The following is a 144,179-nucleotide window of genomic DNA, read 5'->3' on the forward strand; positions in this document are numbered from 1 at the left end:
ACTGGGGCCTAACAAAATTAATAGTTGGTTTCAGGTTGGTTGTCAGTTTGGCCATGGGTAGGTAGGGAATTTATTTTATTTTATTTTTTTATTTTATTCGTTCCCACGGCGACTATGGATAGGGAATTTCTTTATTTAATTAAAATGTTCACAACAACATGGATGCATGTACTCTGCCAGCATGTTTAATATCCATAATACTAAATGTTTGACTAAGATTTCTATGAAACTTTATTAAAAAAAAAAAAAAAAAAGGATTTTTTTTTTTTATATAATTTTTTCTAAAAACTCATAAAATATATTGGGTCGCACCTAAATCGGCAGGGTCGGTCGGCAACCTGAAACCAACTATTAATTTTGTTAGGCCTGGGCAGCTCCCAGGTGTGAATGGAACTCTGTGAATGTGAAGCAGGGCGTAGCTGAAAAAGAGCATCCGTGCTCAGCGAACCTACCCTGGGTAAATAAAGGTTAAAATAAAAAATAAAAAAAATAAACACTGCAAGAACAGGCTGAAGCAGCATAAGTCATTCAAGTAGATGCCGTCCATGGAAGAACAGTGTCCATGAGGGTAATTCCTTGTACTGTATGAACCAGGGAAACAGTGTGCTGGGGTACCCCAAGTTTGACTCTGGTTCGCTTGACAATTAAGTTTGGGTCACTTCGGTTCCAAGAACAGGCTGAAGCAGCATAAGTCATTCAAGTAGATGCCGTCCATGGAAGAACAGTGTCCATGAGGGTAATTCCTTGTACTGTATGAACCAGGGAAACAGTGTGTGCTGTGCTGGGGTACCCTAAGTTTGACTCTGGTTCGCTTGACTTAAGTTTGGGTCACTTCGGTTCCTTGAGATGCCTCCCTCCCGGTCTGGCGCATAACGAAGCCACTTCTTGACAGTTTCGCTGTAGTCCTGGTCGGTCAGCTTGGGGTCAAACTGTCGAGCAGCAGCTGATAGACACAAAAATAAAAAAGTGAGGAAGAGAGGTGGGTGAGATGATGTACGATGATAAGAGCACCCCTCACTTCACACGAGTGCGATTTTTTTTAATCACTCAATTACTCACTCTGTAGGTCTACAGTAACAAGCTACAGTCAGCATCCAGTTAGACTGGACAGGAAAGAGAATTAAGCAATCGCCTAGCCTGACACCATCTAGGCAATACAATGTGTATCCATGCACCTCTAAAGCTCACCAATTACGTTGTCCATTTCTTATAGGTTGCACTTTCATCACTTTATTCCAACATAACACTTTTTTTTAAAGTTTTTGCAACAGCATAATTATATTCTGAATCACCAGCATCACCAGCATCACCACCTCACTACCTAAACTTAACCTATGAAGTAGTTTGCAGGGGAGGAAGCTCACCAAACATGCAGGCTTGTAGTGTGGTGTGCTTGAATGGCTTCTTGCTTTCTGAACAACGCTTGTCTTTCTTTCCAGCCCAGTTGAACCCACTGGCCAGGGCGTTGGTCATAGCAGTTTTCAACATCAGTCTGATCAGGTTCTCTGAATTGGTGCCTCCTACCAAAGCCAGGCGAGAAATCTAAATCAGAGAGAAGAAAATGAAGGCCCTGCGTTAGAAACAGCATAACGTTTATTTTATGAACACAGAGCAACCAACTTGTTTATACACACACTTTATGCATGCACTGATATTCCAGCCCATGCCAGTCATTAGGTTTAACCACATTAACCCTCCTGTCCATATGTAAACGGTATATTTGAACAATTTCAAAACGTTTCATAAATAGCAGATATACAAGCTCTAACACGTTTTGAACTAGAAAGTGCTAAACACATTTTTCCCCTGAACAAGACCACACTGAAACGATCTACATTTGATAAATGTAAAATGTAAATTACCATCTTTTGACGGACTGATTGCTCCATCAGTAATGATTCTGCCTCATTGAAGTCTTGTTCACTGGCGATTGGCAGCTGGAAGGGGAGCATAGTGGTTGTGGTGGCCACCCCGTGTCCCCTGGTCCCACCAGATATGTTGCCCTCAGCCAACTCGGTCTTGATGAACTGCACATCTCTGGATAGATCCTTCACCACGACAAGTAATTCAGCAAGCATTGAATTATTCTTCTGGATGGTAAGGTCTTCAGAAGAAGAGTTAAAATCATTAAGTGAGAAATAAAAATAAGCAGCAAATCACACGAGGAATTACACCATGTCCAATAGACTTGCCTTTCATAAGCTGCCCGTCATCGCCGGCCATCTGTCTACGCTGTGAAACACCAGATTGCCCTGAGCTGTGTCCTGACATCGCTGTAGAAACAAAATCATAGTTATATATTTCACTATAGTTTGACTGCATTGGATCAAACTGGTGGTAGTTCCCTCTAAAATGCCATACCATTTTGTGAGAGACCAGGGGGACTGTAGTATTGCCCCGAGCTGCATCCCGACATCCCTGTAGAAACAAATCATTATATTTAAAAATACAAAATCTGACTTGTCAGTCAAATTAACATACATGTCATAATCACTAACACCGGTTCCTGACAGGCAGCAAGCGAGCGAACTGGAGACGAAATCGCACACGACACTGTCCTGATATGACGCAGCGCGTGTCCGAGTGTGTGTTACCTGGATTCTCGACCAATAAAAAGTGTTTAGGGGCGGGACTCGGCCGCGTAATCGCTCAACTAGAGACACAGCGAGCGAATATTTGAGGGGTGAACGACATCGCTGCTCAGTTCACTGTCGCTCGCGGCAGGTCAGGATAGTCTGATTGAAACGAATACATTTTAATCACTTTTTCTCGCTCGCTCGCGTCGCTCTATGTCAGGAAGGGGTGTAAGGAGTTGTATCCCCGTCTCTCAAAACACTGTTACTGAAAGAGTACAGTATCATACCACTACTTGCACTTTGTCGATCTTGCAGCTGCTGGACATGTGAGGCCTGCTGCTGCTGGTGATACTGTACAATATCAAATCCTGGCATCTCGGCTGAAACACAGTAGGAAATACACAAAGTTATTAGCAAATGACGCTATTGTAATCCCCCATGTGAGAAAATGTTTGATTTCCATTCAGCTGATTTCACGTGCACTGCCAAATACTACTTTAATAAAAATATCAAAGACAATGCGAGACAATACAGATATTTTAAACATGCCAGAATATTATGTTATGAGATTGCTTGATAACTCACCATTATGTTGAGTTAGCGATTGCCGGTAGTTGCTAGTAACCAGATCTACAAAGGGGAAATGTAAAATAAGTTGCGACTCAAACATGGTGGAAATTGTGCTCAATATAAAAGCATTATGTACAACTACACATTTTTATTGTGACATTGCTTGCAAGTTGTGAAGGCTTTGAATTTTTGTAGTGGGCTGGCATGCACATTGTAAACATGTATTCTGTTGCATGCATGATGCCAGCGACCTGCCAGCAAGCTCCTCACAAGAACACAGATATGGGTTCACTTACTGTTATTTGGATCAGGAGTCTGCAACGAATCTAAATAGCTGTAGATCATGCCACCATCCAAAGAATCTAAAAAAGGTAAGCCAGGGTGAGAATTGAAGATGCTACAAATCATGTTTAAACAGTCATCTAGTTGGCATTTTAACATTCATAGCAACATACCATTCATTGTAGGCTCTTGGCCAACAACTGGAGGGTTGCCGGATCTTAGCGCCTTACGAGACCGGCTCGATTTTGGAGTCTGTCCTACAACATATTTTAGTTGGCATGTTATTCACAATGTATATATTTTGGGCCAACTATAGAATAACTGCAAGAAATGCAGAAGTCCAATCAAATTAAAATGCTCAATTTGTCGGTACATGGTCAGACTAATTTGTTTAACTGTTTATTATTATTATTATTATTATTATTATTATTATTATTATTATTATTATTATTATTATTATTATTATTATTATTATTATTATTATTATTATTATTATTATTATTATTATTATTATTATTATTAACTGTAGCAGTGATCATTTCCAAAGTGCCTAAATAAAATAAATGCATTGCATCAATACCTGGGAAACCCACATCAGGTGCTTTGGCAAAACGTTTTCTTTTGGCGTCGCCACTCGAGTCATCAGAGTCCGAGTGCACATACTGCTGATTTGGCCTAAAAAAAAGTATATATATACACACATATAAATAAATGTAGTTATGATACTACGTTTATTAGTCAAGGCTAAAGTCTGAATACATAGGCCCTCAGGCCACTGTGTGTTATCCTTTTAGCACTACTTGCAACTACAACAGCAGTGCCATTATTTACAACACCCTAGGGAGAGTTGTCCCTTTAACAAAGTGAACACTGTACCTGGATCTTCTTTTCTGGCGGAGATCTCCTTCGTCCTCAGATTCAATTTCAGAGGTTGGACACATAGTTGAGGTGTACTTGGTCTCTCGTTTTTTGGCCTCATCATGGGTCTCTGGAAAGAGCAGAGAGAAAATGACAATTAACATATCTGCAGTCCAGTGTTTAACGAAAAAATATATGTACCTCTTATCATATGTGCATCGTCACAATTTGCGTCCTCACTTTTTGTGTATGTGTTGCACGAAATACTCACCACACGTAGTAAGCTCACGTACATCCTTATAGGTGATCCATTTATCATCTGGTTGCAGTCCATCTCGAAGGGCTTTTGTGAGCTTTATGTGTTTAGGGGGCCATAACACAGTCTGGTCTTTAGCATTAAACCAGCTCTCTAGAACTACTGCTGTCCCACCATTTGGGAACCACCTCACCATTCATCTTCAAAGGGCTGAAATGAGAATTTACGGTACTCATAATGATCTCTCCTTACAAGCCATTCCCATACCGTCCTAAACTAATATAATCCAGCCTTATTTCTGTCTGTAGTCGTCGGTGTAGGTTATCCAGTGTACATATCCACACGGTTCTCGTCTAGGGCTCCTCGGATGGCGGCACAAGGTTAGGCCGCCCAGCCTGGATAAGCACACTAGCTCGGTACGATGAAACGTTGGTAATGCTGGTCACTGTAGAACGGTAGCCGCACGATACACTATACATAATAGACTAATACTTAATAATAGAATAGGTCGAACTCGACGATACAGCGTTAAACTCTGACACTTCAGCTATCAATTTGCACGCGGTCTCAAGGCTCTATTTTGGGGCAAAACGGGCACACTTCACAGCACGTTGTATCGTGGTGAAGGCTTCAACTTATTGGGGTAACTAACTGCTGTATCCACCTGCAACGTATTTATACGTAAGGTGAATAATCTATAGTACCAGCCTTATTTCTGTCTGTAGTCGTCGGTGTAGGTTATCCAGTGTACATATCCACACAGTTCTCGTCTAGGGCTCCTCGGGTGAAAGCGCCAGGGTAAGCAGCCCAGCCTGGATAAGCACACTAGCTGGTACGAGGAAACGTTGGTAATGCTGGTCACTGTAGAACGGTAGCCGCACGATACACTATACATAATAGACTAATACTTAATAATAGAATAGGTCGAACTCGACGATACAGCTTTAAACTCTGACACTTCAGCTATCAATTTGCACGCGGTCTCAAGGCTCTATTTTGGGGCAAAACGGGCACACTTCACAGCACGTTGTATCGTGGTGAAGGCTTCAACTTATTGGGGTAACTAACTGCTGTATCCACCTGCAACGTATTTATACGTCTTAGCGGTGACTTTGAACTAGACATTGGGGGTATGGCCGTGGCGCCTAGGGGGGTCGCTGTCCAATAGGAGAACGAATATTATGGTCTGGCCTGTACTAGGTAAAGGGATATTCCGTGTATATGTACAAAGAATATACAAGGGATATCAGACGATATACAAATACTATACAATATATCTCAAGTAATAAATATATATATTCGGTTTAATCTGACCCTTTGTAACAGCCGCCTCCTAATTAGTCCGCACACATTGCATTTTTGAAGCATTTAAAGGAAAACTCCAACATTTTGTGAAATTAGCTTATTTGACATCTTCCCTGGAGTTATAAGAAGATACATACCTTTTTCGTCTCTCTGCATGCATTGGGCTTAGGGAACGCCTGGACAGTTAGCCTAGCTTAACTTCATCACTGGAAGTGGGGCAGACATCTAACCTAGTTCACTACAGTCAGGAAATATACTCCAAATACAATCAAAATACAACTCCCAAACGTTCCCGTAAACATGTTGTGACCTGTGTATTTACCACGTCTCCCAGTCACACAAGTCACACAAGTCTCCCAGTCACACAAGTCACACAAGTCTCCCAGTCACACAAGTCACACAAGTCTCCAAGTCACACAAGTCACACAAGTCACACAAGCCCAAGTCTCCAAGTCACACGAGTCACACAAGTCTCCAAGTCACACAAGTCTCCAAGTCACACAAGTCACACAAGTCCAAGTCTCCAAGTCACACGAGTCACACAAGTCTCCAAGTCACACAAGTCTCCAAGTCACACAAGTCACACAAGTCCAAGTCTCCAAGTCACACGAGTCACACAAGTCTCCAAGTCACACAAGTCACACAAGTCCAAGTCACACGAGTCACACGAGTCACACAAGTCTCCAAGTCACACAAGTCTCCCAGTCACACAAGCCCAAGTCTCCAAGTCACACGAGTCACACAAGTCTCCAAGTCACACAAGTCTCCAAGTCACACAAGTCACACAAGTCCAAGTCTCCAAGTCACACGAGTCACACAAGTCTCCAAGTCACACAAGTCTCCCAGTCACACAAGTCTCCAAGTCACATGAGTCACACAAGTCTCCAAGTCACACAAGTCTCCAAGTCACACAAGTCACACAAGTCCAAGTCTCCAAGTCACACGAGTCACACAAGTCTCCAAGTCACACAAGTCACACAAGTCCAAGTCACACGAGTCACACGAGTCACACAAGTCTCCAAGTCACACAAGTCTCCCAGTCACACAAGCCCAAGTCTCCAAGTCACACGAGTCACACAAGTCTCCAAGTCACACAAGTCTCCAAGTCACACAAGTCACACAAGTCCAAGTCTCCAAGTCACACGAGTCACACAAGTCTCCAAGTCACACAAGTCTCCCAGTCACACAAGTCTCCAAGTCACATGAGTCACACAAGTCTCCAAGTCACACAAGTCTCCAAGTCACACAAGTCACACAAGTCCAAGTCTCCAAGTCACACGAGTCACACAAGTCTCCAAGTCACACAAGTCACACAAGTCACACAAGTCACACAAGTCCAAGTCACACAAGTCGCCAAGTCACACAAGTCACACAAGTCTCCAAGTCACACAAGTCTCCAAGTCACACAAGTCACACAAGTCACACAAGTCCAAGTCACACAAGTCACACAAGTCACACAAGTCTCCAAGTCACACAAGTCACACAAGTCTCCAAGTCACACAAGTCTTCCAGTCACACGAGACTCATGTGACTGGGAGACTCGTGTGACTTGTGTGACTGGGAGACGGGGTAAACACACAGGTCACAACATGTTTACAGGAACGTTTGGGAGTTGTATTTGGAGTATATTTCCTGACTGTAGTGAACTAGGCTAGATGTCTGCCCCACTTCCAGTGATGAAGTTAAGCTAGGCTAACGGTCCAGGCGTTCCCTAAGCCCAAAGCATGCAGAGAGACGAAAAAGGTATGCATCTTCTTGTCCAACTCCAGGGAAGATGTTAAATAAGCTAATTTCACAAAATGTTGGAGTTTTCCTTTAAGCGTTTCAATTGGCCAGCCAAACATGTTATCTGTGTACATGTAATATTGTACTAATTGTGTATTTATTAATGAGGTAAGTTATGCCCCGAAATCCGACGTTAGAGTCAGTGTGTCAATATAGTTACTGCACTTTAGCTTTGTAGGGCAGTATGGTTATGCTGTTAAATGAAGTAGTGGTATTGCAATGGCACCATCTCCGTCTGGAGAGAGAAGACATTTGCGCTTGATATAGCGAAGTTTACCTATCCCTATATCTTCTTGCAAGCCACTGACCTTGTATGTACCAATGTATGATGATTCACAGGGATACATGTAGTATGGCTGTTTGTGTCTGTACTTTCTGTAAATTATATATACCTCTTCCTCTGATTTAAGAATATTCTCTACTAATGCAAATCCATCTCCAACCTCAATACAATTGTCTCCTTTCTTTGTGGACAAAGTAAACCGATGAGTGGAGACCTTCCTGTACTGTTGTGAAGAAGTAAACTGTGGGGGGACAGGCCCATCAGTGTGAATATTACGCAAAATTGGATCATCTGTGGGACATGGGGATCCAACATGTGGAATTTCAGACAACCTTTTCACTACCTGTTGTAGAGGCTGATGTGGCTTGCGTAGAAGATGCTTAATTTGTCCAAGATAGTTCTCAAAAGGGAATCCTGAGATATTATCTAGAGTGCCAAACTTCCTGTATTCCTCAGCCAAATGAATAAGCTGGTGTACATTGTACACAATTTCACCTCTTCCATACACTGTCCCAAAGTGTTCAACAAAAGAAACCATCAACTTGTGCGCAAAGGCCAACATTTCCTCAGAAATACTAGGGGACAGCAACAAGTACATTCCAACAGAAAACAACATGAAGTTGTCATACAGCTCACTGGGGAGGGAATCCTTCAAAACAACAGGACCCCAATACAACATGAAGGATCGCAACTCAGTAGCTTTCCAGCGATCTAACTCTGACAGTTCCCTTGGTTTACGGTTAAATTCACAAGGCATGTAGGGACGTAGCTTTAGCAGTTTACCTGAAATGGCTTGTACAGTTTTGGAAGGGACCCTTGTTGCCAAATTCTTCCCCTTTAACCATATATTAAGCAGTTTCCTTGTAACTCCGAGACAACAGAGATGCATGTAATCAGTTGGAAACATAGAAACCATCTTAACTAAACCTGTTAAAGGGCTCGTCCCATTGTGATGTGCCTCATCAACCATGTCTGAGAAACTGGAGTCTGTCCTAAGTCTGACTTTTGTTTCAGGATATGTCATTTTATTTCTCCATACACCCTCCTGAAAACACTTGTCACAACCAGAATAGCCATTAAATGCCTTGGTCTGCTTAATATAAGCTCTAGCCGGGGCATCACAAATGAAAGAAGAAATCTGTACATCAAATTGCTTGTCATTATAAATAATGCCATTAGACAGTACATTCTGAAGATCTTTGACAAACTGCTCTAGGTACTCAAAAACACTCTTTGGCTTGCTTAGACCACAAAAAATGCCAACAACAAATGGGGACTTTGTGTAGTCACATTTGAGACTTCCAAGTATGGGCCAAAACTGAAGTTTAGAACTTTTGAATAAAGGTAAACCATCTATATTAAACTGTAAATTAAGAGTTGTCAGAGTTGCCGGTAAAATCAAACATGCCAACCGTGAAAGCACCCCTTTGACTAAACCAAAATGATAGTATTCTCCCCCTTCAATCTTAGTGGTAGGCACATGTTTTTGTGTTCCTAGCAATGTTCTTCCATCTTTAGGAAGGGTGGGGTGAAACATCTTCAAAAAGGACAGCAAAGATGATAGTGCAACCAGAGAGACTGAATAGGATGTTGCCCAATATTTTAAACTTGTCATGAGGAAATCTTCATTATGCTCATCACTGTCAAAGACATGTTCAGGTTCAATTTCGTCATCCCCAGCTATACTTTCAAAATGTGCAGTCAATATTTTCACTTTGATCACTGATAGTTAGTGGTCTGTTTAGTGGCAAGTCTGAAGTTGATAAATCTAGTGGCAAGTCTGATCTAGTTGTTAAATCTAGTGGCAAGTCTGTCTTTGGTAAATCGAGCAGGCACTCAGTATAGGCTGTGACAGGATCTGTGTTCTCTAAAGAGTGATGGTTTGTCCTTGAATTAGCAGCAACAATTAACTTATAATCAGTGAGGATAGCCTGCTCTGTCTCTCTCACTAATTTGTTGACTCTACGTCTTTTAGCCCGAGAATAAGATGACATAGTGATGAGGTGCTGTAGTCAATGTAATGGTACATACATGTGCTATTTACTTGGCTAGAACAGGTCTTTGCTTCAATTGCTGCAACGTGCGGCTTCTTGAAACTGGTACGTGATTCTGGAAAAAGAAAGAAAAAAGGGGGGAGGGTCGACATTAATGTGCTGCATTGCAATGTGCAGGGTGAAACGCTTGCATAATTCTACATTTTGATCAATATCAAGAGAGTCCATTATTATATTATTGTTATATTGTTCATTAGAAAATACCATGTATATAACCAAATGTCTAACTATATAGTCAATGTAATGGTACATAAATTGTGGTATTTACTTGGCTAGAACAATTAAGTCTTTGCTTCAATTGCTGCAACATGCGGCTTCTTGAAACTGGTACGTGATTCTGGAAAAAGAAAGAAAAAAGGGGGGAGGGTCCTGATTAATGTTCTGCATTGCAATGTGCAGGGTGAAACGCTTGCATAATTCTACATTTTGATCAATATCAAGAGAGTTCATTATTATATTATTGTTATATTGTTCATTAGAAAATACCGTGCATATAACCAAACGTCTAACTATATACTATCTGTATGTCATGCATGTCCCTCCCTATGCCATAAATGTCATCATGTGTATGTCATAAATGTCACTATGAATTGAAAATGGGGGACCCTGATGTAAACGAGACAAAAACGTCTTTCTCTGGTCTGCATCCCCTTAACAATTGTGTGTATTGAGCCATATTGTATTGTACCCCTTCTGCAATCTGTTAAATAAAGTTTTCATTCATTCATTCAACATTAGCAGGACCAGTGGCACGCCAAACAGCCTGCAAACTACCTGGCGTTCTATCGCCATGCTCTAAGACAAACTCTAACCTTAACCAACTTAGAAAGAGTGCAAGGGGAGATGAAGCATATAGCGATATAAACATAGTCATAGCATCAAATTAGTATTTAGATAAGCCACAGAAAAAAATCACGTTATAAAAATAAGCAGTTTCTAAGAAAAAACGATTTGTTATGTGAAGCGCTTTATCAACATGGGCGCCGCCATTTTGTTTGGTGACATCACCGTCGCGGTGCATTTAGCTAGCTGGCTACCTAGCCGCAGCCGGGATTCAAAGCCAACTAACCGGCTAACCCAGCTCGCTAAATACTGCATGTAGCTAGCAGAACTGTAAAATTAGTTTGAACAGCCATACAAAAAGAAACACGCGGTCCCGTTGTCTGGTAGGCAACGTTGCATTTACGGATCCACGTGTTTACTAGGCCAGCTAGCGCGTGCTTCCTTGACTACTTCCTGTTCACCCAATAAGCATGCTTTTGATTGGCTGAGTCGCACAACGTCATTCAGTACCAACGCACGCAATTGGACCACGCAATTTCTATTCGTTTGGCGCTAGAATATTTACATCGAAATAACTTAAACAACCGTACGATTCCACTTGCACACTCTCCAGAGTTATATTAAGCACACGCTAACGAATATTCATGAATATTTATCTTAGTTGACGTATATATATATTTACCTACCAAACTGCAGCATAAGCACATGCACAACGCCGTCAAGATCCACTGGTCACACTCACAATAACGTTATTTTTCACAGAACACAGTTAAGATAAAAGTAATATAGCCAAAACTTACTGTAAAGCACTCAGTAGAATCAAATCCGGGGGAACCAGACGTGCTGTTCTGTTGCCATGCAGTTCACATTGAGAGAGTGCTCAGCTGCATGCTGGGACGTACCATATCTGTTTAAATTGGGGGGGGGAATTCGGATCGGTCCAACGTAATGACGACAAACAGCATACGTTGAACAGCATACGTTGATTCAACATTTATTAGATGTTTGGCATTTCAATCATTAAAATGCAACCACAAAACAATATTGATTCAATGATATGTTTTCAACATTAGTCAATTGCTTCAGCGGTTAATGGGTGATTCACCATCAATCGTCGACCTTAACCAAAAATCAAGCATTTTGACCATAAATCAACATTGAATTAACACCTTTTGCTATCTGGGCAGTATCATAACTACATCTTTGATGTTTATAGCAAACCAACCCGTTTGAAAATCGGTAAAGAATTGAGCAATCTATGGTTATTTAAATAGTACATGCACCATAGACATTAATGTTATCAGTAGCTGAGCTGCCTGGGGCAAGATGGCCGCCCTACGACGACGTCGCTCTCCATTGGCCGGCAGCACAGGTAAGCTATCTAGTGTTCTATATATATCTATGCTCGCATCCAGCTCTGTTTGGGGCCATTAAATGGTAAATGGCTGCTTTTTTATATAGCGCTTTTATCCAAAGCGCTTTACAATTTGTTACTCACATTTTACCCATTCACTCACACATTCACACACCGACGGCGGAGGCGACCATGCAAGGTGCCAACCTGCTCATCGGGAGCAATTAGGGGTTAAGTGTCTTGCTCAAGGACACATTGACATGCTGCCCGGGAGGAGCGGGAATCGAACCGGGAACCTCCGGATTGCCAGACGACTGCTCTACCTCCCGAGCCACTGTCGCCCCTACACAAATGACGTCACGCGCACCAATGCGTACGTGCGGATGCGGCTTGCGGAAGGAAGTATATGTGTGCGAAGACGCTCTCTGATTGGCTAGACGGGTACAGCGAAGACCCTCTCTGATTGGTTTAGCGCAGAAGGGTCTCTTCCGCCTAACCCTAACCTTAACCCTAACCCTAACCTTAACCCTAACTCTAAGCATAACCCACTTCGAAAGAGGGCCAAAGCATAACCACTTTGAAGCAGAGAATATATGTACAAGGCGGAAGATACCCTTCGGCGCTAAACCAATCAGAGAGCGTCTTCGCACACATATGCTACGGGAAAAAATCACGCGTCTGCAACGCGTGTATATTTTCCCCAACGGAGTTTCACTTCCGCGTTCGGTTTGCGCGATCTGATTGGCCACTGACGTTTTTTTCAGCGCTAATTGCGTTACTCCTAACAATCGCGCCAGCAGGCTGTTACCCTAACCCTAACCTTAACCTACTAACCCTAACCTTAACCTTAACCCTAACCTTAACCAACTAACCCTAACCCTAACCTTAACCCTAACCTTAAATGGGAGATGAAGCATAGCGATATAAACATAGTCATCATAGCATCAAATTAGTATTTAGATAAACCACCGAAAAAATCACGTTATAAAAATAAGGCGTTTCTAAGAAAAAAAACGATTTGTTATGTCCATTTATGTAGCATTTATGATCATGTGCGCCGCCATTTTGTTGCTGACGTCACGGTGTTGGTTTGGTCTGGCTCCTGGTTTACACTGCTGGTTAGCTGCCTAGTAAACATGGAGTGTCTTGAAGGTCAGTCAGTAAATGCAACGTTGCCTACCAAACAACGGGACCGCGGTGGTTCTTTTTGTATTGCTCCTGGCTGTTCAAACTAATTTTACCGTGTGAAAGAGAGGAAAGTTGGTTAATTTCCACAAACTACCAGTGAAAAACAGTGTTGTTGGCACGTTGGCTGGCTGCACTCAAGCGGCGCGATCTTCGGATCAGCCTGTTGGACAGGGAATGAAGATCTGCAGCGAACACTTCATTGCCTCGGATTATGTTGTTGAGGGTGGGAGGTTTGTCCAGAAGACCACTAACGGTTCAGCTAACGGTTCAGCTAACTAGCCTAATGCAGCATTTAGCGAGCTGGCTACCTAGCTACGGTTCAGCTAACTAGCTACATGCAGCATTTAGCAAGTTGGGTTAGCCGGCTAGTTGGCTTTGAATCCTGGCTAGGTAGCCAGCACGCTAAATGATGCATGTAGCTAGTTAGCTGAACCGTAGCTAGGTAGCCAGCACACTAAATGCTCCGCGACGCTGGTTGAACGGCCTGGGCCGGTCTGTCTGTCGAAGACCGAGGGAACCGCATCAGGCTTCAGCTGATTAGTTTTTTTAGGATTGTATTCAGATGGATTTTTTAATATAGCGTGTATCGCAAATAAACTGCAATCGATCATCTATATTATGCGTTTAGGCCTATAACTAGCGTTCTAGGAATTACTGCAGAAAACGATAAAAATATATTTATATTCTAGACGGTATTTTTGTATGAATCTATGAATGAAAAAGTATAACGTTTCTACATCCTGAACGATAGATAATCGATGTTGAATGGGCCATAGTAATGTCAATTTAGCAATACAATTTAAAAAGTTATAGCCCTGCAAAGAAGGTGAACATCTCCATAGGCTTAGACTGGTAGCAGTGATTGATGGATAGAAGCGTGGCAGTTAATGTGTTAAAGGTGCTTTTTTTTATATTTCTTTTTTAATAAATATATGTTAAATAGCTCTACATTCCAACATCCATCACTGATATAGTGTTTGGTCAGTAACATGGATCTCCCAGTCCCTCCGCTCTGCAGTGAACAGAAAATACATTCCCACAAACAAGGGACTAAACACGTTTCGCAATTATGCCACATCAATTACGCCCTACCCAAAGCTGTAAAGGAATGTGAATCACTACCCATTTTCAAAAGCACTCTCAAAGAACACCTACGGGAGACTGCAATTCGAAACTGGACCCTACAAATGTCCTAACCCAGTTGAACAGTAAATGACCAAGTATGGCTTTGTCAGTATTCCAATGTACAGTTTATTTAAATCTTACTGATAGAATAGAATAGATAGAATAGAAATACTTTTATTATCCCGTGGGAAATTTGACACTGCAAATCGCTCAACATTTAAACATTTAAACATTTAGACAGGACAGGTCACAAATTAGAATAATAACACAAATCAAATCAAGTTGCCTAGGATAAGAGTAGAGTCAAATAGAATAAAATGAAATGAAATAAAATATACAGAAATAAATACAGTAAGAATATACTGAGCATGGGGGAAGCAGTGTAAACAATTTGGTCAATATAATTATAATTTAAATCTAACTAAATGAAATATATTCACAGTATTCACAGTGTCACATAAGGTGCAGTATGCTTCAGGTAGTGTATTGTCCTCCTTGGGTTCCTATAAGTCCTAGATCAATGTCTGGCAGCCGTCGCTGCCCCCTGTTGTGGAGCCTGGAGGCCGCTAGTCGCGGCCTCCTGCCACTATTGAGCTGCCGCTCTGTGCTCAGTGATGCAGTGAGGCACAGTGATGCATTATATAGTCTGATGGCTGTTGGAATGAAGGACTTCCTGTGCCGTTCAGTGCTGCATTTGGGTAGTGTGAGCCTAGCACTGAACATGCTCCTCCTGTCAGCCAAGTCTGTGTATAGTGGGTGGGTGGGGTTTTCCCTGATGGCCTGGAGCTTAGCAAGGCTCCTCCTCTCCGCCACCCTCGCTAGAGAGTCCAGCTCCACCCCAACCACGCTGCTGGCCTTCCTGACCAGCTTATCCAGCCTGGTTGTGTCCACTGCTCTCAGTCCGCTGCCCCAGCAGGTCACAGCGTACAAGAAGGCGCCCGCCACCACCGACTCATAGAACATCCTCAACATCCTTGTACAGCCATTGAAGGATCTCAGCCTTCTGAGGAAGTAGAGTCAGCTCTGGCCCTTCTTGTATAGTGCTTCTGCATGTTTTGACCCGTTCAGTTTGTTGTCGATGTGCACACCGAGGTATTTGTACACCTCAACCATGTCCACATCAACTCCCCTGATGGAAACAGGGGTCACAGGTGCACTCCTCCTCCTCCCCAGCTCCACAACCAGTTCCTTGGTCTTCGCCACATTTAGCTGCAGGTGGTTTTTATCGCACCATGTGATAAAGTCCACTACCAGTTCCCGGTATTCCCTCTCGTCACCGTCCTTTATACATCCCACTATCGCAGAGTCATCAGAAAACTTCTGAAGGTGGCAGGACTCTGACCGATAGTGGAAGTCGTTGGTGTAGACAGTGAAGAGGAAGGGAGAGATTACTGTCCCCTGCGGGGCCCCGGTGTTGCTGACCAGTCTGTCTGACACACAGCTCCGTAGGCGCACGTACTGTGGTCTTCCCGTCAGATAGTCAACAACCAAGGACACCAGGGGGGCCTCTACTTGCATCGCCTCCAACTTCTCACCCAGTAGCCCAGGCCTTATGGTATCAAAAGCACTGGAGAAGTCAAAGAACATGACTCTCACAGTGCTCCCCGGCTTGTCTAGGTGAGTGTAGGCTCGGTTCAGCAGGTAGATGACAGCATCCTCTACCCCCAGTCGGGGCTGGTAGGCGAACTGGAGTGGGTCTAGGTGGGGTTTGGTCACCGGGCGGAGTTGCTCCAGGACTAACCTCTCCATTGTCTTCATTATATGAGAGGTTAGAACCACCGGCCTGTAGTCCTTGGACGTGCTGGGACGCGGGCACATGGGGACAGGGACTACACAGGAGGTTTTCCACAGTGTCGGGACTCTCTGCAGAGCAGAGGGACTTGGAGACCCATGTTACTGACCAAAGACTCTATACCAGTGATGGCTGTTGGAATGTATACAGCTAACAAACAAAAAAATACCAGTTTACAGCTGACATGTGACCATATTGAAGTCTGAAAATTCCTGACCCCTACAGAAAAGGGTGTATTTGGGTACATTAATACTGTGTATACACGCCAGATAGATTTTGCATTGTACTGAGTACTTGAAAAAGGTTTCATCCCCCGGGGACAGAAACCAAGCTGCTCTTGGAAGCTAGACAATAATAACTGTATATTAGTTATTTGGGCTGTATGTCTTTCACAGCTGGTAGCGCTGTATGTCTTTCACAGCTGGTAGGGCTGTATGTCTTCTATCTGATCAGAGACACTCGGTGGTTAAAACATCATTCGGGAATAATACTAAAGTTCTTCTCTGTCTCCAGAACGTCTCTGAGGACGGGATCTTTTTTTAAATTTGTATATTGAAACATGGATGTAGTGGCCGCTTGTCGCTCCCCAGTGAATAGACAAGCGTCCACGATGCACCCGCTATTACTTATCCTACTCAGTCCCAAAGTTGTGATGTTGAATGAATTGAATGTCCAAAGTTGCCGCCGGTTCGGTTTACAGGGTTTATTGTTGTCCAAAGGTAAATGATAGTGAATGAAGGGTTTAAACAGAACAGTTGTCAATTGCTCAGATCCAACAGTGAAACAGTGAAACAGGTAGAAAATTGTATCCTAATACACAGGTGCACAAAGAATGCAGTGATCACCTTGGCTATTTATAGGAGTGGGCTGTAATGGGTGGTGAGCCCTCTAGTGTCCAAACATAAAACAGTGCCTAGTTCCAATATATAATATAATATATAGATAATAATAATACTAAATAATAATAATAATAATCTATAACAAGAACACTCATTGGCCTTAACACCGGCCCCTAATTGTGCCTACACAATTACAAAACAAATAACATGGTCAGGTGAGTGTTCATTATAGCCTGCAATCCTCAATAATAATCAATAATCTCAAATCATAGTTCTAAACACGAAGAAGCTTGACTGGGTCTCTGGTTTTCGCTCGTTGTCCCTGTGCATGGGAAGAACAAATTAATTAGTAATTCGAATAACAGTCAAGGAAACTCAATGATAATATTCAAAGTGTTTTTTTTTGTTTTTGTTTTAACAAACAGAGCCATATAGCTCTGATTGGCTGTATGTCCACTGGTTGTGAGACTCCATCGGGGTCGTCAGGACTTTCTGCGGTAAGTCGGTCAGGAGGTTTCAGCCATTCTTCCCTGCAGGTTTCCTTTACGCCGTCGTCTTTTGTAGTTTCTCCTTTTGGAAACTGGCATATCCAAAAGTGTTTGGCCATCACCGGCCCCGGTAACACCATGGGCTTCCATGGGCTTCACTTGATAAGCTTGTTTAGGCAGTTGCTCCTCCACCGGCTTGTCATCTCCTCCAACACTCCCGTCCTCAGCAGGTCCTTGCAGAGCAGAGCCACGTCTCGGGAGATGCACCTCCATGCTGCCGTCCCTCTCCTCCTCAGGACGGTGCCGCCCGGTCAGCCCTCCTGGACTGGCTGCGACTGCTGCTGTCCTGCTTCTGAGAGCTCTCGTTTTAAACACTGGAGGTTCAGTAGTGGCCCTGTTGTGTGCATCTTCCTTATGTGCATCTTCCTCCTCCTCTGCCTGACTCTCTGAGGAGCTGCAGCCGCACACATCATCTGGTTTCCCAGTACGTTCCTCATCTGTGGAGTCATCTGATTCCTCTCTCTCATCATCCTCCTCATCCTCGTCTTCATCAGGTGCCCATGTAGCAGAGTCAATGGTTGGTTTTGCTGGTGCTGTTTCAGGTTCTTCCTGCATTTCCTCTGCAGCACTCACCCCCACAGCTGCCACACTGTACCTCTCCCTCTCAGCGTCTGACACAGTGATTTCCTCTGTCACTGCTTCTTCCTCTCTGCCTTCGTCATCGGCGTCCTCCTCTTCATCAACGTTGTCCTCCTCCTCACCGTCCCCATCATCATCATCATCATCATCATCGTCTAGTTCATTCTGAGGAACTGTCTGAAGAACAATCCACTCCTTGGAGGGAACGTGAGGCGCGCCCGCTTTGTCGTCATCTTCTTCTTCATCATCATCGACGTCATCATCGATGCCGTCCTCTTCCTCACCATTGTCATCTGGTTCATTCTGAGGAACCCTCTGGGAAGGATCCAGCAGGTGGTTCTTCATCATCCACTCGCTGGAGGGGACATAAATGGGGGTCGACTCGTCCTCCTCATCATCATCTTCCTCCTCAATCAGGCCATGATCCATCAACCATTCCCTGGAGGGAACATGAAAGGGAATCGAATCATCATCCTCTTCCTCATTGCCCTCCTCTTGATCGCTGTCCTTTCCTCTGGACTCCGACCATGGCTTGCGAAGTTCAAGGGAGGGTTTGTCTCTACACACCTTGGAGCTGAAATCAACACAGTGATTAGTAAAAACATCAGCACCATTGTTGTGATATTCATTGGCCGGTTTGGCTGCTTGCTTGGCTTGTCTGTTTTCCAATGTTTCATATTTCAAATACATTTGTTGTTTCTCAAGCTTTTGTCTTTTCTTTAAACTGGCAAGAGCAGTTTCATATTCCAAATCTCTTTGTTGTTTCTCAAGCTCTTGCTTTTTATTTAAATTGGCAAGGCGTTCCATTAAGCTTGCCTTTTCAGCTTTACTAATCATAGAGGCTATTTTACTACCTCCATGACTGGTTGGCCTCATCTTGGCTTCAGACATGTTATTTATTCTTTTATTTATCCTTTGTAGTTTGAATGTTGCATTCACTTGGCGTGACGTCAGAGCCTTCAAAGAGGGTTTGAGTTTCTTCCTGTTTATGAATGCAGTAATATAGCTTTAGTTTGCCGCACATCTACAATGTCCAAGAGAACCACTGCTGTATCTGAATTAAAATCAGTCCATTGCGCCATTTAGTTTCCACACGTCCAGACATTAATTGCGATGGTATACTTAATTCTAATACGGCACCTAGTCCGTTCCATAATCCATTCCACAGTATTGCAATTCAATTAGTCTGCCGCTGTCTAGTTCTTCCACACGTCGAGAGTGACTGACAACATTAATTGCAATGGTTCTCCAAATATTACGGCGTCCAATACGTCCATAATCCACAGCATCACCATTAATCAATTTGTCAGTCTACGTTATACTACTCAACAGCGTTCGCACGGAAGCGTAACAAGTAGCAATGTCCCGAGTCACGTTTCATTCATAAATACAGCAGAGTCCAAACAATTCCACTTCACGGTAGGCCGTTACAGCTCCTTCAAATCCTTTATCCAGAACTTCATTGGGTAATCCACAGAGGTTTCCAATCTTCTTACCTCTCTTTCATTCGTGAGGAAAGTTGTCCTATACTTTACTCACGTCCTTTTTTCGTGAGGAGTTTTCCAGCCTTGTACTCACTCAGCACACGTCCTTCTTCCATTAGGTAATTTTCTACTTTGTAGTGGCCGCTTGTCGCTCCCCAGTGAATAGACAAGCGTCCACGATGCACCCGCTATTACTTATCCTACTCAGTCCCAAAGTTGTGATGTTGAATGAATTGAATGTCCAAAGTTGCCGCCGGTTCGGTTTACAGGGTTTATTGTTGTCCAAAGGTAAATGATAGTGAATGAAGGGTTTAAACAGAACAGTTGTCAATTGCTCAGATCCAACAGTGAAACAGTGAAACAGGTAGAAAATTGTATCCTAATACACAGGTGCACAAAGAATGCAGTGATCACCTTGGCTATTTATACGAGTGGGCTGTAATGGGTGGTGAGCCCTCTAGTGTCCAAACATAAATAAGACTAAAAACAGTGCCTAGTTCCAATATATAATATAATATATAGATAATAATAATACTAAATAATAATAATAATAATCTATAACAAGAACACTCATTGGCCTTTACAATGGATTTTCCAGTTAAATGATACAAATTCACGAATCAATAATTATTCGAGGGAGGGAAAGCGATATTTTATAAAAGCTCTGTGGATGTATTATTAAAGAAAAAAAGAATAGTCTACATACTGTACACATTTTATCTATAGCAGCTTTAAGATTCTAACCGTTTCAAATTAACAAGGTGACTTAACCTGTTCCACACAATGTGAAAATCCGCATAAAATATATACCTAGGTAAATGGAATATTGCTCCACTTCTACAAGGGCTATTTGCATATTCTTGGTATCTAGGTACATCTATGGACCTCAGGGAATGTATTCACAGTGTCAGAAATATTGTGTCTATTACTAGGCTTGCTTAAATTGTGATGAAACAAAGGAGAATATGAATTATGATTTGTCTTTGCATCTTTGACAGTGAATAACACCATGATAATAATGAACAAACTTAAAAAACTGCCACTGATCTCGTTCAGTACCCTCTTGAGATCATGTGTAGAAAGAAATCTAAGGAAATTAATAAAGGGAAGATGATAAAACCGAAGGTTCTGTAGATACAGTACTGAATTCTCCCATCCGGACCAATGCAATTTTAAATATTATTATAGAATATAGAATAGATGCTTATACATTACCTTATTATAGCCAATTCGCACATTATATATATATATATATATATATATATATATATATATATATATATATATATATATATATATATATATATATATATATTAGAGGTGGGCATAGATTAATTTTATTAATCTAGATTAATCTATCTGCAATCCTGGATTTAATCTAGATTAATCTAGATTAAAATGGCTAAAAAAAAAAAAAAAAAACTGCCGAAGGCATTCAAAATATGTGTGTTCTACCCAAATAATGACCAGAAGTAAGTCCTTACTTTTTCTTTCCTCCTTATGTTTCTCAGGCCAGGTGGCCCATTACACCATGAGCCCATCTCCCGTTTCCAAAATGCATTACAGACTGTTTGAAAAAGCTGTTTTGCTATGATAATTGGTAATGAAATATCAAAATAATGTTCAATAAGATGTACTTGTGTTTAATAAGTTGTTTTATTCAGAAGTTAACACAAATAAATAATATTACCAGTACAGTACAGTATCTAGCACACTCTCAGGAGCAAAACAGAAAGAATCATTTCAAACTTGAACTATGTGACATGGCTTGAATCAACTGCTCCAGTGGAGTTTCTCAGTGGCCAATGGTGTCAACTGTGGTTGTACTGGGCAGCTCCCAGGTGTGAATGGAACTGTGTGAATGTGAAGCAGGGCGTTCCTGAAAAAGAGCATCTGTGCTCAGCGAACCTACCCTGGGTAAATAAAGGTAAAAAAAAAAAAAATGTAAAAAAAAAAAAAAAAATCTTTTTTTTTTAGATTAATGCGTTAATTATATTATCGCGCGATACTAGTATAGCGTTAACGCAGCACGTTAACGCCGTTAACGGCCCAGCTCTAATATATATACATATATTATCTTTCAAATGCCGAGTTCAATTTGGATTTAGTATCACCAGGCGTGCATAAGAACATATAATGATATCTACTGTAATCTAGTGTACTTTTTTATTGATGAGGTCACTTCACCTGGTTATATACTAGAGAGGTGAGGTCACTTCACCTGGTTATATACTAGAGAGGTGAGGTCACAACACCTGGTTATATACTAGAGAGGTGAGGTCACTACACCTGGTTATATACTAGAGAGGTGAGGTCACTACACCTGGTTATATACTAGAGAGGTGAGGTCACTACACCTGGTTATATACTAGAGAGGTGTGGTCACTACACCTGGTTATATACTAGAGAGGTAAGGTCACTACACCTGGTTATATACTAGAGAGGTGTGGTCACTACACCTGGTTATATACTAGAGAGGTGAGGTCACTCACTACACCTGGTTATATACTAGAGGTGTGGTCACTACACCTGGTTATATACTAGAGAGGTGAGGTCACTACACCTGGTTATATACTAGAGAGGTAAGGTCACTTCACCTGGTTATATACTAGAGAGGTGAGGTCACTTCACCTGGTTATATACTAGAGAGGTGAGGTCACTACACATGGTTATATACTAGAGAGGTGAGGTCACTACACCTAGTTATATACTAGAGAGGTGGGCGTGGTCACTTTACCTGGTTATATACTAGAGAGGTGAGGTCACTTCACCTGGTTATATACAAGAGAGGTGAGGTCACTACACCTGGTTATATACTAGAGAGGTGTGGTCACTACACCTGGTTATATACTAGAGAGGTGAGGTCACTTCACCTGGTTATATACTAGCGAGGTGAGGTCACTACACCTGGTTATATACTAGAGAGGTAAGGTCACTACACCTGGTTATATACTAGAGAGGTGAGGTCACTACACCTGGTTATATACTAGAGAGGTGAGGTCACTACACCTGGTTATATACTAGAGAGGTGAGGTCACTTCACCTGGTTATATACTAGAGAGGTGAGGTCACTTCACCTGGTTATATACTAGAGAGGTGAGGTCACTTCACCTGGTTATATACTAGAGAGGTGAGGTCACTACACCTGGTTATATACTAGAGGGGTAAGGTCACTTCACCTGGTTATATACTAGAGAGGTGAGGTCACTACACCTGGTTATATACTAGAGAGGTGAGGTCACTACACCTGGTTATATACTAGAGAGGTGAGGTCACTTCACCTGGTTATATACTAGAGAGGTGGGCGTGGTCACTACACCTGGTTATATACTAGAGAGGTGGGCGTGGTCACTACACCTGGTTATATACTAGAGAGGTGAGGTCACTACACCTGGTTATATACTAGAGAGGTGAGGTCACTACACCTGGTTATATACTAGAGAGGTGAGGTCACTTCACCTGGTTATATACTAGAGAGGTGGGTGAGGTCACTACACCTGGTTATATACTAGAGAGGTGAGGTCACTACAGCTGGTTATATACTAGAGAGGTGAGGTCACTTCACCTGGTTATATACTAGAGAGGTGAGGTCACTTAACCTGGTTATATACTAGATAGGTGAGGTCACTACACCTGGTTATATACTAGAGAGGTGAGGTCACTACACCTGGTTATATACTAGAGAGGTGAGGTCACTACACATGGTTATATACTAGAGAGGTGAGGTCACTACACCTGGTTATATACTAGAGAGGTGAGGTCACTACACCTGGTTATATACTAGAGAGGTGAGGTCACTACACCTGGTTATATACTATAGAGGTGAGGTCACTATACCTGGTTATATAGTAGAGGGGTGAGGTCACTTCACCTGGTTATATACTAGAGAGGTGAGGTCACTACACCTGGTTATATACTAGAGAGGTGACGTCACTACACCTGGTTATATGCTAGAGAGGTGAGGTCACTACACCTGGTTATATACTAGAGAGGTGAGGTCACTACACCTGGTTATATACTAGAGAGGTGAGGTCACTACACCTGGTTATATACTAGAGAGGTGAGGTCACTACACCTGGTTATATACTAGAGAGGTGAGGTCACTACACCTGGTTATATACTAGAGAGGTGAGGTCACTACACCTGGTTATATACTAGAGAGGTGTGGTCGCTACACCTGGTTATATACTAGAGAGGTGGGCGTGGTCACTTCACCTGGTTATATACTAGAGAGGTGGGCGTGGTCACTTCACCTGGTTATATACTAGAGAGGTGAGGTCACTTCACCTGGTTATATACTAGAGAGGTGAGGTCACTACACCTGGTTATATACTAGAGAGGTGAGGTCACTACACCTGGTTATATACTAGAGAGGTGAGGTCACTTCACCTGGTTATATACTAGAGAGGTGAGGTCACTTCACCTGGTTATATACTAGAGAGGTGAGGTCACTACACCTGGTTATATACTAGAGGGGTAAGGTCACTTCACCTGGTTATATACTAGAGAGGTGAGGTCACTACACCTGGTTATATACTAGAGAGGTGATGTCACTACACCTGGTTATATACTAGAGAGGTGAGGTCACTTCACCTGGTTATATACTAGAGAGGTGGGCGTGGTCACTACACCTGGTTATATACTAGAGAGGTGAGGTCACTACACCTGGTTATATACTAGAGAGGTGAGGTCACTACACCTGGTTATATACTAGAGAGGTGAGGTCACTACACCTGGTTATATACTAGAGAGGTGAGGTAACTTCACCTGGTTATATACTAGAGAGGTGGGTGAGGTCACTACGCCTGGTTATATACTAGAGAGGTGAGGTCACTACACCTGGTTATATACTAGAGAGGTGAGGTCACTACACCTGGTTATATACTAGAGAGGTGAGGTCACTTCACCTGGTTATATACTAGAGAGGTAAGGTCACTTCACCTGGTTATATACTAGAGAGGTGAGGTCACTTCACCTGGTTATATACTAGAGAGGTAAGGTCACTACACCTGGTTATATACTAGAGAGGTGAGGTCACTACAGCTGGTTATATACTAGAGAGGTGAGGTCACTACACCTGGTTATATACTAGAGAGGTGAGGTCACTTCACCTGGTTATATACTAGAGAGGTGAGGTCACTACAGCTGGTTATATACTAGAGAGGTGAGGTCACTTCACCTGGTTATATACTAGAGAGGTGAGGTCACTTCACCTGGTTATATACTTGTGCTGCTTTACACCCGCAGCTGGGGTGAAGGGATGAACAGGATGCCACTCAGTTGCAAAAAGCTTTTAATTCTTCCTCCAACAGGTTACAAACCTTGAAACAAGACACACATTCAATCAATAACTACCACAATACTACCATCATTCTTAAAACAAATCGCTTACACACATCCACTCACCGGTTCTCAATCGTCTCCCTTCGCTGCTGTCAAATTCCCCGCAACTTCCTGTATACAGTTTCACTGACACCACGTGACGTATCTCGACCAATTACAGCCCACTCCTCGCTACGTTCCCCTGGATCACATGTGAAATGACTACATCTCCATTCACAACTTTAATCAAGCATACAGTGCCTCCATACATCCGAAAATGAAAACATAATTATAATCATAGCTCAACTACCACTACTATCAACATTCACATAAACGCACAGCATAAAAAACACCACAAAACATTACTTATTTACACACACAGACTAAAGTGCACCTAAACTCCACCACCACAATAGAAAGCTGCACACCTCCCACTTGGTATCCTGGACTTTAGACCCAAGGAGACCACAACAAATAACCGCTCTCCTTTGGCGGTGGAATCTTCGGATCAACCTTCTCATGGGGTGCTGTTATTGCTCTTCTACAGGTAAGAGCACCACGAGTCTTCGGACGTCTCTGCTGAGGACAATAGAGAGTCTATGATCGCTGCTGATCTTCTCCGGACGCTTGCCCGAGGCCACTGGACAGCTGGGGCACGTTCTCACTTTGACATCACGGACGACCCCATTCACGTCAGGGGCCACCTCCACAACCCGGCCCAGTCTGAACTGACCCCTTAGCGCGTTCTGATCGGCAAGCCAAACAAGATCTCCGACTGCCACATTGCGAGCCTTACTATGCCACTTAGGCCTGATAAACAAGCCTGGTCCAGCAAGCTGGCTCCACCGCTGCCAGAACTTGTTTATTTCAGTCTGGACTGCTCTCAATCTCACAAATGGGTAGCCCTGGAACTCGTAGCTCCGTGAGTCCCCTGTGGGTCCAGCCCTCCCCAGTAGCAGGGTGTTGGGTGTGATCACCTCTACCGCGTCATCTTGGACCTGGAGTCTGGCGCCGATCGGTCTCTCATTCGATAAGTTGGCTGCCATGTAGAGCATAGTTTGGAACTCTAGTCCTGTGAGGTCCCCGCCACCTCCCACATTACTCAGCGCTTGCTTGAGAATGCGGACTGCTGCTTCCGCCGCACCATTCCTGTGAGGTGAGTCGGCTGAGTGGAACACCCAGATCCACTCGGTTCCTTGTCTGGCAGCCTTTCCCCTTACTTCATCCTTGTCGAGACTTTCTAGGAAAACATAGAGTTCCTTCAGTGCAGGCCGAGCTCCAACAAAGTTTGTGCCCCGGTCTGACCAGATTTTCTTCGGGTGTCCTCTGAGCGCTGTGAATCTCTGGTAAGTGCCCATGAAGCTCTCTGTGGACAGTCCCTCCACCATATCGGCGTGCATAGCTCTAGAAGCCATACAAGAGAACACCACACCCCAGACTTTCATCCTAGACCTCTTCTTTACCACATCCCTGACCATGTATGGGCCAAACAGATCCAGAGTTGTAAACTCAAATGGGGCAGCCGGCTCAGTCCGCTCGGAGGGAAGGTCAGCCATAACCTGCTGGCACATCTTTGCTCTGGTCTTCCGGCAGGAGACGCAACAGTCGCCAACCTTCCTTGCAACCCGCTGAGCCTGAACCACCCAAGCCTTCCTCCTCATCCGCAACATAGTACCAACGACTCCCTCATGGTTGGTTTCATGAGACTCTCGCGCCACGAGGGTGCTGACCCAAGCTCTATAGGGAACCAGAGGCACTCCTGACTCCCCCACTGCCCGGGCCCTTCCAAAGCACACCAGAAGCCCAGACACCTCCTCCCTGACTACCACGAGCCTGTTCAGTGTTGACTCAGGGAATGCTACCCCTTTTTGAGCTGCCAAACAAAGTTCTCGGAAAGCGGCCCCAAGCTCCCATGCGTCGAGGACAGGCTTGCCCTCTTTCTCTTTTGAGTGCTTGGCCTCCCACTCTGCTCTCTCTATGGCTCTTCCTCGGATTAGCCACTTGTTCACCGCTCGGCGGACCCAGCTGATCACTCCACAGAGCTTGGTCAAGCTGCTGAACTTCTCAGGTTTGACGAGATTGACGATGGCTGCCCCCCAGAGCTTTTCCTCGCTTCCAGACTCGCTAGAGGGCTCTTTTTCTCCTTTCTTAGAGAGCCCGGGAGCCTTGTCCGCCACGTTCGGAGATTTCTCGGACGAACTTGACGCCTTTTTCAGCTGGGCTCGAGTAAGAACTGCTGTGAACGCCCTCCTCTGGAGCCTACACACAGCCTCTCTGGTGTTAGCCGCTACCTCTGCCGCGGACTTCATGGGCCACTCTTCCACAGGCCTCATTAGAAACTCGGGTCCCTTTTGCCACTTGGAACCTTCATCCAGGTCTTCCGGGGGACATCCTCGAGTGACAAGGTCAGCGACATTCAGATCCCCTGGGATCCACCACCAGTCGGCTACTGGCCCTGCCTTCTGAATCTCCCCAACCCTGTTAGCAAAGAACGTCTGATACCCGTAACTCTCCCTCTGAATTGCTCCCAGTATAGTTTGGCTTGCTCCCAGTATAGTTTGGCTGTCTACAAAGTGAAACCACTTCTCTACCTCCAGACGGCCTTGCCTCTCCCAGAACCCTTTCAATCTGGCTGCAAAGACTGCACCACAGATCTCTGCTTTGATTACATCACCCTTCTGGTCAAGGGGTGTCAGCTTGGCCTTCGACTCGACGAGACGAGTGTCCACCCCTGCTGATGTCTCCCACCTCAGATACAGGACAGCTCCGAAAGCATCATCACTTCCATCAGAAAATGTCACACCCCACGGCCTCCCTCTCCATCCGGAAGGAGTGAGGCTTCTCTCAAAACCAACTTGACGAAGTCGACTGTACTCCTCAAAGAGCTTGATAGCTTCTGTTCGGAGGTCTGCTGGAAGAGGATGGTCCCACGTGTCTTTCTTCGAGCCCCCTCCCCTAGCCACCTGGAAAGCTCTCCTCACCAGAATGGCCCCTTTCTCTTTGACCGGGGTAGCAAGCCCGATAGGGTCATAGAGCCCTGCCACCTGACTCAGGAGCTCCCTTCTGGTCAGAGGATCTGGCGTCTGCTCTCTGACCTCCCCCTCAAGAAGGTCGACCCCTGTCCTCATCTTCTGCTTTCTTTTGGAGAAATTTATCGAGACCATCAGGAAGAGCCTGTCACTATCAACATAGTAGCCAACGCCGAGGGCCTTGTTGTCTTCCTGCCCTAGCTGGTTGGGCAACACCAGGGTTTGGAGCGCCATATTCGGAGTCTCAATAGATTGCTTGGGCTGACTTCTTTCACGCCTCCCACTTTGACCGGACCAAACCCATGGCTTGAGAGAAAAGCCTCCAGCGGTGAGGATCTCTTCCACTCCTCTCGTGATCTTGTCCAGCTTCCCTCGGTCATTGTGGGATGTGAGGATATCGTCCACATAGCTGTCCTCCTCAAGGACCCTCCTCTCCTCATCCATGTGAGAGAACTTGGGAAGCCTCGCCGTTTCCCTCATAGCCAGCTGTGCTATGCACCCAGCTGGCCTGTCTCCGATGTTGACCCGAGTGATGGCGAAATCTTTGATCTCTTCCTCTGGTGAGTCCCTCCAGAGGAACCGATGAAGGTGGACCTCTCTTTCATTTAACCACACAGAATTATACATCTTTCTAATATCTCCTATGGCCGCATGCTCTCCTGTCCTGAACCTGAGCAGGACTGCCCGGATGGGATTTAGAACATCTGGACCCTTCAGCAGAATGCTGTTCATACTCGTCCCTTTGAACTCCTGGCTGCTGTTCCAGACAAGGCGCACTGGCGTAGTGACAGAATGTGGGTTTGGTGCGATTAGATGACTCACGTACCAAACAGGCCCTCTCCAACTGCTGATCATGTTCTTCTCCAACTCGATGGCTGCTCCTCTTTCCACCATCTCATGAACTTGTGCTGTATACGCCGTTCTCCATAATGGGTCCTTCATGAGGCGCTTTTCGGTCCTCAGGAACGTCGCTTCCACCACCTTCCTGTTGTATGGAAGCGAAACAGGATCTTCTGTCCAGGGGTATCCTGCATCCCAGTGAGGTGAGTTGCTATGGTTGTCAGTGGTCACATAGGACAGACCTTCTTTGATCTTTTCTAGTTCCCTTTCTTCTACTAGAGTCATCTCCTTTCCCCCTGGCTGGCAAGTCCTGCACCGACATCCCCCGCACTTTGGATCGCAGGCGGCTCCGATGCTATCCCACCTCCACCATTCAAGAACTTCTTTGCTGGTCGTGGCTGTGTTTCTGACCTCCTCACTTTCTTGCTCCGGGCCCTGAGCCCCTTTTCTGGTGTTTACCAGCTCACAGGAGATCTCCTCCACCTTGACTGCCTTTGTTCTCATAGAGCGTGCAAAATGAGTCCTCGAGTTGTGAATTGACATCTCCATCTCCTCAAACAGATCAGGGTGCGCTCCCCCCACAGTCTTCCCTAGTGGGCCGTCCCACAGCACCAGGTCTCCCACTCTTTTCATCCGCTGTGGAGCAAGCCGACCCTCCCGGTGGCTGATCAAGAGCTCGATCTTCTCTGGCCGGACCAGCTCCTCTGTCTTGACCTCTGGGAAGAACTTTTGAAGCTGCTTTGGGCTAACGACCTTGCCTGCTCGGGCGATTCCATCCAGGCCATAACAGACTAAAGTGCACCTAAACTCCACCACCACAATAGAAAGCTGCACAATACTAGATAGGTGAGGTCACTACACCTGGTTATATACTAGAGAGGTGAGGTCACTACACCTGGTTATATACTAGAGAGGTGAGGTCACTACACATGGTTATATACTAGAGAGGTGAGGTCACTACACCTGGTTATATACTAGAGAGGTGAGGTCACTACACCTGGTTATATACTAGAGAGGTGAGGTCACTACACCTGGTTATATACTAGAGAGGTGAGGTCACTATACCTGGTTATATAGTAGAGGGGTGAGGTCACTTCACCTGGTTATATACTAGAGAGGTGAGGTCACTACACCTGGTTATATACTAGAGAGGTGACGTCACTACACCTGGTTATATGCTAGAGAGGTGAGGTCACTACACCTGGTTATATACTAGAGAGGTGAGGTCACTACACCTGGTTATATACTAGAGAGGTGAGGTCACTACACCTAGATATATACTAGAGAGGTGAGGTCACTACACCTGGTTATATACTAGAGAGGTGAGGTCACTACACCTGGTTATATACTAGAAAGGTGTGGTCGCTACACCTGGTTATATACTAGAGAGGTTGGCGTGGTCACTTCACCTGGTTATATACTAGAGAGGTGGGCGTGGTCACTTCACCTGGTTATATACTAGAGAGGTGAGGTCACTTCACCTGGTTATATACTAGAGAGGTGAGGTCACTACACCTGGTTATATACTAGAGAGGTGAGGTCACTACACCTGGTTATATACTAGAGAGGTGAGGTCACTACACCTGGTTATATACTAGAGAGGTGAGGTCACTTCACCTAGTTATATACTAGAGAGGTGAGGTCACTTCACCTGGTTATATACTAGAGAGGTGAGGTCACTTCACCTGGTTATATACTAGAGAGGTGAGGTCACTACACCTGGTTATATACTAGAGAGGTGAGGTCACTTCACCTGGTTATATACTAGAGAGGTGAGGTCACTTCACCTGGTTATATACTAGAGAGGTGAGGTCACTTCACCTGGTTATATACTAGAGAGGTGAGGTCACTACACCTGGTTATATACTAGAAAGGTGTGGTCGCTACACCTGGTTATATACTAGAGAGGTTGGCGTGGTCACTTCACCTGGTTATATACTAGAGAGGTGGGCGTGGTCACTTCACCTGGTTATATACTAGAGAGGTGAGGTCACTTCACCTGGTTATATACTAGAGAGGTGAGGTCACTACACCTGGTTATATACTAGAGAGGTGAGGTCACTACACCTGGTTATATACTAGAGAGGTGAGGTCACTACACCTGGTTATATACTAGAGAGGTGAGGTCACTTCACCTGGTTATATACTAGAGAGGTGAGGTCACTTCACCTGGTTATATACTAGAGAGGTGAGGTCACTTCACCTGGTTATATACTAGAGAGGTGAGGTCACTACACCTGGTTATATACTAGAGAGGTGAGGTCACCTCACCTGGTTATATACTAGAGAGGTGAGGTCACTTCACCTGGTTATATACTAGAGAGGTGAGGTCACTTCACCTGGTTATATACTAGAGAGGTGAGGTCACTACACCTGGTTATATACTAGAGAGGTGAGATCACTACACCTGGTTATATACTAGAGAGGTGAGGTCACTTCACCTGGTTATATACTAGAGAGGTGAGGTCACTTCACCTGGTTATATACTAGAGAGGTGAGGTTACTACACCTGGTTATATACTAGAGAGGTGAGGTCACTTCACCTGGTTATATACTAGAGAGGTGAGGTCACTTCACCTGGTTATATACTAGAGAGGTGAGGTCACTACACCTGGTTATATACTAGAGAGGTGAGGTCACTTCACCTGGTTATATACTAGAGAGGTGAGGTCACTACACCTGGTTATATACTAGAGAGGTGAGGTCACTTCACCTGGTTATATACTAGAGAGGTGAGGTCACTACACCTGGTTATATACTAGAGAGGTGAGGTCACTACACCTGGTTATATACTAGAGAGGTGAGGTCACTACACCTGTTTATATACTAGAGAGGTGAGGTCACTTCACCTGGTTATATACTAGAGAGGTGAGGTCACTTCACCTGGTTATATACTAGAGAGGTGAGGTCACTTCACCTGGTTATATACTAGAGAGGTGAGGTCACTTCACCTGGTTATATACTAGAGAGGTGAGGTCACTACACCTGGTTATATACTAGAGAGGTGAGGTCACTACACCTGGTTATATACTAGAGAGGTGAGGTCACTACACCTGGTTATATACTAGAGAGGTGAGGTCACTACACCTGGTTATATACTAGAGAGGTGAGGTCACTACACCTGGTTATATACTAGAGAGCTGGGCGTGGTCACTTCACCTGCACAGTAAATTTTGCAGAGTACATTTTACTCAAATTGAGTACATTTTACTCAAACTGAGTAAATTTTACTCAAATTGAGTTTGAGTAAAATGTACTCAGTTTGAGTAAAATTTACCTTGCGAAATTTACTGTGTGGTTATATACTAGAGAGGTGGGCGTGACCACTTCACCTGGTTATATACTAGAAAGGTGGGCGTGGCTAGGTGAATGGTAGATGCATGAAAAGTTTTCAACGAACGCCCACAGGCGCGAGCATAGTCCAATAGGCGAAGCAAGACGCTTTGCCAGTAATGACATAACTAGGATTATAACCAGGCATGCGTTCTTCATGGGACGGGGGTGCACTAAGTGCAAGCCCAGATAAGTACTCGCTATTTGCATATCAATAGCGCCGGTCGTATTTAACACGACCGGCGCTATTGATATGCAAATAGCGAGTGCAATCCCAGTTGATTTCAGGAACGCACCACTGATTATAACCTTTGTTATATGCCGTATTTGCTATCGCGTCCCGCTCTGAGCCTTATGAGATATCCCTATCTCCTATGATACCTATTGTATCTCCCACGAACAAAAAACTACATGCACCCCACCTGTATGGGGCTCCGCCCCCATGGTGGCACCGCCCATATAGCAGTGACTCTGGTCACCACACATCCTTCCTCTATTTTCGTCCCAGCGTACTTGGATGCGTGCACCATACGATAACTAGTAGGATGAAAAGATTAAGGAAGGTTCGTAATGTTGAGGGCTTACCGGAGGTTGCTGGCCCCTGGCATCTTCGACGCATGTTTTCGGCGACACGACGGGCCTATGTTGATGTTCCTCGTTGATGACAGCACATCGAGGTTCAGCTGTACAAGACTGGCTGTCGGGCCAGCTTGTACTCAGGTAGGCCCTGTGTCTTTCAGGCATGGGTATTAGTGTTAGTAATGCTGGTTTGTTTTGTTACACAACCGTGTTGTGTGTTGGCGCCGGGGGCAGGATGGTTTGGTGAACGTTCACTGCAGGGAACGGTTTCCAAGCTGTCTTGGGCGTGCTGCTAAAACATCTAATGCTATGCTACATGCTATCGCTAATGCCGCATGCTATTACTACTGCTAATTGCTACGCTGTTCTAATGTCTCCGCCGTGAGATGTTGTCACTCTCCCTCCTCTTGCCCGGTTCATCAATGAAGGTCAGTCGGTAGCTGTTGTGGGTTTTTTTGCTGAGTCCTATTTACCTTTTTTCGGGTAAATGGGTTGACAACAGGGTAGGCCGTGGCTAGGTTCCTAGCCAGGTATGTTACTTTGTGTTCCGGCGGGGTTTGTTGAACGGTGTTCCCATCTGGGTTGGCGTCGGGTAGTGGGGCTATGGGTCCAGCCGACATGGTAAACATGTTGCGTGTCTGTGCGCAGGCAATTGTTGTTTTGGGTCCCACATCGCCTCGCGCCAGGCTGCAGTAGTATAAGGGCAGGGCCGCCTGGGAGAAATGTGAGGCCCTGTGCGTTTTTAGACACGAGGCCCCCCACCCCCTGAGGCGGCCCTGTGTAGTGGGCTATTGTTTCGTTTTGTCACTCTGCTATGAGAAGGTCTGTCCTGCTACAGTTTTCTCTCCTCTCAACCATTCATACTGACGGTCAATCGGTATACTGGGGGAGTAGTGCAGGGGGGGGCTTTGTTTACCTTTTTTGGTAAATGGGCTAAACTAGGGCTGGTGTCCTGTTGTGAATATTTGGAATGAAGGCGGGACTAGTTCGCTCTGGTCCGTCTCCCCTTAACTTTGTGTGTATGGGTTTGCTCATTCTACAGTATTTTGTGGTTTAGTTCTTTTATTCATTTAACCTTTTCATGGTGCACACCACAGTGGAGGTTGCTGTTTGCAATCACCACTGGTGCTCCGTGTTAACATCAGTCCTTTGTTTTTGACATATTGAAACAATGCCCCGCCCGGCCGACGCCATGGGTGGGTCGGCCTGGCGAGTGGCTGGTGGGCTGTTAAGGCTTGTACCGCCACGGTATGGAATTGGCAACGATTAGAACTGTGTTCGAATTGCTGTTTTTTTCTATTAAAAAAATGGTGTCTGGTGGAGGGGCCTTGAGGGCCAGCTGACGTCGACACATCGCGCGAGGTTGTTGACGTTATTAGCTTTGACCCAGCCGCAAGCTATAACCGCTCAGGGTTCCCCTCTCCGCAGGGGATTTTTGGTCTTCTGCTGGAGCGCGGGCGGTTTTGTCCTAGGCCCTACACCGCCTCACACCACGCAGCCAGAAGACGAGAGAGCACGGCCTCGTCAGCGGCGATGACGGGGCCCTCGACAGGCGGCCATGTTTTTCCCCCGCCAGAGGTATCCTGGGCGTTGATTCGACAGGTGTCCACAAGGCCGACAGCCTTGGCGGCCGAGGGATCGGCCATGTAGGATGGGTTCGGCTTGAACAAACAAGCCGTCACCGTCCTGCCGCGAGCAGCCCGCTCTCCGATCGCTCCCTTCCCCAACACCAGCGGAAGAAGTGGGCTCTGATTGTTTCCTTTGGCTGCGGGCCGCGTGCCTTCGTTGATGCGCGGGCGGCCCCCCTTTTCGCTTCTCATGGGGACAGGGGCTGACACCCAGTTTATGGCTGAGCCTGGGTCTGTCCGTGAGAATGTTGTGCTGTCAAGCGGCTCCCACACCTTGATCTGTGTTGGTTGAGCCTGGTGTTACGTCTGTCAACTTAAGTGTTGTCAGCAGGGGGGCTCGAAACCTTTTGAGGCACACAGTGCAGGCTTCCCCGGCCTCGCCTTCGCCAGGCCAGGTATCATGTTGGTGCCTCCCACTCCTGAAATATTGGCAAGTGGTCGCAGCTCACATGATTTGGGGTGGTAGTAATATCACTGCAGGGCTACGGTGTGTAGGAACCCATGGGGGCCTTACACCTTGCATGTCCGGCTGCAGAACAACTCCTTCAGCATGTTCTGGAGGGGTGTTCAGTGGGGGGGCTTTTTTCATCGGAAGCCCCCCGTATCAGACCGGCCCTTTCTGTCGGGGTTCCCCCTTGGGTGCGATTGCCTCGTGGGTGGTGTCAGGGTCAGGTGTTCCGACACGGAACGCGCTCCTCGCACGGTTCCAGGGTTGTCTACGCACAGCGGGGGGACCGGGCCAACTATCTACAGTTCCTGGCGGACCTGCGCCACGTGACGGCGGGTGCGTTGGGAGTGTCGTCACATATGACTACGGCAGTACCAGTACCAGTGTCGAGGTGGATGGAGAGAACGCTGAGGCGGGGACTTGTGTTTACACAACCCCACCCGTTTTCAGGTTTGGTTTGTCAGGGTCTCCAGCAGTGACAGCTCTGGTCAACACTGCACCAGGCGGCGGGCGGCTGGCTATGGGCGTCCTCCATCTGCGCGGCCTGAGGGCTCCCCACATCCCCGGCAGGGAGAATGTGGGTGCAGAGGTACTGTCGCGGGGCGGTCCTCATCCTGACGGGTGAGGATTACGTCTGGACATGGCCAGGCAGGTCTGGGACCGATGCCGTGCCGCCAGGGATTCTTCCCCATACATCTGTTAGGTCAGTTGTTGGGACGGGTACGTTGAGGGGCGCAGGTTCTTGATCCTGATGGTGTTACCATCTGGAATGCGCATGCTCCCTCCACTGTCGCGCTTACGCGGGCAGATGACGTATGTTCCAAGTGTGGTGTAAGGCGGGGGGCCGGGACTCAGTCTCCTGCCCCCTGGATGCTGTCCTTAGTTACCTCCAGTCTCTCCTTGATAGACTGTCGGCTTCGACGGTGAGGGTATATGCGGCGGCTATATCCTCCTATCATGAGGGGTTTGAGGGGATGTCTTGTTCAGCCACCCTCTTGTGAAGCGTTTCCTGCTTGGCGCTCGACGCGTTAAGCCGGTGCAACGCTCCTTGGCTCCGACTTGGGATCTTCAATTGGTCCTCGGTCGGTTGTCCTTGGCCCCGTTTGAGCCGCTCGAGCAGGCGCCGTTGGGACAGCTGTCCTTCAAGACCGCGTTCCCACTGGCTGTCACTTCCGCTAAACGCGTAGGTGAGCTCTGTGCTCTCTCGGTACGTCCAGAGTGCCTGTCTTTTCGGGCCGATTGCGGTGTCACTCTGCGACCTAATCCTGCTTTCGTGCCTAAGAATATCCGGAGTTCCTTCCGCTCCCGGGATATTGTGGTTCAGGTGTTTCGTCCTCCTCCTCACACTAGTGAGTTAGATGCGGGCCTTCACCTGTCATGTCCAGTCCGTGCTTGGGGTTTTACCTCAGCCGTACTCAGGACCTCAGGGTTACCGGCCAGCTTTGTCTGTTACGGTGGGGCTCGTGCTGGTAAGGCACTGTCGGAGCAGCGCCTGTCCCATTGGTTGTGCGAGGGCATTACCCTCTGCTACACGTTGGCTGGGCAGGATCCCCCTGGGGGCGTCAGGGCGCACTCCACTCGTGGGGTGGCTGCTTCTGCCGCTCTCCTGGGTGGGGCCTCGGTGGAGGACATCTGTGCTGCAGCTTCATGGTCCTCCCCGGGCCTCTTTGTAAGGTTTTACCTCATGGACATGACCGGGGGTTCTGTCTCCCAGGCGGTTCTGGGGTCTGTGGCCTTTCCTGCTTCCCGTCCTTTGGTCGGGTAGCAGGAGTGTATGGGTATGGGCCACAGTGTGTTGGGTCACACGTGGTTCCGCCTGTATGGTGTGTTCAAGGGGTTCTAGTTCCCTCTTGTTCGCATTCAGGTGGAGTTGACTGCGCCCCCCCTTCGTTAGGAAGGATGGGGTGACAGGGCTCCCCGCACCCCTTGATGTGGGCTTACGGGTCCTCAGGGGGTACATTTGTCGGGCTTCGCGTCCGCTCTTCCCCATATCTCATAAGGCTCAGAGCGGGACGCGATAGCAAATACGGCATATAACGATAGGTTATGTAGATAACCTAGTTATATTAGTATTGGCTGAGCGTCCCGCTCTGCGCGGCCCTGAGTTCCCTCTTGAGGAATCTTTTCCTGGGACGGGTTTTTTGGCGAGGAAGGATGTGTGGTGACCAGAGTCACTGCTATATGGGCGGTGCCACCATGGGGGCGGAGCCCCATACAGGTGGGGTGCATGTAGTTTTTTGTTCGTGGGAGATACAATAGGTATCATAGGAGATAGGGATATCTCATAAGGCTCAGAGCGGGACGCTCAGCCAATACTAATATAACTAGGTTATCTACATAACCTATCGATATACAGGTGATAAACATCATTGTTTCTACACTCCTCATCGACCGACACCCGCCTGCTCCAGATAAAACCCACTGCTCGTACTGAAGGAGTAGGACTAGCTTTAGACAAACACAGGAAGGACTAGTGTAGAGGAGCCAAAGCTATATATTTAGGTTATGGTATATTATATATGAATGTTTATGTTTATTTTTATATCCTTACATTGAAACGGCATTAGGAATGTTGATTGGATTTAGATAAAGTCATTGAACCGTCTTATTTGTCATACTAGAACATTCTAGAACATTTGTCATGTCACAGTAGGATGTCATAATAGAACATTCTAGAACATTGGTGAAGTTTCATAGCCGAATGTTCTAGAACATTGGTGATGTCATCATATGATGTCATGACCGAACATTCTTGAACGTTTGTGTATCTATATATATTCAGCAATTCGCTGCCAGGTCAGTGTGCATCTTGAACCCACAGCTAGTACTGAAGGAGTAGGACTAGCTTTAGACAAACACAGGAAGGACTAGTGTAGAGGAGCCAAAGCTATATATTTAGGTTATGGTATATTATATATGAATGTTTATGTTTATTTTTATATCCTTACATTGAAACGGCATTAGGAATGTTGATTGGATTTAGATAAAGTCATTGAACCGTCTTATTTGTCATAATAGAACATTCTAGAACATTTGTGATGTCACAGTAGGATGTCATAATAGAACATTCTAGAACATTGGTGAAGTTTCATAGCCGAATGTTCTAGAACATTGGTGATGTTCATTATGATGTCATGACCGAACATTCTAGAACGTTTGTGTATCTATATATATTCAGCAATTCTCTCTGCCAGGTCAGTGTGCATCTTGAAACAGTGCTGAGCAGTACCGAACCAATAGACTAAACAGCATAGATTTTCGGCTTTCCAGTTTGGAGGAATCTTCATGTGTCGAGTCAGCGGTGATTTGGAGACTGGGAAAATACAGTTTTCTTACCTTGTAGTAGTAACGTGAATATTTAGGAAAAAAGCTTTGGGACCGCTTCTGTAAAGAAAGACTTCGCTGTGGAAGAGAAATAAACCATTTTGATATCTTTGTTTTACACTGGAGCGGCTGTGGACATTATTTGTCTTTATCAACGCACATACTACTCACGAGTAAGCAACTTTAACCAGTAGAATGGAACGTCGGCCCTCATAACTAGTGATCAAACAGTGACTTCAACCAGCTGTTGACTGAATCTAAGTAAGTTTATAACAAAAGTTAAAGTAAACTTCAGGGAGCTTTCCAGAGGAGGGAGTGTTACTGAGAGACAAAATGGCTTCGTCTCATTGTGAAGAGGATCTGTCTTGTCCTGTGTGCCGTGACATCTACACAGATCCTGTCCTCTTGTTGTGTAGCCACAGCTTCTGTAAAGCCTGTCTGCAACAATGCTGGAGAGACAGAGAAGACAAGAACTGTCCACTTTGTAGGGAAGTCTCTTCAATTTTAAATCCTCCTTGTAACTTGGCTTTGAAGAACCTGTGTGAGGCCTTCAGGGAGAGAAGCCAGGGAGCTCCAGCAGGTTCTGAGGTGCTCTGCAGTCTGCACAGACTCCAGCTCATCTGTGTGGTGTGTCCGTCCTCCAGAAAACGCAAGAGACACAACTGCTGCCTCATAGAGGAAGCTTCGGAGGATCACAAGGTATGGCAAAATCATTATTATATTAATTTATTCAATCTTTAATTATACTCAATAAATACAGTAAATATTGTTGTCACATTGTTAATGAATACAGAAACATTAGACAATCAGAACAATTAGATGGGATTAGATTCAGACACTGATGTTGGAGTTGATTTATTTTTGTCCACAACGTAGGAGGTGTGAGAGTCAATGTCAGTGTGGGAGTCAATGTCAGTGTGGGAGTCAATGTCATTATGGGAGTCAATGGCAGTGTGGGAGTCAATGTCAGTGTGGGAGTCAATGGCAGTGTGGGAGTCAATGACAGTGTGGGAGTCAATGTCAGTGTGGGAGTCCAGGGTGGCCTGGGTGGCAAACGTACTCCAGTCTGTGAGTTGAAACCGGTGCTGCAGCACAGAGTCCTCAGACCTACATCTTTCAAGTGAAATACATCATGAATGAATTAATTAATGAATTCCATTGCAGAAGCAGCTCCAGGCTCCACTGAAGACCTTACGTGACAAGCTACAGGCCATTAAAGAAATCAAACAAACATGCGTCCGCATAGCAGAACACGTAAAGGTACAAATATTCTGTATTAATGATAAATGATTTACTGTAAGGTTGCAGCTGCACTCAACCTACACACAGTAAAAATAAGTGCCCTATTGTTGTAGTCCATTGTGGGAGAGACATGATTTTTAACCCCCCTACTGTATATTTCAGTTAGTTAGATAGTAAATTATAACACTACCTTATGCGACACTGTGAATGCTGTATAGTTAGTTAGATAGTAAATTATATTGACTTATTTCTAGGGATGTCCGATATTATCGGCCTCCCGATATTATCGGCCGATATCGGCATTAAAATGTGGTATCGGAAAATATCGGTATCGTTATTTATTTTTCTTTCATTTCTATAACCTTTATTTACCCAGGCAAGCAAGTAAGAACAAATTCTGATTTTATTTATTGTCAAAAGTATGCATAATGTTGTGTTAATTCCACAACAAGAGATATGTAATGTTAATTACCTGAAATTATTCCGTTTCTTGGGGGGGGGAAACCCTGCATATATCGGTATCGGTTGATATCGGTATCGGAAATTAAGAGTTGGACAATATCGGTATATCGGTATCGGTAAAAAAGCCAATATCGAGCATCCCTACTTATTTCCTTAAACTTATTTGTTTACACTGCTTGTGTTGTTTTTACTACCTGTACCCGTCGCGTCTCCGTTTATTATCGTGTAACATTGTTTTGGATGGTAAAAAAGTGCAGGGGACCATAACTGCCTTCTGAAAACATGCAGGGGACATGTCCCCTGTGTCCCCCCCCCCCACAATTACGCCCCTGGGGGGGGGACACAGGGGACATGTCCCCTGCATGACGACACAGGCCGCTGCACTAAGAAGTGAATTCACTCCTAACTACCGTACCTATGCGTCTGTTAACCCTGTTATGGGGAAGTGAGTTTAATTTACCAGCCCGCACTGCCACAGTCACTCGTCAACACACCTGTTTCCGTGACTGTGGACATACCCACGGGCTTCCCCGTTACACTCACCTCCCTAAACTCACGCCCCTCAGGACATCCGGGTCACTGGGCACCACTGTGACGGATCATACTGGGTCTGCGTTGTGTTTGATGTTAAATGAGAATGTCCCGAGGGGGAGTCGAACAGGGGGCTCCCGCGTCCGCGGGCGACGACACAGGCCGCTGCACTAAGAAGTGAATTCACTCCTAACTACCGTACCTATGCGTCTGTTAACCCTGTTATGGGGAAGTGAGTTTAATTTACCAGCCCGCACTGCCACAGTCACTCGTCAACACACCTGTTTCCGTGACTGTGGACATTCCCCGTTACACATGCAAAGACAAGGTGAGCACCCGGCGAGGGACGAGTCGCATGTTTGTGTGCACGCGCTAAGTACCGAGCACAGCCGTCTTTGCATAACAACAACAGCCATGTCGTCAGGTGTGCTCAAATACATAGCACCCCTCCCCTGAAAGTTTGGTGTGAAACTGAACGATGGTCTGTGTGACAACAGCATTGCTTGGTCTCTGTGAAAATATCTGTCTATGACCTTGTTGTATTTAAAAGCCTCTAGCCTGTTGTTTTATACATTGTAGATAATAAATAGCATGATCTCTCTCTCTCACGTTCCGAGACTCGTGCAGCGTTATGACTTGTCATAAGTGAATTGTATATAGAAACATCTCACCAAAATTGACTTGCACAACTGATTCATTTAAAAAAAATTATCTACGACCTTACAGCCACTGACCACGCCCCACAAATGTGTCCCCTCCAACATTGAAAACTAAATTATGCCCTTGCCCCCCCCCCCCATGCTGCCTGAATTTCCCCCAAGGGGATCAATAAAGGAATATCTTATCTTATTTTATAATCTCCAGGTCCAGGCCCTGCACACAGAGAAGCAGATTAAGAAGGAGTTTAAGAAGCTTCACCAGTTTCTCCACGAGGAAAAGGAGGCCAGGGTAGCTGCACTGAAGGAGGAAGAGGAGCAGAAGAGCCAGACGATGAAGGAGAAGATTGAGGGGCTGGACAGAGAGATGTCAACCCTTTCAGACACAATCAGAGCCATAGAGCAGGAGATGAACGCTGAACACGTCTCCTTCCTGCAGGTCAGGACTGGTCTCTCTTCAGTTCATAGGGAATGATGCTGAGGATGTTTAGTGTTTAACTTGATCTGTCTTTACCTCCATAGAACTACAAGACCACACTGAAAAGGTAAGTGATTTATCTCTCTTTTTGTCGCTCTCTTTCTCTCTCTCATCTCTATCTCTTTCTATCTCTCTTTTTCTCAATTTCTCTCTTTCTTTCTTTCTATCTTTCTCTCCTTTCTCTCTCTCCTTTCTCTCTGACTCTCTTTCCATGACTGCCCCCATGTTAACCCGTTCACCGCTGCACTACCAAAACGGTTAACCCTTTCACTGCGACAATACACAGAAGGTTAACCCTTTTACTGCCACACGACAGCCAGTTAACCCTTTCACTGCCACACGACAGAAGTTTAACCCGGCGACCGATGGTTGTGTGATAGTAAAGGGTTAACCTTCTGTCGTGTGGCAGTGAAAGGGTTAACGGGCGTCGCTGTTCACCACGGCTGTGGGTGGGTGCATGAATCGCGGGCGGGAAGCAAAGTTCTTTTTCCGCTCCGGTTGGATTCAGAGGCGTGCGCCACACGCATTTTCACAGAAATACACTCAATGTAATGGCAGGATTTCTTTAGACTTTCGTTTACCATTTCATTTTCAGTGCAGGCAGCAAAAAGGTTTCAGACTCGTGTCCAATGGCTAATACAAATCTGTATCCACAATTATGATGTACAAACTCACGGACTCCAGAATACGTTTGAAGGTTCTTTAGTTTCTTTGGGCAGTCACAAAGTACAACATCATTCTTCATAGGATATATAGACCGAACTAGGATCATGGACTACGTTCAAAAAGTTATGTGCTTCCAAACTGCATGGGCACTGTCTCACTACAAACTAGGCACTTCAAGTTCACTGCATATAAAGACTCTCGCACATGCGCAGTAACACATCTAACGTACATGTAATGTTAATTCTTAGAATAATTCGCAACTAAACTATAAATATGGCTTATAGCATACCACAGCATTACAAATTAAACTACTGCTCGTTTTTTTTATGCAATAACTAAATATATAAAATACAAATATATTCAAAATATGACTTTTCAAGGTTTGGCTCTTACAAATTCCGGCCTCTAATTGGAAGACAAGCAGGCTGCCAATTACTCAATAAACAAACTAGAGCCAACGTAAATTTCAAACATAAAGCATTATCCTATATGCTAATCAAATTCTAGCGTGAATGTAATGAACGTACAAAGGATACGTAGATCAAAGTTATTTTGTTTAACTGTCCTTCTCATAGATGAGACACAGCTTGTCGACAGGTCTTTCAAGGGTGTTTGTCTTCGTCTTGACCAGCACACGCCTCACAAATCCATTTGCATCAGGAATGATCTGAGCGACTCTTCCCAGCAACCATGAGCTCCGTGGCGCTGATTCATCCAAGATCATGACGACATCTCCAATTGACAGATTCTTCTTGATCTGGGTCCATCGTTGACGCTCTTGCAACTGGGGAAGGAACTCACGCACCCATCGCTTCCAGAATAAGTCGGCGAGATATTGTATCTGCTTCCATCTTCTGCGTGCATATGAATCCTCCTTGCTGAACAGTCCAGGCGGCATGACTGGCTGCTTCTTCATCAGTAGTAAGTGGTTAGGGGTCAATGCTTCGAGGTCTGAAGGGTCATCTGTTGTTGTTGTGAGTGGTCTGTCATTTAGTATGTATTCCACTTCACACAGCAATGTGTGTAGACACTCATCACTCACTGTTTGTTCCTTCAGCACAGATCTCATTACTTTCCTTACAGATCGGATCTGTCTCTCCCAGACTCCTCCAAAATGTGAGCCTGCAGGTGGGTTGAAAACCCATTTGATTCCTCTTTGCATCAGTGCATCTTGAATCTTTGCTTGATTCCACTGCTGAATCGACTCTCGCAGCTCACGCTCAGTGGCTACAAAATTTGTCCTATTGTCTGAGCGCATAACTGCCACTTGTCCTCTCCTGCACAGAAAACGACGGATTGCATTCACACACGAGTCAGTGTCAAGCAAGTGCGCTACTTCAATGTGTACTGCTCGCGTAGTGAGACAGGTAAACAGGACGCCATATCTCTTCACAGTGCTGCGGCCCTGCTTCACGTCAAACGGACCAAAATAATCCACCCCTACATTAGTGAAAGGGGGTTTGTCAGGTTCTATCCTGTCTGGAGGCAAGTTTGCCATCTTCAAGTTTCAAGTTCAAGTTTCTTTAATAGTTGTCATACAGAAGTACAGAATACTTTTGTACAAAATGCTTCTTACTGTTGCGCTCCAGAGACTGTGCATGACAAGATAAGTATGAAATAAAAACATAGTAAAAATTAGCAGTAAAAAAAGAGGTCACAGTGTTCAGTTTAGACATATGTACAATGTTCGTAGACGTAGTTACCATACAATATACAATACTGTGCAGTGTACTAATATACAATTCTATATAGTGCAAGGCATAAATGGACGAGGTGCAGTTTAGGTACAATTCACAGTAGGTGTACGAGTTGTAGTGCAAATCCTTTATCAATAAATATAAAGTGTAAGTGTGTTTGTGTGATCTAAAGTGTGGAGAGTGGGTGCTGCAGTGTGTTGTTTGTTTGAGTGAGTGTGTGCTTGTGGGTGTGTGTGCTGTGTGCATTTGATGGTTGTTGCATAGTGATTATTGTTCGTTTAGCGATTATTGTTCGTTTAGCAGCCTGATGGCCTGGGGATAGAAGCTCCTTCTGAGTCTTTCTGTGCTCGCCATAAGACTCCGGTATCGCTTGCCTGACGGCAGCAGTTCAAAGAGGCAGTTGTTCGGGTGGCTCGAGTCCTTAATAATTCTCTTAGCCTTCCCCTTGCACCGCTTGTTGTAAATGTTCTGGAGGGTGGGAAGCCCCCCTCTAATTGTGCGTTCGGCTGAACGTGTCACTCTTTGTAGTCTGCTACGGTCTTGTGCAGTGCTATTCCCAAACCAGGAGGTGATGTTGCCGGTCAGGATGCTCTCTATTGTACATGAGTAGAAGTTCCTAAGGATCTTCTGACTGACTTGGAACTTCCTTAGGCGCCTGAGGAAGTAGAGGCGTTGTCGTGCCTTCTTCACAACACTGTCAATGTGTGTGGTCCATGTCAAGTCCTCGGATATGTGGGCTCCGAGGTACTTGAAACTGTTCACTCTCTCAACTGGTGCCCCGTCGATGCTGAGGGGGCTGTAGTCCTTGACCCCCGACCTCCTGAAGTCCACAATCATCTCTTTTGTTTTGCTGACGTTCAGGGAGAGGCAGTTCTCCTGACACCACTGTGACAGGTTCTCTACCTCTTCCAGGTAGGCCCTTTCGTCGTTGGCAGAGATCAGGCCCACCACTACTGTGTCATCAGCAAATTTGATGATGGTGTTGTTGTTCCGCTGTGCTACGCAGTCATGTGTGTACAGGGAGTAGAGGAGGGGGCTCAGAACACAGCCCTGGGGGGCCCCTATGTTGAGCGTGATGGATGAGGAGGTGCAGTTGCCGGCTCTTACCACCTGGGGTCTGCCCGTCAGGAAGTCCAGGACCCACTGGCACAGGTCATAGTTCAAGCCCAGGTCCCTGAGCTTGGCTATGAGTTTGGAGGGGACTATGGTATTGAATGCTGAGCTGTAGTCGATGAACAGCATTCTCACATAGTTCCCCTTCCTCTTGTCCAGATGTGATGCTGCTGTGTGCAGCACATGGGCTATGGCGTCCTCCGTGGACCTGTTGGGGCGATATGCAAATTGCAGAGGGTCCAGGTTGATGGGGAGGGAGGAACAGATGTAGCCCTTCACTAGCTTCTCAAAGCACTTCATGGCTATGGAGGTGAGGGCTACAGGGCGGTAGTCGTTGAGGCAAGCGGGCGTAGATTTTTTGGGTACAGGGATGATGGTGGACTTCTTCAGACAGGTGGGGATGACGGCCTGTTCCAAGGACAGGTTGAAGATGTCAGTGAATACCGGGGCCAGTTGGTCGGCACAGACTTTTAGGACGCGGCCGGGGATGCCGTCCGGTCCTGCTGCCTTCCTGATATCCACTTTTTTAAAGATCCGTCTCACCTCATGCTCTGTTACCCTGAACACTGAGTCTCCATCAGCAGACCCCCCCCCCCCCATTGCCGTGGTTTGTAGGCTGGTGTTGTTATTCACAGCCTCAAACCTCGCATAGAAGGAGTTGAGATCATTTGCTAAGGAGATGTCACTGTTCAGTTTGAGGGGGGTTCCTTTGTAGTCTGTCATTGTTCTGAGGCCCTGCCACATGCCTCTAGAGTCAGCCTGTTCAAACTGAAGTTCAACTTTATCCCTGTAACGCCGTTTTGCCTCTATTACTGCTCTCCTGACGTTGTATCTTGCCATCTTGTGTTCTTCCATGTTGCCTGTCACCAGCCCGGTGTTGTATGCTGATGTGCGCACTTTCAGAGCCTCACGGACGGATTTGTCTACCCAGGGCTTTTGATTTGGGTAGATATTAATTAATTAATCTTTTGTCCGAGGGTCTTGCCTTTGACTTTTCTGCAGACCACACATCTTGACAAGAACTTCCTCACCATTGAGTTCACTGAGGGGATCCAATACCTTTGACGCAAACGTGAGAGCATATAGTTTCTTCCACAGTGTCCGATTTTCTCATGAGTGTCTCTCAGAATCAGTGTATTGACGTGCAAATCCTTTGGGATGATGACCGGATGCTTCACATGCTCCGGCATAGCAGATTCACAGAGACGGCCTCCGACCCTCAGAACTCCATCCTGGATCACTGGGTCAAGCTTTGTTAGATGACTGCTCTTCTTCACGTTGCTTCCTTTCTCCAGCATGAGTACTTCTTCAGGAAACTGCTGGGTTTGAGTGAATCTGATGATCTCCATCTCAGCTCTCGTTAGACATTCAACTGTCAAGGTGCCCAGGTCTGGCATCGTCTTGCTGTCGTTCTGGTTGTCAGTTCTTGTTTGACCATCGGGATCTGTTTGTAGATCTGTCTTCTTCTTCCTACAGCACTGTAGCAGCATATCCTTCAGTCGGAGAATCCAGGCGACGGCTCTTTTCAGTCTGTACCAGCTGGAATAGTGGTTGATCAGCTTGTTCACAGCATCTGTGTCTTCGACTGCGTGTGTAAGATGTACGTGTCTCACCTCGCTGTCGTCCTCTTCGACCTTCATCTCGGCAGGTCTGTCCGGCCATTGACTCTCTGGTTCTCGAAGGAAAGCTGGACCATGAAACCAGCTAGGGCTCTCCATGAACTTGTAGGTGTAAGCCCCCTGGAAGCACAGTCGGAAGGGTTGATTGAGGTATTGACATACTTCTATTGGTGCGCTTTCGTTGCATCTCTGATGGTGGCGACACGGTTGTCAACGAAGGTCTTGAAACGCAGTGTTTCATTCTCTATATATCTCAACACGGTTGTGCTGTCAGTCCAGAATGTCGAGTCACGAAGGTCCATCTGGAGCTCTCGTCTCAACATCTTGTCAGTGTTCACGGCCACTACCGCTGCTGTCAATTCCATTCGTGGAATAGTAGTTTGGTTTGTTGGAGCAACACGGGCTCGTCCCATCATGAAGGCGCAGTGAACCTGTCCATTGCTGCTTGTCAGTCTGAGGTAGGAGACTGTCCCATATCTATTTTCGGACACGTCAGAAAAGTGATGAATCTGTGCTTCTGCAACAGGTCCGAAGTCCACTGGTCTTACACATCTGGTCACACCCACTTCTGACAGTTGGTGAAGCTCTTGCAGCCACGTGGGCCATTTTTGGGCAAACTTTTTAGGAATTTCGTCCTCCCATGCAAGCCTTTCTTTGCACAGCTGCTGCATGAGCATCTTCGCAGGGAGGATTGCTGGGGCAAGGAAACCCAGTGGGTCGTAGATAGAACTGATTACTGAAAGGATTCCTCGTCTTGTGACGGGTCTGTCTTTAAGATTGATCCTGAACTTGAATGAGTCGGACTCGATGCACCACAACACTCCTAAGACCCTTTCCACAGGGAGAGTATCGTTGGTCAGATCCAGGTCTCTCAGTTCGTTTGCTCTTTCGTTGTCTGGGACAGACGCAAACAGCCTGTGACTGTTACTTGTCCATTTGGTCAGGTGAAAACCTCCGTCGGCGCACAATGCGGTGAGGTCTGCTCGTAGGGCGATAGCTTGCGTTTGGTTGGAGACCGACTTTAGACAGTCAGAACATAAAAGTTCTTGAGAACTGTATCTACAGCCTCAGGTGGAGACTTGTTCCTATTCTCTTGTGCTGTCCTCTGTAGAGAAAATGTGGCGCAGCTGGGTGAGGAGGTCGCACCGAAGAGGTGCACAACCATCTTGTACTCATCGATGTCCTGGGTGATGTCTCCCTCGGGCCACCACAGGAAGCGCAGGAGATCGGTGTCTTCATCAGGCACGCGCACTTGGTAGTACATCTTTTCGATGTCAGCCATCATGGCAACCGGCTCCTGTCTGAAGCGAGTCAACACTCCGACCAGGGTGTTCGTTAGGTCTGGTCCTTGTAGAAGCTCACTGTTCAATGAGACTCCTTGGTAGCTGGCGGCGCAGTCAAACACCACACGAATCCTTTTCTTCTGTGGGTGGAAGACTCCATGATGGGGAAGGTACCATACTTTTCCATCCTGACAACTTAACAGTCTTGTTAGTACTTTCACTGCATATCCTGCGTTAAACATGTCACACATGAAGCTGGTATACTCGGCATGGAACTCAGGATTCCTCTTCAGCTTGGTCTTGAGGTTTAGTGCTCGCTGCATTGCAGCACTTTGATTGTTTGACATTTGGACACTCGCTCTCTTCAGTGGAAGATTTATGTAGTAATGTCCATCCACATAGCGTGCAGAGCCTGACACAAAGTCCATGAAACGATGGTCCTCTTGTGACATCTCTAACTTGTCATCACAGTTTCGTTCGGGAAAGTCATGGTTATATTGCTGGAGAAGAAGCCGTTCTATACCCTCAGTCTCGACAGCAATTCTGTTCACTGCAGCACTTGATTGTTCACCGTCACATGCTGTAGTGTCCGTCCGTTGGCTCTTCCAGTGGACCATTCAGAATCCACCCAAGAGCAGTTTTGACCGCATATGATCCGTTTGCTTGGCTGTGGATCACTTTCCACGGCTCTAGCAGCTTGTGTTCTCTTGTTCCGATGAGAAGCTCCACTTCGGCATTGATGCGTGGCAACCTGACTTCGTTGAGGTACGGCCATTTGTCAACATCCTTTTGTTGTGGAACGTTCTTCACGGAGACAGGGATGTTCCTCTGTGTGAACACTTTGGACAGTTCAATGAAGTTATTCTCCTCTAACCCACTAACTTCCAAGTCAGTGAGGATGTAACTCTCCACTCGCTTCTTTGCATTGATGGTGCTTAGCACTAGCTCCGTCTTTCTGCCTTGAATGTTCAATCGCTCTGCCAGTGTCTCTGTACAAAACGTCGCAGAGCTGCCTGGGTCCATGAATGCATAAACCTCCACAGCTTTGTTGCTTTTCTTGTTCTTTACTCTGACGGGCACTATGGCGAGCACGCAGTTGTCTCCGGCCCCAGTGCAGGCACTTAACACTTTGTTTTCCTCTGTACTGGCTGCGTTTCCTTGGGAGGCGGGTTCATCTTCTTTTGAGGCAACTTCTGTTGTCTTCTCCTTTGGACCTTTGTCTTGCCTTGCAAAGTGTAGCATGCTGGGATGCTTCATGGAACAGTGTTCACATGTCATTTTCTTTTTACACTCCTTGCTAAGGTGGCCTTTCACCAGGCAGCCGAAACAGAAGCCGTTCCTCTTCAGAAACTCCACTCTTTCCTTATGTGGTTTGTCTCTTAGCTTGCGACATTCTTCCAGGGTGTGACCTTTCTCACAGAACACACATGGCTTTGTAAAAGTACGGTTGAAGTATGTAGCATCTTTTGACTTTGATGATTCGCCTTTTTCATCATCCACTTGTTCAGCACTGGTAGCGAAGCTGCTTCCCCTTTTAGCTTCTCTTTGATCTTTCTTTCCGTGCTGAGGTTTCTTTGTATCTTTCTTGTCCGCTGTTGCAGAGTCGAGATCTCCAAAGAGAGGGTCAGATGTGATCTTTGCTTGGCGATCTACGAAGCTCACCAGATCTGTAAACTTGGCTCACCTCCGACGGCGTTCTTGAAGGTCATATGCATGAACTCTCCATCTCTCTCTCATCTTGAATGGCAGCTTAGCAACAACCGCCCTCATGGCCGTCGGATTGTCCATCTCTTCCATGTAATCGACATCTTCCATAGCGTTGCGACAGCTCACAAGAAACACTGAAAAAGCGCTGAGGGCTTTCCCATCTTCTGACTTTATCAACGGCCACTTGCAAGCCTTGTTGATCAAAGAGTCGGCGATCTTCAGCGGGTCTCCGTAATGTTTGTGAAGCAGCCTCACTGCCTCTGCATATCCACGCGCTGCAGTCATATGGTGGCATCTCTTCACAAGGTCCTGTGGTTCCCCTCTGGTGTACTGCTCTAAGAAGTACAGTTTGTCAGTGCTGCTGTCGGCTTGTGCATCAATAGCATGATTGAAAGCTCTCATAAAGGATCTGAACTCTAATGGTTCTCCACTGAACACTGGCACGTCTCTTTGTGGCAAACGAGAGAGCTCCTGTTTTTTTGCGAGCATTTCAGCGAGGTCTGTCTGTTGCTGCATGAGCCGATATATTTCTCTAGCACTGTCCATTTGTTCTGGACTGTCATCGTGTAGTTGATGATCATCACATTGTTCCGTATCAGGTCTCAGCTGAGAGTGTCTTTGCTTGGAAGTACTTTTCACTGGAAACGTGGACACTTCTTTCTTTTGTGGCTTGGTGGGTTGGGCGCCACTCGTGCAGCCATACCCAGCTCCAGACTCAGATTTTACCTGGCGCAGCGTTTGTTCCTGCTCACGCTGCTCCGCTGTTCCTCAGATTCCTGATACACTTTGATTTTTGCATTGGATACTGCTAGAGCTGTATTGATCTCTAACTGTTCCCGTTCAGCTTTAAGCTTTGCTTCTTTTCTGTCTAATGCCTGTATTTCTGTCAGGGCTGTCCTCTGTGCCATGAGGGGCGGCTCTGGTGGCTTCTTCTTTAATGCGCGCCGAACTTGTAGTAGAAGAAACACCTGTGGCTACATTAGACACACTGTCTTTTCTTGTCACCTCATTGTTACATGTTGCAGCCTGAATCCATTCTTCTATTTTTGTGATAAATTGTTCACATTTATCTGCTCTTGGCTGAAACCACATTTCTTGATCAGCATTATTTTCTTCTTCACTGAGATATGACAGCACCAAGTAATTAAGGTTAATCAGTTCTTGATAGAATGTGTCACACATTCTTATTCCCCTTTGCACAGTAGTTATATCAGGGGCTTGTTCCTCTTCATTTGCCAGAAGACTTTCTATTTCGTTTGATTTTGCAGTTAATTGTCCTAGCTTGCATCTCCTGGCTTTTATGAGGTTACTCAACTTTTCCTCTAATCCCTTGGGTGTTAGCTCCCTCTTGCGGACATTCTGTGTAACTGCACCCTCAATCTCAGGCTCCGTGGCTTTGGCTGCAGTATCGCTGTCGGCCATCTTTGTTGTTGTTTGATGAGGAGATACATCACTTGAGAACGGTAATGATTTAACTCTTTGAATTATATTCTTCTTCAGGTGTCACTTGAGACACTTTTGATAAAGATCCAGACACTTTTCTTTATTCAGTTGACGTGCACAATGTTCTTATTTGTTTCGTTTTTCTGTTCTTGCCTTTGCTATTAGCAGCGTCGTCATCCAGTTTAGCTCAGCAAAGTAACGTTAGTTTCTATAGCTGCCGTCACGTCACACATGCTGATCGTTGTTAGCTCCTGCTTTCGTCGTCAACGAGGGGCTTCTTTAACTAACTCTTCCAATAGCCAGTTTATTTTCTTGATAACAATGTCAATAGCAATATTTCCTCTTGGTTAGACAACTTTTTGACTAATGTAATGGCAGGATTTCTTTAGACTTTCGTTTACCATTTCATTTTCAGTGCAGGCAGCAAAAAGGTTTCAGACTCGTGTCCAATGGCTAATACAAATCTGTATCCTGTAGTGATTGTTAATGGTACATAATTCACCCACGGAACTATTGTTAGGAACAAGAGTTCCGCCCGGACATTATAGGAGGTGGCACTACCTGCCACCACGAGTCAGTCATCTGCACGCAACGTAGCTGTAGCATGTTGTATGTGTGTACCAAATAAATGCTGTTCGCTCTAACTCGAGCTACCGTCTCCGACTCCCATCTCTCGGCACTACACTGGTGACCCCGACATTGGTCTCGCTGAAGTATCAGGGACCGGACCGAACATGGCAAACGATGCCGTTATTATTCGATTGCCGGAGTTTTGGGAGCATTCTGCGGCGGCGTGGTTCGCGCAGGCAGAGGCGCAGTTCGCCCTACGAGGGGTTGACGACGACGCCGCGAGATATTACCACGTCGTCTCGAGCCTCGGGAGCACGACATCGGCGAGGACGGTAGGCTTCATAACAGCTCCGCCTGCCCGGTATAAATATGAGGCGTTTAAGACGCACCTACTCAGGATTTTTGAGTTGTCGCCGTCTGAGCGGGCCCGACGCTTGCTGGATATACGTGGCTTGGGAGACAGCAAGCCGTCGGCGCATATGGAGATGATGCTGAACCTGCTGGGCGCCGAGCAGCCGAACTTTTTATTTAAAGAGCTGTTCCTCAGGCACATGCCGCCACGGGTACAGACGGCACTGGCCAATACGAACATTGTGGATCCCCGTGCTCTGGCAGAGGAGGCAGATCGCTTCTACCTGGCCACTCGACACTTTGCCCCAGGGCTAATAGCCTCGACATGCGGTTACACGCCGCAGGGGGGAGGGGCGAGGAAGATCAGGAGCAGCGCTGCCGCAGGCCGGTGTTATTACCACGCACGTTTCGGCGCGAGGGCGACGAGATGCCGTTCCCCTTGCACTTTCGGCATAACGCATAAACGCAGACACCTGCGCCCAGTAGCAGCGTGGAGCGCAGGTATGTCGAACCGGCTGCTTTTCATTAGAGACACACTCTCCGGTTGCAAATTCCTCTGCGACACCGGAGCTCAGAGGAGCGTCCTGCCAGCTACGAGAGAGGACATCGCCGGCGATGATAGAGGTCCACGCCTGACGACCGCCAACGATACCCCTATCCGCACCTACGGTACAAGGACCGTGGAACTGTGTTTTGGGGGCCAGCGGTTCACGTGGGACTGCATCACGGCCGACATTTCGTTCCCACTACTGGGGGCAGATTTCCTGGGTGCACACGGTCTCCTCGTGGACATTAGACATGGCCGCCTAATAAACGCACAGACACGGGCTTCGTTGGCATGTGTCCGCGATGAGGCGACATACGGCGGCCTTCTTACAGCCTTCACCGACCACGAACCCCTCACGTTTTCTGAGTCAAGACACGTCGCCGAGAAGCCCAACGTCGTCATCGGAGCTGTACAGCCGGACCTCGACTACGTCAACAGGGGCTCGGAACAGGCCTCCGACCACGACATCCAGGCCCTCGGGACTGCAGATTCCAGGCTACGCCTGGAGGACGTCGCGATTGGTCACGCGGGTCCGACGCTGCTGGGTGACCTGTCCACCGGACACCCTAGCCCACAGGCCCCTGAGGACTGGCGAAGGCTCGCCTTTGAGGTGGGGTACAACCACCACAAGGTTGAACCCGCCCACGTAGACATTTCCCAGCCCTTGGAGCTGGCCCTCTCCCCCCGCCGAGGCCGTCCGCCGCTACCCCGGGACCCGCCAACGACGGAGCCGCCGTTGGCCTCGTCGACGTCTGTGCCCCCGGGTGTCGGGGAGGACACGGGCGCTTGCGCCGCCCCTACCTCCCCGACCCTGGCTTTCCGCACTCACCGTGGCCGGTTCATGCCCCCGGGCGCCGTGGAGGGCGCAATCGCTTGCACCGCGCCCCGGGTTGTCCGCTCACGCCGCGGCCGGGTCGTTGTCTCTCCCCGCCGTGGAGATTTTGACCATGGTTGAATTCTGGGGGGGCTTGTGTAGTGATTGTTAATGGTACATAATTCACCCACGGAACTATTGTTAGGAACAAGAGTTCCGCCCGGACATTATAGGAGGTGGCACTACCTGCCACCACGAGTCAGTCATCTGCACGCAACGTAGCTGTAGCATGTTGTATGTGTGTACCAAATAAATGCTGTTCGCTCTAACTCGAGCTACCGTCTCCGACTCCCATCTCTCGGCACTACAATCCACAATTATGATGTACAAACTCACGGACTCCAGAATACGTTTGAAGGTTCTTTAGTTTCTTTGGGCAGTCACAAAGTACAACATCATTCTTCATAGGATATATAGACCGAACTAGGATCATGGACTACGGTCAAAAGGTTATGTGCTTCCAAACTGCATGGGCACTGTCTCACTACAAACTAGGCACTTCAAGTTCACTGCATATAAAGACTCTCGCACATGCGCAGACTCAGTAACACATCTAACGTACATGTAATGTTAATTCTTAGAATAATTTGCAACTAAACTATAAATGTGGCTTATAGCATACCACAGCATTACAAACTACTGCTCGTTTTTTATGCAATAACTAAATATATAAAATACAAATATATTCAAAATATGACTTTTCAAGGTTTGGCTCTTACACTCAATATCTGCATTATTACCACACATATAGATGTTGTTCAACCAGCTAATGTGTCTGTATCTCTCCCAATACAAATAAACCATATTACTATACTTTATCAGGAGTACATCACACTGATCATCATTCTAAAATGCATTCTAACATTCTAATTAATGAGATAATAACGGGTTATACATGCAAAATGGACACTGGAACTGGAAATCTTTTATTTTAATTTTTTTAATCTTCAAACGGGGACTGACTTCAACTTCAACTTACTTTATTTTCCTTTCGGAACTTCATTTGTGCAGTGGTTGAAAGACAAACATACAGTCACAATACATAGACACTCACCACTATATAAATTTTTTTTTAAACTACAGTAAAAAGACCACTATATAAAAAAAACACCAACTACATTAAAACTACAGTACTTAAAGTATGATATATTAAAATCCATGTGGAGCAGTTCTATATGTATATAAATAATAGTAGGCATTTCCGTGCGCTTCTGCTCTGAAGTGGACGGCCACGCGAGCCTCTCTCTCTCTCTCTCGCTCTCTCTCTCTCTCTTTGCTGTCTGTCTGTCTCTCTCTCTCTCCCACTCTCTCTCTGTCTGTCTCTCTCTCTCTTTTGCTCTCTCTCTGTCTGTCTGTCTCTCTCTCCCTCTCTCTCTCCCTCTCTCTCTTTCTCTCTGTCTGTCTCTCTCTCTCTCTCACTCTCTCTCTCTCTTTCTCTCTCTCTCTCTCTCCTTTTAAATCTGCATCTCAGATTAAAGGTGCTGTTGTAATTGGATGATCTGGATGATGTGACTGAGGTTGAGAGGGTAGTGGAATGTACAATAGTATGTATGTATGTATTTATTGTGTATTGTGTATTTATTGATTGAGTGGAAATGATTGTATTGGAAACATGATGGAGAAGAGATGGAATGCAGTTATTTTTATGGAAATCAATATCTCTCTCTTCTCTGCGGCTCTGAAGCTAAGCCCACAGCAGGACTGACTCTTGAATGTTCTTCCAGAGCTCAGTGCAACCTGCCTCGTCCACAGCTGGTCTCAGGAGCGCTGATAGATGAGGCCAAACACCTGGGCAACCTGGCCTTCAGAGTCTGGGAGAAGATGAAGGAGAGGGTCAAGTTCACTCCTGTCACTCTGGACCCAAACACTGCAGCACCCAGTCTCTCTACATCTGATGATCTGACCAGTGTGAGACGCACAGACACAAAGCAGCATCTCCCTGACAACCCAGAGAGGAACATGGTGTATAGCATTGTTCTGGGTTCTGAGAGCTTCAGCTCAGGGACACACAGCTGGGAGGTGGAGGTGGGAGACCATCCTCACTGGACTATAGGTGTAGCTAAAGAGTCATTTGACAACAAGAGAGAGGGGCTAGTGGCATCACCACAACATGGTATCTGGGCTCTACATTATAGTAGTGGTAAGTACTATAATGGTCTGAGTCAGATCCTCACAGTGAAAAGGAGCCCCCAGAGGATCAGAGTACAGCTGGACTATAACAGGAGGAAGCTGACCTTCTACGACCGTGAAGACATGACTCACATCTGCACTCATGAACACACCTTCACTGAGAAACTCTACCCATACTTCGATATAGGACCGGCTGGTGATGCCAAACACCCTGATATAAACATCTGCCCATCAGAGGTGTCTCTCTCTGTGATATAGTCATGACAGTGAGGTGTGTGTGTGTGTGTGTGTGTGTGTGTGTGTGTGTGTGTGTGTGTGTGTGTGTGTGTGTGTGTGTGTGTGTGTGTGTGTGTGTGTGTGTGTGTGTGTGTGTGTGTGTGTGTGTGTGTGTGTGTGTGTGTGTGTGTGTGTGTGTGTGTGTGTGTGTGTGTGTGTGTGTGTGTGTGTGTGTGTGTGTGTGTGTGTGTGTGTGTGTGTGTGTGTGTGTGTGTGTGTGTGTGTGTTCGGGACCGATCCCACTTCACTTCCCTTCCTCTGGCTCTACCGCCTGGCAGGTATTACCTTAAAGAGATTAAGTAAGGTATTACTTACCTTAAAGAGATATTTCACTTTAGTTTCACTAGTTTCCTCGGTCTTACCTCCACACCTCCAGGAGCGGTGCTGTTGACAGAAGACAACTTGAGGTTCTACTAAAGTGAAATGTCCCTTTAAGCAGTAACTATCTCATTACGAACAAGGATGTATCTTATTTGTTTTAGGACAGAGGCGGCGATTGTCTTGTGATTTTACGGAAAGAGTTCATAAATGTGCCCTTTTTCCCCCCACGGCTGAGCGATATCGACGCCATCGAGGTCAGAGGTCAGAGTTGAGACGCACCGCTTGACCCCCACGTGTTGGGGGGGGGGGGGGTACTGTGGTTAGATACATGTAGTGGAAACACTGGTGTCTGAGAGCGTGTGTGTGTGTAACGGGATGTGTATGAAATATGAATATGAAGCTACAAGGAATCCATGGGAAATGCAGTTGTACATTATTACATTTACATTTTTGTGTACATTTTTGTGCAGTTGTACATTATTACTACAGTATTGAACTGAAATACCCTCCAGTTAGACCCCCCCCCCCCCCCACCCCCCCTTGTCTCTATTTTTATTTTTGTTTTATCATTTTCTTTGTAGTATATGAGAACTCTTGTGTTTCTCAGTAGGTGTAGTTTCTACAGAGCGTTAGGCGTGTCTCTGATGCAGTGCAGAGGTTCACTGGTGACACCAAACTGGAGCTTGTTCAGTCTTTTGGCGCCACCTTGTGGCCATATTGATGTGTGTTTTTGTTTTGTTTGAGCTTCAGTATAAACGAGTCAAGTCAAGAGTTTTATTTGTCACGGCATAAGTATACAATGAAATGCGGGGGGTCTTGCCCGCAACGATGTGCATAATACAATAGTAATATATAATAAGAATCCAATAGAACGACATTGTGCAATAAAACAAGTAAACAAAGTAGGGCATATCGGTATATGTACATGAGTTATTTACACCCAGATAGCAAAATATGAGTGAATCAACGTTGAAATAGGGTTAGGCAGAAATATTGAATCTATGTTGAAGCCTGACATCGAAATTATACAAAACCTTGTCTATGACTTACATATTGAATCAGCGTTAGGTTTTCAACCATAACTGATACTATATCAATGTTGATTCAACCATCATCTAAAAAATGGTAATCTACATGCACATTTTAGTTGATTTTATATTGAATCAATGTTAGGCATCAATGTTTATTCAACCATAATCTAAATGGTAATCTACTTGTACAGACTAAAGACAGTGCCTAATTGCCTCTACGAATGGAATGTAACACATTTCATTCACAAGTTAGGTGTGAATGTATCTGAGAATGTATTTAACACACCTGAGTCCTGACGACCGGCGCTAGTGATATGCAAAGTAGCCCAGGTGGGTAATTATAGCGAGTTGGCGAGTGCAGCGCATTCCTGTATGCACGCGCGTGCCGTGCACATCCGTGCATGTGCGTGCACGCGCTTCTGCTCAAATCATTGGGTGCACCATTGGAGTGCCACCCCCCACTCCTACCCAACCCCCCCCCCCCCCCCACCCAACCACCTCCAATGTACAGTCCCCCCCCACCCCCACCCCCCCCCCACCTACCCAATCCAATGTGACAAGTTCGATTCCCTTAATTTTTTTTTTTTTTTTAACGTGCATTGCACTATAGCGTATTGTATATTGTATATTGTATGGTACAGTAACGGTCTCTGGAGCGCAACAGTAAGAAGCATTTGCACTGCAACGCATACACCTTACTGTAAATTGTACCATACAATATACAATATCGCTGCTGTCGGGACAAAACCTCATAACTCCAAAAACCCAACTTTTCAGCAGATGAAAAAAACGAACACAGATTTGAGGGTGAATAGAGTTAGGGGGTTTAGACAGATGATCGGTTTAATGCTTTCCCATTGTTTAAACTTTGTAAAACCCACACACACATATGGAGGATGATCTACGGAGTTGATTTATATAAAAAAAAAATTAAATGGAGTTATGAGGTTTTGTCCCGACAGCAGCGATATACAATACGCTATAGTGCAATGCACGTTAAAAAAAACATCGAACTTGTCACAAACGGACCATAGGATCCACAGCCAAGCAGCGTTACCAATTGAGCTAGTTTGTCGATGGTAAAAAAGGGGGGATTACTGCTACATAATGCTGCCGCGACGGAGCTCCGCCGCGACAATATTATTAAACAGCGGCTCTGTCATTGAAGTGGGAAAAGTGAGCCGTATTGTATATTAGTACATTGAACAGTGATTAATATTATTAGAGATGATTGATGATATTATTATGACTGATGACTGCGATGTGAAAGGCGCCGCGAACTCCTTCCTAATGCTGCGGGCGGCGTTGAAGGCGGAAAGCGGCGGTGAGGTGAACCACAGCAGCCTCGTTGCCGCGTCGCGTCCTGGGGCTGCCGCGGGGCGTGGCCGCGGCGGGTCACGTGCCTGTCGGGGCCAATCAGGCCTACCCCGGAAATAGGAACGGTTGCGGAACAGCTACAGGCGTCCCCCCGTCCCCCAATGTACAGATGAATTGAAAATGGGGGACCCTGATGTAAACAAGACAAAAGTCTTTCTCTGGTCTGCATCCCCTTAACAATTGTATGTATTGAGCTGTACTGTACTGTACCCATTCCGTAATCTGTTAATTAAAGTTTTCAATCAATCAATCAACTTTATCCAATAAGGAGAGAGAATACTACATATTTGTACTTATTTCAAGAATACTTGCCAAGCCACATTATCTTACTGCACTGGCAGATTATTTTACTTGTTTCAAGGACACATGTGCTTAAAACTCGTTTTTATTTCTTATTTTTGTCAGACCATTTTTGCAGTGAGGAGTTCTCTCTCCTGATTGGATAAAGTGGGAATGGGAATTTATTTAAATCTTACTGATAGAATAGAATAGAAATACTTTTATTATCCCGTGGGAAATTTTACACTGCAAATCGCTCAACATTTAGACAGGACAGGTCACAAATTAGAATAATAACACAAATCAAGTTGCCTAGGATACGAGTAGAGTCAAATAGAATAAAATGAAATGAAATAAAATATACAGAAATAAATACAGTAAGAATATACTGAGCATGGGGGAAGCAGTGTAAACAATTTGGTCAATATAATTATAATTTAAATCTAACTAAATGAAATATATATTCACAGTATTCACAGTGTCACATAAGGTGCAGTATGCTTCAGGTAGTGTATTGTCCTCCTTGGGTTCCTATAAGTCCTAGATCAATGTCTGGCAGCCGTCGCTGACCCCTGCCACTATTGAGCTGCCGCTCTGTGCTCAGTGATGCAGTGAGGCACAGTGATGCATTATATAGTCTGATGGCTGTTGGAATGAAGGACTTCCTGTGCCGTTCAGTGCTGCATTTGTGTAGTGTGAGCCTAGCACTGAACATGCTCCTCCTGTCAGCCAAGTCTGTGTATAGTGGGTGGGTGGGGTTTTCCCTGATGGCCTGGAGCTTAGCAAGGCTCCTCCTCTCCGCCACCCTCGCTAGAGAGTCCAGCTCCACCCCAACCACGCTGCTGGCCTTCCTGACCAGCTTATCCAGCCTGGTTGTGTCCACTGCTCTCAGTCCGCAGGTCACAGCGTACAAGAAGGCGCCCGCCACCACCGACTCATAGAACATCCTCAACATCCTTGTACAGACATTGAAGGATCTCAGCCTTCTGAGGAAGTAGAGTCAGCTCTGGCCCTTCTTGTATAGTGCTTCTGCATGTTTTGACCCGTTCAGTTTGTTGTCGATGTGCACACAGAGGTATTTGTACACCTCAACCATGTCCACATCAACTCCCCTGATGGAAACAGGGGTCACAGGTACACTCCTCCTCCTCCCCAGCTCCACAACCAGTTCCTTGGTCTTCGCCACATTTAGCTGCAGGTGGTTTTTATCGCACCATGTGATAAAGTCCACTACCAGTTCCCGGTATTCCCTCTCGTCACCGTCCTTTATACATCCCACTATCGCAGAGTCATCAGAAAACTTCTGAAGGTGGCAGGACTCTGACCGATAGTGGAAGTCGTTGGTGTAGACAGTGAAGAGGAAGGGAGAGAGGACTGTCCCCTGCGGGGCCCCGGTGTTGCTGACCAGTCTGTCTGACACACAGCTCCGTAGGCGCACGTACTGTGGTCTTCCCGTCAGATAGTCAACAACCAAGGACACCAGGGGGGCCTCTACTTGCATCGCCTCCAACTTCTCACCCAGTAGCCCAGGCCTTATGGTATCAAAAGCACTGGAGAAGTCAAAGAACATGACTCTCACAGTGCTCCCCGGCTTGTCTAGGTGAGTGTAGGCTCGGTTCAGCAGGTAGATGACAGCATCCTCTACCCCCAGTCGGGGCTGGTAGGCGAACTGGAGTGGGTCTAGGTGGGGTTTGGTCACCGGGCGGAGTTGCTCCAGGACTAACCTCTCCATTGTCTTCATTATATGAGAGGTTAGAGCCACCGGCCTGTAGTCCTTGGACGTGCTGGGACGCGGGCACTTGGGGACAGGGACCACACAGGAGGTTTTCCACAGTGTCGGGACTCTCTGCAGAGCAGAGGGACTTGGAGACCCATGTTACTGACCAAAGACTCTATACCAGTGATGGCTGTTGGAATGTATACAGCTAACAAACAAAAAAATACCAGTTTACAGCTGACATGTGACCATATTGAAGTCTGAAAATTCCTGACCCCTACAGAAAAGGGTGTATTTGGGTACATGAATACTGTGTATTCACGCCAGATAGATTTTGCATTGTACTGAGTACTTGAAAAAGGTTTCATCCCCCGGGGACAGAAACCAAGCTGCTCTTGGAAGCTAGACAATAATAACTGTATATTAGTTATTTGGGCTGTATGTCTTTCACAGCTGGTAGGGCTGTATGTCTTCTATCTGATCAGAGACACTCGGTGGTTAAAACATCATTCGGGAATAATACTAAAGTTCTTCTCTGTCTCCAGAACGTCTCTGAGGACGGGATCTTTTTTTAAATTTGTATATTGAAACATGGATGTAGTGGCCGCTTGTCGCTCCCCAGTGAATAGACAAGCGTCCACGATGCACCCGCTATTACTTATCCTACTCAGTCCCAAAGTTGTGATGTTGAATGAATTGAATGTCCAAAGTTGCCGCCGGTTCGGTTTACAGGGTTTATTGTTGTCCAAAGGTAAATGATAGTGAATGAAGGGTTTAAACAGAACAGTTGTCAATTGCTCAGATCCAACAGTGAAACAGTGAAACAGGTAGAAAATTGTATCCTAATACACAGGTGCACAAAGAATGCAGTGATAACCTTGGCTATTTATAGGAGTGGGCTGTAATGGGTGGTGAGCCCTCTAGTGTCCAAACATAAAACAGTGCCTAGTTCCAATATATAATATAATATATAGATAATAATAATACTAAATAATAATAATAATAATCTATAACAAGAACACTCATTGGCCTTAACACCGGCCCCTAATTGTGCCTACACAATTACAAAACAAATAACATGGTCAGGTGAGTGTTCATTATAGCCTGCAATCCTCAATAATAATCAATAATCTCAAATCATAGTTCTAAACACGAAGAAGCTTGACTGGGTCTCTGGTTTTCGCTCGTTGTCCCTGTGCATGGGAAGAACAAATTAATTAGTAATTCGAATAACAGTCAAGGAAACTCAATGATAATATTCAAAGTGTTTTTTTTTGTTTTTGTTTTAACAAACAGAGCCATATAGCTCTGATAGGCATACAGCCAATGTCCACTGGTTGTGAGACTCCATCGGGGTCGTCAGGACTTTCTGCGGTAAGTCGGTCAGGAGGTTTCAGCCATTCTTCCCTGCAGGTTTCCTTTACGCCGTCGTCTTTTGTAGTTTCTCCTTTTGGAAACTGGCATATCCAAAAGTGTTTGGCCATCACCGGCCCCGGTAACACCATGGGCTTCCATGGGCTTCACTTGATAAGCTTGTTTAGGCAGTTGCTCCTCCACCGGCTCGTCATCTCCTCCAACACTCCCGTCCTCAGCAGGTCCTTGCAGAGCAGAGCCACGTCTCGGGAGATGCACCTCCATGCTGCCGTCCCTCTCCTCCTCAGGACGGTGCCGCCCGGTCAGCCCTCCTGGACTGGCTGCGACTGCTGCTGTCCTGCTTCTGAGAGCTCTCGTTTTAAACACTGGAGGTTCAGTAGTGGCCCTGTTGTGTGCATCTTCCTTATGTGCATCTTCCTCCTCCTCTGCCTCACTCTCTGAGGAGCTGCAGCCGCACACATCATCTGGTTTCCCAGTACGTTCCTCATCTGTGGAGTCATCTGATTCCTCTCTCTCATCATCCTCCTCATCCTCGTCTTCATCAGGTGCCCATGTAGCAGAGTCAATGGTTGGTTTTGCTGGTGCTGTTTCAGGTTCTTCCTGCATTTCCTCTGCAGCACTCACCCCCACAGCTGCCACACTGTACCTCTCCCTCTCAGCGTCTGACACAGTGATTTCCTCTGTCACTGCTTCTTCCTCTCTGCCTTCGTCATCGGCGTCCTCCTCTTCATCAACGTTGTCCTCCTCCTCACCGTCCCCATCATCATCATCATCATCGTCTAGTTCATTCTGAGGAACTGTCTGAAGAACAATCCACTCCTTGGAGGGAACGTGAGGCACGCCCGCTTTGTCGTCATCTTCTTCTTCATCATCATCGACGTCATCATCGACGCCGTCCTCTTCCTCACCATTGTCATCTGGTTCATTCTAAGGAACCCTCTGGGAAGGATCCAGCAGGTGGTTCTTCATCATCCACTCGCTGGAGGGGACATAAATGGGGGTCGACTCGTCCTCCTCATCATCATCTTCCTCCTCAATCAGGCCATGATCCATCAACCATTCCCTGGAGGGAACATGAAAGGGAATCGAATCATCATCCTCTTCCTCATTGCCCTCCTCTTGATCGCTGTCCTTTCCTCTGGACTCCGACCATGGCTTGCGAAGTTCAAGGGAGGGTTTGTCTCTACACACCTTGGAGCTGAAATCAACACAGTGATTAGTAAAAACATCAGCACCATTGTTGTGATATTCATTGGCCGGTTTGGCTGCTTGCTTGGCTTGTCTGTTTTCCAATGTTTCATATTTCAAATACATTTGTTGTTTCTCAAGCTCTTGTCTTTTCTTTAAACTGGCAAGGGCAGTTTCATATTCCAAATCTCTTTGTTGTTTCTCAAGCTCTTGCTTTTTATTTAAATTGGCAAGGCGTTCCATTAAGCTTGCCTTTTCAGCTTTACTAATCATAGAGGCTATTTTACTACCTCCATGACTGGTTGGCCTCATCTTGGCTTCAGACATGTTATTTATTCTTTTATTTATCCTTTGTAGTTTGAATGTTGCATTCACTTGGCGTGACGTCAGAGCCTTCAAAGAGGGTTTGAGTTTCTTCCTGTTTATGAATGCAGTAATATAGCTTTAGTTTGCCGCACATCTACAATGTCCAAGAGAACCACTGCTGTATCGGAATTAAAATCAGTCCATTGCGCCATTTAGTTTCCACACGTCCAGACATTAATTGCGATGGTATACTTAATTCTAATACGGCACCTAGTCCGTTCCATAATCCATTCCACAGTATTGCAATTCAATTAGTCTGCCGCTGTCTAGTTCTTCCACACGTCGAGAGTGACTGACAACATTAATTGCAATGGTTCTCCAAATATTACGGCGTCCAATACGTCCATAATCCACAGCATCACCATTAATCAATTTGTCAGTCTACGTTATACTACTCAACAGCGTTCGCACGGAAGCGTAACAAGTAGCAATGTCCCGAGTCACGTTTCATTCATAAATACAGCAGAGTCCAAACAATTCCACTTCATGGTAGGCCGTTACAGCTCCTTCAAATCCTTTATCCAGAACTTCATTGGGTAATCCACAGAGGTTTCCAATCTTCTTACCTCTCTTTCATTCGTGAGGAAAATTGTCCTATACTTTACTCACGTCCTTTTTTCGTGAGGAGTTTTCCAGCCTTGTACTCACTCAGCACACGTCCTTCTTCCATTAGGTAATTTTCTACTTTGTAGTGGCCGCTTGTCGCTCCCCAGTGAATAGACAAGCGTCCACGATGCACCCGCTATTACTTATCCTACTCAGTCCCAAAGTTGTGATGTTGAATGAATTGAATGTCCAAAGTTGCCGCCGGTTCGGTTTACAGGGTTTATTGTTGTCCAAAGGTAAATGATAGTGAATGAAGGGTTTAAACAGAACAGTTGTCAATTGCTCAGATCCAACAGTGAAACAGTGAAACAGGTAGAAAATTGTATCCTAATACACAGGTGCACAAAGAATGCAGTGATCACCTTGGCTATTTATAGGAGTGGGCTGTAATGGGTGGTGAGCCCTCTAGTGTCCAAACATAAATAAGACAGTCTAAAAACAGTGCCTAGTTCCAATATATAATATAATATATAGATAATAATACTAAATAATAATAATAATAATAATAATAATAATAATCTATAACAAGAACACTCATTGGCCTTTACAATGGATTTTCCAGTTAAATGATACAAATTCACGAATCAATAATTATTCGAGGGGGGGAAAGCGATATTTTATAAAAGCTCTGTGGATGTATTATTAAAGAAAAAAAGAATAGTCTACATACTGTACACATTTTATCTATAGCAGCTTTAAGATTCTAACCGTTTCAAATTAACAAGGTGACTTAACCTGTTCCACACGATGTGAAAATCCGCATAAAATATATACCTAGGTAAATGGAATATTGCTCCACTTCTACAAGGGCTATTTGCATATTCTTGGTATCTAGGTACATCTATGGACCTCAGGGAATGTATTCACAGTGTCAGAAATATTGTGTCTATTACTAGGCTTGCTTAAATTGTGATGAAACAAAGGAGAATATGAATTATGATTTGTCTTTGCATCTTTGACAGTGAATAACACCATGATAATAATGAACAAACTTAAAAAACTGCAACTGATCTCGTTCAGTACCCTCTTGAGATCATGTGTAGAAAGAAATCTAAGGAAATTAATAAAGGGAAGATGATAAAACCGAAGGTTCTGTAGATACAGTACTGAATTCTCCCATCCGGACCAATGCAATTTTAAATATTATTATGGAATATAGAATAGATGCTTATACATTACCTTATTATAGCCAATTCGCACATTTATATATATATATATATACATATATTATCTTTCAAATGCCCGAGTTCAATTTGGATTTAGTATCACCAGGCGTGCATAAGAACATATAATGATATCTACTGTAATCTAGTGTACTTTTTTATTGATGAGGTCACTTCACCTGGTTATATACTAGAGAGGTGAGGTCACTTCACCTGGTTATATACTAGAGAGGTGAGGTTACAACACCTGGTTATATACTAGAGAGGTGAGGTCACTACACCTGGTTATATACTAGAGAGGTGAGGTCACTACACCTGGTTATATACTAGAGAGGTGAGGTCACTACACCTGGTTATATACTAGAGAGGTGTGGTCACTACACCTGGTTATATACTAGAGAGGTGAGGTCACTACACCTGGTTATATACTAGAGAGGTAAGGTCACTACACCTGGTTATATACTAGAGAGGTGTGGTCACTACACCTGGTTATATACTAGAGAGGTGAGGTCACTACACCTGGTTATATGCTAGAGAGGTGAGGTCACTACACCTGGTTATATACTAGAGAGGTGAGGTCACTACACCTGGTTATATACTAGAGAGGTAAGGTCACTTCACCTGGTTATATACTAGAGAGGTGAGGTCACTTCACCTGGTTATATACTAGAGAGGTGAGGTCACTACACCTGGTTATATACTAGAGAGGTGAATTCACTACACCTAGTTATATACTAGAGAGGTGGGCGTGGTCACTTTACCTGGTTATATACTAGAGAGGTGAGGTCACTACACCTGGTTATATACTAGAGAGGTGAGGTCACTACACCTAGTTATATACTAGAGAGGTGAGGTCACTACACCTGGTTATATACTAGAGAGGTGTGGTCACTACACCTGGTTATATACTAGAGAGGTGAGGTCACTTCACCTGGTTATATTCTAGAGAGGTGAGGTCACTACACCTGGTTATATACTAGAGAGGTGAGGTCACTACACCTGGTTATATACTAGAGAGGTGAGGTCACTACACCTGGTTATATACTAGAGAGGTGTGGTCACTACACCTGGTTATATACTAGAGAGGTAAGGTCACTACACCTGGTTATATACTAGAGAGGTGTGGTCACTACACCTGGTTATATACTAGAGAGGTGAGGTCACTCACTACACCTGGTTATATACTAGAGGTGTGGTCACTACACCTGGTTATATACTAGAGAGGTGAGGTCACTACACCTGGTTATATACTAGAGAGGTAAGGTCACTTCACCTGGTTATATACTAGAGAGGTGAGGTCACTTCACCTGGTTATATACTAGAGAGGTGAGGTCACTACACCTGGTTATATACTAGAGAGGTGAGGTCACTACACCTGGTTATATACTAGAGAGGTGAGGTCACTACACCTGGTTATATACTAGAGAGGTGAGGTCACTACACCTGGTTATATACTAGAGAGGTGAGGTCACTATACCTGGTTATATAGTAGAGGGGTGAGGTCACTTCACCTGGTTATATACTAGAGAGGTGATGTCACTACACCTGGTTATATACTAGAGAGGTGACGTCACTACACCTGGTTCTGTATCGTATCGCTCTCGCTCGGCATCGCTCTCTGCACTATCTCGCATATGTGCACGCGCATTTAATCCCAATATTCGTCTGACCACACCCCTATCAGCTTACCCATATAAGCAGGGGTGGGGCCACCCACTCGCCTCCTTCTCGCTTTTACCACAAGGAAGAAGTGCCTCGGTAGATCCCCACACTTGATACCATGTTGGAAAGGATTAGGAGCAGCTTTGGGAAACAAGGATACGTTGACATCATATCTTTATTTTCTCTCTCACTATTTTCGAGAAAATACGGCGATATTGTCTTCGTACTGGAGTGTCTGGAAGATGTTGATCATTCTAAAAATCCTCCACCGGTTTTCGTATTGGGAGCACGCCGCTGCATGCTTCTCAACTGCAGTTCCTTGCTGTGTTTGTTGGGGTGAAACCTGTCAGGCCACAGCTGAACTGTCGGACATGCCGCTGTTGTGAGAAGCGGTGCGTTCCAGGTTGGGTGAGTAGTGTTTTGCTGGCAGGCTCCACTTGTCTGTTAGTGCTATGGGGGCTACTTGACAATGTTTATGGAAACCGGCCCCAGGCTAGGGTCCTTTGTTCAGCCACCTAGGCGACAGAAGGCCTTGGTCTGAAGACCATTATAGTTTTAACTAGTGGGCCGCGACCATTAACACTGGTGATCCCTGTGTGTTTTGGACGAGTGGATTCTCTCTGTCACCGTGTTAAGGCCCCATCTTTCATATCCAAATGAGAGTATTCCTTCACGAGGGGATATGTGCATGGATGTTCGATAGCGGAAGATCCATGTTCAAGTCAGCTACACAGGCCAGTTGGTATTGTGCTGATTCCGTCGGGTGTTGGTAAAATCACCATTGTGAAGCGGTGTTGACATCTTGTTTTCTCTTTTCTCTTAAAAAGTGAGGAGAGGTTCAGAACGGCGGCCTGTCTGGGTGAGTGTTATGTCATTGTTACAGGTTCAGTTGATAGCTGCTTAGCTTACGGTTAGCCAGTCAGCTGTTAACTGCTGCGTTAGCCTGCTGGGATCGCTCAGGTTGGGCCGACTGTTAGCCAGTCAGCTGTTAGCTGCGGGGCTAGCATGTCGTGATCGCTAGGTAACGTTAGCTTGCTGCTATAGGCCATGGCCTGGCGCGGGGTAGCTTAGCTTCTCGCGCGCCGCCGTGAGCTCGCTTCTGATCGCGTGCGTCGTTAGCTCGGCGTCTCGCGAGCAGAAGCAGTAGCACCCGAACGGTTGGAGCGGCCGTTAGCTTGATGCTATTCTGTTGAACGTGCTTTGATTTTAACATGTTTTACACTCTTGACTACGACGTCATCCTTGACAGGGGATGTTTCGTCGACCCTGCCCTGAGCCAGGACGGCAAGGTTGCATCAACAGAGGACTGTAGTACGGGTTGGAGCGGTGACGCTGCCCAGTTCGGACAACACAGGAGCGGCTGTGTTCCTACGGTGTCTGTGACTGCACTTCGCTGATCTGCGTTCCGGGTAGGAACGGGTTTGACCAGACCTTATAACACGTCTTCTGGTTTTACTTTTCTAAATGTATTGTGAATAACGATGTTTTTCCCAAAACGTGTGTTGCTGCAATGCATTTAGGATACGTTGCGGGTTATGTGTGAGCTGTTTTTGTCACTGGCAGTTAGCTTCTCCGTGCAAATCGGGATGTAATGATCTGGTTGTTGTGTGAGAAACATCATGGTGTTTATATGTACCGTGTACTCACAACTAAGGTAACTAACCTATGAAGCTATGCTTGGTGACAAGTGAGTAAAAGAATGTTCTTTTCTCAGATTGTGATGACAATGAACAGTGTGTTCACATATTAACAGGTTTTCCTGTTTTAACTGGCCGTATTGAGGGGAAAATAGGAGGATTGTGTTTCCCCCCGGTTCCCTGGGGACTTTTTTCATCCTCCTATCAGACATGTTTGTGCACTAATTGTGTCTTTTGTGTGGTAGGGATGCGATGTAACTCTTAGCTTGTTTGCTGAGGTTGTGCTAAATCTGCTGGAGAAACTTTATTTTCCTAAAAGAGAAAATGGTTTGGTCGCTGTCATGTGTGCTTAGCAAGGCCTGTGGCCGATACTAATCGAGAATGATGTATTCTCTCATTGTGAAGAAACGGCGTTCCTCTGTTGAGTGTTTTTTGCCATTTTTTGTAGGTGATGATGGGTTGTGTGTGTCATGTGACCTACAACTGGGTTGGACTGGCCACAGAAGCACATGTGTATGTTGGACCGGGGCTCTTAGAGCCCTCTCTATTCTGTGTTTTTCCTTAGTAAAAATCAGATAGCAGGTTAGCTCATGCGCTGTGTGGAGCTGTAAAACGCTTCATAGAGCTGACTATGACTGTGTCATATTCTCTTTTTGTCATTACATCGTATCATGGGTGTGGGGTCGTAAAGGGGTGAATTGGTAACCTTTCCTCTCCCCCTTGTTTCTGTCGGTCAGGGGTACACCCCCTGTCCTTCAAGGTTTCCGTCACGTGGCGGTTCGGCACGTTACGGGGGGGGGGGGGAGTTTCCTGGTCCCACGGCCTGGTATATTGGGCGTGTGCACCGCAGGAATTCCCCCGCCATAGAGTACGTCACAGTGCGCGTCTCTGTTGGTAGGACTTCCGTGTGCTGTTCAGGTCCATGTGATGGATCTGTTTCAGGGGGGTGGTCGGGGCTCCTCCTCACCAAGCGCCTATTCGGGCCTTCTGTGAGCTCGGACTCCTTCTTCCATGTGAGGGAGTCTCCATCAGAGTACAGAGCCTTCCTCCTCAGATTGTCAAAGTGAGTGGACCCTCTAGTAGGGTCCTATTCTATTGTATATGTATTCGATTCAATTCGTTTATTGAGTGTGTATGGGTTCAGTGCCTCTTCCCCGGAGAGCCCTAAAACCAATTTTTTACATGGCTCAAGGTGCAATATATTCTTTTCAATCTGTACAGCTCGCGTGGGAAGTCTCTCTGGGGATCCCCGTCTCCTTCCTATGGGAGGGTGGTGGGATGTAAAAATGTGAAAAAATTTTACCCCGGCTGTGTAGACTGGGATACATACTGTTGATGCTTCCTTCTTTTCTATTCCAGAAGTGTGGGAGTTAGGGAGTGTCACACCCCTCTTGTCGTTCCCCTGGGCGCCTTGGGGATTCAATGACAGGTCTAAATAGCCTGTTCATTGATGGGGGTGTGTCCCGACGCACGTATAGTGCTAGCTCGCTGTAAACAGGCGATTGACTGGCACGCCTTGGTTGCTTGTGGTTGAAACAGCGTTTTTATAAAGCAACTGAGATGGGGGTTTTTCCTCTTCCGACGACCAGATCCCATGACCTGGGTTGGTTTTTCGACGGATTCTCGTTCATGTCTGGGGGATGATGACGGAATGGATCTGAACATATGTAGAGGGGTCTCACGCCCTTGGGGTGGGCCACCAGGCGCGGTTCGCCCGAACGTCTGGGTGGCGCCTTCTTTTCATGTTAAGATCAACACGCATATCTGCCCTTCTCCTGGAGTAGGCATGTCGGCGTGGTTAGGGCACGGGACTGGTTCTGGTCACGCTGGTCCAGATCAGTTGAACCCGTTGTCCGCCGGGGATGCAGATCTGCTGTTCTGGTACCCTGAGGGACTTGGGCTTTTTTCAGGGGGAAAAATGCCAGGTCGGTCTGGGTGTCACAGGGTTAAGCGCTATGGAGACCCTGGTTGGGTACGTTTTTACTCAGCACTGTCGTAATGGCTTACAGCCATGCCATTCTGTACACGCTCGATCTCGTCGGATCTCGGCCGCTACACAGGTTGGTCCTGGTTAGTACTTGGTTGGGAGACCGCCTGGGAATACCAAGTACGGTGTGCTTAGGGGCTGGTTCTCCATTATTTTTCGCTCCTCTCTCACGCATGGCGAAGAGGGGCCTGTGGGGGTGGTTTTTTGACCTCCTCTGGTGACCCTGTGCTTCCCGTACCGCCAGGCCCGGTCCGAAGTGATGTTTGCGACCCGTAGGCCTGGGTTAACCCTTTTTTGAAAACTGAAACACTTGTACTGCGGTATAGCCGGTGTATACCCGCAGGTGTGTTTTGGAGTTTTTTCTTGAGGGGTTATAGGAACAACCACCGCATTGGGTAACACCGAGGTGGTTGATTCCCTGGTGTGTTGGAGCAGTGTCAACTCCCGGGTTCACCGGTTGAGGGTGCCCCTGCACGTTCATGACGTCTGCCAATCGTGTCAGCCTTCTCTGCCTCGACCCCTCTGGGTGGGGGTTTTTAAATGGAGGCTTGGTCATGCAACACCGCCAGCTTACGCTCCTTCCGCCGGGGCGGCTGTGTTCAGCTGTCCCCTCTGGCGCCTGTCTCGTCCGCAGTCTCCAGGCTAGGGTTAACAGCCTGTTGCCTGGTTTTTCCCCGGTGCGCTGCCTGCTTCCGTTGGTTAACCTTTTTTGTGTGCTTACGGCCATGCTGACTGCCTGTTCTGCAGGGTCAGTGTGCCAGGCGGTGTACTATTGGGGGGACAGGGCCCGCTCGGCTTACGGCCATACCAACCTGAACTCGCCCGATCTCGTCCGATCTCGGAAGCTAAGCAGGTTCTGGCCTGGTTAGTACTTGGATGGGTTTCCGCCTGGGAATACCAGGTGCAGTAACTGAGGGGCCTTTGTCCGAATACGCTGGCGATGTGGGGGGCGGGGCACTGCGTGCCCACCTGGTGGGGTCTTGATGCTGGCATCATGGACTTCTCCGGGCCCCCATTCTAGGGAGTCCAGTCCTTTTGGTGGGTCTGGGTCTTCCTTCGTGCTCCGCTGCTACGGCCTTGCCACGGGGTTGGGTTTGCCCTTGACCCCGTGATTCTGGGGGCAGTAACGAGGTTGTTCCTCCGTTCGTTCCCGGGAGGCATGCGGGTTGTGCGTGTGTGTAGTCGTGGGGTCAAGCCACGGTCTGCTCACCCTGTGCGTTGAGTTGCTTGAGTGCCTCTTCGCACGGTCGGGTCCGTCGCCCTCCCGTGAAGCCCCTAATAGGGGGGGTGCCCGCCATTAGGGTGGGTCGGGGGGGCTCGGCCCTCCCTGTTCTGATGGTTTGTGGGGGGCTGTCAGCGGGGTGTATTTGTCGGCCGTTGGCTCTCGCTCGGCCTCCCTTGTGCAGAGAGCGATGCCGAGCGAGAGCGATACGATACAGAACGTTAGGTTATGTCTATAACCAAGTTCTGTTAGTATAGCGAAGCTCGGCATCCGACGCCGCTGCAGCCTTTGACCTCGCCTTGTGGCGAAAGCTTGGGAAGGAGGCGAGTGGGTGGCCCCACCCCTGCTTATATGGGTAAGCTGATAGGGGTGTGGTCAGACGAATATTGGGATTAAAGGTACATTGTGGTCTTTATTCAGTGCGCGTGCACATATGCGAGATAGTGCAGAGAGCGATGCCGAGCTTCGCTATACTAACAGAACTTGGTTATAGACATAACCTAACATTATATGCTAGAGAGGTGAGGTCACTACACCTGGTTATATACTAGAGAGGTGAGGTCACTACACCTGGTTATATACTAGAGAGGTGAGGTCACTACACCTGGTTATATACTAGAGAGGTGAGGTCACTACACCTGGTTATATACTAGAGAGGTGAGGTCACTACACCTGGTTATATACTAGAAAGGTGTGGTCGCTACACCTGGTTATATACTAGAGAGGTTGGCGTGGTCACTTCACCTGGTTATATACTAGAGAGGTGGGCGTGGTCACTTCACCTGGTTATATACTAGAGAGGTGAGGTCACTACACCTGGTTATATACTAGAGAGGTGAGGTCACTACACCTGGTTATATACTAGAGAGGTGAGGTCACTTCACCTGGTTATATACTAGAGAGGTGAGGTCACTTCACCTGGTTATATACTAGAGAGGTGAGGTCACTTCACCTGGTTATATACTAGAGAGGTGAGGTCACTACACCTGGTTATATACTAGAGAGGTGAGGTCACTTCACCTGGTTATATACTAGAGGTGAGGTCACTTCACCTGGTTATATACTAGAGAGGTGAGGTCACTTCACCTGGTTATATACTAGAGAGGTGAGGTCACTACACCTGGTTATATACTAGAGAGGTGAGGTCACTTCACCTGGTTATATACTAGAGAGGTGAGGTCACTTCACCTGGTTATATACTAGAGAGGTGAGGTCACTACACCTGGTTATATACTAGAGAGGTGAGGTCACTTCACCTGGTTATATACTAGAGAGGTGAGGTCACTTCACCTGGTTATATACTAGAGAGGTGAGGTCACTACACCTGGTTATATACTAGAGAGGTGAGGTCACTTCACCTGGTTATATACTAGAGAGGTGAGGTCACTTCACCTGGTTATATACTAGAGAGGTGAGGTCACTACACCTGGTTATATACTAGAGAGGTGAGGTCACTACACCTGGTTATATACTAGAGAGGTGAGGTCACTTCACCTGGTTATATACTAGAGAGGTGAGGTCACTACACCTGGTTATATACTAGAGAGGTGAGGTCACTTCACCTGGTTATATACTAGAGAGGTGAGGTCACTACACCTGGTTATATACTAGAGAGGTGAGGTCACTTCACCTGGTTATATACTAGAGAGGTGAGGTCACTACACCTGGTTATATACTAGAGAGGTGAGGTCACTACACCTGGTTATATACTAGAGAGGTGAGGTCACTACACCTGGTTATATACTAGAGAGGTGAGGTCACTACACCTGGTTATATACTAGAGAGGTGAGGTCACTTCACCTGGTTATATACTAGAGAGGTGAGGTCACTACACCTGGTTATATACTAGAGAGGTGAGGTCACTACACCTGGTTATATACTAGAGAGGTGAGGTCACTTCACCTGGTTATATACTAGAGAGGTGAGGTCACTACACCTGGTTATATACTAGAGAGGTGAGGTCACTTCACCTGGTTATATACTAGAGAGGTGAGGTCACTTCACCTGGTTATATACTAGAGAGGTGAGGTCACTACACCTGGTTATATACTAGAGAGGTGAGGTCACTTCACCTGGTTATATACTAGAGAGGTGAGGTCACTACACCTGGTTATATACTAGAGAGGTGAGGTCACTACACCTGGTTATATACTAGAGAGGTGAGGTCGCTACACCTGGTTATATACTAGAGAGGTTGGCGTGGTCACTTCACCTGGTTATATACTAGAGAGGTGGGCGTGGTCACTTCACCTGGTTATATACTAGAGAGGTGAGGTCACTTCACCTGGTTATATACTAGAGAGGTGAGGTCACTACACCTGGTTATATACTAGAGAGGTGAGGTCACTACACCTGGTTATATACTAGAGAGGTGAGGTCACTACACCTGGTTATATACTAGAGAGGTGAGGTCACTTCACCTGGTTATATACTAGAGAGGTGAGGTCACTTCACCTGGTTATATACTAGAGAGGTGAGGTCACTTCACCTGGTTATATACTAGAGAGGTGAGGTCACTACACCTGGTTATATACTAGAGAGGTGAGGTCACTTCACCTGGTTATATACTAGAGAGGTGAGGTCACTTCACCTGGTTATATACTAGAGAGGTGAGGTCACTTCACCTGGTTATATACTAGAGAGGTGAGGTCACTACACCTGGTTATATACTAGAGAGGTGAGGTCACTTCACCTGGTTATATACTAGAGAGGTGAGGTCACTTCACCTGGTTATATACTAGAGAGGTGAGGTCACTACACCTGGTTATATACTAGAGAGGTGAGGTCACTTCACCTGGTTATATACTAGAGAGGTGAGGTCACTTCACCTGGTTATATACTAGAGAGGTGAGGTCACTTCACCTGGTTATATACTAGAGAGGTGAGGTCACTACACCTGGTTATATACTAGAGAGGTGAGGTCACTTCACCTGGTTATATACTAGAGAGGTGAGGTCACTTCACCTGGTTATATACTAGAGAGGTGAGGTCACTACACCTGGTTATATACTAGAGAGGTGAGGTCACTACACCTGGTTATATACTAGAGAGGTGAGGTCACTTCACCTGGTTATATACTAGAGAGGTGAGGTCACTACACCTGGTTATATACTAGAGAGGTGAGGTCACTACACCTGGTTATATACTAGAGAGGTGAGGTCACTTCACCTGGTTATATACTAGAGAGGTGAGGTCACTACACCTGGTTATATACTAGAGAGGTGAGGTCACTTCACCTGGTTATATACTAGAGAGGTGAGGTCACTTCACCTGGTTATATACTAGAGAGGTGAGGTCACTACACCTGGTTATATACTAGAGAGGTGAGGTCACTTCACCTGGTTATATACTAGAGAGGTGAGGTCACTACACCTGGTTATATACTAGAGAGGTGAGGTCACTTCACCTGGTTATATACTAGAGAGGTGAGGTCACTACACCTGGTTATATACTAGAGAGGTGAGGTCACTACACCTGGTTATATACTAGAGAGGTGAGGTCACTACACCTGGTTATATACTAGAAAGGTGTGGTCGCTACACCTGGTTATATACTAGAGAGGTTGGCGTGGTCACTTCACCTGGTTATATACTAGAGAGGTGGGCGTGGTCACTTCACCTGGTTATATACTAGAGAGGTGAGGTCACTTCACCTGGTTATATACTAGAGAGGTGAGGTCACTACACCTGGTTATATACTAGAGAGGTGAGGTCACTACACCTGGGTATATACTAGAGAGGTGAGGTCACTACACCTGGTTATATACTAGAGAGGTGAGGTCACTACACCTGGTTATATACTAGAGAGGTGAGGTCACTTCACCTGGTTATATACTAGAGAGGTGAGGTCACTACACCTGGTTATATACTAGAGAGGTGAGGTCACTACACCTGGTTATATACTAGAGAGGTGAGGTCACTTCACCTGGTTATATACTAGAGAGGTGAGGTCACTACACCTGGTTATATACTAGAGAGGTGAGGTCACTTCACCTGGTTATATACTAGAGAGGTGAGGTCACTTCACCTGGTTATATACTAGAGAGGTGAGGTCACTACACCTGGTTATATACTAGAGAGGTGAGGTCACTTCACCTGGTTATATACTAGAGAGGTGAGGTCACTACACCTGGTTATATACTAGAGAGGTGAGGTCACTACACCTGGTTATATACTAGAGAGGTGAGGTCACTACACCTGGTTATATACTAGAGAGGTGAGGTCACTACACCTGGTTATATACTAGAGAGGTGAGGTCACTACACCTGGTTATATACTAGAGAGGTGAGGTCACTACACCTGGTTATATACTAGAGAGGTGAGGTCACTATACCTGGTTATATAGTAGAGGGGTGAGGTCACTTCACCTGGTTATATACTAGAGAGGTGAGGTCACTACACCTGGTTATATACTAGAGAGGTGACGTCACTACACCTGGTTATATGCTAGAGAGGTGAGGTCACTACACCTGGTTATATACTAGAGAGGTGAGGTCACTACACCTGGTTATATACTAGAGAGGTGAGGTCACTACACCTGGTTATATACTAGAGAGGTGAGGTCACTACACCTGGTTATATACTAGAGAGGTGAGGTCACTACACCTGGTTATATACTAGAAAGGTGTGGTCGCTACACCTGGTTATATACTAGAGAGGTTGGCGTGGTCACTTCACCTGGTTATATACTAGAGAGGTGAGGTCACTTCACCTGGTTATATACTAGAGAGGTGAGGTCACTACACCTGGTTATATACTAGAGAGGTGAGGTCACTACACCTGGTTATATACTAGAGAGGTGAGGTCACTACACCTGGTTATATACTAGATAGGTGAGGTCACTTCACCTGGTTATATACTAGAGAGGTGAGGTCACTACACCTGGTTATATACTAGAGAGGTGAGGTCACTACACCTGGTTATATACTAGAGAGGTGAGGTCACTACACCTGGTTATATACTAGAGAGGTGAGGTCACTTCACCTGGTTATATACTAGAGAGGTGAGGTCACTACACCTGGTTATATACTAGAGAGGTGAGGTCACTTCACCTGGTTATATACTAGAGAGGTGAGGTCACTTTACCTGGTTATATACTAGAGAGGTGAGGTCACTACACCTGGTTATATACTAGAGAGGTGAGGTCACTTCACCTGGTTATATACTAGAGAGGTGAGGTCACTACACCTGGTTATATACTAGAGAGGTGAGGTCACTACACCTGGTTATATACTAGAAAGGTGTGGTCGCTACACCTGGTTATATACTAGAGAGGTTGGCGTGGTCACTTCACCTGGTTATATACTAGAGAGGTGGGCGTGGTCACTTCACCTGGTTATATACTAGAGAGGTGAGGTCACTTCACCTGGTTATATACTAGAGAGGTGAGGTCACTACACCTGGTTATATACTAGAGAGGTGAGGTCACTACACCTGGTTATATACTAGAGAGGTGAGGTCACTACACCTGGTTATATACTAGAGAGGTGAGGTCACTTCACCTGGTTATATACTAGAGAGGTGAGGTCACTTCACCTGGTTATATACTAGAGAGGTGAGGTCACTTCACCTGGTTATATACTAGAGAGGTGAGGTCACTACACCTGGTTATATACTAGAGAGGTGAGGTCACTACACCTGGTTATATACTAGAGAGGTGAGGTCACTTCACCTGGTTATATACTAGAGAGGTGAGGTCACTTCACCTGGTTATATACTAGAGAGGTGAGGTCACTTCACCTGGTTATATACTAGAGAGGTGAGGTCACTACACCTGGTTATATACTAGAGAGGTGAGGTCACTTCACCTGGTTATATACTAGAGAGGTGAGGTCACTTCACCTGGTTATATACTAGAGAGGTGAGGTCACTACACCTGGTGATATACTAGAGAGGTGAGGTCACTTCACCTGGTTATATACTAGAGAGGTGAGGTCACTTCACCTGGTTATATACTAGAGAGGTGAGGTCACTTCACCTGGTTATATACTAGAGAGGTGAGGTCACTACACCTGGTTATATACTAGAGAGGTGAGGTCACTTCACCTGGTTATATACTAGAGAGGTGAGGTCACTTCACCTGGTTATATACTAGAGAGGTGAGGTCACTACACCTGGTTATATACTAGAGAGGTGAGGTCACTACACCTGGTTATATACTAGAGAGGTGAGGTCACTTCACCTGGTTATATACTAGAGAGGTGAGGTCACTACACCTGGTTATATACTAGAGAGGTGAGGTCACTACACCTGGTTATATACTAGAGAGGTGAGGTCACTTCACCTGGTTATATACTAGAGAGGTGAGGTCACTACACCTGGTTATATACTAGAGAGGTGAGGTCACTTCACCTGGTTATATACTAGAGAGGTGAGGTCACTTCACCTGGTTATATACTAGAGAGGTGAGGTCACTACACCTGGTTATATACTAGAGAGGTGAGGTCACTTCACCTGGTTATATACTAGAGAGGTGAGGTCACTACACCTGGTTATATACTAGAGAGGTGAGGTCAATACACCTGGTTATATACTAGAGAGGTGAGGTCACTACACCTGGTTATATACTAGAGAGGTCAGGTCACTACACCTGGTTATATACTAGAGAGGTGAGGTCACTTCACCTGGTTATATACTAGAGAGGTGAGGTCACTACACCTGGTTATATACTAGAGAGGTGAGGTCACTACACCTGGTTATATACTAGAGAGGTGAGGTCACTTCACCTGGTTATATACTAGAGAGGTGAGGTCACTACACCTGGTTATATACTAGAGAGGTGAGGTCACTTCACCTGGTTATATACTAGAGAGGTGAGGTCACTTCACCTGGTTATATACTAGAGAGGTGAGGTCACTACACCTGGTTATATACTAGAGAGGTGAGGTCACTTCACCTGGTTATATACTAGAGAGGTGAGGTCACTACACCTGGTTATATACTAGAGAGGTGAGGTCACTACACCTGGTTATATACTAGAGAGGTGAGGTCACTTCACCTGGTTATATACTAGAGAGGTGAGGTCACTACACCTGGTTATATACTAGAGAGGTGAGGTCACTACACCTGGTTATATACTAGAGAGGTGAGGTCACTACACCTGGTTATATACTAGAGAGGTGAGGTCACTATACCTGGTTATATAGTAGAGGGGTGAGGTCACTTCACCTGGTTATATACTAGAGAGGTGAGGTCACTACACCTGGTTATATACTAGAGAGGTGACGTCACTACACCTGGTTATATGCTAGAGAGGTGAGGTCACTACACCTGGTTATATACTAGAGAGGTGAGGTCACTACACCTGGTTATATACTAGAGAGGTGAGGTCACTACACCTGGTTATATACTAGAGAGGTGAGGTCACTACACCTGGTTATATACTAGAGAGGTGAGGTCACTACACCTGGTTATATACTAGAGAGGTGAGGTCACTACACCTGGTTATATACTAGAAAGGTGTGGTCGCTACACCTGGTTATATACTAGAGAGGTTGGCGTGGTCACTTCACCTGGTTATATACTAGAGAGGTGAGGTCACTTCACCTGGTTATATACTAGAGAGGTGAGGTCACTACACCTGGTTATATACTAGAGAGGTGAGGTCACTACACCTGGTTATATACTAGAGAGGTGAGGTCACTACACCTGGTTATATACTAGAGAGGTGAGGTCACTTCACCTGGTTATATACTAGAGAGGTGAGGTCACTACACCTGGTTATATACTAGAGAGGTGAGGTCACTACACCTGGTTATATACTAGAGAGGTGAGGTCACTACACCTGGTTATATACTAGAGAGGTGGGCGTGGCCACATCACCTGCACAGTAAATTTTGCAGAGTACATTTGACTCAAACTGAGTAAATTTTACTCAAATTGAGTTTGAGTAAAATGTACTCAGTTTGAGTAAAATTTACCTTGCGAAATTTACTGTGTGGTTATATACTAGAGAGGTGGGCGTGACCACTTCACCTGGTTATATACTAGAAAGGTGGGCGTGGCTAGGTGAATGGTAGATGCATGAAAAGTTTTCAACGAACGCCCACAGGTGCGACCATAGTCCAATAGGCGAAGCAAGACGCTTTGCCAGTAATGACATAACTAGGATTATAACCATTGATATACAGGTGATAAACATCATTGTTTCTACACTCCTCATCGACCGACACCCGCCTGCTCCAGATAAAACCCACAGCTCGTACTGAAGGAGTAGGACTAGCTTTAGACAAACACAGGAAGGACTAGTGTAGAGGAGCCAAAGCTATATATTTAGGTTATGGTATATTATATATGAATGTTTATGTTTATTTTTATATCCTTACATTGAAACGGCATTAGGAATGTTGATTGGATTTAGATAAAGTCATTGAACCGTCTTATTTGTCATAATAGAACATTCTAGAACATTTGTGATGTCACAGTAAGATGTCATAATAGAACATTCTAGAACATTGGTGAAGTTTCATAGCCGAATGTTCTAGAACATTGGTCATGTTCATTATGATGTCATGACCGAACATTCTAGAACGTTTGTGTATCTATATATATTCAGCAATTCTCTCTGCCAGGTCAGTGTGCATCTTGAACCCACAGCTAGTACTGAAGGAGTAGGACTAGCTTTAGACAAACACAGGAAGGACTAGTGTAGAGGAGCCAAAGCTATATATTTAGGTTATGGTATATTATATATGAATGTTTATGTTTATTTTTATATCCTTACATTGAAACGGCATTAGGAATGTTGATTGGATTTAGATAAAGTCATTGAACCGTCTTATTTGTCATATAGAACATTCTAGAACATTTGTGATGTCACAGTAGGATGTCATAATAGAACATTCTAGAACATTGGTGAAGTTTCATAGCCGAATGTTCTAGAACATTGGTGATGTTCATTATGATGTCATGACCGAACATTCTAGAACGTTTGTGTATCTATATATATTCAGCAATTCTCGCTGCCAGGTCAGTGTGCATCTTGAACCCACAGCTAGTACTGAAGGAGTAGGACTAGCTTTAGACAAACACAGGAAGGACTAGTGTAGAGGAGCCAAAGCTATATATTTAGGTTATGGTATATTATATATGAATGTTTATGTTTATTTTTATATCCTTACATTGAAACGGCATTAGGAATGTTGATTGGATTTAGATAAAGTCATTGAACCGTCTTATTTGTCATAATAGAACATTCTAGAACATTTGTGATGTCACAGTAGGATGTCATAATAGAACATTCTAGAACATTGGTGAAGTTTCATAGCCGAATGTTCTAGAACATTGGTGATGTTCATTATGATGTCATGACCGAACATTCTAGAACGTTTGTGTATCTATATATATTCAGCAATTCTCTCTGCCAGGTCAGTGTCCATCTTGAAACAGTGCTGAGCAGTACCGAACCGATAGACTAAACAGCATAGATTTTCGGCTTTCCAGTGTGGAGGAATCTTCATGTGTCGAGTCGGTGGTGATTTGGAGACTGGGAAAAACAGTTTTCTTACCTTGTAGTAGTAACGTGAATATTTAGGAAAAAAGCTTTGGGACCGCTTCTGTAAAGAAAGACTTCGCTGTGGAAGAGAAATAAACCATTTTGATATCTTTGTTTTACACTGGAGCGGCTGTGGACATTATTTGTCTTTATCAACGCACATACTACTCACGAGTAAGCAACTTTAACCAGTAGAATGGAACGTCGGCCCTCATAACTAGTGATCAAACACTGACTTCAACCAGCTGCTGACTGAATCTAAGTAAGTTTATAACAAAAGTTAAAGTAAACTTCAGGGAGCTTTCCAGAGGAGGGAGTGTTACTGAGAGACAAAATGGCTTCGTCTCATTGTGAAGAGGATCTGTCTTGTCCTGTGTGCCGTGACATCTACACAGATCCTGTCGTCTTGTTGTGTAGCCACAGCTTCTGTAAAGCCTGTCTGCATCAATACTGGAGAGACAGAGAAGACAAGAACTGTCCACTTTGTAGGGAAGTCTCTTCAATTTTAAATCCTCCTTGTAACTTGGCTTTGAAGAACCTGTGTGAGGCCTTCAGGGAGAGAAGCCAGGGAGCTCCAGCAGGTTCTGAGGTGCTCTGCAGTCTGCACAGACTCCAGCTCATCTGTGTGGTGTGTCCGTCCTCCAGAAAACGCAAGAGACACAACTGCTGCCTCATAGAGGAAGCTTCGGAGGATCACAAGGTATGGCAAAATCATTATTATATTAATTTATTCAATCTTTAATTATACTCAATAAATACACAGAGTAAACATTGTTGTCACATTGTTAATGAATACAGAAACATTAGACAATCAGAACAATTAGATGGGATTAGATTCAGACACTGATGTTGGAGTTGATTTATTTTTATCCACAACGTAGGAGGTGTGAGAGTCAATGTCAGTGTGGGAGTCAATGTCAGTGTGGGAGTCAATGTCATTATGGGAGTCAATGTCATTATGGGAGTCAATGGCAGTGTGGGAGTCCAGGGTGGCCTGGGTGGCAAACGTACTACAGTCTGTGAGTTGAAACCGGTGCTGCAGCACAGAGTCCTCAGACCTACATCTTTCAAGTGAAATACATCATGAATGAATGAATTAATGAATTCCATTGCAGAAGCAGCTCCAGGCTCCACTGAAGACCTTACGTGACAAGCTACAGGCCTTTAAAGAAATCAAACAAACATGCGTCCGCACAGCAGAACACGTAAAGGTACAAATATTCTGTATTAATGATAAATGATTTACTGTAAGGTTGCAGCTGCACTCAACCTACACACAGTAAAAATAAGTGCCCTATTGTTGTAGTCCATTGTGGGAGAGACATGATTTTTAACCCCCCTACTGTATATTTCAGTTAGTTAGATAGTAAATTATAACACTACCTTATGCGACACTGTGAATGCTGTATAGTTAGTTAGATAGTAAATTATATTGACTTATTTCTAGGGATGTCCGATATTATCGGCCTCCCGATATTATCGGCCGATATCGGCATTAAAATGTGGTATCGGAAAATATCGGTATCGTTATTTTTTTTTCTTTCATTTCTATAACCTTTATTTACCCAGGCAAGCAAGTAAGAACAAATTCTGATTCGTCAAAAGTATGCATAATGTTGTGTTAATTCCACAACAAGAGATATGTAATGTTAATTACCTGAAATTATTCCGTTTCTTGGGGGGGGAAACCCTGCATATATCGGTATCGGTTGATATCGGTATCGGAAATTAAGAGTTGGACAATATCGGTATATCGGTATCGGTAAAAAAGCCAATATCGAGCATCCCTACTTATTTCCTTAAACTTATTTGTTTACACTGCTTGTGTTGTTTTTACTACCTGTACCCGTCGCGTCTCCGTTTATTATCGTGTAACATTGTTTTGGATGGTAAAAAAGTGCAGGGGACCATAACTGCCTTCTGAAAACATGCAGGGGACATGTCCCCTGTGTCCCCCCCCCACAATTACGCCCCTGGGGGGGGGGGGGGGGACACACAGGGGACATGTCCCCTGCATGATGACACAGGCCGCTGCACTAAGAAGTGAATTCACTCCTAACTACCGTACCTATGCGTCTGTTAACCCTGTTATGGGGAAGTGAGTTTAATTTACCAGCCCGCACTGCCACAGTCACTCGTCAACACACCTGTTTCCGTGACTGTGGACATACCCACGGGCTTCCCCGTTACACTCACCTCCCTAAACTCACGCCCCTCAGGACATCCGGGTCACTGGGCACCACTGTGACGGATCATACTGGGTCTGCGTTGTGTTTGATGTTAAATGAGAATGTCCCGAGGGGGAGTCGAACAGGGGGCTCCCGCGTCCGCGGGCGACGACACAGGCCGCTGCACTAAGAAGTGAATTCACTCCTAACTACCGTACCTATGCGTCTGTTAACCCTGTTATGGGGAAGTGAGTTTAATTTACCAGCCCGCACTGCCACAGTCACTCATCAACACACCTGTTTCCGTGACTGTGGACATTCCCCGTTACACATGCAAAGACAAGGTGAGCACCCGGCGAGGGACGAGTCGCATGTTTGTGTGCATGCGCTAAGTACCGAGCACAGCCGTCTTTGCATAACAACAACAGCCATGTCGTCAGGTGTGCTCAAATACATAGCACCCCTCCCCTGAAAGTTTGGTGTGAAACTGAACGATGGTCTGTGTGACAACAGCTTTGCTTGGTCTCTGTGAAAATATCTGTCTATGACCTTGTTGTATTTAAAAGCCTCTAGCCTGTTGTTTTATACATTGTAGATAATAAATAGCATGATCTCTCTCTCTCACGTTCCGAGACTCGTGCAGCGTTATGACTTGTCATAAGTGAATTGTATATAGAAACATCTCACCAAAATTGACTTGCACAACTGATTCATTTAAATTTTTTTATCTACGACCTTACAGCCACTGACCACGCCCCACAAATGTGTCCCCTCCAACATTGAAAACTAAATTATGCCCTTGCCCCCCCCCCCATCCCCCATGCTGCCTGAATTTCCCCAAGGGGATCAATAAAGGAATATCTTATCTTATTTTATAATCTCCAGGTCCAGGCCCTGCACACAGAGAAGCAGATTAAGAAGGAGTTTAAGAAGCTTCACCAGTTTCTCCACGAGGAAAAGGAGGCCAGGGTAGCTGCACTGAAGGAGGAAGAGGAGCAGAAGAGCCAGACGATGAAGGAGAAGATTGAGGGGCTGGACAGAGAGATGTCAACCCTTTCAGACACAATCAGAGCCATAGAGCAGGAGATGAACGCTGAACACGTCTCCTTCCTGCAGGTCAGGACTGGTCTCTCTTCAGTTCATAGGGAATGATGCTGAGGATGTTTAGTGTTTAACTTGATCTGTCTTTACCTCCATAGAACTACAAGACCACACTGAAAAGGTAAGTGATTTATCTCTCTTTTTGTCGCTCTCTTTCTCTCTCTCATCTCTATCTCTTTCTATCTCTCTTTTTCTCAATTTCTCTCCTTCTTTCTATCTTTCTCTCCTTTCTCTCTCTCCTTTCTCTCTGACTCTCTTTCCATGACTGCCCCCATGTTAACCCTTTCACCACTGCACTACCAAAACGGTTAACCCTTTCACTGCGACAATACACAGAAGGTTAACCCTTTTACTGCCACACGACAGCCAGTTAACCCTTTCACTGCCACACGACAGAAGTTTAACCCGGCGACCGATGGTTGTGTGATAGTAAAGGGTTAACCTTCTGTCGTGTGGCAGTGAAAGGGTTAACGGGCGTCGCTGTTCACCACGGCTGTGGGTGGGTGCATGAATCGCGGGCGGGAAGCAAAGTTATTTTTCCGCTCCGGTTGGATTCAGAGGCGTGCGCCACACGCATTTTCACAGAAATACACTCAATGTAATGGCAGGATTTCTTTAGACTTTCGTTTACCATTTCATTTTCAGTGCAGGCAGCAAAAAGGTTTCAGACTCGTGTCCAATGGCTAATACAAATCTGTATCCACAATTATGATGTACAAACTCACGGACTCCAGAATACGTTTGAAGGTTCTTTAGTTTCTTTGGGCAGTCACAAAGTACAACATCATTCTTCATAGGATATATAGACCGAACTAGGATCATGGACTACGCTCAAAAATGTATGTGCTTCCAAACTGCATGGGCACTGTCTCACTACAAACTAGGCACTTCAAGTTCACTGCATATAAAGACTCTCGCACATGCGCAGTAACACATCTAACGTACATGTAATGTTAATTCTTAGAATAATTCGCAACTAAACTATAAATATGGCTTATAGCATACCACAGCATTACAAATTAAACTACTGCTCGTTTTCTATGCAATAACTAAATATATAAAATACAAATATATTCAAAATATGACTTTTCAAGGTTTGGCTCTTACAAATTCCGGCCTCTAATTGGAAGACAAGCAGGCTGCCAATTACTCAATAAACAAACTAGAGCCAACGTAAATTTCAAACATAAAGCATTATCCTATATGCTAATCAAATTCTAGCGTGAATGTAATGAACGTACAAAGGATACGTAGATCAAAGTTCTTTTGTTTAACTGTCCTTCTCATAGATGAGACACAGCTTGTCGACAGGTCTTTCAAGGGTGTTTGTCTTCGTCTTGACCAGCACACGCCTCACAAGTCCATTTGCATCAGGAATGATCTGAGCGACTCTTCCCAGCAACCATGAGCCCCGTGGCGCTGATTCATCCAAGATCATGACGACATCTCCAATTGACAGATTCTTTTTTTTTTTTTTTTTTTTTGTCTTTTTCCCCCTCCATTTTCCTCCGATTTTCTCCCATCCCAATGTTAGTCGTATGCCAATTCCCAGTCCCTTCCTGGTCGCTGCGCACTTACCCCCCACAGTCAGATCATCTGGGAGAGTGGAGACTACCACGTGCTTCCTCCGACACACGTCCAGCCAATCACCGCTTCTTTTCACCTGGCAGCGCGGATTCTCATTGAGAGGGCGTAGCGACGTAGCGTGTGGGAGGACCACACTATCCCCCTCACGTCCAATCCGCGCTTAGCAGGCGCCCCGACCGAACTGTAGGAGTCGCTGTTTACAACGACCCGGACCCACCCCGCCAGCTTCTCCCACCCTCTGATACAGCCAATTGTATCAGTGCAGACGGCCAGCCAAGCTGGTGACAACCCCGGAGCTGTGAGCTGGATTCGAACAGGCGAATCGAGCTCACAGCTCCGGGGCTGGTGACGAACGCAATCTCCGCTCGGCCACCTAACCGCCTGACAGATTCTTCTTGATCTGGGTCCATCGTTGACGCTCTTGCAACTGGGGAAGGAACTCACGCACCCATCGCTTCCAGAATAAGTCGGCGAGATATTGTATCTGCTTCCATCTTCTGCGTGCATATGAATCCTCCTTGCTGAACAGTCCAGGCGGCATGACTGGCTGCTTCTTCATCAGTAGTAAGTGGTTAGGGGTCAATGCTTCGAGGTCTGAAGGGTCGTCTGTTGTTGTGAGTGGTCTGTCATTTAGTATGTATTCCACTTCACACAGCAATGTGTGTAGACACTCATCACTCACTGTTTGTTCCTTCAGCACAGATCTCATTACTTTCCTTACAGATCGGATCTGTCTCTCCCAGACTCCTCCAAAATGTGAGCCTGCAGGTGGGTTGAAAACCCATTTGATTCCTCTTTGCATCAGTGCATCTTGAATCTTTGCTTGATTCCACTGCTGAATCGACTCTCGCAGCTCACGCTCAGTGGCTACAAAATTTGTCCCATTGTCTGAGCGCATAACTGCCACTTGTCCTCTCCTGCACAGAAAACGACGGATTGCATTCACACACGAGTCAGTGTCAAGCAAGTGCGCTACTTCAATGTGTACTGCTCGCGTAGTGAGACAGGTAAACAGGACGCCATATCTCTTCACAGTGCTGCGGCCCTGCTTCACGTCAAACGGACCAAAATAATCCACCCCTACATTAGTGAAAGGGGGTTTGTCAGGTTCTATCCTGTCTGGAGGCAAGTTCGCCATCTTTTGTCCGAGAGTCTTGCCTTTGACTTTTCTGCAGACCACACATCTTGACAAGAACTTCCTCACCATTGAGTTCACTGAGGGGATCCAATACCTTTGACGCAAACGTGAGAGCATATAGTTTCTTCCACAGTGTCCGATTTTCTCATGAGTGTCTCTCAGAATCAGTGTAGTGACGTGCAAATCCTTTGGGATGATGACCGGATGCTTCACATGCTCCGGCATAGCAGATTCACAGAGACGGCCTCCGACCCTCAGAACTCCATCCTGGATCACTGGGTCAAGCTTTGTTAGATGACTGCTCTTCTTCACGTTGCTTCCTTTCTCCAGCATGAGTACTTCTTCAGGAAACTGCTGGGTTTGAGTGAATCTGATGATCTCCATCTCAGCTCTCGTTAGACATTCAACTGTCAAGGTGCCCAGGTCTGGCATCGTCTTGCTGTCGTTCTGGTTGTCAGTTCTTGTTTGACCATCGGGATCTGTTTGTAGATCTGTCTTCTTCTTCCTACAGCACTGTAGCAGCATATCCTTCAGTCGGAGAATCCAGGCGACGGCTCTTTTCAGTCTGTACCAGCTGGAATAGTGGTTGATCAGCTTGTTCACAGCATCTGTGTCTTCGACTGCGTGTGTAAGATGTACGTGTCTCACCTCGCTGTCGTCCTCTTCGACCTTCATCTCGGCAGGTCTGTCCGGCCATTGACTCTCTGGTTCTCGAAGGAAAGCTGGACCATGAAACCAGCTAGGGCTCTCCATGAACTTGGTAGGTGTAAGCCCCCTGGAAGCACAGTCGGAAGGGTTGATTGAGGTATTGACATACTTCCATTGGTGCGCTTTCGTTGCATCTCTGATGGTGGCGACACGGTTGTCAACGAAGGTCTTGAAACGCAGTGTTTCATTCTCTATATATCTCAACACGGTTGTGCTGTCAGTCCAGAATGTCGAGTCACGAAGGTCCATCTGGAGCTCTCGTCTCAACATCTTGTCAGTGTTCACGGCCACTACGGCTGCTGTCAATTCCATTCGTGGAATAGTAGTTTGCTTTGTTGGAGCAACACGGGCTCGTCCCATCATGAAGGCGCAGTGAACCTGTCCATTGCTGCTTGTCAGTCTGAGGTAGGAGACTGTCCCATATCCATTTTCGGACGCGTCAGAAAAGTGATGAATCTGTGCTTCTGCAACAGGTCCGAAGTCCACTGGTCTTACACATCTGGTCACACCCACTTCTGACAGTTGGTGAAGCTCTTGCAGCCACGTGGGCCATTTTTGGGCAAACTTTTTAGGAATTTCGTCGTCCCATGCAAGCCTTTCTTTGCACAGCTGCTGCATGAGCATCTTCGCAGGGAGGATTGCTGGGGCAAGGAAACCCAGTGGGTCGTAGATAGAACTGGTTACTGAAAGGATTCCTCGTCTTGTGACGGGTCTGTCTTTAAGATTGATCCTGAACTTGAATGAGTCGGACTCGATGCACCACAACACTCCTAAGACCCTTTCCACAGGGAGAGTATCGTTGGTCAGATCCAGGTCTCTCAGTTCGTTTGCTCTTTCGTTGTCTGGGACAGACGCAAACAGCCTGCGACTGTTACTTGTCCATTTGGTCAGGTGAAAACCTCCGTCGGCGCACAATGCGGTGAGGTCTGCTCGTAGGGCGATAGCTTGCGTTTGGTTGGAGACCGACTTTAGACAGTCAGAACATAAAAGTTCTTGAGAACTGTATCTACAGCCTCAGGTGGAGACTTGTTCCTATTCTCTTGTGCTGTCCTCTGTAGAGAAAATGTGGCGCAGCTGGGTGAGGAGGTCGCACCGAAGAGGTGCACAACCATCTTGTACTCATCGATGTCCTGGGTGATGTCTCCCTCGGGCCACCACAGGAAGCGCAGGAGATCGGTGTCTTCATCAGGCACGCGCACTTGGTAGTACATCTTTTCGATGTCAGCCATCATGGCAACCGGCTCCTGTCTGAAGCGAGTCAACACTCCGACCAGGGTGTTCGTTAGGTCTGGTCCTTGTAGAAGCTCACTGTTCAATGAGACTCCTTGGTAGCTGGCGGCGCAGTCAAACACCACACGAATCCTTTTCTTCTGTGGGTGGAAGACTCCATGATGGGGAAGGTACCATACTTTTCCATCCTGACAACTTAACAGTCTTGTTAGTACTTTCACTGCATATCCTGCGTTAAACATGTCACACATGAAGCTGGTGTACTCGGCATGGAACTCAGGATTCCTCTTCAGCTTGGTCTTGAGGTTTAGTGCTCGCTGCATAGCAGCACTTTGATTGTTTGACATTTGGACACTCGCTCTCTTCAGTGGAAGATTTATGTAGTAATGTCCATCCACATAGCGTGCAGAGCCTGACACAAAGTCCATGAAACGATGGTCCTCTTGTGACATCTCTAACTTGTCATCACAGTTTCGTTCGGGAAAGTCATGGTTATATTGCTGGAGAAGAAGCCGTTCTATACCCTCAGTCTCGACAGCAATTCTGTTCACTGCAGCACTTGATTGTTCACCGTCACATGCTGTAGTGTCCGTCCGTTGGCTCTTCCAGTGGACCATTCAGAATCCACCCAAGAGCAGTTTTGACCGCATATGATCCGTTTGCTTGGCTGTGGATCACTTTCCACGGCTCTAGCAGCTTGTGTTCTCTTGTTCCGATGAGAAGCTCCACTTCGGCATTGATGCGTGGCAACCTGACTTCGTTGAGGTACGGCCATTTGTCAACATCCTTTTGTTGTGGAACGTTCTTCACGGAGACGGGGATGTTCCTCTGTGTGAACACTTTGGACAGTTCAATGAAGTTATTCTCCTCTAACCCACTAACTTCCAAGTCAGTGAGGATGTAACTCTCCACTCGCTTCTTTGCATTGATGGTGCTTAGCACTAGCTCCGTCTTTCTGCCTTGAATGTTCAATCGCTCTGCCAGTGTCTCTGTACAAAACGTCGCAGAGCTGCCTGGGTCCATGAATGCATAAACCTCCACAGCTTTGTTGCTTTTCTTGTTCTTTACTCTGACGGGCACTATGGCGAGCACGCAGTTGTCTCCGGCCCCAGTGCAGGCACTTAACACTTTGTTTTCCTCTGTACTGGCTGCGTTTCCTTGGGAGGCGGGTTCATCTTCTTTTGAGGCAACTTCTGTTGTCTTCTCCTTTGGACCTTTGTCTTGCCTTGCAAAGTGTAGCATGCTGGGATGCTTCATGGAACAGTGTTCACATGTTATTTTCTTTTTACACTCCTTGCTAAGGTGGCCTTTCACCAGGCAGCCGAAACAGAAGCCGTTCCTCTTCAGAAACTCCACTCTTTCCTTATGTGGTTTGTCTCTTAGCTTGCGACATTCTTCCAGGGTGTGACCTTTCTCACAGAACACACATGGCTTTGTAAAAGTACGGTTGAAGTATGTAGCATCTTTTGACTTTGATGATTCGCCTTTTTCATCATCCACTTGTTCAGCACTGGTAGCGAAGCTGCTTCCCCTTTTAGCTTCTCTTTGATCTTTCTTTCCGTGCTGAGGTTTCTTTGTATCTTTCTTGTCCGCTGTTGCAGAGTCGAGATCTCCAAAGAGAGGGTCAGATGTGATCTTTGCTTGGCGATCTACGAAGCGCACCAGATCTGTAAACTTGGCTCACCTCCGACGGCGTTCTTGAAGGTCATATGCATGAACTCTCCATCTCTCTCTCATCTTGAATGGCAGCTTAGCAACAACCGCCCTCATGGCCGTCGGATTGTCCATCTCTTCCATGTAATCGACATCTTCCATAGCGTTGCGACAGCTCACAAGAAACACTGAAAAAGCGCTGAGGGCTTTCCCATCTTCTGACTTTATCAACGGCCACTTGCAAGCCTTGTTGATCAAAGAGTCGGCAATCTTCAGCGGGTCTCCGTAATGTTCGTGAAGCAGCCTCACTGCCTCTGCATATCCACGCGCTGCAGTCATATGGTGGCATCTCTTCACGAGGTCCTGTGGTTCCCCTCTGGTGTACTGCTCTAAGAAGTACAGTTTGTCAGTGCTGCTGTCGGCTCGTGCATCAATAGCATGATTGAAAGCTCTCATAAAGGATCTGAACTCTAATGGTTCTCCACTGAACACTGGCACGTCTCTTTGTGGCAAACGAGAGAGCTCCTATTTTTTTGCGAGCATTTCAGCGAGGTCTGTCTGTTGCTGCATGAGCCGATATATTTCTCTAGCACTGTCCATTTGTTCTGGACTGTCATCGTGTAGTTGATGATCATCACATTGTTCCGTATCAGGTCTCAGCTGAGCGTGTCTTTGCTTGGAAGTACTTTTCACTGGAAACGTGGACACTTCTTTCTTTTGTGGCTTGGTGGGTTGGGAGGCACTCGTGCAGCCATACCCAGCTCCAGACTCAGATTTTACCTGGCGCAGCGTAGGCGACGCGCGTTTGTTCCTGCTCACGCTGCTCCGCTGTTCCTCAGATTCCTGATACACTTTGATTTTTGCATTGGATACTGCTAGAGCTGTATTGATCTCTAACTGTTCCCGTTCAGCTTTAAGCTTTGCTTCTTTTCTGTCTAATGCCTGTATTTCTGTCAGGGCTGTCCTCTGTGCCATGAGGGCGGCTCTGGTGGCTTCTTCTTTAATGCGCGCCGAACTTGTAGTAGAAGAAACACCTGTGGCTACATTAGACACACTGTCTTTTCTTGTCACCTCATTGTTACATGTTGCAGCCTGAAACCATTCTTCTATTTTTGTGATAAATTGTTCACATTTATCTGCTTTAGGCTGAAACCACATTTCTTGATCAGCATTATTTTCTTCTTCACTGAGATATGACAGCACCAAGTAATTAAGGTTAATCAGTTCTTGATAGAATGTGTCACACATTCTTATTCCCCTTTGCACAGTAGTTATATCAGGGGCCTGTTCCTCTTCATTTGCCAGAAGACTTTCTATTTCGTTTGATTTTGCAGTTAATTGTCCTAGCTTGCATCTCCTGGCTTTTATGAGGTTACTCAACTTTTCCTCTAATCCCTTGGGTGTTAGCTCCCTCTTGCGGACATTCTGTGTAACTGCACCCTCAATCTCAGGCTCCGTGGCTTTGGCTGCAGTATCGCTGTCGGCCATCTTTGTTGTTGTTTGATGAGGAGATACACCACTTGAGAACGGTAATGATTTAACTCTTTGAATTATATTCTTCTTCAGGTGCCAACATACTGTACCTTTAGGTGTTCTTTAGTCCGATGTGCTGTGATGATGAAGTCCACCAGCTTTTTTTGTTCAGCACTGCGGTCCATGGCAACCTGGAGGTGTTGTGGGATACTGGTAGTAATCCTTGAAGTCCGAGGCACCCTGTAAACAGGTTGTAGCAGTCCTTGGAGCAGACACCTCGACTCCCTGGTCCTGTGGGCAAACCTCTTGCCGTGCCTTTCAAATTATGAAAAAATAAGTTATTATTGCTTCAACACATGTTGACTAATTATACTCTAAGATACTGTAACGTACCCCTCAGTTTGGAAGCGCTCCATTAGTAGAGTACACCACCACTCACGAATTGAGTTAATGTCCAACTAAAAATCACAGACATGACAAACAATAACATGGGATTATCATTAATGGCCAACGAGTTGTACAATTGAGCTATATTGGTAGGCAATGGCATGATGTCATGAGAATGATATGAAGTGGTATTTTTAAGTAATTGCAATCACAAGTATCTCTGCTTGCAAGTTGTGCCATATGTGTTACATGGGCCCTTTACTTGGTTGGAAATACAGACCTCTGTGAACTGGAACCGGGTGTTGGCGACAATGCAAAGGGTGTACTGAAAAAAGGGGAGGGGGAAGAGCGCTTTTAATTTCCTAACTCCACTAAAATGTGGTGCATCCAGCAGCAGTTATATGTAATGTTCTGCGTCTTCAATAGACTTAATATATATATATTCAAGGGTAAAACCAATGTATACCAATATGAAACAATCTTACCATAAGCATAAAAATCCCACAGTCAATTCCATTTGTTTGTCTTGGAATGAACATGTGCTAGAAATGAAAGAAGAGAAGAAAAGAAAATGGGGGCTTTATACATATGTTATCTTACAACATAACAATGGCAGAAATCATGGGGATAATAGTAATGACTGTATTAGCTTTTCACCTGCAAATCATAGGCCGTGGTCTCAGTCCAGGGTCTAGGATCTATGCCCTGTGCAACACGCCTGAGGGAGGGAGGGGGCAGAATTAATTATTGGATATCAGTATAATAACTGGACTTTGAGAAGTCTTTATTCATGCAGACAGACACGCAGTTAGTTGGGTCGCTGATGCGTTTGAGTCTCTGCACTCCCTCCCCCCCAAGGGAAGCATCTCTCATCGGTGAACCATCTAAATGCCATATGAACACAACAAACAGTAGCTCTCATCCGTGTACCTAAAAACAGTTCTGTAGTCTTCATCGCCAAAGCCAGAGGTATGCTCTATGTATTTGGAGTCCAATAATAGAATCTCCTGTATGCGTGGCTTCAATACCTATAATGGGTATGTAAAAATAAGCACAGCATGTCAGTCAGGTTTCTGTGGGAATGTGGATTCTGCTATTCTCCCAGAACGGGAGACATGTGCCCCTCTCACCCATGTGCCCCTCTCACCCAACGTGGATTCTGCTATTCTCCAAGGACGGTGGATGTGTGCCCCTCTCACCCAACGTGGATTCTGCTATTCTCCAAGGACGGTGGACGTGTGCCCCTGTCACCCAACGTGGATTGTGCTATTCTCCAAGGACGGCGGACGTGTGCCCCTGTCACCCAACGTGGATTCTGCTATTCTCCAAGGACGGCGGACGTGTGCCCCTGTCACCCAACGTGGATTCTGCTATTCTCCCAGGACGGCGGCCATGTGCCCCTCTCACCCAAACGGCAGAATCTGCTCCGATAGAATGTTTAGTTAATAGCTATCAAAGCCTTTTAGTTTATAATTCCTTATAAACAGATTAAGTTTATAAGACACGCATTACTAATTTCACTTACACATAGCACAAAGTGGTTTTCGGTCCAGGCTGGAAAGACTATTGCATGTTTCATCTTCATGTCAGCCTAATATTTATGAAACATGAGTTTGCCATTAGAGTAGGGATGTGCCATTATGCTTATTCAATTTACTAACTGAATAATTATATTTATTTCATCAATTAATTACTTACCGGAAATGAAGCTAACGGGTTGATACTTTGGTCCTTCCAGGTAGGAACAACATACATGTCTTCTATATAAATGTCCATGTCCTGATGAGGAAAAACCAAACATGATTATTAATAGTCTGCCTTCAGTACCAAAAGTTACTTTTAAATGTGTAATTAAAAAAGAGGTCATACACGTTTCAGAGCCAGTTCACCAATGAGCTTCAGGCATGCATTTCCAATCTGCAAGAAATCACAATTAAGACATTATAGTGAACATGACTGAAACTCTCCCTTCGGTAATAAATGTTAATGTTAGACCATGTGACTACTCAGTTGAATCCATATAGCTGTTCAACCCAAGGCTCCAAAACTCATCCCGTGTCATAGTCATTGTCCACTGGAATCTCAAGTTCTACAGGGATGGACATACACAAAGATATAAGAGAAATAATAACAATGTTTAATAAAACTAATAGTGTAGAGGTAAGAATTACTGTAGGTAGGCATAGGTTTTTATAGGCCTGCTTCTGCTGCAGAAGCCAGGTTCTATGGTGTACTAGTTAGCACTCTTGACTTGGAGCAATTAAGAGTTCACTATTTAAGGTAGTGGGTGGCAGTTTAATATGATTATTGGACAAATCATGCATGGTTTCAGTCAATAGGCGGCTAAACTTGAATTTAAGGACATTTTAAGACTTTCTAAGGACCCAGGCATGCAATTCCACTTACTTGTCATTGCTGGGGGCAGACCTGAACCCGCTTCAGGGAGCACACCTTGAGCTGCTTCCAGTGATGGATCAAGGACTGCTTCCTGTGACACTAAGCAGATGACAAACACAGCTTAGTAAGGAACAGTGAAGTTCACTATTTAAGGCGGTGGGTGGCAGTTTAATAAGATTATTGGACAAATCATGCGTGGTTTCAGTCAATAGGCGGCTAAACTTGAATTTAAGACATTTTAAGACTTTCTAAGGACCAGGCATGCAATTCCACTTACTTGTCATTGCTGGGGGCAGACCTGAACCCGCTTCAGGGAGCACACCTTGAGCTGCTTCCAGTGATGGATCAAGGACTGCTTCCTGTGACACTGTAAGCAGATGACAAACACAGCTTAGTAAGGAACAGTGAACTTGATGAATGAAGACATTTATACATTATTTCCTAGATCAATTAAAAACAGGATTAATGCATTAAATATCTTTAATGCAAGTGCAAGTAGAAAATGTACCCAATACAGCCTGGTGGTAGCTGTTTATTGCCACCGCTGTCGTCCCAAATAACTTTTTGATGTTGTCCATTCGCTTCTTGTTTTTGTTGTTGTTGAAGTGTTCTAGGATGTTTCTCATTAGGAACAGATGGGTCGATGGTAGTTGCTGTGTTAAAAAGTAATTGTTCTCTCATTTGTGCAAACAGTTGTTCTGCAACTTGACTGTTTACATGTCCTGCAGTTTTGAGGGACTAGACCAAGTTTGCGTGTGTTTCCTTTCGATGTGTTTCTTCATATTTCTGGCGTTCATCGTAATCTTACACATCGGACACTTCTTTTGAATGACTGGCCGCCTTCTGGCCCGACTTGGGGATGTTTCTGCAGCCAGAGGTGGTTGAGGAGATGGCAGAGTCGGTTGAGGAGATGGCAGAGTCGGTTGAGGAGATGGCAGAGTCGGTTGAGGGGAGGGCAGAGGTGGTTGAGGGGAGGGCAGAGGTGGTTGAGGGGAGGGCAGAGGTGGTTGAGGGGAGGGCTGGCTCTTACATGATGATATATGGACCAAAGCCTGTATTTGTTACAAATGTTGCCTGGCAGTAGAGGCAGTGGTAATGATAGTCTGGGCTGCCTGGTCTGCAGTCCAATCCACATCTGAGCAGGGGCTTGCATGATAATATATGGTGCGAAGCATTTTTTTTTCTTACAATTGTTGCCTGGCAGTAGGGGCAGTGGTAGTGATAGCCTTGTCTGCAGTCCAATCCACATTTGTGTATAGTGTATTCTGTAACACAAACATGAAAAGTAATAAAAGCATAATGTGACCACTGACCATTATTATTATACATGACCACCGTATGCGTCGGCTCAGTTATGCTCATTGCCAGAGGCAATGGGAGAAATGTCTAACTTTACCTTGATGGATAACTACTGTTGAAAAATGGATTTGCAAATGGCTCTGCACTTTGCCGAGTCTGGCAGGCTTGAAAAGGGAAGGCGCACAAAACGGGCAGTGATAGTTGCTGCAACAGGATCTGCATTCCACTACTGGTGGAAGTGACTGGCCTCTTCGTATCGTTATGTGGTCCTGGAAAAAAGAGAATATAATTACTTTCAAAATATGAATAAAAGGTTGTGCCTCTAATCACCACATCACTTGCCCACTTGGAGATGGCTTACTACTACACCATGTACTTGCAAGTTTATATTTAGTAAAGATAGCAGAGAGAGAAAGAGAGAGCCAGTTAGCTAATTAAATTCAATTGCACAGGTGGTCTGTGGTGGCCTTGATAAGCAAACCTAATGTCCAAAATAGCGAAATAGGTACTTACATTTTTACATATTTAGTAAAGATAGCAGTCCTATACACACCATGCACTTGCAAGTTTATATTTAGTAAAGATAGCAGTCCTACTACACCATGTACTTGCACGTTTATATTTAGTAAAGATAGCAGAGAGAGCAGAGAGAGAAAGAGAGAGCCAGTTAGCTAATTAAATTCAATTGCACAGGTGGTCTGTGGTGGCCTTGATAAGCAAACCTAATGTCCAAAATATCGAAATAGGTACTTACATTTTTACTGAAAGACATCTTGTTCTGCCTGCGCAGTGCGCGCACACCACACTGTGAAAGAGTTCGTCTTCTTCTTCTTGTTGTGATGTGAGAAAGAGTTCGAAAAAAATTTGACTCTTTATACTCTCACGTGCTCTAGTCCACACGCATGCGCATACACCTAGCGCCCCGCCCCCAACCCCCCCCCCCCCCCCCCCCTCCCCCCCCCTCCCCCCCCCCCCCCCCCCCCCCCCCCCCCCCCCCCCCCCCCCCCCCCCCCCCCCCCCCCCCATTCGCAACTACTTGTCCAGACCACTTATACTTCTCCAGACCATTTATACCCGTCCAGACTGGCTCTGCGGCGCTGCAGATACCCCCTACTCCTTGAGAACGGTAATGATTTAACTCTTTGAATTATATTCTTCTTCAGGTGTCACTTGAGACACTTTTGATAAAGATCCAGACACTTTTCTTTATTCAGTTGACGTGCACAATGTTCTTATTTGTTTCGTTTTTCTGTTCTTGCCTTTGCTATTAGCAGCGTCGTCATCCAGTTTAGCTCAGCAAAGTAACGTTAGTTTCTATAGCTGCCGTCACGTCACACATGCTGATCGTTGTTAGCTCCTGCTTTCGTCGTCAACGAGGGGCTTCTTTAACTAACTCTTCCAATAGCCAGTTTATTTTCTTGATAACAATGTCAATAGCAATATTTCCTCTTGGTTAGACAACTTTTTGACTAATGTAATGGCAGGATTTCTTTAGACTTTCGTTTACCATTTCATTTTCAGTGCAGGCAGCAAAAAGGTTTCAGACTTGTGTCCAATGGCTAATACAAATCTGTATCCACAATTATGATGTACAAACTCACGGACTCCAGAATACGTTTGAAGGTTCTTTAGTTTCTTTTGGGCAGTCACAAAGTACAACATCATTCTTCATAGGATATATAGACCGAACTAGGATCATGGACTACGGTCAAAAAGTTATGTGCTTCCAAACTGCATGGGCACTGTCTCACTACAAACTAGGCACTTCAAGTTCACTGCATATAAAGACTCTCGCACATGCGCAGTAACACATCTAACGTACATGTAATGTTAATTCTTAGAATAATTTGCAACTAAACTATAAATATGGCTTATAGCATACCACAGCATTACAAACTACTGCTCGTTTTTTATGCAATAACTAAATATATAAAATACAAATATATTCAAAATATGACTTTTCAAGGTTTGGCTCTTACACTCAATATCTGCATTATTACCACACTAGATGTTGTTCAACCAGCTAATGTGTCTGTATCTCTCCCAATACAAATAAACCATATTACTATAGTTTATCAGGAGTACATCACACTGATCATCATTCTAAAATGCATTCTAACATTCTAATTAATGAGATAATAACGGGTTATACATGCAAAATGGACACTGGAACTGGAAATCTTTTATTTTAATTTTTTTAATCTTCAAACGGGGACTGACTTCAACTTCAACTTACTTTATTTTCCTTTCGGAACTTCATTTGTGCAGTGGTTGAAAGACAAACATACAGTCACAATACATTGACACTCACCACTATATACATTTTTTTTAAACTACAGTAAAAAGAAGAAAAAAAAAACCAACTACATTAAAACTACAGTACTTAAAGCATGATATATTAAAATCCATGTGGAGCAGTTCTATATGTATATAAATAATAAATAATAGTAGGCATTTACAGCTGTTCCAATGTAAATCCGTGCGCTTCTGCTCTGAAGTGGACGGCCACGCGAGCCTCTCTCTCTCTCTCTCTTTGCTGTCTGTCTGTCTCTCTCCCTCTCTCTCTCCCACTCTCTCTCTGTCTGTCTCTCTCTCTCTTTTGCTCTCTCTCTGTCTGTCTGTCTCTCTCTCTCTCTCCCTCTCTCTCTCCCTCTCTCTCTTTCTCTCTGTCTGTCTCTCTCTCTCTCTCTCTCTCTTTCTCTCTGTCTGTCTCTCTCTCTCTCTCTCTCTCACTCTCTCTCTCTTTCTCTCTCTCTCTCCTTTTAAATCTGCATCTCAGATTAAAGGTGCTGTTGTAATTGGATGATCTGGATGATGTGACTGAGGTTGAGAGGGTAGTGGAATGTACAATAGTATGTATGTATGTATGTATTTATTGTGTATTGTGTATTTATTGATTGAGTGGAAATGATTGTATTGGAAACATGATGGAGAAGAGATGGAATGCAGTTATTTTTATGGAAATCAATATCTCTCTCTTCTCTGCGGCTCTGAAGCTAAGCCCACAGCAGGACTGACTCTTGAATGTTCTTCCAGAGCTCAGTGCAACCTGCCTTGTCCACAGCTGGTCTCAGGAGCGCTGATAGACGAGGCCAAACACCTGGGTAACCTGGCCTTCAGAGTCTGGGAGAAGATGAAGGAGAGGGTCAAGTTCACTCCTGTCACTCTGGACCCAAACACTGCAGCACCCAGTCTCTCTATATCTGATGATCTGACCAGTGTGAGAGACACAGACACAGAAGAGCAGCTCCCTGACAACCCAGAGAGGAACATGGTGTATAGCATTGTTCTGGGTTCTGAGAGCTTCAGCTCAGGGACACACAGCTGGGAGGTGGAGGTGGGAGACCATCCTTACTGGACTATAGGTGTAGCTAAAGAGTCATTTGACAGGAAGAGTAAGGGGCTAAAGGCATCACCACAACATGGTATCTGGACTCTACGTTATTGGAGTGGTAAGTACACTAATGGTCTGAGTCAGATCCTCACAGTGAAGAGGAGCCTCCAGAGGGTCAGAGTACAGCTGGACTATAACGGGGGGGAGCTGTCCTTCTACGACCCTGAAGACATGACTCACATCTACACTCATGAACACACCTTCACTGAGAAACTCTACCCATACTTCGCTATAGGAGAGGCTGGTGATGCCAAACACCCTGATATAAACATCTGCCCATCAGAGGTGTCTCTCACTGTGATATAGTCATGACAGTGAGGTGTGTGTGTGTGTGTGTGTGTGTGTGTGTGTGTGTGTGTGTGTGTGTGTGTGTGTGTGTGTGTGTGTGTGTGTGTGTGTGTGTGTGTGTGTGTGTGTGTGTGTGTGTGTGTGTGTGTGTGTGTGTGTGTGTGTGTGTGTGTGTGTGTGTGTGTGTGTGTGTGTGTGTGTGTGTGTGTGTGTGTGTGTGTGTGTGTGTGTGTGTGTGTTCGGGACCGATCCCACTTCACTTCCCTTCCTCTGGCTCTACCGCCTGGCAGGTATTACCTTAAAGAGATTAAGTAAGGTATTACTTACCTTAAAGAGATTAAGTAAGGTATTACTTACTGTGAAGTGCCACAGAACAACAGTGACCCTTTTGGAAATTGACATCCTGTTCGTTCCTTTATAACCAGTATATTCTTTATAAGACTTTAAAACTGAACTCTGGTTGGAAGATAGTGAAATGATTGTTCTGCTTAAAAAATGAAACTGAGCCTTTAATGTCTGCATAAGAGGTGTCTGTGAGAGCAGGCCCGCAGTGGGGAGTTAACCCTAAGGAATGTGGCCCTGAGATGCAGCAGGAGAGGAAGCAGGACAGACATGCATTTATGTTCTGAGGTGATGGGGCCCCCGGGGAGAGTAAAGGCTGAGGTTGTGAAATTTTAGAGTAAAGGGGAGTCTTGAAACGATAGAGAGAATCTTAAAAACTATATAACAATTAAATGTTAAATGTTTACAGTAAAGTTTTCATAATGTCATGCTTATAATTAACTGTCAGTAAGGAATAATACTAAATGATGTGTAAACTGTTTTTCTGGAGGAGGGCATCTCTGAAGATTCTCTGCTATAACCTCTAAGGAGTCTTGATAAGAAATCTTATGGATGGCCTCGCCCGGTACTGCCTTGGTACCACATGGTTACCACAGGCAAACCCTTTGTTTGTTCTGAAAAATGGAGGGACTTTCTCTTACTTAAAAAACACTAGGTAACTAAAGGTAACGCTAAGTAAAAGGAGGAGGAGAGTCCATACTCACTACGTATTGTATTTTGGTTTGCTAAGCTAAATGACATCCCTGTGACATCACTGTTTTTAGACCAATCGGAATATGATACAGGATCAATATAAAAATGAATGTTGCCCATTCAAGAGACAGACTTTTTTGAGAGATTTGAAGATGTAGCTTGCAGACACCAGGCACAAGCCGTGCCAGATGAGATGTTTTTGTTTTATACTTCTTTTAACTAAATTGGAAATTTCCAATGAAGTCTCATTTGTAACTTGCCTTTTCTAATTAAAAATACTTCTTTATAAATATATCTTTTTGTATCCATTCTTCTGACCAGACGGACGGACGGGTAAGCATTGAAATGTTGTTTGCATTGTAACTTTACCCATTGCTTAGTAATGTTCCTGATTTATGATGTAAAACCTTAGAAGTGTGTCTTTAACCAGTCGGCAACAACACAGTCTCGTAATGCTCCTGATTTATGATGTAAAAACCCTAGGAGTGGGCTTTTATCCACACAGAGACCTAGAGAGAGAAATATATATATATAGATTTAGAAGTGGGTTCTGGATAATGGGATTATCAAATAAAGCTACAGTGATACTACGTGTAACCGAAAAAGTGATCCTATGAATAGGAAAAGTCCTTCTCAGTGCAAAATAGAATAAGAATACTCCGCAACTCCAATCAATCAACCGCATGACTAGAGGGGACGGAGGGGTGCGTGTGTGGGCCAGGGTCGGCTGGGTTTAACCCCTGCAGTTTATAGACGCATTGAGTCCTAGACATCACAGACGTCGCAGGACGCTGCTTGAAGTTGAGATGCGGACCAATGAGTTATGGGGTTATCAATCTGACCTAGGCTTATGCCAGCACTTATCATGGCGTCCCTACGTTGGGCATTTATACTAACTAAATAGGTGCTAACGGCCGAAAATTAATTACAGATTTGACAAAAAATTTAAGTAGAAAGCTCTACTGGCGACTCGAGTGGAAGGCTCTACTCGGGGATATCACAAATGAATAGAAAGCTCTATCTTTGTGATTAAAGCAACGTTTACTCACAACTAAAGGGTAACGTAATGTTTATAGAGCTCTGGGGGGAGTTACAAGTGCAACATAATTTCGTGCTTTGCCCACAGGAAGTGAACTGGCCCTAGCCAGACGAGAGCTAACTAGCCACAAGCTAACTGAATGCTAACTGGATGGCTACCTAGCCCAAAGCTACGTGACACACAGCCAAAACGGCCGTTCACAGGAATGCAGGCTGACAAGCCAGGAACGAGCTAGGTGCTAACTGGATGGCTACCTAGCCCAAAGCTACGTGACACGCTGCCAAAACGGCCGTTCACAGGAATGCAGGCTGACAAGCTCACCATCGGCTAACAAGCCAGTGCTAACACCCATGAGCTGGCCCTAGCCAGACGAGAGCTAACTAGCTCACCACAGGCTAACAAAGCCAGGAGCTAACAGCAGGCTAAGTAGCCGGAGCTAGCGACCAATGCTAGCTCAGGAGGAGCTGGCGTACAGAAACCGGACAGTCTGTCCCTCGGGAACACCAAGGGAAGCAGTGAGTCACTCAGACCAGAGGGCTCAAATTACGTGGCCCCGGTCAGGACAAGGAAGGATATATGAGGAAACCGAACACTGCCTGCTCCCACTTCCATGTATATGGATAAGAGGGCTCCGCCCTCAATGAGAGCCCCCTCTGGACACGAAATGGGAGAATATACACTCAGGGGACACCTCCCGACACTGGGGGGATCAACCACACCAGGGCGAGATCACTCCCTGCAGTGCATAAGCCCAGGACCACGTGTTCACGAGGAAGTGAGGCAAGCGAGAGCAACCTATATATCTCCCCGTGGTGAACACTCAGGGGTGAGAGTGACATCTACAAGGTCTCACAGACAATCACCAAACATAACAGTCACTAACTACCCAGTCTGGACCGATAACTCTGATACACCATGGTCAATCCTCACCTTCACTGGACCGTCATTGACGAACTATGGTAGATGGTAAACAAGCATGGTAACGGCAGGAGGCTCTTACTACCGGAACCTGAGGAAACAGGTAATGGAAAAAAGGACCAAAAAGCCCCTGAAACCAGGCAAGGCAGTAATCACAGAGTGTGATTATGAGGTGTTTCACGCGGAGAAAATTGTCCATGTGACACTAAGCCAAGACCGATACAAGGAGATAAAGTCCTCACACATAAACTGGGACAGACTGGTGTCCCGTATAAAGGAACTACTGCAGAAAAGGGAAATCTATGCTGGCCATGGTACTAAGGACATGCCCTACCGACTAGCCATAAACCTGATGTGGGGCAGGTCTCGAGGATATGGCCAAAGAGGCATATGGTTGGGGAAAGCCGTAATCAGCGCGATCTCAAGCCTAAGGAGTGCAGGGCACACGGAGATCCGTCTCATGGTGGAACCTAGGGACCATGAGGCAATAACCCTGGCCGTGGATAGAGCCGGGGAGGGTGAGGAAGACGAGGACGATGAGCCTGCATTGGTACCTCTCACTCCCCCTCCGAACCCTAAGGGGTCGGGACCCGTACCCAGGAAAGAAAGGTCCAACTCCCAGAACTCCTCCCGAGCAGCGGAGAGAGGGAGATCATCCACACCCAGGAGACCGACAGTACAGTTCGAACCTGAAAAGGCGGAACCTGCGCGATCTCAGGCCAGGAGTATCCATAGACTTCTAGGCCGTCCCCCGGAGTCAGGGGACGACCCAGCAAGTAGCGAACAGGAGTATACTGATCTAGATCAGGACTCAGGAATGGAGGGAGACCGGGATAGGTCAAGCTCCAGAGCATCCTCCAGGTCTTCATCTCGATCAAGATCTAGGGAGAGAGTTCGGTACCCGAGGGGCGAACCTCCTAGACCTCGAAACAAGAGAGCGAAACCGGTCAAACTGAGACCTATAGGCAAGGGGCCTACTCTGAAAGGCACCACCTTTCAGTCACCCTCGGGCTTGACCTGGAGCTCAGGATTGGAGGACGTCTCCGAAGAGAGTGAAGGAGACTTGGAAGGAAAGGAAACAGGGGATATTATGCCAGCATATCCTGTGAGATGGGGAACGGCTCAGGCCTTAGCCCGGTCACCCGTGGCAGAAAAAGTGTTGTCTCACCCTGGGGTAACAGAACCATACGAGCATGCACACTTACATGCAGGCTATGACATACTACGTGAACAGGTGTACAAGCTAGACAGGGCCATGGCTGAAATAGCCAGGAGAGAAAGAAACTGGTTGAACGAGGCCCCGTCCATAAGCCCAATCCGAGCCCTGAGACACAGCACAGAGGAACACCGACCGGAAGTGAGCCCTCACTCCATACTAGCCCAATCTCCCGGAGACATTTACCGACCGAGAGGAAAGAGTTCACATACAGGCAGGAGTCTGCATGACAGCACCCAATATGGAGAAAGCAACAAAGCACAAGAATTGTTAAGCAAAACCCAAGTGCTCAAAAAACTAGCCCCAGAAATGCTTCGAGGGGAGACCCAGGCTGCTTATATCCATAAGTGTGCTCAGATTTTCCATGGGTCACCTCTCTATGATGACCCGGAGGCCGCTCGCATTTTGAGACACCTCAAAGGACTGGAGGTCCCCGAAGGGGCTTCAATGGCCCAAATGATGGAAATGGAAGTAAGAATCCCCGGTCAAGATCCAGGGGAAAATATGGTGGAGAAACTAATCCCACAAGTGCGAGACGGGAGCTTGTCTCTCACTGTTGCAGCAGAATCAGTCATACGTGGAACACCTAGGCAAAGATCAGGCTTACTGCTTGAAAAGCTATTCATAGGTGTACCAAGGGGTAACCGTCTTGCAGCCAAATGCGCAGCATGGTCCCGAGACCAGTTACGGACGGAATGCATGCTGTATGACCAAGTCAAAATGCTTTCTCAACACAAATACTGTAAAGATGTCCGTCTTTTCTCTAAACCAGAGTAAAGAGGACGAAAGAATTTGTAATCTATTTCATGCAAAGGGGATTTCCTGACAGCTACCATCTGGTAGGTTAGCACCTGTACCAACCATATCAGCTGCGTGAGATGTACACTCACCAGCGCCTATGGATAAAAATTGAGACTCTGCAAACTCTCATCAAGCTTAGCACCTTGACACGGGGGGACAGAGCGAGCATCAGGGTCTCTATATCCGACGGGCCTATCAGATTTGTGGGGACTCGGAAGCTTCAGCATACAGGACGCTGTGGTGCTTGGGCGGCCGAGTCACTGGTTTATAGGTCTGTCAAAACGGATTGGAGGTTCTGGGGCTTAGAACATCCGCTCGGGGCCTACCCCGGAACTACTTATGGTAGATGGGGGAAACAGTATTGTACGCAGAATGATCAGAGTCTGTGTACAGTGAAGGATACTTATCCGCACCTACATGTGGAGGAGGCTACCTCAGCTATGGTAGACTTAGCTTCTACTCGGACCCTGACTAGGGGGAGATCCTGGAATGGGATTAACAGTACGTGGATCCATTGGGGCACTCTCCCTCTGGCAAAGGCTCAGGAGATAGGATGCAACCCTCGAAGAATGGTAGAAAGGTACTACATTATGCGTTGGGCTCTCCCCTGCATTTTGATAATAGGGTCATTATTACAATAAATCTACTACGTCATATGGGCCTCTTCTCCCGGTCAGGGAGGACCGTAAATTATGTAAAAAAGAGACTGTGGCCTTCAACTATGACAGCGCCTCTTCTGAAATGATGATAAAAAGGATCAGTGCTCTCTCTCTCGCACACTAGTCAGAGACACAGAGACACATATACACAACAGCAACTAACGGAGGATGGCTGCTACGGAATATGCCATCTTAAAAGACGAACTTATGCTACATGGGGATAGCGTGCTGGGTATTTTGGATCGTGACCCCCACGTGCCTAGGAGAGCGACCCTCGTGTCATCATCACCAAGCCTGGTTTCACCAATAATGCCTGACCAGGGCCCGCCAGCGACTACGATTACATCACCGGAGGATACACTGTCTCTGACCCTAGGAGCAACCTGGTTGAAGAGAATATCGATCCAAAGAGGAAAATGGGATGGAGTAGACGACAGCCAACGATCTCAGCTGTATGCAGAAGACGGAAGAATGATGACGAATGAAGAGCTTAAGTTACCCGCCAGTTGGTCTGAGATAGTGGGCATAAAACCAGGGAGAAGACCTTACTCCGACCCCTTCACCAGGATTCCGTTCGAGGATTTCTTCCTCTTGAGCGGAGCGTCAGAATTGAGAGCCAGTAGGGCCCATGTTCTGGACGGAGACAACTGGACCGGAATTCTCCCGGCCTGGGTGAAGATTTACATGGTTACCCGAGTGGGTGACCCACATGCCGGCAAGACATGGGCCACCGTGGAGACCTGGGGAAGGAGCTGTGCATTTTTTAGGGTTGATTTGATTTTTTACCCTAAGATGAGCACATCTCGCATCGAGGCTTGGTCTGGAATCCGTCAGGTGCGGAGGGATCCGAAGATTTATCCAGTCCAGCCCTCCACCGAGCACAGGAGTGTGGTCAGTCAAGAGGTCAGGGGAGGTGAAAACCCAAGATCGATGACCTCTCGACCCGGGGGGTCACGACAAGAGACCCCAAGTACTTCGCCACCACCAACCCGAGGCTGGGCGGAGTATGAGAGGCCAAAGAAAACTAGAAAGACAGCCAAGTTTCCAACCACACCTTATCAATAAAATAAATGTTGGTAAAAATATAATCAAGAAAAGCAAAGCCCTGTTCTCTAAAAAAGGACAGTGAAAATATAGGGGGGTGAACAGTGATTTCTGTTCTAATTTTTTTTGATGTTTATGTAACAATATAGCCGTATAGACCTATTTTTCACATGTAATTATATGCTTCATTATTCAATTATATGCTTCTGTGTAGAGAAGAAGGAATTGACGATGGACAATGACCTACCAGGATGACAGAGAGGGTGTGAAGTGCCACAGAACAACAGTGACCCTTTTGGAAATTGACATCCTGTTCGTTCCTTTATAACCAGTATATTCTTTATAAGACTTTAAAACTGAACTCTGGTTGGAAGATAGTGAAATGATTGTTCTGCTTAAAAAATGAAACTGAGCCTTTAATGTCTGCATAAGAGGTGTCTGTGAGAGCAGGCCCGCAGTGGGGAGTTAACCCTAAGGAATGTGGCCCTGAGATGCAGCAGGAGAGGAAGCAGGACAGACATGCATTTATGTTCTGAGGTGATGGGGCCCCCGGGGAGAGTAAAGGCTGAGGTTGTGAAATTTTAGAGTAAAGGGGAGTCTTGAAACGATAGAGAGAATCTTAAAAACTATATAACAATTAAATGTTAAATGTTTACAGTAAAGTTTTCATAATGTCATGCTTATAATTAACTGTCAGTAAGGAATAATACTAAATGATGTGTAAACTGTTTTTCTGGAGGAGGGCATCTCTGAAGATTCTCTGCTATAACCTCTAAGGAGTCTTGATAAGAAATCTTATGGATGGCCTCGCCCAGTACTGCCTGGTACCACATGGTTACCACAGGCAAACCCTTTGTTTGTTCTGAAAAATGGAGGGACTTTCTCTTACTTAAAAAACACTAGGTAACTAAAGGTAACGCTAAGTAAAAGGAGGAGGAGAGTCCATACTCACTACGTATTGTATTTTGGTTTGCTAAGCTAAATGACATCCCTGTGACATCACTGTTTTTAGACCAATCGGAATATGATACAGGATCAATATAAAAATGAATGTTGCCCATTCAAGAGACAGACTTTTTTGAGAGATTTGAAGATGTAGCTTGCAGACACCAGGCACAAGCCGTGCCAGATGAGATGTTTTTGTTTTATACTTCTTTTAACTAAATTGGAAATTTCCAATGAAGTCTCATTTGTAACTTGCCTTTTCTAATTAAAAATACTTCTTTATAAATATATCTTTTTGTATCCATTCTTCTGACCAGACGGACGGACGGGTAAGCATTGAAATGTTGTTTGCATTGTAACTTTACCCATTGCTTAGTAATGTTCCTGATTTATGATGTAAAACCTTAGAAGTGTGTCTTTAACCAGTCGGCAACAACACAGTCTCGTAATGCTCCTGATTTATGATGTAAAAACCCTAGGAGTGGGCTTTTATCCACACAGAGACCTAGAGAGAGAAATATATATATATAGATTTAGAAGTGGGTTCTGGATAATGGGATTATCAAATAAAGCTACAGTGATACTACGTGTAACCGAAAAAGTTATCCTATGAATAGGAAAAGTCCTTCTCAGTGCAAAATAGAATAAGAATACTCCGCAACTCCAATCAATCAACCGCATGACTAGAGGGGACGGAGGGGTGCGTGTGTGGGCCTGGGTCGGCTGGGTTTAACCCCTGCAGTTTATAGACGCATTGAGTCCTAGACATCACAGACGTCGCAGGACGCTGCTTGAAGTTGAGATGCGGACCAATGAGTTATGGGGTTATCAATCTGACCTAGGCTTATGCCAGCACTTATCACTTACCTTAAAGAGATATTTCACTTTTAGTTTCACTAGTTTCCTCTGTCTTACCTCCACACCTCTAGGAACGGTGCTGTTGACAGAAGACGACTTGAGGTTCTACTAAAGTGAAATGTCCCTTTAAGCAGTAACTGTCCCATTACGAACAAGGATGTATCTTATTTGTTTTAGGACAGAGGAGGCGATTGTCTTGTGATTTTACGGAAAGAGTTCATAAATGTGCCCTTTTTCCCCCACGGCTGAGCGATATCGACGCCATCGAGGTCAGAGGTCAGAGTTGAGACGCACTGACCCCCATGTGTTGGGGGGGGTACTGCGGTTAGATACATGTAGTGGAAACACTGGTGTCTGAGAGCGTGTGTGTGTGTAACGGGATGTGTATGAAATATGAATATGAAGCTACAAGGAATCCATGGGAAATGCAGTTGTACATTATTACATTTACATTTTTGTGCAGTTGTACATTATTACTACAGTATTGAACTGAAATACCCTCCAGTTAGAACCCCCCCCCCCCCCTTGTCTCTATTTTTATTTTTGTTTTATCATTTTCTTTGTAGTATATGAGAACTCTTGTGTTTCTCAGTAGGTGTAGTTTCTACAGAGCGTCATGCGTGTCTCTGATGCAGTGCAGAGGTTCACTGGTGACACCACACTGGAGCTTGTTCAATCTTTTGGCGCCACCTTGTGGCCATATTGATGTGTGTTTTTGTTTTGTTTGAGCTTCAGTATAAACGAGTCAAGTCAAGTCAAGTCAAGAGTTTTATTTGTCACGGCATACAAGTATACAATGAAATGCGGGGCGTCTTGCCCGCAGCGATGTGCATAATACAATAGTAATATATAATAAGAATCCAATAGAACGACATTGTGCAATAAAACAAGTAAACAAAGTAGGGCATATCGGTATATGTACATGAGTTATTTACATCCAGATAGCAAAATATGAGTGAATCAACGTTGAAATAGGGTTAGGCAGAAATATTGAATCTATGTTGAAGCCTGACATCGAAATTATACAAAACGTTGTCTATGACTTACATATTGAATCAACGTTAGGTTTTCAACCATAACTGATACTATATCTGAAACGGAGGGCTAGGGCCTCCACAGGGTGCGTTTGATAGAGCTGGCGGACACTATGGGGTTGTGACTCCGATTAGAGAATCACACAGAGGCGTGCTGCAGTTAATGTGGTTGTATTTTGTAATTTGCATGTGTGTGTGGTTGTCTACAAAGGAATACAATACAGTATACATTAGTAAACACAAAGGAATACAATACAGTATACATTAGTAAACACAGTAGTGACGTACATAAACATAATGTCATAAACATGTGGTCTATAGCTACAATAATATTCATTAGTAATATAGTGCAACTATAGTAACTAAGACATTCACTTAACCAGAGTTATTATATATAACCTACATAGCCTATGCAGGGAATTACTCATGCAATGCATGTAAACAATATAGGTAGGCGGACTGTAAACCAGGTGTAAAGATACATTCAATTCACTAGGGGTAATGAGTGAGTTATAGTTATATAGCCTAGGCTAGCTAACGTGCGGCTAAGCTAACCACGCAGCGCAGCAGCATATCATAGCAGGGGCAACCTAGGCTGGCTAATGTGCAGCTAAGCTAACGGCGCAGCGTTTCAATAACAGAGAGAAACAACGTCAACAGAAATAGATCAATATGAACATACTGTAAGGGTAGAGTAAGCTGAAGGAATGAATTAGGCAGGACTAAACATAAGTACTGTACTCACGTGTCATTTACGCACACGTTCCTCAAAGGGACAGATCTTACTACTGCCGCAGCCGCACCATCAGGCAGCAGCACAGAGAACAGCTTGCGCACACGTTCGAAGGAGAAACTCTTAAAGGGCCAGTAACGTTATCAGAAGACTAGAGTGCGACACTAGCTGGAGCACATCACGCTGAACGATTACACTGGCATAAATCAATTACCCTTTCCTGTCAACAACAACATATTAAAGGGCTATTACAGAACAAAGTAGTCTTATTAACAGGGCTTTCCTACAATATCAATGTTGATTCAACCATCATCTAAATGGTAATCTACATGCACAACGTTAGTTGATTTTATATTGAATCAATGTTATGCATCAATGTTTATTCAACCATAATCTAAATGGTAATCTACTTGTACAGACTAAAGACAGTGCCTAATTGCCTCTACGAATGGAATGTAACACATTTCATTCACAAGTTAGGTGTGAATGTATCTGAGAACGTATTTAACACACCTGACGACCGGCTCTATTGATATGCAAAGTAGCCCAGGTGGGTACTTATAGCGAGTTGGCGAGTGCAATGCATTCCTGTATGCACGCGCGTGCCGTGCACATCCGTGCATGTGCGTGCACGCGCTTCTGCTCAAATCTTTGGGTGCACGGAGTGCCACCCCGTCCCATGAAGAACGCATCCCTCATACATCACTCCGGGACTATAAAAAGCTGGCGCCACTAGCTGTATGTATCTGTAAACTGGTGCGAGACATGTAGGAAATTGGTCCGTGGAGGTCCGCTGAGGTACGATCGACTATGAAAGCTCAATACTTCCTTCCGCAAGCCGCATCCGATGTGCGCATTGGTGCGCGTGACGTATTTGTTCAGCGCGCTCGTCCGCACGGACCTCGCATCCATAGATATAGAACACTAGATAGCTTAAGGCACAGTCACCAGCGTCGCTGAACCGCCGCCATCTTGCCCCAGTCAGCCTTTCTGTTATGTTCTATGGTAGCTGTTGGGGGATCATCCCTATGTTCCCCGGGTCCTATGTTCCCCGGGTCCAATGTTCCCTGCTTGATTGATTAATAGATTGAAATTTTTATAAATTTGTATTATTTTATTAATTATTAATGTCCGCCTTGTTTCGGACTGGTTAAGCTTAGGCCCTCTTTCGAAGTTGGTTAAGGTTAGAGTTTGGAATCAGGGCTGGTGGTCTAAAATTTTCAATCAATCAATCAATCAAAGCGGGGAACATAGAACCCGGGGAACATAGACATGCTCCCGCTGTTGGAGGGTGAGTGATCTGCACAGACAAAAATACTCATAACTCGCTGAAATATTGCCGGATTTACAAACGGTTTGGTTTATTACAAGCATTATTAACGTGGCTATGATTCAATTGTAAAAAAACATCTTTAAAAGAAAATAAATTTTTATAAGTATGCAGTATCATAACTACATCTTTGATGTTTATAGCAAACCAACCCGTTTGAAAATCGGTAAAGAATTGAGCAATCTATGGTTATTTAAATAGTACATGCACCATAGACATTAACAAATGACGTCACGCGCACCAATGCATACGTGCGGATGCGGCTTGCGGAAGGAAGTATATGTGTGCGAAGACGCTCTCTGATTGGCTAGCCGGGTACAGCGAAGACCCTCTCTGATTGGTTTAGCGCAGAAGGGTCTCTTCCGCCTAACCCTAACCCTAACCCTAACCTTAACCCTAACCCTAACCTTAACCCTAACTCTAAGCATAACCCACTTCGAAAGAGGGCCAAAGCATAACCACTTTGAAGCAGAGAATATATGTACAAGGCGGAAGATACCCTTTGGCGCTAAACCAATCAGAGAGCGTCTTCGCACACATATGCTACGGGAAAAAATCACGCGTCTGCAACGCGTGTATTTTTTCCCCAATGGAGTTTCACTTCCGCGTTCGGTTTGCGCAATCTGATTGGCCACTGACGTTTTTTTCAGCGCTAATTGCGTTACTCCTAACAATCGCGCCAGCAGGCTGTTACCCTAACCCTAACCTTAACCAACTAACCCTAACCTTAACCTTAACCCTAACCTTAACCAACTAACCCTAACCCTAACCTTAACCCTAACCTTAAATGGGAGATGAAGCATAGCGATATAAACATAGTCATCATAGCATCAAATTAGTATTTAGATAAACCACAGAAAAAATCACGTTATAAAAATAAGGCGTTTCTAAGAAAAAACTATTTGTTATGTCCATTTATGTAGCATTTATGATCATGTGTGCCGCCATTTTGTTGCTGACGTCACGGTGTTGGTTTGGTCTGGCTCCTGGTTTACACTGCTGGTTAGCTGCCTAGTAAACATGGAGTGTCTTGAAGGTCAGTAAATGCAACGTTGCCTACCAAACAACGGGACCGCGGTGGTTCTTTTTGTATTGCTCCTGGCTGTTCAAACTAATTTTACCGTGTGAAAGAGAGGAAAGTTGGTTCATTTCCACAAACTACCAGTGAAAAAAAGTGTTGTTGGCACGTTGGCTGGCTGCACTCAAGCGGCGCGATCTTCGGATCAGCCTGTTGGACAGGGAATGAAGATCTGCAGCGAACACTTCATTGCCTCGGATTATGTTGTTGAGGGTGGGAGGTTTGTCCAGAAGACCACTAACGGTTCAGCTAACGGTTCAGCTAACTAGCCTAATGCAGCATTTAGCGAGCTGGCTACCTAGCTACGGTTCAGCTAACTAGCTACATGCAGCATTTAGCGAGTTGGGTTAGCCGGCTAGTTGGCTTTGAATCCTGGCTAGGTAGCCAGCACGCTAAATGATGCATGTAGCTAGTTAGCTGAACCGTAGCTAGGTAGCCAGCACGCTAAATGCTCCGCGACGCTGGTTGAACGGCCTGGGCCGGTCTGTCTGTCGAAGACCGAGGGAACCGCATCAGGCTTCAGCTGATTCGTTTTTTTAAGGATTGTATTCAGATGGATTTTTTAATATAGCGTGTATCGCAAATAAACTGCAATCGATCATCTATATTATGCGTTTAGGCCTATAACTAGCGTTCTAGGAATTACTGCAGAAAACGATAAAAATATATTTATATTCTAGACGGTATTTTTGTATGAATCTATGAATGAAAAAGTATAACGTTTCTACATCCTGAACGATAGATAATCGATGTTGAATGGGCCATAGTAATGTCAATTTAGCAATACAATTTAAAAAGTTATAGCCCTGCAAAGAAGGTGAACATCTCCATAGGCTTAGACTGGTAGCAGTGATCATACATTGATGGATAGAAGCGTGGCTGTAACTGAGGGGTACAATTCCCTGACTGTATTAATCAAGTACTGATATCATTAATCACTACCGTCTATGTACTTCTGGCCAATACTGTACATGAGTATTATTAGATTAGAACACTCCACAATAACACGGTTTTCCACACAGAATACTCGGTTAGAATATTTATTACATAGAAGGGATATTAGGTTACATCATATACTTTGCTTAGATTGCGCTTATAAGGCAAATAGAATGTGCAGGTAAATCAATAATGGATATTAAGTAATTAGATCTATGGATCTTCTGGGATAGGGGTACTACCGGTTGTAAGCCAGCAGAGGGGGCCAAAGCTCTATGCAAGTCAATTAGTCCACTGGTCCTCAGCGAGGCACCTGCAGGGGGAGCGGTCTTTACTCCCTGGCTCAGCGGGGAAAGCAGCTGCTGGTCCCAGGGTGCGCGCCACGCAGGTAACGCCGTGGGGTCTCTGCTCCGGCAGAGACGGACTCGAGTGGAGGTCCTCACGGTAGATGTGTAGTTCCCACAGCAGCAGCGGGGCAGACGGTTCTGCTCCAGCCGCCACAGTCAAAGCACTGAAGAATAATCCTTGCCGGAAAAGTGGCTCTGCTGGCGGGGTAAATCCTCCGTGTTGCGCGGTAGTGCGCGGTGGTTCAGAGTTGAACTTGACGTTGGTCTATTCTATTAGCACGGGCAATAAGTGCTCTATGTAGACACACAATTACCCACTTCACGTGGTCTTTGACTCGTAATGAAGGTTTACTAATGAATAGAGAACGATACGACAAACAGACGTATTTAGGATAACACGAGACTATATTTGGGCAATGCGAGCCCTGCTGTACCGCACGTTGCGTAGTGGGTAAGGCTTTACTCGGTAACTGAACCAGACTGAACTGAAGGCGAACTGAACGGGAACTGCAAGGGGGGTTCTGTATTCTTGCGCCATATATACATGTACCGTGAACAAATAGTACCTATCTCATTTCTGTCGCCTCTCGGTCTCGTAGCCGTGGGCGAAAGCGGGCATGTTTAGACAAGTCCTGTCGGCAGCTTTCAAGTCAGCTCGAGGGGGCAAGGCTTTACTCGGTACCTGGCGCCAGGGGATCGCTTCCAATAGGGGAATGAATATTATGGTCTGTCCTGCTAGACTAAAGGGATATTCCGTGCATATTGTACAAGGAATATACAGGGGATATCAAACGATATACAAATATTATACATGGGATCTCAGGCAATAAATATATATATTCGGTTTAATCTGACCCTTTGTAACAGCCGCCATCTAATTAGTCCCACCTAATTAGCTAAGCAGGGACAGATTAACCGCACTGTCCACTACTCAATGTCTGTGAGGGGTCGGTCAGTTCACAAAGTCAGGGGTCATGGTCGTCATTAGGCAAGTCGGGGAGCCTTGGCGACTCTATCAGCCTCGCCACGGGTCGGTTGTAGATCCGCCCTTGGCCGAGTACTTCTGCCACTCTGACCTTTCCGTCGGCACCAGTGGTCACTTTGCTTACGCGGCCGGCCGGCCACGCAGCTCGGGGTGGTGACTGGTCTATGGTCATGACGGCTGGACGGGATGAAGGGGGGCTTAGGAGGAAGCGGGCCTGAGACTGCTTTGATCTGGGCTTGGCTGTGCTTTCTCCTCCTCCGTCTGTTTCTCTTGTTCGCTCTGTACCCCGTGTGAGGAGGGGCCGGTCCCGGCCGCCCCGTCAAGGAGTCGCTTGGGGTGCTGGGTTCGAGGTCAGCTACGTCTGAAGCGCAGCTGAGGGGGGTGGAGTTCCGAACTCCCTCTGGTACCCACGGTTCTCTCACGGGCCTCTCGCTTAATGTCAATAGCCTCTGCTGTATGGGGGAGAGGCCGGTGTCTTCTTCTGTCGCTCTGGAGTGGAGGCAGCTAGTGGCTGCTGTTCGGTTGAGAGATTTAGCGAGGGGGCCTTGCAATGTCCATCCTAGGCGGGTCTCGACTGCTGCAGGACAGCCTCGGGGGCCTGTATGGACCCGGTCAATCGGGACTATGAGTTCTGCATGGTCGGAGCCTATCAACAGGGTCGGGGTGATGCCGTCTATGAGCGGGATAGGTAGTTGACGCAGGTGCACATATTTATCCATCAACTTGGTGACAGGGTAGGTGTACTGCGATAGTCCTATTTCTTGGCTGGTGAAAGCATTTGTGATCTTGTACCGTCGCTCTGGCTGCCCGCTTGCTGCGATAGTGAAGGAGACATTCTCGCCCTTTATCGTCTTTAAATCTCTTCTTATTGTCCGAATCGTCATTTGGTTCTCGCTCCCCCGCAGTCCCAGCTGGGCCGCAGCGGACGCGAGCAGAAGGGTCTTCTCTGACCCGTCATCAAGGACGGCGTAAGTGTCCATGACTTTGTCCCCGTGGCTCAGGAGCACTCTGACCACTTTGAGGAGCACTCAGGGGGTCTCGCTGTGCTGGTCAATGTGGAGCACTCCTGTCTCGGGTGGTGACGTAGACTCTATATGGTACGAGTCGCACCTTGTCCGCCAGTGTCTGCCGTGGCAGTCGGGACAGAAGGGAGCGGTCTGGTGGAACTTTGGTTCTGGTGCCACCGCCTCGGCGTGGTACATGACCGCGACGGGCCCACTCTGTTGTCCTGGGTGACGCTTGTTGATGTCGTGCAGGACCTCCAGGTGGGTGCCACCGCACCTGCTGCACTTTTTCTTCAGGTGGCACTCAGCTGCTAGGTGGCTGCGCGCGCAGCGGAAGCAGCGGCGGTGGTCCTTGACCCACTGGCTCACATCATCCGTGGTCAGCTTCTTGAAATCTTCGCACTGATGGAGCCGATGTTCTCCCGCACAGTACTGGCACTCAATCTTCCACTGGTCCTCTTTCGTCGAGGGGGTGTTGTGGTTGGAGTGCTGCGGTACTGACTCTGATTGGTGCATGACAGTCACCGATCTTCTTCCATCATTTATTCTCCTGGGTCCTTCTCTGGAGCCAGGGGTGCTCCGTCCGAATGTATCTAGCCGTAAGCTGCTGACTTCTCTCGCCAGGAAGTCGGCTAGATCGAGGAGGTTCGGTTCGGGGCCATTAGGGTCTCGGTGGTCTCTCTGCCGCCTAAAGCGCTCCTGTCGGGCGGGCGGTAGCTTCTCCAAGATCCTCTCTACATTTGAGTTGGCGTATAGTTCATGCCTACCCTTTTCCCTCTGCGCTCCCAGCATCCCTACCAGGGACTGCACTCTGATGGACAGGTCGTCCAGTGCTCGATTGTCTGTTGCTGGGGGTAGGCGGTCAATATGCCTTATCTCTTCTATCACGTAATCCCATATACGTCCATATCTCTGGTCCAGCGCTGCAAGGGCCGCTGTGTATGGTGTCGAAGAGGAGGCGTAGGCCAGCGCTATATTGTGCGCTTGCGGTACTTTCAGGTGCTTCGGTAATATTGCATACTTGTGGCGTTCATCAGCGACATCCACCATCATTGTCTCTAGGCACATCCGGAGCTCCGTGTACTGTGCTCGATTCTCATAGACAAAGTCTGGGATTGACGGCGTGGCAATGTATGACGCTGTGGGTGACTGATACATCGGTGAGCGTTGGGGGAGAGGCCTCCTAGGCGAGTCTCCTCTTGCGTGTCGTCTTGGGCTGGTACTTGGTGGGTACCGAAGGTCGGGTACCCAGGTGCTGTTCCTCGGGGCTGGCGGTGCGTCAAACTCACCCGTGAGTTGAGTCGGGGGTTTGTAGCGCAGGGCCTCAGGGCTGACTTCTGGGCTGTACTGGACCTCCTGGTCCTGAGTACGTGGCTGCGGGTCGGGGCTGTACTGGGCCTCCTGGGCCAGAGCACGTTGCTGCTGGTCGGCTTGACACCCCTCCTCTTCCTCCTCCTCTTCCTCTGCTAGGACCTGGAGTCGTCTGCTCAGTCTCTCGGCGTGGTCCGGTTCCGTTACCCGGTTGCTGGGTCTCGTATGGACCGGCTGGGGAGGGGGTTCGGAGACGTGGACAGGCTCCTCCTGTAGGCGGGGTTCGGAGACGTGGACAGGATCCTCCTGTAGGCGGGGTCCCGGGTCGCTTCGTCGGGTAGGGGAATGTGTCCTAGACCCATGTCTTGACAACCTCTGGGAGCTCCGTGCGGAGTGAGGGGGTGTCGCCATGGCAACCAGTTTGTCCATCAGCTCCGCCTGCATCCGGTCGCGCTCTGCCTCGCGCCGGGCATGGGCTGCGTCGCGCGCTGCTTCGCGCTGGGCATTGGCGGCGTCGCGCTGCGCATTGGCGACGTCGCGCTGGGCGTTGGCGCTGGCATGGGCGGCGTGGAGCTGTGCATTTGCGACGTCGGCGCGGCTTCGCTCGATGTTCTCTTCTGTCTGGAGGCGTCTGGTCTCCAGTCTTATTCGGTCGTCTTCGCTCCTTTGTTGCGCCTGGAAGCGCTCTCGCTCACCTGCGTAATGTTCGCGCTCGCACGTCTGTTGCGCTTGAAGTCGATCGCGTTCGGTGGAGGCTGCCAGGGTGGCGATGAGTGCCTGCGCCAGCATCTTGTCCGCCTCGCTGGGGGAAGACGCCGTTCGGGGCGATCGGCTCCCGGCAGTACTGGTTGGAGATCCGTTCTCCGGTTGCGTACCGCGGAGATCCGTCTCCTGGGTGCGCGTCTCTTTAGGGTTGTCTTCCTCCCGGGGCTGGTCGGGGACTACTTCTTGGGTAGTGTCTGGGGGTAAAGTCGTGTCAGTTCCCTCCTGGTCCCCACCGTGAGCTTGGTCAGTTACATTAGAACCCACTAGGGCCTCTGCTGGCGGGGTAGCCTGGTCGTTAAGGTCAGACATAATTTTACTTTCTACTTTTTCCGCGTTTAACTTCCCTTTAAAGCTAGGTATTGGACTGACAGAGTATGCCTCTAGGTAGGGAGGTGGCTGTCGTCTGCGCTGCGGGCGATCTAGCTTAGGAGAACCGTTTGTGGAGTGTTCGTCATCGGCCATGCCAATATTAATATTATATTAATATTACGCTAATTATTATCCGGCTCGAAGGACCAATTGTAACTGAGGGGTACAATTCCCTGACTGTATTAATCAAGTACTGATATCATTAATCACTACCGTCTATGTACTTCTGGCCAATACTGTACATGAGTATTATTAGATTAGAACACTCCACAATAACACGGTTTTCCACACAGAATACTCGGTTAGAATATTTATTACATAGAAGGGATATTAGGTTACATCATATACTTTGCTTAGATTGCGCTTATAAGGCAAATAGAATGTGCAGGTAAATCAATAATGGATATTAAGTAATTAGATCTATGGATCTTCTGGGATAGGGGTACTACCGGTTGTAAGCCAGCAGAGGGGGCCAAAGCTCTATGCAAGTCAATTAGTCCACTGGTCCTCAGCGAGGCACCTGCAGGGGGAGCGGTCTTTACTCCCTGGCTCAGCGGGGAAAGCAGCTGCTGGTCCCAGGGTGCGCGCCACGCAGGTAACGCCGTGGGGTCTCTGCTCCGGCAGAGACGGACTCGAGTGGAGGTCCTCACGGTAGATGTGTAGTTCCCACAGCAGCAGCGGGGCAGACGGTTCTGCTCCAGCCGCCACAGTCAAAGCACTGAAGAATAATCCTTGCCGGAAAAGTGGCTCTGCTGGCGGGGTAAATCCTCCGTGTTGCGCGGTAGTGCGCGGTGGTTCAGAGTTGAACTTGACGTTGGTCTATTCTATTAGCACGGGCAATAAGTGCTCTATGTAGACACACAATTACCCACTTCACGTGGTCTTTGACTCGTAATGAAGGTTTACTAATGAATAGAGAACGATATGACAAACAGACGTATTTAGGATAACACGAGACTATATTGGGGCAATGCGAGCCCTGCTGTACCGCACGTTGCGTAGTGGGTAAGGCTTTACTCGGTAACTGAACCAGACTGAACTGAAGGCGAACTGAACGGGAACTGCAAGGGGGGTTCTGTATTCTTGCGCCATATATATATGTACCGTGAACAAATAGTACCTATCTCATTTCTGTCGCCTCTCGGTCTCGTAGCCGTGGGCGAAAGCGGGCATGTTTAGACAAGTCCTGTCGGCAGCTTTCAAGTCAGCTCGAGGGGGCAAGGCTTTACTCGGTACCTGGCGCCAGGGGATCGCTTCCAATAGGGGAATGAATATTATGGTCTGTCCTGCTAGACTAAAGGGATATTCCGTGCATATTGTACAAGGAATATACAGGGGATATCAAACGATATACAAATATTATACATGGGATCTCAGGCAATAAATATATATATTCGGTTTAATCTGACCCTTTGTAACAGTGGCAGTTAATGTGTTAAAGGTGCTTTTTTTATATTTATTTTTTAATAAATATATGTTAAATAGCTCTACATTCCAACATCCATCACTGATATAGTGTTTGGTCAGTAACATGGATCTCCCAGTCCCTCCGCTCTGCAGTGAACAGAAAATACATTCCCACAAACAAGGGACTAAACACGTTTCGCAATTATACCACATCAATGTGGAACGCCCTACCCAAAGCTGTAAAGGAATGTGAATCACTACCCATTTTCAAAAGCACTCTCAAAGAACACCTACGGGAGACTGCAATTCGAAACTGGGCCCTACAAATGTCCTAACCCAGTTGTACAGTAAATGACCAAGTATGGCTTTGTCAGTATTCCAATGTACAGTGTACAGTGCCCCCCCCCCCTACCCAACCCCCCCCCCCCCCAATGTACAGATGAATTGAAAATGGGGGACCCTGATGTAAACAAGACAAAAGTCTTTCTCTGGTCTGCATCCCCTTAACAATTGTATGTATTGAGCTGTACTGTACTGTACCCATTCCGCAATCTGTTAATTAAAGTTTTCAATCAATCAATCAACTGTATCCAATAAGGAGAGAGAATACTACATATTTGTACTTATTTCAAGAATACTTGCCAAGCCACATTATCTTACTGCACTAGCAGATTATTTTACTTGTTTCAAGGACACGTGCTTAAAACTAGTTTTTATTTCTTATTTTTGTCAGACCATTTTTGCAGGAGTTCTCTCTCCTGATTGGATAAAGTGGGAATGGGAATTTATTTAAATCTTACTGATAGAATAGAATAGATAGAATGGAAATACTTTTATTATCCCGTGGGAAATTTGACACTGCAAATCGCTCAACATTTAAACATTTAAACATTTAGACAGGACAGGTCACAAATTAGAATAATAACACAAATCAAATCAAGTTGCCTAGGATAAGAGTAGAGTCAAATAGAATAAAATGAAATGAAATAAAATATACAGAAATAAATACAGTAAGAATATACTGAGCATGGGGGAAGCAGTGTAAACAATTTGGTCAATATAATTATAATTTAAATCTAACTAAATGAAATATATATTCACAGTATTCACAGTGTCACATAAGGTGCAGTATGCTTCAGGTAGTGTATTGTCCTCCTTGGGTTCCTATAAGTCCTAGATCAATGTCTGGCAGCCGTCGCTGCCCCCTGTTGTGGAGCCTGGAGGCCGTTAGTCGCGGCCTCCTGCCACTATTGAGCTGCCGCTCTGTGCTCAGTGATGCAGTGAGGCACAGTGATGCATTATATAGTCTGATGGCTGTTGGAATGAAGGACTTCCTGTGCCGTTCAGTGCTGCATTTGGGTAGTGTGAGCCTAGCACTGAACATGCTCCTCCAGTCAGCCAAGTCTGTGTATAGTGGGTGGGTGGGGTTTTCCCTGATGGCCTGGAGCTTAGCAAGGCTCCTCCTCTCCGCCACCCTCGCTAGAGAGTCCAGCTCCACCCCAACCACGCTGCTGGCCTTCCTGACCAGCTTATCCAGCCTGGTTGTGTCCACTGCTCTCAGTCCGCTGCCCCAGCAGGTCACAGCGTACAAGAAGGCGCCCGCCACCACCGACTCATAGAACATCCTCAACATCCTTGTACAGACATTGAAGGATCTCAGCCTTCTGAGGAAGTAGAGTCGGCTCTGGCCCTTCTTGTATAGTGCTTCTGCATGTTTTGACCCGTTCAGTTTGTTGTCGATGTGCACACCGAGGTATTTGTACACCTCAACCATGTCCACATCAACTCCCCTAATGGAAACGGGGGTCACAGGTGCACTCCTCCTCCTCCCCAGCTCCACAACCAGTTCCTTGGTCTTCGCCACATTTAGCTGCAGGTGGTTTTTATCGCACCATGTGACAAAGTCCACTACCAGTTGCCGGTATTCCCTCTCGTCACCGTCCTTTATACATCCTACTATCACAGAGTCATCAGAAAACTTCTGAAGGTGGCAGGACTCTGACCGATAGTGGAAGTCGTTGGTGTAGACAGTGAAGAGGAAGGGAGAGAGGACTGTCCCCTGCGGGGCCCCGGTGTTGCTGACCAGTCTGTCTGACACACAGCTCCGTAGGCGCACGTACTGTGGTCTTCCCGTCAGATAGTCCACAACCCAGGACACCAGGGGGGCCTCTACTTGCATCGCCTCCAACTTCTCACCCAGTAGCCCAGGCCTTATGGTATCAAAAGCACTGGAGAAGTCAAAGAACATGACTCTCACAGTGCTCCCCGGCTTGTCTAGGTGAGTGTAGGCTCGGTTCAGCAGGTAGATGACAGCATCCTCTACCCCCAGTCGGGTCTGGTAGGCGAACTGGAGTGGGTCTAGGTGGGGTTTGGTCACCGGGCGGAGTTGCTCCAGGACTAACCTCTCCATGGTCTTCATTATATGAGAGGTTAGAGCCACCGGCCTGTAGTCCTTGGACGTGCTGGGACGCGGGCACTTGGGGACAGGGACCACACAGGAGGTTTTCCACAGTGTCGGGACTCTCTGCAGAGCAGAGGGACTTGGAGACCCATATTACTGACCAAAGACTCTATACCAGTGATGGCTGTTGGAATGTATACAGCTAACAAACAAACAAATACCAGTTTACAGCTGACATGTGACCATATTGAAGTCTGAAAATTCCTGACCCCTACAGAAAAGAGTGTATTTGGGTACATGAATACTGTGTATTCATGCCAGATAGATTTAGCATTGTACTGAGTACTTGAAAAAGGTTTCATCCCCTGGGGACAGAAACCAAGCTGCTCTTGGAAGCTAGACAATAATAACTGTATATTAGTTATTTGGGCTGTATGTCTTTCACAGCTGGTAGCGCTGTATGTCTTTCACAGCTGGTAGGGCTGTATGTCTTCTATCTGATCAGAGACACTCGGTGGTTAAAACATCATTCGGGAATAATACTAAAGTTCTTCTCTGTCTCCAGAACGTCTCTGAGGACGGGATCTTTTTTTAAATTTGTATATTGAAACATGGATGTAGTGGCCGCTTGTCGCTCCCCAGTGAATAGACAAGCGTCCACGATGCACCCGCTATTACTTATCCTACTCAGTCCCAAAGTTGTGATGTTGAATGAATTGAATGTCCAAAGTTGCCGCCGGTTCGGTTTACAGGGTTTATTGTTGTCCAAAGGTAAATGATAGTGAATGAAGGGTTTAAACAGAACAGTTGTCAATTGCTCAGATCCAACAGTGAAACAGTGAAACAGGTAGAAAATTGTATCCTAATACACAGGTGCACAAAGAATGCAGTGATCACCTTGGCTATTTATAGGAGTGGGCTGTAATGGGTGGTGAGCCCTCTAGTGTCCAAACATAAATAAGACAGTCTAAAAACAGTGCCTAGTTCCAATATATAATATAATATATAGATAATAATACTACTAAATAATAATAATAATAATAATCTATAACAAGAACACTCATTGGCCTTTACAATGGATTTTCCAGTTAAATGATACAAATTCACGAATCAATAATTATTCGAGGGGGGGAAAGCGATATTTTATAAAAGCTCTGTGGATGTATTATTAAAGAAAAAAAGAATAGTCTACATACTGTACACATTTTATCTATAGCAGCTTTAAGATTCTAACCGTTTCAAATTAACAAGGTGACTTAACGTTAGGTTATGACTATAACCAAGTTCTGTTAGTATAGCGACGCTCGGCGTCACTCTCTGCACTGTCCTCGCACACGTGCACGCGCACTGAATAAAGACCACAATGTACCTTTAATCCCAATATTTGTCTGACCACACCCCTATCAGCTTACCCATATAAGCAGGGGTGGGGCCACCCACTCGCCTCCTTCCCAAGCTTTCACCACAAGGCGAGATGAAGGGCTGCAGCGGCGTCGGACGCCGAGCGTCGCTATACTATACTATATGTGGGGCGGCTTTGGCTCAGGGGTAGAGCGGGGCGTCCAATGATCGAAGGGTTGGTGGTTCGAATCCCGCTCAAGCCCATGTCCATCCCATTGCCGTTGTGTCCTTGGGCAAGACACTTAACCTACTTGCCTCGTATGAATGTGTATGCATGTGAATGAATGTTGGTGGTGGTCGGAGGGGCCGTAGGCGTTGATTATTCGCCACGCTTCCGTGAGTCTGCCTCAGGGCAGCTCTGGCTGCAATTGTAGCTTACCACCACCGGGATGACTGTGTATGAACGAATAATGGACTCTGTGAAGCGCTCTGAGTCAGAGAAGAGCGCTATATAAATCCAATCCATTATTATTCATTATTATTACTAACAGAACTTGGTTATAGTCATAACCTAACGTTCTGTATCGTATAGCTCTCGCTCGGCGTCACTCTCTGCACAAGGGAGGCCGAGCGAGAGCCATCGGCCGACAAATACACCCCGCTGAAAGCCCCCCACAACCATCAGAACAGGGAGGGCCGAGCCCCCCCGACCCCCCCTAATGGAGGGCACCCCCCCTATTGGGGGCTTCACGGGAGGGCGACGGACCCGACCGTGCAAAGAGGCACTCAAGCAACTCAACGCACAGGGTGAGCAGACCGTGGCTTGACCCCACGACTACACACACGCACAACCCGCATGCCACCCGGGAACGAACGGAGGGAACAACCTCGTTACTGCCCCCAGAATCACAGGGTCAAGAGCAAACCCAACCCCATGGCAAGGCCGTAGCAGCGGAGCGCGAAGGAAGACCCAGACCCACCAAAGGGACTGGACCCCCTGGAACGGGGGCCCGGAGAAGTCCATGATGCCAGCATCAAGACCCCACCAGGTGGGCACTTAGTGACCCCGCCCCCCACATCGCCAGTGTATTCGGACAAAGGCCCCTCAGCCGAGCGGGCCCTGTCCCCCCAATAGTACACCGCCTGGCACACTGACCCTGCAGAACAGGCAGTCAGCATGGCCGTAAGCACACAAAAAAGGTTAACCAACGGAAGCAGGCAGCGCACCGGGGAAAAACCAGGCAACAGGCTGTTAACCCTAGCCTGGAGACTGCGGACGAGACAGGCGCCAGAGGGGACAGCTATACACAGCCGCCCCGGCGGAAGGGGCATATGCTGGCGTTGTTGCATGACCAAGCCTCCATTTAAAAACCCCCACCCAGAGGGGTTGAGGCAGAGAAGGCTGACACGATTGGCAGACGTCATGAACGTGCAGGGGCACCCTCAACCGGGTAACCCGGGAGTTGACACTGCTCCAACACACCAGGGAATCAACCACCTTGGTGTTACCCAATGCGGTGGTTGTTCCTATAACCCCTCAAGAAAAAACTCCAAAACACACCTGCGGGTATACACCGGCTATACCGCAGTACAAGTGTTTCAGTTTTCAAAAAAGGGTTAACCCAGGCCTACAGGTCGACGAAACATGACTTCGGACCGGGCCCGGCGATACGGGAAGCACAGGGTCACCAGAGGAGGTCAAAAACCACCCCAACAGGCCCCTCTTCGCCATGCGTGAGAGAGGAGCGAAAAAGAATGGAGAACCAGCCCCAAGCACACCGTACTTGGTATTCCCAGGCGGTCTCCCAACCAAGTACTAACCAGGACCAACCTGTGTAGCGGCCGAGATCTGACGAGATCGAGCGTGTACAGGTTGGCATGGCCGTAAGCCATTACGACAGTGCTGAGTAAAAAATGTACCCAACCAGGGTCTCCATAGCGCTTAACCCTGTGACACCCGGACCGACCTGGCATTTTTCCCCCTGAAAAAAGCCCAAGTCCCTCAGGGTACCAGAACAGCAGATCTGCATCCCGGGCGGACAACGGGTTCAACTGATCCGGACCAGCGTGACCAGAACCAGTCCCGTGCCCTAACCACGCCGACATGCCTACTCCAGGAGAAGGGGCAGATATGCGTGTTGATCTTAAACATGAAAAGAAGGCGCCACCCAGACATTCGGGGGAACCGCGCCAGGTGGCCCACCCCCAGGACGTGAGACCCCTCTACATATGTTCAGATCCATTCCGTCATCATCCCCCAGATATGAACGAGAATCCGTCAATAACCAAACCAGGTCGTCGGATTTGGTCGTCGGAAGAGGAAAAACCTCCATCCCAGTTGCTTTATAAAAACGCCGTTTTAACCTCAAGCAACCAAGGCGTGCCAGTCAGTCGCCTGTTTACAGAACACCCCGAGCTAGCACTATACGTGCGTCGGGACACACCCACATCAATGAACAGGCTATTTAGACCTGTCATTGAATCCCCAAGGCGCCCAGGGGAACGACAAGAGGGGTGTGACACTTCCTAACTCCAACTCTTTTTAATAGAAAAGCAGGAAGCACCAACAGTATGTATCCCAGTCTACACAGCCGGGGGTAAAATTTTTTCACATTTTTACATCCCACCACCCTCCCATAGGAAGGAGACGGGAATCCCCAGAGAGACTTCCCACGCGAGCTGTACAGATTGAAAAGAATATATTGCACCTTGAGCCATGTAAAAAATTGGTTTTAGGGCTCTCCGGGGAGGAGGCACTGAACCCATACACACTCAATAATCAAATTGAATCGAATACATACACAATAGAGTAGGACTCCTTCTTGAGGGTCCACTCACCTTGACAATCTGAGGAGGAGGCTCTGTACTCTGAAGGAGGCTCCCTCACATGGAAGGAGGAGTCCCAACTCACAGAAGGAGCTTGGTGAGGAGGAGCCCTGACCACCCCCCGAAACAGATCCATCACATGGACCTGAACAGCACACGGAAGTCCTACCAACAGAGACGCGCACAGTGACGTACTCTATGGCGGGGGAATTTCTGCGGTGCACACGCCCAATATTCCAGGCCGTGGGACCAGGAAACTCCCCCCCCCCCCCCCCCCCTCACCCTGTAACGTGCCGAACCGCAACGTGACAGGAACCTTGAAGGACAGGTGGGTTTACCCCTGACCAACAGAAAAAAGGGGGAGGAAAGGTTACCAGTTCACCCCTTTACGACCCCACACCCATGATACGATGTAATGACAAAAAGAGAGTATGACACAGTCATAGTCAGCTCTATGAAACGTCTGACAGCTTCACACAGCGCATGAGCTAACCTGCTATCTGATTTTTACTAAGGAAAAAACACAGAATAGAGAGGGCTCTCCAAGAGCCCGGTACCAAACTTACACATGTGCTTCTGTGGCCAGTCCAACCCAGTTGTAGGTCACATGACACACACAACCCATCATCACCTACAAAAAATGGCAAAAACACTCTACAGAGGAACGCCGTTTTTCATAATGAGAGAATACATAATTCTCGATTAGTATCGGCCACAGGCCTTGCTAAGCACACACGAAAGCGACCAAACAATTTTTTCTTTTAGGAAAATAAAGTTTCTCCAGCAGTTTTAGCACAACCTCAGCAATCAAGCTAAGGGTTACATCGTATCCCTACCACACAGTGACACAATGTAGTGCAACAACATGTCTGAAAGGAGGATGAAGAAGTCCCCAGGGAACCGGGGGGAAACACAATCCTCCTACTTTACCCTTAATACGGCCAGTTAAAACAGGAAAACCTGTTAATATGTGAACACACTGTTCATTGTCATTACAGGCTGAGAAAAGAATCATTCTTTACTCATTTGTCACTAAGCATAGGTTAGTTAACCCCCTTAGTTGTGAGTACACGGTACATATAAACACACATGATGTTTCTCAACACAACAAACCAGATCATTTTCACATCTGTAACAACAACCCGATTTGCATGGAGAAGCTAAATACCAGTGACAAGACAATTCACACATAACTCGCGTCGTATCCTAAATGTAGTGCAGCAACACTCGTTTTGGAAAACATCGTTATTTACAAAACATTTAGAAGGGAAAGCCAGAAGAAGTGTATAAGGTCTGGCCAAACCTTGCCTACCCGGAGCATAGATCAACGAAGTGCAGTCTCAAGGCACCGTAGTAAACACAGTCGTTCTGTGTTGCCGACCCAGCCAGCGTCGCCGCTCCAACCCGTCGCTACGGTCCCCTTTGTTGAAGCCTTGCCGTCCTGGCTCAGGGCAGGGTCGACGAACATCCTCTGTCAAAGATGACGTCGTAGTCAAGAGTGTTTAAAACATGTTATAATCAAAGCACGTTCAACAGAGTAGCATTAAGCTAACGGCCGCTCCAACCGTCGGTCGCTATCGCCCCTGCCCGCGAGACGCCGAGCGAACGGCGCACGCGACCAGAGGGGAGCTTCGAATCCCCCCCCCGCCTCTCCCCGTGAGGGAGAGGGGAGTTGGGAACCGCGGCGGCGCGCGAGGGGCCGGAGCCACCCCGCGCTGGGCCTCGGCCGATAGCAGCAAGCTAACGTTTCCTAGCCTAGCCAGGTAGGCCACCTAGTGATCACAGCAGGCTAGCGCCGCAGCTAACAGCTGTCTGGCTAACAGTAGGCCACCACTAGCACGTAAGCTAAGCAGCGATAGCAGCAAGCTAACGTTTCCTAGCCTAGCCAGGTAGGCCACCTAGTGATCACAGCAGGCTAGCGCCGCAGCTAACAGCTGACTGGCTAACAGTAGGCCACCATTAGCACGTAAGCTAAGCAGCTATCACCTGAACTTGTACACAATGATATGACACTCTGAAACCCTCCTCACTTTTTAAGAGAAAAGAGAAACAAGATGTCAACACAGTTTTACAACGGTGATTTTACCAACACCCGACGGAGCCAGCACAATACCCAACTGGCCTGTGTAGCTGACTTTGAACACAGATCTTCCGCTAATGAACATCTATGCCCATATCTCCTCGTGAGGGAATACTCTCATTTGGATATGAAAGATGGGGCCTAACACGGTGACAGAGAGACATCCACTCGTCCAGAAAACACAGGGATCACCAGTGTTAATGGTCGTGGCCCACTAGTTAAACTATAATGGACTTCAGACCAAGGTCTTCTGTCGCCTAGGAGGCTGAACAAAGGACCCTAGTCTGGGGCCGGTTTTCATAAACATTGTCAACTAGCCCCCATAGCACTAACAGACAAGTGGACCGGGAGACACTAGGATTCGCCTGTTCAAATCCAGCTCCCGGCGTTGCTATCAGCTTGGCTGGCCTCTCACACTGATACAATTGGCTGTATCAGGGGGTGGGAAAGCTGAAGGGTGGGTCCTGGGCGTTGTGGACAGCGACCCCTACAGTTCGGTCGGGGCGCCTGCTCAGCGAGGGTTGGAACTGAGGAGAGATAGTGTGGCCTCCCACACGCTACACTCTCCCCGGTGAGAACCTGCGCGGCCAGGTTGGCCTGCCCCAGGCTGCACATGCGTCGGAGGAAAGCATGTGACAGTCTCCGGTCTCCCGGACCAACAGTAGGGGAAAGTACGCAACAACCAGGAACGGTGGGATGGGAGACAAATCGGGAAAAAAGGAGGGGAAGAAAGATAATAAAAAAAGAAAAACAGACAAGTGGAGCTTGCCAGCAAAACATAACTCACCAAACCTGGAACCCACCGCTTCTCACAACAGCGGCGCGTCCTACAGCCCAGCTGTGTCTTTACCGCAACCAGCACACAGCAAGGACTGCAGTTGGAAAGGCATGTAGCGGCGCGAACTCCCAATACGAAAACCTGTGGAGGATTTTTAGAATGATCATCATCTTCCAGACACTCCAGTACGAAGACAATATCGCCGTATTTTCTCGAAAATAGTGAGAGAGAAAATAAAGATATGATGTCAACGTATCCTTGTTTTCCAACTCTTCTCCTACCATCACATCACTTCAAGTGGGGATCTACCGAGGCACTTCCTTGTGGTGAAAGCGAGAAGGAGGCGAGTGGGTGGCCCCACCCCTGCTTATATGGGTAAGCTGATAGGGGTGTGGTCAGACAAATATTGGGATTAAAGGTACATTGTGGTCTTTATTCAGTGCGCGTGCACGTGTGCGAGGACAGTGCAGAGAGTGACGCCGAGCGAGAGCTATACGATACAGAACCTGTTCCACACGATGTGAAAATCCGCATAAAATATATACCTAGGTAAATGGAATATTGCTCCACTTCTACAAGGGCTATTTGCATATTCTTGGTATCTAGGTACATCTATGGACCTCAGGGAATGTATTCACAGTGTCAGAAATATTGTGTCTATTACTAGGCTTGCTTAAATTGTGATGAAACAAAGGAGAATATGAATTATGATTTGTCTTTGCATCTTTGACAGTGAATAACACCATGATAATAATGACCAAACTTAGGAAACTGCCACTGATCTCGTTCAGTACCCTCTTGAGATCATGTGTACAAAAAATCGAAGGAAATTAATAAAGGGAAGATGATAAAACCGAAGGTTCTGTAGATACAGTACTGAATTCTCCCATCCGGACCAATGCAATTTTAAATATTATTATAGAATATAGAATAGATGCTTATACATTACCTTATTATAGCCAATTCGCACATTTATATATATATATATACATATATTATCTTTCAAATGCCCGAGTTCAATTTGGATTTAGTATCACCAGGCGTGCATAAGAACATATAATGATATCTACTGTAATCTAGTGTACTTTTTTATTGATGAGGTCACTTCACCTGGTTATATACTAGAGAGGTGAGGTCATTTCACCTGGTTATATACTAGAGAGGTGAGGTCACAACACCTGGTTATATACTAGAGAGGTGAGGTCACTACACCTGGTTATATACTAGAGAGGTGAGGTCACTACACCTGGTTATATACTAGAGAGGTGAGGTCACTACACCTGGTTATATACTAGAGAGGTGTGGTCACTACACCTGGTTATATACTAGAGAGGTAAGGTCACTACACCTGGTTATATACTAGAGAGGTGTGGTCACTACACCTGGTTATATACTAGAGAGGTGAGGTCACTCACTACACCTGGTTATATACTAGAGATGTGTGGTCACTACACCTGGTTATATACTAGAGAGGTGAGGTCACTACACCTGGTTATATACTAGAGAGGTAAGGTCACTTCACCTGGTTATATACTAGAGAGGTGAGGTCACTACACCTAGTTATATACTAGAGAGGTGGGCGTGGTCACTTCACCTAGTTATATACTAGAGAGGTGGGCGTGGTCACTTCACCTGGTTATATACTAGAGAGGTGAGGTCACTTCACCTGGTTATATACAAGAGAGGTGAGGTCACTTCACCTGGTTATATACTAGCGAGGTGAGGTCACTACACCTGGTTATATACTAGAGAGGTAAGGTCACTACACCTGGTTATATACTAGAGAGGTGAGGTCACTACACCTGGTTATATACTAGAGAGGTGAGGTCACTACACCTGGTTATATACTAGAGAGGTGAGGTCACATCACCTGGTTATATACTAGAGAGGTGAGGTCACTACACCTGGTTATATACTAGAGAGGTGAGGTCACTACACCTGGTTATATACTAGAGAGGTGAGGTCACTACACCTGGTTATATACTAGAGAGGTGAGGTCACTTCACCTGGTTATATACTAGAGAGGTGAGGTCACTTCACCTGGTTATATACTAGAGAGGTGTAGTGTTGTCAAAAATATCGAAGTATCGATACATATCGATACTGAATATTTAAAACTGCTTCGATACTCATTTCCCGAAATACCGATACTTTCTGCAGTATCGGTACCAGCTGGCGAGTGTTCTACAGCAAGTTGTTGACGCGCTGTTCCGCCTGCTCCGAGTCCAGCCCTCCCCCTCACAGAGCAGTCTTCAGTTTGTATTTGTAAACAAGAGCTTTTAGCTGAAAATGATGGCAAATGCAGAGCCTCCGCAACTTGTGCTTGTGGATAAAGAAAACGGCAGAAGTGCTGTTTGGAGGTACTTCGGGTTTGAAGTAAACAACGAAGGACAAGCTAAAGCTTCCCCAATGCTATTTGCAAGCAGTGTTACAGAGCAGTGCCAGCGCGGATCTCCATAAAGAAATTAAAGAGGTTCGTGACAGCTGCTCTTTCAACGTCACTGTGACTGAAGCATTAAACCATTAACTCTAGTTTAATACATGATACGTTGTCTACTGATGGCGCATAATATCAACAGCTGATTCGTTGTAACGTTACAGCTACCAGCTAACGTTAGCTACTGCTAGCAGTTAGCTCCCTTAGCTTAGCTGGCCACCGTTATAAATACTGCATGGAAGCGGAGTAACGTTAACGTGTAAACGTTATGTCGAGGTCATACAATACTACAGTCGACATAAGGTTAACGTTACCCTGTTTCCACCAAGTGTTTAAATAGCAGCAATCTTGTTGAAAATGTAACATTACTAAAATGCTCCGAGCATAGCCTCTCTCTCTCTCTCTCTCTCTCTCTCTCTCTCTCTCTCTGTCTCTCTCCATCTACCGCTACCTCTTTCTCTCTCTCGCTCTCTCTTTCTCTCTCTCTCTCTCTCTCTCTCTCTATCTACCGCTACCTCTCTCTCTCTCTCTCTCTCTCTCTCTCTCTATCTACCGATACCTCTCTCTCTCTCTCTCGCTTGCTCTCGTTATCTTTAAATAAAAACTGTTACTAACTGTTCAGTTTGTGAGGTACATGCAACACAGATTACAGTGTTTACATCTGTCTGCTTGAGAAAATACCATGTTCTGCATTTGCAATAAAAATGATTGAAGTGAGATGAACAGTTATTTTTAAATGTGTGATCTAAAGATAAACAAAGGGTTTTAAAAGTGTTATATTTATCTTCTCTTATAGTACCAGACTCGAAGCTGAGGAGAATCAACCAGCAACAAAAGCTAAATTTGTTAAAAAAAAAAGAAAAATATATATATATATATATATATTTTTTTTTTTTTGGGTATCGAAATGGTATCGAAGTATCGATACTTTTCAAGGTATCGTATCGAAGTCGAAATTCCAGTATCGTGACAACACTAGAGAGGTGAGGTCACTACACCTGGTTATATACTAGAGAGGTGAGGTCACTTCACCTGGTTATATACTAGAGAGGTGAGGTCACTACACCTGGTTATATACTAGAGAGGTGAGGTTACTTCACCTGGTTATATACTAGAGAGGTAAGGTCACTTCACCTGGTTATATACTAGAGAGGTGAGGTCACTACACCTGGTTATATACTAGAGAGGTGAGGTCACTACACCTGGTTATATACTAGAGAGGTGAGGTCACTTCACCTGGTTATATACTAGAGAGGTGGGCGTGGTCACTACACCTGGTTATATACTAGAGAGGTGAGGTCACTACACCTGGTTATATACTAGAGAGGTGAGGTCACTTCACCTGGTTATATACTAGAGAGGTGGGCGTGGTCACTACACCTGGTTATATACTAGAGAGGTGAGGTCACTACACCTGGTTATATACTAGAGAGGTGAGGTCACTACACCTGGTTATATACTAGAGAGGTGAGGTCACTAAACCTGGTTATATACTAGAGAGGTGAGGTCACTTCACCTGGTTATATACTAGAGAGGTAAGGTCACTTCACCTGGTTATATACTAGAGAGGTGAGGTCACTTCACCTGGTTATATACTAGAGAGGTGAGGTCACTTCACCTGGTTATATACTAGAGAGGTGGGCGTGGTCACTACACCTGGTTATATACTAGAGAGGTGAGGTCACTACACCTGGTTATATACTAGAGAGGTGAGGTCACTACACCTGGTTATATACTAGAGAGGTGAGGTCACTACACCTGGTTATATACTAGAGAGGTGAGGTCACTACACCTGGTTATATACTAGAGAGGTGAGGTCACTATACCTGGTTATATAGTAGAGGGGTGAGGTCACTACACCTGGTTATATACTAGAGAGGTGAGGTCGCTACACCTGGTTATATACTAGAGAGGTGAGGTCACTACACCTGGTTATATACTAGAGAGGTGGGCGTGGTCACTTCACCTGGTTATATACTAGAGAGGTGAGGTCACTTCACCTGGTTATATACTAGAGAGGTGAGGTCACTTCACCTGGTTATATACTAGAGAGGTCAGGTCACTTCACCTGGTTATATACTAGAGAGGTGAGGTCACTTCACCTGGTTATATACTAGAGAGGTGAGGTCACTTCACCTGGTTATATACTAGAGAGGTGAGTTCACTTCACCTGTTATATACTAGAGAGGTGAGGTCACTACACCTGGTTATATACTAGAGAGGTGGGCGTGGCCACTTTACCTGCACAGTAAATTTTGCAGAGTACATTTTACTCAAACTGAGTACATTTTACTGAAATTGAGTTTGAGTAAAATGTACTCAGTTTGAGTAAAATTTACCTTGCGAAATTTACTGTGTGGTTATATACTAGAGAGGTGGGCGTGACCACTTCACCTGGTTATATACTAGAGAGGTGGGCGTGGCTAGGTGAATGGTAGGTGCATGAAAAGTTCTTTCAACGAACGCCCACAGGCGCGAGCATAGTCCAATAGGCGAAGCAAGATGCTTTGCCAGTGATGACATAACTAGGATTATAACCTTTGATATACAGGTGATAAACATCAGTGTTTCTACACTCCTCATCGACCGACACCCGCCTGCTCCAGATAAAACCCACAGCTCGTACTGAAGAAGTAGGACTAGCTTTAGACAAACACAGGGAGGACTAGTGTAGAGGAGCCAAAGCTATATAATAATAATAATAATAATTAATTTAATTTATATAGCGCTTCTCAATAACCCGAAGTCGCTGACAGTAGTCAGGAGCAGGGGTACAAACAAAGAAACGAAAGCAAAGAAACAAAAACAAAAACAACAAAGAAACAAAAACAAAAGGAACATGAGACCATGGGGGGAACAGGGGAGACAGCCTGATAGCTCAAAAAAGGACTGGAGACATATATCAATCAGGTTGGAGGGGAGGGGGGGGTTTAGGGGTGGGGGGGGTTGAAGGCAAGGGAGAACAGGTGGGTTTTGAGGCGAGCTTTGAAGGTGGAGAGTGTAGGGGAGTCTCTGATGGACTGGGGGAGGGAGTTCCAGAGTCGGGGTGCAGTGCGAGAGAAGGCCCGATCTCCGAACCTATATATTTAGGTTATGGTATATTATATATGAATGTTTATATGTTTATTTTTATATCCTTACATTGAAACGGCATTAGGAATGTTTTTTTTTTATAAGTATTTTTATTGCACATTACTTTAGTTACATTCCATATTGATGCACACATGCAATCTTATTTTTTTCTTGTTCTAAAACAATTGTCCAGCGGCATATAACAAAAAATATTCAAAGTAAGAATAAAACATTCTCTTTCTTTTGGCGGGTCCATACATACATATAAACAGGATAGTTAAATAAGCTAGATTTTTGCTGGGAAATAAAAAAGAAAAGAGACCAAAAAAAATTAATAAAAAACAGAGCATTAGAAAAAGGCCAAAAGCCAAGACACAACAGCGACTATACCTTCAGTTCAGACATTACTGTAATATGAGTGACCTTTTGAACTTATATTTCATTTTATATATCATTAGAAAAAGGCCAAAAGCCAAGACACCACAGAGATTATACCTTCAGACATTGCTGTAATACGAGTAACATTTTGAACTTATATATCCTCTTCATCCTCCCTCAGACCCTTTAAGTAGTCCAACACCGGTCCCCATGTCTTATCAAACTCCTTTCTCCGTCCTGTATTTTTAAATCTAAGCCTCTCTAAGTAGAGGGTCTCCCCCAGCTCTCTCATCCACATTTCAAATGAAGGTGCTGCATCCGACTTCCAAAGTCTCAAAATGAGCTTTTTAGCCAACACAGCACCTAGATATATCGGCCTTTTTTCATTTTCAGAGTACTTAGTGACATCGTCACTATATCCCAAAATGGCCACTAAGGGGCAGGGTTCCCACTGTTTATTAAAAACTTTTGAATAAAAGTCAAATATATCAGACCAGAACGTGTGTAAGTTGGGACAAGACCAGAGTTGATGTGTAAGGGTACCATCTTGATTTTTACATTTGTTACACAGTGGTGATACGCTAGGATACATCTTATTCACTTTCACCTTTGAGTAGTGCAACCTGTGTATCACTTTAAATTGAATCAAGTTGATTCTAACATTTACAGAGCACCGGTGAATATTTGTAAGACATGTTTCCCAGAATTCCTCATTGAGGGGTATCCCCAGTTCTGACTCCCACTCAGTCCTATATCTTTCTGTGCTAACTATTACATGATTGAAAAGTGTCTGGTATATTATTGTCACCGCCCCTTTACTACCTGGTCTAACATTAATTATATTTTCCAGTGCTTGATGCTGAGGAATGTCTGACCATGTATCTACATGAGTCCTTACAAAGTTCCGTATCTGTAGATAGCGGAAAAAATGTGTTGACGGTAAATCGTGTTTGACCTTCAGTTGCTCGAATGATAGGAACTGGCCCTCTTGGTACAAGTCCTTCAAGCTCCCTATACCCTTCGCCTTCCACTGAGCAAACCCTTGGTCCATAGTGGATGGCTTAAAGGCATGGTTATTACAGATTGGAGTGTCTGTATACATATTTGGAGCTTTCAAGTATGTTTTAATCTGTTTCCATACCTTCAAGGAGCTATGTACTATAAAATTCCCTTCATATAATGACTTGTTTATCTTGACAGGGCTATTCAAAAGGGCTAGGAGAGAGGTTCCCTGACAGGCTGCTCGCTCCATTGAGAGCCATGCAGGAGTGACCTCCTCCATGCCCTCCGTAAGGTTAGCACTTCTCCAGAAAGCCATATTGTTTAAATGTGCAGACCAGTAGTAACATTTGAAGTCTGGAAGACCAAAGCCACCCTAATTTTTTGTTTTACATAAGTGTTTTTTGCTAATACGTGCAGCTTTATTCTGCCAAATAAAGGGGATTATAATCGAGTCTAACTTTTTGAAATACCGCTGTGGTATGAATACTGGAATTGACTGAAAGATGTATGTAAATCTCGGAAGAACCACCATTTTAATAGCGTTTACTCTCCCAACCAGTGACAGTGGGAGGGTCTTCCAAAAATCTATATTCTGTTTCAACTGTTTTATTTTTACTTTCCAATTCTCTTCCAGTAAGAGTTCAGGTTTTTTAGTAACGGTCACTCCTAGGTAAGTAAATCTATCTTTGGTAATCTTAAAGGGGATAGAGTTCAGTGAGGAGCTATCCTTATTTATTTGTATTGGCATTAATTCACTTTTATCCCAATTAATTTGAAAACCTGAAAGAGAGCCAAAATAATTAAACACTTCCATAATTGGAGGAAGGGACTCCTGTGGGTTAGATACGTATAACAAAATGTCATCTGCATACATTGATAAATGATGCTTTTGCCCTTTTATGGAGACAGGTGATATTCTAGGATGTTGTCGAATTTTTGTAGCTAGTGTTTCTATGACTAAATCAAAAAGATAAGGAGAGCATGGATCTCCTTGCCTTGTCCCACGGTATAGTGGAAACTGAGAGGAAATATCCTGGTTAGTAACTACACTTGCTGTGGGATGAGCATACAAAATCCGTATCCAGTCAATAAATACCTTCCCGAAACCAAATGCCTCTAGGGTCACATACATATATGGCCACTCGACCTGATCGAAGGCCTTCTGAGCATCCACTGAAATCACCACTGTCTCTGTATTGTGTTTCGTATAAAGTATATTGAATAACCGTCTTAAATTGTAATAAATATGTCTATTAGGAATGAAGCCCGTTTGATCCGGGTGCACTATCTTCTGAATGTGAGCTTTTAGCCGCTTGGCCAGAATCTTGCTAAGCAGCTTTGTTTCAATTTGAATCAGTGACACAGGTCTGTAAGATGATGGTTCTAACTCATCTCTGTCCTTTTTTTTAAATTAATGAAATATTTGCATTATACAGCGTTTGAGGTAGTCTACCATCCGATGCGGCATGTTTAAACATACGAAGCAGCAGCGGAGATAGTTCCTTAGAGTAGTGCTTGTAGAATTCTGCAGTAAAGCCATCAGGGCCAGGTGCTTTATTGTTCGGTAATTCTGTAATTGCCTCTACTATTTCTCCTATGGAGATGTCCCTTTCCAATGCAGCTTCTGCCTCGCCATCAAGCTGAGGTAGGTTTAATTCAGAGAGAAATGCCTTAATAGCATCAATGTCATGGTTGCCATTTGATGTATACAATTTTGAATAGAACTCCGTAAAACGTGCATTTATCTCTTTAGGGTCTGTAAGAACAGTGCCTGTGTCTGATTTTATTTTTAGTATTGCACGGGAAGCTTGCGCCTGTCTTAATTGACGTGCCAGCAGTTTCTGAGGTTTGTCACCTATTTCAAATTGTATCTGTTTTATCATATTCAATTGCTTATTGACCTGTGCAGATAAAATAGTATTGTACTCATCTCTTTGAGATACTATAGAATTCAGGATGTCGGGATCCGCAGAGACCCTGTACAGGTGTTCTAGTTGAGACACAGAATCATCCAACTCCACTAGTCTTTTTGACATTTGTTTTCTCCTACCTGCCACGTATGATATGATGCTACCTCTAAGCACTGCCTTGATAGCTTCCCACAGTGTTGAGTCATCCACATCCCCTGTATCATTTGTGTCTATAATGTCAGGTAGCCTAGCTGACATGTATTTTAAGAAACTCTTCTCTTTTAAGATTGTGTTGTCAAATCTCCAGGTGCGTTGCTGGAGATAAACCATACACGTTTATCAATGTTACAGGAACACAATTAAGTGTCCCTGATACAATTACAAATCTACCATTCGGATCCGCGATTGTGCATTCATGATCAAACGACACACCCCTCTTGATAATAATAGCGACCCCTCTGGCCCTGGCCCCGAAGTTTGATTGAAATATTTGTGATCCCCATCCCATGCGTAACTTGTTCCTGGCTATATTCTTAATATGTGTCTCTTGAAGATATATAACATCAGCTTTCAGGCTTTTTAGATGAGCCATTACCTTACCTCTTTTAACTGGGTGATTTAGACCTCTTACATTCCAGCTTACAATCCTTGTACTATTTACTGACATGACATATTATCCATGATCATGTGACAAAGCAAAAATCGTCCAAAGTGTTGTATACATTCCGCCATTAGAAAGAAAAAATAGAAATAAAAAAGAATATGCACTGCCGCAAACTAACATGAAAAACACTACGCTGTCCTCCGGGGCCCTCTTTTCCTCCATACAGTCCCCTCTGCGAACAAAACACCTCTAAATCTAAACACCTTAAGAGCTAGTAAACATACCATGATAGTCTGTGTATGCATTCGTCTCCACCTGTCCAACAAAAACAGATGAGAAGTAGGTAGGATGGGCGCGATGAGCCGCTGTAACTCGTGCATGATCACGTATTGAAGCGGTTGTCTGTACCGTCGGGTTGGATTAACGCGGCACTTTGTTGTCGTCTAGGAACTTCTCCGCATCCTTCGGGTCGTTGAACGTGCGCTTGACTGTGCCAACCGATACCACGAACGTCGCTGGGTGTCGGAATCCGCATCTCACCTCCGCAGTCTTGCATCTGGTCCTGATATTGTCGAATCGCTTCCGTAGTTTCAACACTGCCGGTCCCAGGTCCGGGAAAATGTAGATGCGCGTTCCCTCATGTTGTAAGGGGAAGTTTTGTGTTGCAAGCCTCAGAATGCGCTCCTTCACTGAATCATGGTGGATCCGTGCTATAATTTGGCGTGGAGTGCCATCTGTTGCCGTCTTCATGTTGACCCGATATGCCCGGTCAATTTTAACAGGCTTGTTGTTGAAGTTTGCATTAGGAATGTTGATTGGATTTAGATAAAGTCATTGAACCGTCTTATTTGTCATAATAGAACATTCTAGAACATTTGTGATGTCACAGTAGGATGTCATAATAGAACATTCTAGAACATTGGTGAAGATTCATAGCCGAATGTTCTAGAACATTGGTGATGTCATCATATGATGTCATGACCAAACATTCTAGAACGTTTGTGTATCTATATATATTCAGCAATTCTCTCTGCCAGGTCAGTGTGCATCTTGAAACAGTGCTGAGCAGTACTGAACCGATAGACTAAACAGCATAGATTTTCGGCTTTCCAGTGTGGAGGAATCTTCATGTGTCGAGTCGGCGGTGATTTGGAGACTGGGAAAATACAGTTTTCTTTCTGGAATGTCGGCCCTCATAACTAGTGATCAAACAGTGACTTCAACCAGCTGCTGACTGAATCTAAGTAAGTTTATAACAAAAGTTAAAGTAAACTTCAGGGAGCTTTCCAGAGGAGGGAGTGTTACTGAGAGACAAAATGGCTTCGTCTCATTGTGAAGAGGATCTGTCTTGTCCCGTGTGCCGTGACATCTACACAGATCCTGTCATCTTGTTGTGTAGCCACAGCTTCTGTAAAGCCTGTCTGCATCAATACTGGAGAGACAGAGAAGACAAGAACTGTCCACTTTGTAGGGAAGTCTCTTCAATGTTAAATCCTCCTCGTAACTTGGCTTTGAAGAACCTGTGTGAGGCCTTCAGGGAGAGAAGGCAGGGAGCTCCAGCAGGTTCTGAGGTGCTCTGCAGTCTGCACAGAGAAGAACTCAAGCTCTTCTGTCTGGATGACCACCAGCCCATCTGTGTGGTGTGTCAGTCGTCCAGAAAACACAAGAGCCACAACTGCTGCCCCATAGAGGAAGCTTCGGAGGATCACAAGGTATGGCAAAATCATTATTATATTAATTTATTCAATCTTTAATTATACTCAATAAATACACAGAGTAAACATTGTTGTCACGTTGTTAATGAATACAGAAACATTAGACAATCAGAACAATTAGATGGGATTAGATTCAGACACTGATGTTGGAGTTGATTTATATTTGTCGACAACGTAGGAGGTGTGGGAGTCAATGTCAGTGTGGGAGTCAATGTCAGCGTGGGAGTCAATGTCAGTGTGGGAGTCAGTGTCAGTGTGGGAGTCCAGGGTGGCCTGGGTGGCAAACGTACTCCAATCCATGTGTTGAAACCGGTGCTGCAGCACAGAGTCCTCAAACTTGCATCTTTCAAGTGAAATACATCATGAATGAATGAATGAATGAATGAATGAATGAATGAATGAATGAATGAATGAATGAATGAATGAATGAATGAATGAATGAATGAATGAATGAATGAATTCCATTGCAGAAGCAGCTCCAGGCTCCACTGAAGACCTTACGTGACAAGCTACAGGCCTTTAAAGAAATCAAACAAACATGCGTCCGCACAGCAGTACACGTAAAGGTACTAATATTCTGTATTAATGATACATTATTTACTGTAAGGTTGCAGCTGCACTCAACCTACACACAGTAAAAATAAGTGCCCTATTGTACATTTGTAGTCCATTGTGGGAGAGACATGATTTTTAACCCCCCTACTGTATATTTCAGTTAGTTAGATAGTAAATTATAACACTACCTTATGCATACTGCACCTTATGTGACACTGTGAATACTGTATAGTTAGTTAGATAGTAAATTATATTGACTTATTTCCTTAAACTTATTTGTTTACACTGCTTCTGTTGTTTTTACTACCTGTACCCCCCCCCCCCCCCCCCCCCCCCCCCACGGACGTAATTGTGGGGGGGGACACAGGGGACATGTCCCCTGCATGTTTTCAGAAGGCAGTTATGGTCCCCTGCACTTTTTTACCATCCAAAACAATGTTACACGATAATAAACGGAGACGCGACGCGGCACTTGGACCACACGGAAAACGGCTGCTTGTTCCATCTCTGAGCTCAGGTCTCTGACGACCTGAGCCATTGTCATGCAAAGACAAGGTGAGCACCCGGCGAGGGACGAGTCGCATCTTTGTATGCACGCGCTAAGTACCGAGCACAGCTGTCTTTGCATAACAACAACAGCCAGGTGTGCTCAAATACATAGCACCCCTCCCCTGAAAGTTTGGTGTGAAACTGAACGATGGTCTGTGTGATTGCCATGAAATGCAACAGCATTGCTTGGTCTCTGTGAAATATCTGTCTATGACCTTGTTGTATTTAAAAGCCTCTAGCCTGTTGTTTTATACATTGTAGATAACAAATAGCATGATCTCTCTCTCTCTCTCTCTCACGTTCCGAGACTCGTGCGGCGTTATGACTTATCATGTGTATTGTATATAGAAACATCTCACCAAAATTGACTTGCACAACTGATTCATTTTTATTTTTTTATCTACGACCTTACAGCCACTGACCACGCCCCACAAATGTGTCCCCTCCACCATTGAAAACTAAATTATGCCCTTGCCCCCCCCCCCCCATCTCCCATGCTGCTATGATGCCTGAATTTCCCCAAGGGGATCAATAAAGGAATATCTTATCTTATCTTATAATCTCCAGGTCCAGGCCCTGCACACAGAGAAGCAGATTAAGAAGGAGTTTAAGAAGCTTCACCAGTTTCTCCACGAGGAACAGGAGGCCAGGGTAGCTGCACTGAAGGAGGAAGAGGAGCAGAAGAGCCAGACGATGAAGGAGAAGATTGAGGAGCTGGACAGAGAGATGTCAACCCTTTCAGACACAATCAGAGCCATAGAGCAAAAGCTGAACGCTGAACACGTCTCCTTCCTGCAGGTCAGGACTGGTCTCTCTTCAGTTCATAGGGAATGATGCTGAGGATGTTTAGTACACTGTAAAAACTGGGATTGGGGTTCATTCATATTTATTAAATAAGTATTAGTAACCTATACATAATAAAAAAGACTATGTGCCGTTTGAAATAGAATTGAGCTGAATTCAATGCATTTGAACCATTTATGAATTGCATTTTACACAGTTTTAGTTGAATACAATTAGCTGATAGTTTAAAAGTGACCAGATAACGCTCAGTTTTTACAGTGTAGTGTTTAACTTGATCTGTCTTTACCTCCATAGAACTACAAGACCACACTGAAAAGGTAAGTGATTTATCTCTCTTTTTGTCGCTTTCTTTCTCTCTCATCTCTATCTCTTTCTATCTCTCTTTTTCTCAATTTCTCTTTCTTTCTATCTTTCTCTCCTTTCTCTCTCTCTCTCCTTTCTCTCTGACTCTCTTTCCATGACTGCCCCCATGTTAACCCTTTCACCGCTGCACTACCAAAACGGTTAACCCTTTCACTGCGACAATACACAGAAGGTTAACCCTTTCACTGCCAGTGCCACACAACAGCCGGTTAACCCTTTCACTGCCACACAACAGAAGGTTAACCCGGCGACCGTCGGTTGTGTGATAGTAAAGGGTTAACCTTCTGTCGTGTGGCAGTGAAAGGGTTAACAGGCGTCGCTGTTCACCACGGGTGCATGACTCACGGGCGGGAAGCGAAGTTCTTTTTCCGCTCCGGTTGGATTCAGAGGCGTGCGCCACACGCATTTTCACAGAAATACACTCAATATCTGCATTATTACCACACATATAGATGTTGTTCAACCAGCTAATGTGTCTGTATCTCTCCCAATACAAATAAACCATATTACTATACTTTATCAGGAGTACATCACGCTGATCATCATTCTAAAATGCATTCTAACATTCTAATTAATCAACTTCAACTTACTTCATTTGTGCAGTGGTTGAAAGACAAACATACAATCACAATACATAGACACTCACCACTATATAAATTTTTTTTTAAACTACAGTAAAAAGACCACTATATAAAAAAACACCAACTACATTAAAACTACAATATTTAATTAAAGCATGATATATTAAAATCCATGTGGAGCAGTTCTATATGTATATAAATAATAAATAATAGTAGGTATTTACAACTGTTCCAATGTAAATCCGTGCGCTTCTGCTCTGAAGTGGACGGCCACGCGAGCTGTTCTCGCACGAAACCCACGCGTGCCCCTCTCTCTCTTTGCTGTCTGTCTCTCTCTCCCTCTCTCTCTTTGCTGTCTGTCTCTCTCTCCCTCTCTCTCTTTGCTGTCTGTCTCTCTCTCTCTCTCTTTGCTGTCTGTCTCTCTCTCTCCCTCTCTCTCTCCCACTCTCTCTCTCTTTTGCTCTCTCTCTGTCTGTCTCTCTCTCTCACTCTCTCTCTTTCTCTCTGTCTGTCTCTCTCTCTCTCTCTCTCTCTCTCTCTCCTTTTACATCTGCATCTCAGATTAAAGGTGCTGTTGTAATTGTATGATCTGGATGATGTGACTGAGGTTGAGAGGGTAGTGGAATGTACAATAGTATGTATTTATTGTGTATTGTGTATTTATTGATTGAGTGGAAATGATTGTATTAGAAACATGATGGAGAAGAGATGGAATACAGTTATTTTTATGGAAATCAATATATCTCTCTTCTCTGCGGCTCTGAAGCTAAGCCCACAGCAGGACTGACTCTTGAATGTTCTTCCAGAGCTCAGTGCAACCTGCCTCGTCCACAGCTGGTCTCAGGAGTGCTGATAGACGAGGCCAAACACCTGGGCAACCTGGCCTTCAGAGTCTGGGAGAAGATGAAGGAGAGG

The 144,179-nt window shown here is 45.7% G+C and overlaps 3 protein-coding genes and 1 long non-coding RNA gene across 4 annotated transcripts in view; 3 read left to right on the top strand and 1 right to left on the bottom strand.

Moving 5' to 3' along the window:
- Positions 1-38,497: 38,497 nt before the first annotated feature.
- On the top strand, positions 38,498-55,791 carry LOC311227639 (zinc-binding protein A33-like; the record flags this gene model as incomplete). The annotated part of the gene is made up of 4 exons (XM_084313361.1): positions 38,498-38,863; positions 41,264-41,494; positions 41,578-41,600; positions 55,128-55,791. The coding sequence occupies 4 exons, from the start codon at positions 38,498-38,500 to the stop codon at positions 55,789-55,791; spliced, it is 1,284 nt and encodes a 427-aa protein (XP_084169487.1).
- Positions 55,792-81,565: 25,774 nt separating this feature from the next.
- Positions 81,566-100,072, top strand: LOC311227641 (zinc-binding protein A33-like; the record flags this gene model as incomplete). Its single annotated transcript, XM_084313362.1, has 5 exons — positions 81,566-81,931; positions 84,285-84,515; positions 84,599-84,621; positions 93,903-94,036; positions 99,369-100,072. 5 exons carry the CDS (start codon positions 81,566-81,568, stop codon positions 100,070-100,072), a joined length of 1,458 nt encoding a protein of 485 aa, XP_084169488.1.
- LOC311227706 lies at positions 93,961-94,453 on the bottom strand. Its single transcript, XR_014619617.1, has 3 exons — positions 94,375-94,453; positions 94,202-94,267; positions 93,961-94,097 (listed from the first exon to the last, which is right to left on the bottom strand). It is a non-coding gene; the product is annotated as an uncharacterized lncRNA (long non-coding RNA).
- A 40,109-nt stretch (positions 100,073-140,181) lies between the features above and the next one.
- LOC311227642 (E3 ubiquitin-protein ligase TRIM35-like) overlaps positions 140,182-144,179 on the top strand; it is a gene marked incomplete at both ends in the record, with an annotated part of 4,553 nt that continues 555 nt past the window's right edge. Inside the window, 4 exons of the mRNA XM_084313363.1 lie at positions 140,182-140,409; positions 142,084-142,314; positions 142,615-142,637; positions 144,071-144,179. The exon at positions 144,071-144,179 is cut by the window's right edge and continues 555 nt beyond it. Coding sequence (XP_084169489.1) covers positions 140,182-140,409; positions 142,084-142,314; positions 142,615-142,637; positions 144,071-144,179 — 591 coding nt within the window. The remainder of the gene's footprint in view (positions 140,410-142,083; positions 142,315-142,614; positions 142,638-144,070) is intronic.

The sequence above is a fragment of the Notolepis coatsorum genome (genome assembly GCF_963971535.1).
Source record: "Notolepis coatsorum genome assembly, chromosome: 4".
In the NCBI taxonomy this organism is placed as follows: Eukaryota; Metazoa; Chordata; class Actinopteri; order Aulopiformes; family Paralepididae; genus Notolepis; species Notolepis coatsorum.